We start from the raw sequence: 144,179 nt of genomic DNA, 5'->3' as shown, positions 1-144,179 counted from the left end.
AGAAGTTGTCCGTTATAAGCCTAGAGAGTCGGCATGGGGTGCTCCTTTTTCTTCAGTTCTTTCAGATTCTTCAGAGTTTGAAACTGAACCAAAAACATCTAATGTGTTTATGGGATCAGACACTAATCCGTCTCCAGTACAAGTTACTGTAGCGGTACCCAATGTCGTTCCTTTGTCAGCTCCGGAACGCTTTTTTGGCGATAATAATAAGTTTAGTGTGTTTATTAGTCAATGTCAATTGCATTTTGTTTGTAAACCCCATTTGTTTCCTACAGATACGACTAAGGTGGCTTTTGTGCTCTCTTATTTGGGACACACTGCAGCAAATTGGTCTATACCATATATTGACAGAGACGATCCTATTTTGCATAATTGGCCCCAGTTTAAAGGAACTATGACTAAATTATTTGCAAAACATACTTGCATTCAAGCTAGTGACAATGAGTTTCTTAATTTAAAACAAGGAAAACAAGATTTGTTAACTTATGTCACCATGTTCAATAGACTTTTGACAGAAACTCAGTGGCCTGAGGAAAAGCGCACATCTTTATTTTATAGAGGTCTGCGCGATGATTTAAAAGATGCCTTAGCGCACATCGTAGATCTTCCAGATGACTATTCAGAATTTGTGGATTTAGTTGTAAAACTAGATCATCGTTTGGGAGAAAGAAAAGGAGATAAAATGCGATTTGAGACTAGATTTTCAGAATTAAAACATGACAAAAAGGAATCTGATAATCAGGTGGCAGAACCTGAACTTATGCAGATAGGAACCATCAAAGGACCTTTGTCAGTTGAAGAAAGATAGAAGAAGAAAATTAAATCTATGTTTATACTGTGCTCGGTCAGGACATTTTGTAAAAGAGTGTCCTATAAAACCTAAGGTACCAAAGAAGGCGAATTCCATCGTCATCAATTCCTTAGAGCAGGAAAACTAAAACTCGTCAAGAAGGGAGGTCTCTTGCGCGAGTAAAAATAAGTTACAGCCCTCCAAAATTTTAACAACACTGTTCCAAGAATAGATTTATTATTTTGTCCCAATTGCCCCTTCCTTTAGGATTTTGCTCCTGGAAAGCTGTGTTTACGAATTCGGCTTTTCAGACGCAAGTTCTTGGGGGTAGCTGAGACCAATCCTCTCATCTCTCAAGTTGAACGTCCTGAATCTCAGGTGAGTGAAGGTCTGACAGTAACCACATAAGTTTTTGAGGTTTTGGTTCTGTTTTAGGTTCATCATTGCCAGTTATTGCTACAATGTGCCTTGCTGAAATGAGACCTACTTTTTATATAGAGGACCTGTTGACCTACAGTCTAGAGGAGCTAAGGGGGTTCCGTGAGGAGAGAAGTTTAGCAGTGGGTAGGAAGGAGACTCAGCTATCCTTGCAGACATCCCTGAGGCTTTGGCAACAAGACAGATGGAGATTGTTGGAGTCCCACTACACCTACCAAGAGGGTAGTTGGTCTGAGTGTGGCTCTGGAGAATTTGACGAGGATGGAGAAAGTGTTATGGAATATCTCAGAGGTGGGGAGTCCCTTGCTGAGTTTAGTGCCTATGGTAGTGACCGATTCCCTGTATGGTCCCCAGAGGAGTTGGTGGACAGGTGGCAGGGTCCCATAGGTAGGGAGTCCCTTGCGGGGTCTAGTGCCCAGAGTAGTGCCCAATCCCCTTCATGGTCCCCATAGGAGTTGGGCAGACAGAAGGAGAGGGAGAACCAGCTGGAATTAGAGAGGCTCCAAATGGAGATTGCCCAGCTGGAGACACACCTACCGCAGATAGCAGTAAAGGAAAAATTAGCTCTGGAGGGTAGGTTATCCCCTGAGCGCAGTGTTAATTGTCTGGATTCACCAGTGAGGGTGGGGTCCAGTGGTGGCAGCAAAGTTAAGCTATGTAGTGATAACAGTGTTGTACACCCACCCAGAGATGTGGCACCTGACTCGAAGAAGGGGGTTGATCTACACCAGGGGATTCAAGGATATGAGGTAGCTCCATTGGTGTGCAGTGTCCTTGAGGTGGATTGGGGAACTAGCGCAGGGGCCTATAGTCCTAGTAAGGGGAAGGACACCCTACCGACTCTAGATGTGAGGTGCAGGGAGAGGGGTTCCCCCATGGTTGAAATCCTGGTGTATGAGTGTGAGAATCGCCCAGAAGAGTGTGGGTTGAGTGATAGAGACAGTCATGTAATGCCTCGCCCATTTCAGGAGAGTGGTGTAGGGTACGTATGTGAGGCACTGGATTGTGAGGGGAAGGTTAGCACCTGCGTGGAACTGTGTAATCCAATTGTGGGAGAGCATATTGTGAGTTCCTGTTTTCCAGAGCTAAACCAACACCTGTTAGAGCGCGGGTTCTCTGATCATAGGGAGCTTGCACAGGAGGCAGACCTCTGGGTGAGTACCAGATGCTCCGTAGAGGCTTTAGGGAATGACCCTAATAGGAGTATTTCAGAGGTCTTCCAACCCAGAGTGGTGGGAGAGGTCCGGAGTGATGTAGCTAGGTCCCCTTGTTGTGAGGAGGTTGTAGGGCCTCACATCCTGTCTTGTGGGAGCAGGAGTGAGACTGGGATAGGTCCCGAAGTGCCCCCACCTCAGTCTCCAGTACTGGATGGTTCCACGAGGGAACACCAGGTAGGGAATCTAGTCTGTCCGGATGGACCGTCAGTTGTGGGGAGTCTCCCCGTGTTAGGTGAGCTGGGAGTGCCTGTAGTCAGGCCTCCATCAGTTCTTGTGTCTGGCAGTGCCACTCCTAGGGGGACGGTGCAGAAGTCCAGCTTGAGGGGTGCGAGAGGAAAGAGCCCCCAGTGGGAGAACCAGTGGGTCAAGGGCCAGTCAGGAGGGCTGAGCCCCAGAGGAGTGACCATGGTGACACCACTTCTGTCCTGGGAGATCTTCGTGCCCTGTCAGGTGGACAGGGACCAGGAGATCTGCGCCAGGCAGACTGTCACGCAACACAGGAGTCCTGTGTTACCCTCGGAGAGGGTGGTTGTACTCCCCAGGAAGTCCTGGTTCACCGGGCAATTACTCAACCGCTGGGGATGGTCCCTGGGTTGGGAGGCCAGGTACAGGCGATTCCTGACCTGGAGGGAAGGATATCGATGGGTGGTGTCCTGCCCGTGGGGTTGATGTTGTGTGCACCCCTTGAAGTCCTGGTTGGCCAGGCAGTTGTTACGCCGCAGGGGTTGGTCCCTGGGTTGGCAAGTCAGGTCCAGGTGTTGTCCGACCTAGAGGGAGGTATTATATGAATACAATGGTTCTGTCGGGAAAGTTTCAATTGCTTTAGGGTGTTCACAGTATAAATACATTACATGTAACACATATCCATAAGTAAATAAAATAAAACACACCCAAGCGAAATTTTCAATCGGTATTATTTTTTAGAAAAAAGGAAATTACGAATAAGCAAGGCTACAGTTATACAATTGAAAGATTTGTGAAGGAGTGACATGTAGTGGTAAATACAGACGAAAGAGAAATCACAAAAAGGTTATTTTGGGAGGATACAAATTTTGATTATGTCGTAGGACACAACGAGTGCAGCTGGGGGATCTACTTTCCACCCCTGCTCCGATCACCTGCGGGGTCCCACAGGGCTCTGCCTTGTCCCCCCTACTTTTCAACATCTACCTGCAGCCACTAATTGCTCTCCTGAACAGGATGGACTGCCTAGTGTACAACTATGCCGATGACACCCAGATAATCATCCGGCTGGATGATGGTCCAGGAGCATCCACTAGGTTACAGGACATATTGAAAACTACAGTTAATTGGATGTCCGAGAACTCCTTGAAAGTCAATCCGGATAAGACGGAAGTATTGCCCATTTCCATCTCGGGTAACCCTTGGAGTGAGAAATTTTGGCCTAGGGAGCTGGGCGCACCACCAAAACCGGCAGCTGCAGTCAAAAGCTTAGGCCTATATGTGGATAATAAATTATCCATGGAAAAACAAGTTGCCACTGTAGTAGGCACCAGTATAGGCCTCTTAAGACAACTAAGGAAGATCTCTGCCCTACTCTCATTCCCTACTTTGAGACACGTGGTCTCAGCCACAATTCTGGCTAGGCTGGACTACGGGAACTCCCTTTATTTAGGTTTGCCACAGCGGCTGCTGGACAAACTACAGGGAGTTATGAACGATGCAGCTAGGCTGATATTTAAAAAACCCAGGACTGCCCATGCCTCTCCCCTGATGCAGGAGCTGCACTGGCTGCCAACTCGTCAGAGAATTGTCTTCAAAGGACTGTGTATCGCTCACAAGGCTCAGTATGGCAAAGCACCAAAATACCTGAAATCCCGACTATCCCCCTACACACCGGGTAGGACTTTGCGTTCGTCGGACGCCACTCTTCTGTCTCAGTCCCGCTTTAAATTGACCACGGTGGGGGGCCGTGCTTTTTCCAACACACTCCCAGCTTTATGGAACAAATTGGATCCAGAGCTCAGGAAGGAAAGTAACTTACTTTCCTTCAGAAAAAAACTAAAAACGGTACTGTTCAAACAAGCATGGAGCAGATCTTAGGTGCACAGCTGGTTTCAAGTGAATGTAACATCTTTCACGTAAATCTGGTCAGACAGCGCTTAGAGACCCCTGTGGTTATAACGTGCCATATAAATTAAAATAAATAAATAAAATAAATAAATAAATGTCCATATGATTGTTCACATATGCTTCATCATCATGTATAGGTTTAATTTTTGAACTGAAGCATTGTGTAGACTCATAGTATGCGTCGACATTTCGACCCTATGTAAAGCGCAATATTTAATAAGCGTCACGGCGGGTCTTCTTCGGGACAGGGGGGTAGGTATGTAGCCGTGCGCAGAGGGTCAAGAATCACTGCGCGTGCGTTGGGTTTCTTAGTCCAGCAAAAAACTAGGTGATTTGGCCTCAAAAGGTCTGGGAATAATTTCCAAGGGTTAATCCTTAAGGGCCAGTCGGATGATTTACACGATGCGGTGAGAGACCCAGAGGGAGGGACAACTGTAAGCAGTGTCCCAACCATTTTTTTTTTCTAAGAGCACCACTCCAGGTGGGAGCGTGCAGTATGCTGGAAGGGGGTGCAGAGGGAGGGAGTCCTCGCCTCTGACCCCGGTGCCACCTGAGGGGTTTTCCAGGTTGGTAGATCGGTTGCAGGGTCAAGGATCTGATCTGGTGGAGGGGTATGTTATCCTCAAGGGGGGCCTGTGTGCTCCCCAGGAAGTCCTGGTGCACCAGGCAGACGGTTGCACAACTCTAGAGGACTGTGTTTTCCTTGGGGGGAATTGGTGTACTCCCCCAGAAGTCCTGGGTTGCCAGGCTCAGGCCCAGCCTAAGGGTACAGACCCTGGGCTGGAGGGCCAGGTTCAGGGTGTCCCCCCCCCCCCCCCCTGACCTGGAGGAAGGGGCCACTGCTAACAGTGCCCCTACCGGTTTGTGTTATGGGGGCACCTCTCCAGGTGGGAGGGTGCAGGGCCCCAGTAAGGGGGGCGGGGAGAGGCCAGCCTCACCCCTGACCTCCGCCCAGTCTAAGGGTACAGACCCTAGGCTGGGATGCCAGTTGCAGGATAGAACCCCTGAACTGGTGGGTGAATTGTGCAGGACACCTGCCACAGGTGCCCTGACAATTCTGCAACGGGGTACCGCTCCAGGTGGGAGGGTGCAGGGCCCCAGTAAGGGGGGCGGGGAGAGGGCAGCCTCACCCCTGACCTCCGCCCAGTCTAAGGGTACAGACCCTAGGCTGGGATGCCAGTTGCAGGATAGAACCCCTGAACTGGTGGGTGAATTGTGCAGGACACCTGCCACAGGTGCCCTGACAATTCTGCAACGGGGTACCGCTCCAGGTGGGAGGGTATCGAGCCCCAAGGAGGAGGACCGGGTGTGGGAAAGCCCACCCGAGTCTCTCGCCCAGCCACTGGGTACAGGCCCAGGGCTGGTGGGTCAGTGTCAGGGTGTCTTGCCTGACCTGGTGAGAGGGAGAGTGGATAAAAGGTGCCAGGCACCTGGGGTTACTGCCCCCCACTCTCTGATGCCGCAGATGTTTGAGAACTTTGAGAGGCGTTAGGCCTGGGTCTCATCACTGACTACTGTCAGTGGCCACTGTGGCTGGTTGTCTGACTGTTGGGACACACCTGTGAGCCAGTTAAGGTTAGGTGCTGCACAGGTGGTGCCCACAGGTGAGGAGGAGGACCGGGTGTGGGAAAGCCCACCCCAGTATCCGGTCCAGCCGCTGGATACAGGCCCAGGGCTGGCGGGTCAGTCAGTCAATTACTTTTATTCGATCAGTGAAAGATCATAAAAAGAGACAAAACAAACATAAAATCACAATACATAAAATACAGGGCAAAAATACATCAATTACAAATCTGGTTATGGAAAACATGATCATAATTTAAAAATGTGAAGAGAACATATTTCATAGGTTCAATTCTAAGTTAAAAAGAATAAATAAGTGTAAAGATAAAATTTCCATCTAAAAGACTAACAGGGATGGAATACTCCATAACTACGGGCCACCGTCCGTCACAACCACATCAATTATGTTAAAAGTAGGCCGCTCTCTGGCACGCTTCTTACTGATGCGAACAGCTGCGACTAAAAAGTTTGCTACATAAAAAGCAATAGTAATGTTAGGCAGGAGTTGCAAGAACAGAAGCGCTGGCCGAACCTGAACATAGCCAGCCCCTTTAAGTAGAGGTAACAAGTATTTTGTCCTAATCTGTGCAAAATGCTCACAAAACATAATAAAGTGTAGTGTGTCTTGGCAAGAAAAATTATCACAATCACATGGGGTAGCATTATCAGGGGTAGCCCATGTGGGATAAAAACCTATCACAAAATGTATCAAATTTAAACGGAATTTGATCAGGAGAGACCTGTGCAGTGGGCTGGTTACAAATGCCAGGTAGGGTTCAAGACCAGGAACGGTGATTAACCCATAGTTCCTTCTCACTACCGGCTTGTTTAATTCAATGTCCTCCCTCTCGGCCATTAATCGTGTCAATAGTGCGGTCTTAATCCCCATGATGTCCTTCTTATTGATACGGTCAGGGGAATTAAATAACTCTGGTCGACCCACTGTAATCAACATCTTTTTAACATATACTAGCCATGGAATTGTGTGGGCTCTATCCAGGGCGAGGCAATCCTTGAGTATTAGATGGGTTAAAAGAATGTCTTGGTTAAGCCAGGTTTTTAACCAACATATAACAGGTGCCACTTTGATTAAGTCGACAACAAACCCCAAACCCAATTCTGAATGTGTTGTAAAAGTGGGTGTGGACTGGGGAACAGACAGCAAGGATCTTAAAAACTTGTTTTCCACCCTCTGAATGGTGTCATTATTAGAATAGCCCCATATGGCAGAGCCATAGGTGGCTATTGCCAAGGATTTAGCTTTATAAACTTTCAAAATGGCCTCCAGGGGGCGAGTACCCAACCGTTTGGCAAAGCCAAGTATAGCTGCGGCAGATCTTGCCATTGAATTGCCTTTTAGTTTATGTTGAGGGCCCCACGTGCCTTTCTCGTCGAAAATGACCCCTAAGTAGGTAAAAATTGGAACCCTTTTGACCTCATGGCCTAAACAAAAAAAGGATTTAGATTTCTTTTTCCTACTGGCCTGGCCAGTGATCATGACCTGTGATTTTTGGGTATTAATTTTCAGGTCTAATGATGTCATAAAGTCACCGAAAGAGGCCAATAGTCTGTCAAGAGCCACCCCTGAACGCGCCAAAAGCACGGCGTCATCCGCGTATAGGAGAACTGGGATCTTGGTGTCTCCTACACGAGGTACATCCACCACTGCGTTGGCCAGGGCTGGGTCCAGGGCATTTATATAAAGTGTGAAAAGGAGAGGTGCCAATATGCACCCCTGCCTCACGCCCCTCTCTGACTTGAAGCAACTGGTGCACCTTCCCCCCTGGGTAACTCTCACCGAGGCTGATAAGCCACGATGGAGATCCGCCAAAAATCCAACCAGAGGGGGGATCAACCCCAATATCCAGGAGAATACTCCACAATTTAGACCTGTTAACCAGGTCAAAGGCTGAGGAGAGGTCCATGAAGGCCATGTACAGAGACCCCTCCTTTGCAATAGTGTATTTGCAAATAAGTAAGTGGAGATTTAAACATTGATCCTGCGTACTCCTGTTAGCCCTAAAACCATATTGGGCGTCAGATAATATGCTGCTACCCTCAAGCCAAGTGTTCAATCTACCCAGAATGACTCTGCCTAAGATTTTAACGGCAGAGTCAATTAGGGAAATAGGCCTATAACAGGCCGGGTCATCCCTCTGGCTTTTTTAAAAAATTGGAATGATTGTAGATTTCGCCCAAGACTCGGGGATATTCTTATGTCTCGCGGCATTGAAAACATTAGTTAGTATTTTGGCCCACAGTTTAGGAGCAGACCTATATAGGTCAGCAGGGACGCCGTCAGGGCCTGGCGCCTTACTCTTAGATGTCTCTAGAATGGCTTTTTCTACATCCTCCTCCTTGAAGGCCGAAACTGGACCAACCTGATTTAAGGGTGACAGCCCCTCTGAATTCCCAGGCGAGACAAAACTATAAATTTTTTCGAAGTGGGCTAACCACTGCTCGTCAGGAATACTACATCCCATGGCCTGATTCTCGCTACCGGAAAAAAAGGGGTGATTTATCAATCCCCAAAATTTGGAGCTATCCCGCAGGGTATCCGGTAACAGTAAGTTATTCCAGGCTTCCTCCTGGATCTCGTTTTTACGAGCTTTAATAGCCAATTTATACTGTTTCCTCAAAGAAATGATTAGAGGTCTGTTTCTCGGTTTACCCTTTATTGCCTTCAAAAGAGCAGAATGAGCCTTGGTACAATTGGTATTAAACCATTTTTTACCTGTAACACAGCCTGACTTGGGTTTAGTCAAGAGGGCCGCATTTATATGTAGGCAAATGATAGCAAAAGCCCCAACTATACTAGAGTTGGTGTTAGCGTGATCTAGGCATATACCCATCTCTGGTTCGACCTTAGACAGGACTTCTTGAAGGAAAGAAATCGGGGACACCTGAGCCCATTTTAACCTCCTGCCCTGGTCTTTTACTACCAGGGCTCTGGTTCCCAGATTACTAGAATCTTTAAAGACCAAGAACCCATCCGTGGCAACCTCGACTATCACCGGGTTGTGGTCACTAAATGCGGAGTCCTCCACCCTGTAATTTAAAATCAAGGGAAAAAACAAAGAAGAAACAAAGATGTAATCGATGACTGACCCTGAATCAGGGCCTTTAAAGGTACACGGTCTCTGCCCTTCCGTGCAGCAACCAGGTTCAGAGAGGTCTGAGGAAGCCAATAGGCTCTCCAAGGCCTCGCCTAGTTTGGTATGTTCAAAATGTGTGGATGATGCGTAGGAAGAACCCTCCTCATCATCCAAAGTACAACCTAGGCTGCAAGGCTGGACATTGAAATTGCCCATTAGAATGACCTCAAAACTATTATGTGACGCCCTGTATTTATCCAGAACCTCCCCCAGAGATTCTAGATGGTAATTTAAACTGACACTATCTTTAGAGTTATAAAAATTAATCAAAAGCAGAGAAGGTGAATTTGCCACCACTAGTTCTACAGCTAAGCAGTGTTGGGAGCCAGAATCTACCTGTTTAGCAGATCCTTTCAGGTTCAAAGAAACCAGCAAAGCAAGGCCCCCCTTAGCCCTCCCCGCCAAGCTAGGTGTGGCTGGGATATAAAAGTGAACATAACCGTCCAAAAAAAGGTTATTTGCTGTGTCCCAGGTTTCCTGCAATGCGATAATATCATGGGACACAACATAACCAACCCATAGCTCATCCTGGCTTTTGAGTCTAATGCCAGCAACATTCCAGCTTAGAATTTTGCAGGTATTTTTTTGGATTAAGTCATGCGACTCACTAACAACTACACCCTTTCCCTCAGATCTAGTTCGCGAGTTGTTAACAGAGGAAGACATGCTAGAAGAAGGCCCCTCCAAGCCTGGTCAGGCTGAGGCTTCCAGGTGATATATGTTATCAGTACGCTGAGTGGGCAATATTACAAAGTTTGGGTTGGTTCCACTTCTTTCCTGGGTTTGATCAAGGCTTCCAGGGGTGTTGGGATAAGGATTATAAAAATACCTTAAATCATGAACCCTTATTTCCGACCTATCCCAACTAGGTGGATGGTCACAAATAAAGCGCACCACTCGACTGTCCTTAAAGTTAATGATAATGCAATCCCCTTGGACATTTTTTGGTCTAAGACCCACCCAGCTGACTCTTCTGGCAAAGAGAATTTTCCCGTCCAAAAAGTTCGGGATGGGTCTCTTTTGATTGAGCCAGAAAATAACTTTATTTTTAAGTTGTTGATAGGATTCCTCTGTGTCAATTTTCAATTCCGGACAAAACAACAACGTAAGGAATAGATTCAGGTGGTAGGTGGATGCAAATATTAGAGGATTTAATTGTTCTGTCCCCAGGATCTGTGTTTAAACCTTTATGTGAGGTCCTACTAGCAGATTTAATTCCAGGTAAATCCCTTAAACCCACCTTGTCATAACTACCACCTTGAGTACTGGTGATGTCTACTGTCGAAGTTCTAGGAGGAACTACCCTAGAGTCAACTATAGGGGGTATGTCAGTGATGGGAGGAGAAAGTGGCGGAGCAGGAAGAGTAGGGTTCACCTTAATAGGATTAACGCTGTCCTTGGTGGCTAATTTAATGACATTTTTTAATGAGCAAAAATTATATAAATAGTTTGTTCAAGTCGATCTACTTTGTCAGAGACCACCTTTACCCTTTTCAGAAGTGGTAATAATAGGGAACGGACTACTTGTTCAATCTGGGGGATCAAATCACTATGTTGGGGCTGGTCCAAATGCCTATTGGAAGTCTCATCCAATGGGGAGTTATCGGCAAGCTGAACCACGCCAGGCTTCGATGGTGGGCAAATCGTAATGTTAGAATGCTTTGCCAGTCTCCCGCCCTGAGACAGCCCATCTCTCTTCCTTTTAAAGGCTGCACTATTAACACCCTTTTTATGGGCTCTTGTCTGTGGATGAATAGGGACAGGTTGAGAGTGAATCGAAGCACTAGTGACTACAGAGGGAACCTCTCTCGGGGCATCATTTGTGTCATTTCGGTCGGCTGATGTAATGGTGCTATCCACTGTATCCCGCTGCTGCACAACATCTTCCACACCCTGCAATACTGAGTCCTTAGGGGATTTTGCTAAGGCAAGTATTCCTAATGACGAGCGTCTAGCTTGAGTTAGCTCGGCGGATAACCGGCGCTCAGTAATTGCTAGTTCTTGTTCTAAAACCGAAACTGCTCTCGTAATAAAATGATCCAAAGTGCCAGACACAGACCCACCTCCTCCCAAACGCTTCCCCTTGCCTGCCATCATACACTGTATACACCCCTATCAAAAGGTGCAGTCCCAGGACAATAATGGCGATGTAATGTAACGGTGATCCGAGTGTTGAGTCACAGTACTGCTTTTCACATAACCAACCAAAAGGATCAATAGCCTCAATAAACATATGCAGTACACTCTACTCGTGTCACCAGAGCCAAAACAATATGCAAATCTACCTTCCTGATGATGCACACGTAGAAGTATTAGAGGGGTGGCCCAGTCCAGTCAGGTTCAGGCAGTGACGGGCAAGGACGGGCCTGCCCTTGGCCCGGGCTTCGCCCGGGCGTGGCCCGCGCGCGTCCCGCGCTGCGGGTCTTCCTCCGCGGCTTTAACCCTCCCCGGCGCTGCCTGCTGACGTGATAGGCAGGCGCCCGGGAGAGGGAATGCTGGGGGCTGTAGTTCGTTGCTTCTTTCCGCCGTTCCCCTCACGGCACTGCTGCTACCCGGGCAAAAGTTCCGGCTTGAAGCGCCGTTCCCCTCACGGCTGGTGGAGTGATCGGCACCTTACGAAGTGCCTGGCGGGTCAGAGTCAGGGTGGCGTGCCTGACCTGACAGAAGGGAGAGTGGACAAAAGGTGCTGGGCACCTGGGGCTACTGCCCCCCACTCTCTGATGCCACAGAGGTTGGAAAGCCATGCGAGGTATAGGGTCTGGGTCTCATCGCCGACTACTGTCCGTGGAAACTATGGCTTGCTGTCTCTCTGTTGGGACACACCTGTGAGCAAGCTAGGGTTAGGTGCTGCACAGGTGGTGTCCGCAGGTGAGGGGAAGAGTTCCCCATTGGTTGTCTTAGTGGGCCCTGAGAGTGTGGACAGAGGGATCCACCAGGGTTCAGATTGGCGTAGAACTGGAATATGCCCCTGCAGTCGCTGGCCAGTTCCGTGTTCTATCACCCAAAGCAGGGAATCCCATTGGGGTGGCGATTGGTCTCCCCTGCGTTTTGGCTGGAAGAGGGTCGTGTTGGAAATGGCCCTTTTTGCAGGGTCATCCCTAAGCTTTTTGCCTTCTTCCTGGATTTTTCCTAACCTGTTTTTGTTGGCTTTAGGACTCTGGGCACTTTACCACTGCTGATCAGTGCTAAAGTGCATATGCTCTCCCTGTGTAAATATGATATGTGAACTGGTATATCCATGATTGGCTTATTTGGTTTACCTGTTAGTCCCTAGTAGCGTGGCCTGTGTGTGCCCAGGGCTGGTACACCAAATGCTGCTGGTGGGCCTGCAGCGCTGGTTTGCACCACCCACAGAAGCAGCTTGTAAAGTGTGTCTCAGACCTGGCACTGCAGTATCTGTGTGCAGTCTAGAACTGCACCCACTTCCCAGCCCCTGAACTTTCCCTTGGCAGCATGTAAGTCACCCCTATGGTAGGTTGCATTGTATGTGTAAGGCAGGACATGCCCTGATGTGTGTAGCATGTCCTGATAGTGAATTACACCCAATTTCGTTTTTCACTACTGTAGGACTAGCTGTTCTCCATAGGCCCGAATGGGCAGTTTGACTATTGCATTCTATAGTCCTAACTGACCCCAGGAACATGGTAGAAAAACTGATTTAGTATGCCTGAGCTCAGAATATTAAAATAAATCTTTTAGTCAAGTTTATTTTTATATTCTGTGTTTGAAAATACCACTTTTAGAAAGCAGGTATTTTCTTGCCTAAGCCTTCCAGTGTGCTCTGCTGTTATGTGTATTGGCTGTCTGGTTTTGTAGTGACAGGGCTGGGGAATTCCAGGAGACAGGGTGAGGTGTCCCAGTGGTGAATAGAGAGATCTGCATCTAGATAAGTGGGAGGAGTTGCACCTGGGACCTGAATATTGCTGTGCCTTCCCTCCATAATGCTGGCTCCACCCCCTGTGGTGCGTCTGATGTCTCTGCCCTGCACTCTGAAAGGAAGGATGCAGCCTGGTAAACAAAGTGCTCCAGGACTGGGCAGAACTGGTTCTAGCTGGGTTCAGTGACTTGTAGCTTCTGAGAACAAAGACATTTGGGGCATAAATATCTGTGCTGAAACCCCTACAATTTGTATTGCTCCTGGACAACAAGAAGAACCTCCGTCCGTGTAACTGAAGGAATCTGCAGGAGAGGACTGTCCTTGTGCTTGTGTGCTGTTTCTTGGACTGGCCTGCAGTGGTTACTGCTGGACTTGGAAGAAGAGGAAAAGGACTTTGAAGGAACTTTTTATTTTTGCTACAGCAATCACCCAAGGGCTAGAAGAGAGCTAGCCTCCTGCTGGAGTCTCAGGCACATCAGACTCCATCACCAGCCTCCTGTTTCCTCCCAGCGAGGATTTCTATCTGCAGGTGAGGCTCCTGTGAGTTCCAGGGCCTCTAGTTCTACTGTGGAGAAGAGAGTGTTGAAAATCGTCGCTAACGCCCGTTAGCGAACCGCCGCAGCTGAAGAGCGTATGGAAAATCATCGTGCTGCTGCCGCTGAGTGCTCGCTACCGGAGATCATCGCATCACCTGTTTGCGGGATGCCAAATGTTCGCTAACCCAAAGATTATCGCATTGCATTTTTGTGGGCCTCAAAGCGCTCGCTAACCAAAGATCATCGCATCGAGTTCATCGCTTCACGACATCACAGCGCGGACCCTATTTTTCTAGTATTGTGGATTTTTACTGTTATTGGTCTTGTGTTAAGTCTATATGTAAAGATACTTATTTTTATAACTACTTGAGTGGTGTCCCTTTGTAGTGTTCTTCATTGTGTTACTGTGTATGGTCATAAATGCTTCACACACTGCCTCTGAGATAAGCCTAGCTGCTCGTGCTACGTTACCACAGGGTTGAGCAGGGGTTATCAAAGGGTGCAGTCTGCTTACTCTGACTTAGGAAGAAGGGTCCCAACTTGGACAGTGGCCAGCCATTGCCAACTAGAGACCCCCATTTCTAACAGCGGGTCATAATGTTTCCAATCGCCACACGTGAGTATTTCCATTTTGAAAGCATTTAATTTGAGATGGCTCCAAATCATCCACTGATCCACGGCTCTGAGACAACTGAAAATTGGGGAGTTTCCAATGTCTTTGGGGAATTCCAGTTGAAGGAGTATTTGTGTGTCATCTGCTTAGTCATAGCATGTGAGGTGAAATTGATTGATCAGTACCGGTAATGACTTCATGTAGATGTTGAAAAGCATGGGCGAGATGATGGAGCCTTGAGGAACCCCTGCTTTTGTGGAGTATGATTTAGACGAGAAAGGTGGGGTATGGATGACATTAGTTCTGTTTCGAAGGTAGGTAGCGATCCAGTCTAGAGCAGTCCCCTCTATGCCGGCTTCATAGAGTCTTTGTTTCAGAGTTTCATGCTCAACCGTGTCAAAGGCAGCCGAGAGGTCCAAGAGGAGTAGCGCAGCAACCCCGTTGCGGTCTACTGTGTTCTTCAGGTCATGCCAGATGGCAAGGAGGGCAGATTCTGTGTCTCTTCCTGGAGGAACCTGTTTGAAGTCTTAAAGTATGTCATTCTCTTCAATGAATTGTGACTTCTGGGCGAACGCTGCTCTTTCTATCAGTTTGCCCAGGAAAAGTCCATTTGTAATGGGTCTTTAGTTGTCAGGGTTCAGCGGGTCCAAGTTTGTTTTCTTCAGTAAAGGGCGGATATGTGACTTTTTGAGTTCTTATGGAAATATTCCGGTAGTTAAAGAATCGTTGATGATTCTTCTTACTGGAGTGGCAGCAGAGGTTGTTAAAAGAATTGTCTTGAAAGTTTGTGGTGGATAGGGTTCAGAAGGGCTGCCGGCAGGCCTGCTTGCTTTGACCAGGTCCATAAATTCATTGTGTGAGATGTGTTGGAAGGAACGGAGAGGCTGGGTTAGAGTATTCTTGGATTGTTGTTTTGTCAAAGGGTTAGTGCTGGTGCTTCGTTGCTGTTTTAAGTAGGAGTCCAACGTGTCTGCTTTGTCAGTGTAATGATTTGCCAGATTGCCTGTGAAATCTTGAGTAACAGGATGAGTTCCTTATAGGCAATTTGGTTTATGAAATTCATTGATTATTTTATAGAATTCTTTATTTGCACATTTAGCATTTTGAATTCTGTCTGAATAGTTCCTTTTCCTAGCTTTTTTGATAGCTGACTTGTATAATCTGTTAATGTTTTGTAGGTGAAGTTTGTCTTGTTTGGCGTTTGTTTTGAGCCAGGTACGTTGCAGCTTTCTAATTTGTTGTTTTATGTCTTTTATTTCTATGTTTCTTCAAGGCGCTTTTTTTCTTTTGTTCTGTTGTGTGGTTTTGAGTGGTATCAGGATGTCAAGAGCTTCCTGTAGCCACCCATATAGTTTTTAACAGAATGTATTGTTTCCAGATTTGTACTGGATGTTAGTTGTGTTTCTAAGTGTTCCAAATTGACTTTGTTCCACGGTCGATAGGTGGATGGATGTAAGGTAGTTTTAGGTGAGTCACTTAGTGTTGTTTTATGTTTGAAAGCAAGCAAGTGGTGGTCTGCCCATGTGACTGGAGTTATAGTTTGAAAGGTAACTTGTTCAGTATTAGCAAAAATGACATCTATGATATGTCCAGCGATGTGTGTGGGTTTGTGGACAATCTGATGCAGGTTCAGTGCATAGCCGCGTTAGATGCTAGAAAGCCATCTTGCCACTTTTGCTGCTTTTGCACACGACACTGCAGTTACATGTTATTATTTGAAAACTGCTTGCTCGCCTTTTCTTCACATGAGAACTGTCTGTTGTTCACATCCCTAGCCGTGAGCTGCGACCTTGGTCTGAATACTGTGTAAAGAAACAGTCTGGGTCGCTAGACAATGCATGTTTTCGAGTTCAGGTTGATCGGCCCACTATTTAGCCATAACACGCACGCAGCTGCAAATACCTGAAAGTCGAGTGCTTTTAATATTGCAGGCTGCATGCATTACACACATTCTGAAGAAGAGCTTTCCCAGGAGCAAAGCCCACCTGATCCTGTGATGTGATCCAACTAAGCTGATCTTTACGGTATGGGGTTCCCCATTCAAGCCTAGAGACCTTTTATTAGTATAATAATACTAGCTTAGTAGTGAAGGGAAGGTGGTTGTATTCCACTGTCATTTATAATATGATTTCTCCCTTTATTTTCTATGGTATTGTAACAATGCTGATGGTTTTGATTTTAATCATTTGTCTGCTTATGTTAGCCAAAGTACTGCATCTTAGGACACGGGGTTTATAAAATAAACTCTTTAAACTTTACCGTGCCTCTGTTTACTCTTGTGAACTGATATGAGAATAATAATAACGGAACAGGTATTTCTGATTCCCACCATTCCTGAGAGTACTCTTAAGTCGCTTGTTCTGGGTTGTCTATACATTGGGACCTTCGTGATAATACGGATAACGAATGGGACACTGATGCTGGTCGGATAGGGGTTCTGGGTTCTGAGGTGAGTTTTTGGTACACCACAATTCACTGAGGTCCTGGTTTCCTGCGCATAGTTCTGTGCATGAGCAGAATCCCTGCAACATGGCGCACCTAACGTTTGGTCTATTGATTTGAAACGCCTTAGTAGTGCGTATATTAGTCCACGACTCCCTCACTCTTGTTTCCGGATAGCGGGAGTGACGGATTCAAAACCTACCTATTACTTTTTATTAGGTTCTTTCAAGCTTGATCATTAAAAAGGTTTCTGAGCCCTTGTGCTACTAATTAGACGCGCTGTAGATCGTTTGTGTGTCCTTATGGCGGTTGATATAGTTCCACATAGCCCTGCGCCTCGGCGCCGTCATTTGACGGCGTATGGGGTGCCAGACGATGGAAGGACACAGCCGGGCGTGGGACCTCAGTGGTTCACACCTCGTGTTCAAGTCCGCAGATGTCCAACACACATTCTTCATCGCAAAACATGCATCGAAGAACAGGTAAGATGCAGTCCATCCAGACTAGGTCTAAACGATAAGAACCATGAAGCACTCAGTTCTCGTAGGTGAGGCACGCCCAGATGATGTATCATGCGTTCACGGTATCTACACTCCAGAAGTGCTTTTGCCATCTCGTTGGTGATTGGGCCGTCCATTGCATAGCAGATAGATGACAATCAGGATTCTCTCTATTGACAGCAGGATCAGAGGTAGACCTTCAAAAATGCTTCCAAAGACGGAGTGTATAAAATTTGGGATAACTCCAAGGATTGTCTGAAAGGTACTAAGGAATCCTGACCCTATGGTCTTAAATAGGTGTACAATACCAGTCGTATCTGACATGTTAAAGATAAGACCCACCATTTCTGAGAAATGAATGGGACAGTTTGTACGTATAAGTGCCTGTATCTCAGTCGAGGTCCTTGCGATTTGAAGTTCAAAGGTTTCTTGAGCGGAGGATAAGGGTACTTGCTGCAAAAGCATGGCTTTCATTCTGCTCAAAGTGTCAAATTGTATAAAAGAAATGTTTAACGAGGGCCACAAAGGCGCCTCCCTGACTGTACTTGTTGGGGGAAACAATACTTACATACAGCAATAAACCCTGGCGTTCACTGTGACCAGATAGGCGATGCCCAGAAGCATGCCACAGCATCCTTGATCATTCAGCATCAAGTAACGCCCATTCGACAGTAACTCGAAAACTGGTGTGATCACGGCAGCTGGAGTTCCTTTCATGTGGCAAAACAGATTCACTATTGAACCATTACATGCTCGGTGCAAAACAATATCTTGGCACATGAGAGAACCGCTGAAACCGTTCTTGCAGTTTGTACAACTTAGAAACACTTCTCGATCCCCACTTCGGCATCGAAATCTATATGGTAAATCCCAGGATTTCTTAATGTATTCTTTACCCAATTTTTCATATCTGACTGCCAGCCTTTGCTCAAGGCAATAGTGAAACTGAAACGTTGTGACCGGGAGAGTGATATGTTAGTGATTTATACATTCTGTTGATGGTGATGGTTGATGGTGATTCTGCCACTGTGAATGGTAGCCTGTCCAGTTTTTCAATACGCAGCATTGTATATTTAGCTTCCCTTTGTGCCATTTCTATCTGTGGATCTGTTAGATTGTATTCGGAAAACAGAGACGTACTGTTTATAAAACGCCAAGACACAAAGCCTGCTCACAAAGATTGGAGCTTAATAATATAATAGAACGTAACTGAGATTGGCCGTGTTGTAATATGGCTAAATCCTGTTCCAGTAAGTCGATAGCAGAAGATACAATGTTGCCCAATTAATATATCGTGGAGGTCAAAGTTGTTAACCCATTGTCTACCACAGCTAAAGCTTTTTCTAAGTTTATACGGTCTATTTTCCGTATTCTCTCTGTGGCCTCTTGTTGGGAAATCTTCCAGACTTCATTATAGGCAGAATAAATGCCTGCACATGTGAAACATTTTTGATGTTGTTTTCTAGGTCCTAGTAAAAAGTCCCTAAGATCCATGTCATGTGAGAGTAAAGAAAAGTGTTGTTTCACTTCAGCAAGTGTTGAGGTTTCTAGCCAATCGAGGCACAACTTTCCAACCTTATAGGATGTCACTACCCCTGGATGTTCTCTCTGTACATAACGTGGGTCTGGCCTATGGATACTGAGTCCCTCGGTGATGTTCAGGAATCGCTTATGACAGTTATTCATGTCTAAGGGCCAAACCAACCACTCTTTCCAATTTGGGTTTTCTCTATTGTACTTTAGTATGTCATCTACTGTTGCCCCTTCTTTTGTAGTTGAATTTTGCCACCCCTGTGATGGTGTTGGAAACCTAGGAGTGTTCAGGTCCTTGTTCTTGGCTAGTCCAAGACAGGATTTCTGTTACACAGTATCATTTAAAAAGATCATTTGCTGTGGAATGAGGCATGCTCTAAATAGTGCCTCTGTACTCTGGACTTGCCAGTCTCTTGAACCCCAGACTGATTTTAAGTCAATTTCGTCTTTCCATAGGTCGAAACCCTGTTCAGACAATTGGGCCGAAAAGGAAGCAGAGTAAATCTGTTTTTGTGTTTGTCAACATAATTTTCAGTGCTGATGTTTGTGCAACCTTATGTTAATATGAGGCTGGATCTGTGGTGTTAAACCCTGGAAAGTATGAAAATGTCTGTGCAAACGTTTCTGAACTCATTTTGGTGGTGTTGGTCAATGTTCCCACTGATGGTACTCAAAAACATTCCTAGCTGAAATGGATTTGTGCAGGAAATGATGACCATAATATTGGTATCAGTACAATGTGTCATAATCTGAAGAACCCTCTAACATTACATTATTAGAAAATGCAGCAGTTTTCTCTAAATCAGACAACATGTTATTAACTGTTTCAGTGTCCCAATCATCAGAAAATGTACTTGAGGTAATGAAATCACTTAACGAAATTTTTAATATATGGTTACTTTATAAAAGCTCGGTCGGACCGAATATGTTAAAATTAACCTTGTCCCATACTTTACCATCCGGTATAGGAACTGCTGTAATGTTCACTGATGACAAGTCTCTTTGCTCACGATGTGATGATGAATGTGGCTTCAGTAGTCTGTTGACATTTTGGGCTCTGGAACTTCATTAAAGATAGCATCCATTAATAAGCATACTAAAAGTTAGCGCCAAGCCAGAAAAGAAAAAACAATGTCCCAGAAATTACCCAGAGTTCAATGCAAGGTGATACCAGGTATGTCTTTTTTAGAAAGTGAAGAAAGTTCTTTATTTGTTGCTTCAATGGTGTTTTGGCTAGCGTTGTTTCCGGCTCGCTTGGATGCAGAGAAAACGTACCAAAGTTCATGAAATAGCCAGAAGCAGTTTGATCAGTTGTAGGAATTGCATTGAGACTAGTTGAAATCTTATTTTGCTCTTGACGAGGCATGTTGATGTAGACTTCTGTATTAGGTCTAATTGCAACTAGTGAATTATTCTGATGTTCATTTTGAATCTGAATGCCTGGTTCAAGTGGAACAAGTTCCATAGCATTGTTAGAATTAACACACTGGGGGTATTATTTAAAAATGTCAGGTTATTTACGAGCGCTCTCTTTTAAACGTTCTTGTAATAATCCAAATATATCTGAAACGGTGCCACAGAAGAGGGAGAAACAACCCCTAAACCCTCTAGTAGTGGGCCGTGGCCCACTGTATGAACAGAAAGCAAGACTGTGCACACGTTAAATTTTCAGTGTATGAGGCATATTAGCATTTGTATCCAAACATAACCATACAACAAAACAGTTGGGTAATGAGGGACCACAGGAAGACCAGGTAAATTCAGTTTTCCGTTTTTATGATGAGTTTCAGAATATTCCAGCCAGCCAACACGTGTTTCGTCATGGGGCACACACACCCCCGACTTCTTCAGGGCTGGTAAAAAAACATATGTGGAGTACGTATCACAGAAAAGTACCCATCTGTTATATCTCATAACAATACAGTTTTCAAATCCAAACTGAAAAAGTGGGAAGGAACGCCAATCAAAGTGCACATAAGTCCAAAAAAGGGGTACTCAGGAGTGTAGGGTAAGTTAACCCATGAATAAGTAGAAGTGCAATTATGAAATGATTTTGAAGAATCTTGACAAAAACAGAGAGAAAAAGCATTCGTCATCAAGCATGCGTGAAGTTTCAATACTGTCCCCTTCAAAGCAAGTGCAACGTGAATATATATACCATATATATTATACAAACAATCACGTGAAAAACTTGTGTGTTGGGGCACCATAGTTTTAATTGCCTAAACGGAGATGACGAGGTAAGTGGGTTAAGAGCTGCTGTAAGCCCCACGGAAAAAGAAAGAGTAAAACGTGCGAGCGGTTTAACGAAAACCCCTACCTTCTCTTAGTATGGCGAATATATCGGACCTATAAACAAATAGGATAACCAACAGACCATCATTGGTTCCGTCATAGTCCCTACTTGTCGGAATTATCACCAGGTTTAAGGTAAGCCTGGAGTTTGAGTATATACTCTGTTGCATGTATTTATACTCTTATGGCATAGGACACTTAATTTTCAATGTTGTCGGTTATTATACAGTCAGAAACGCAATTTGATGGTCTGTTGGTTATCCTATTTGTTTATAGGTCCGATATATTCGCCATACTAAGAGAAGGTAGGGGTTTTCGTTAAACCGCTCGCACGTTTTACTCTTTCTTTTTCCGTGGGGCTTACAGCAGCTCTTAACCCACTTACCTCGTCATCTCCGTTTAGGCAATTAAAACTATGGTGCCCCAACACACAAGTTTTTCACGTGATTGTTTGTATAATATATATGGTATATATATTCACGTTGCACTTGCTTTGAAGGGGACAGTATTGAAACTTCACGCATGCTTGATGACGAATGCTTTTTCTCTTTTTTTCTCTGTTTTTGTCAAGATTCTTCAAAATCATTTCATAATTGCACTTCTACTTAATCATGGGTTAACTTACCCTACACTCCTGAGTACCCCTTTTTTTTGGACTTATGTGCACTTTGATTGGCGTTCCTTCCCACTTTTTCAGTTTGGATTTGAAAACTGTATTGTTATGAGATATAACAGATGGGTACTTTTCTGTGATACGTACTCCACATATGTTTTTTTACCAGCCCTGAAGAAGTCGGGGGTGTGTGAGGCCCATGACGAAACACGTGTTGGCTGGCTGGAATATTCTGAAACTCATCATAAAAACGGAAAACTGAATTTACCTGGTCTTCCTGTGGTCCCTCATTACCCAACTGTTTTGTTGTATGGTTATGTTTGGATACAAATGCTAATATGCCTCATACACTGAAAATTTAACGTGTGCACAGTCTTGCTTTCTTTCCATAGCATTGTTGCTTAGTCCTTCATTTCATACAGGAGGCTCTTCAAACGTGATGAGTCTTTCTGTTTGAACTTCTTGGATTGTAGCAAGAGGAGGGCGTCTGTTACTTTGGAGACCACAAGGCCTACTGCTTATTATTGGCCACACAGAGTGGTTTGATTAAGTCGATTGAGACAAATCTTTTCTCTTTTATCCCTGCAAGAAGGGGCAAAAGTACAATTCGTGTTCCTTGTATTGCAAGGACTGGTACAGGTGTTCTGTATGAAGGTTCAAATTCCTTTTTGTCCACAATTTTCTCTCTTACCAGATCCCCCAACTTTTGGGATCCAGACAGGTCTTGCCGTGTCTGCCTTGACTTCCCCAGAGGTGGTCTGTTTTAGTCGGACATTGCTTTGTTTTGTCCTGGATTCATTTAGATCCTGTAAAACATCATGGATATCAAATGGTTTTTCATCCGCCACTGCCCCTTCACAATCAAGATCAGGTACCAATATTCATGTCCCAAAGAGGACTTCATATGGAGTGACACCCCCTAAAGAGTTTCTTGGCTTGTTGTTTAATGCCCGCTGTACCCCATAAATGTGTTTGACCCAACTACCGCCCTTGCCTAATACCCTAGCTGTTAAAGATTGCTTTAAGTCCTGTTTTTTCCTCTTCACAACCAAATTTCCCTTGGGATGGTACAGAGAGGAGTACCGCAATGCTACGCCCATTCCTTGCATGGCCTCTTTGTAAGCCCAATAGCTAAACGCAGGCCTGCGGTCAGAATGTAACATGCTAACTGCGTATGTGCCGATAAAGACTCGCAAATCTTTGATAAATGTTCGAGCGTCAGCAGAGAGCTGAGGCCATACCCGTAGGAATTTCGAGCAGGAATCCACTGCAACCACAATATATTTGTAAGCCCCGTCCATTTGTAAGGGGCCGCAGTGGTCCAAGAACACACATGCCAGAGGTTTGTCTGATTTTAAAAACAGCTACTGTGCGGGTTTTGCTACCATGGAGCCTTTCATCTGCTGGCAGATGTCGCAATTCAAGACATAGTCTTTAGTTTGCTTAGTTAACCCTGGCCACCAATAGCGCTGTTTCAGTAAAGAAATAGTCTCTAACGCCTGTGTGTGCAGAGCCCAAACCCTTGTGTGCTGCTAGTACTAAACCTTGCCTATGATCCATATTTGGTATTACCCTATCCCCCACTCCAGGAATCTGAGCATATGGAATGTTTTGTGCATCTAACTTGTAGGAGTATTTGAATGGAAACTTTTTAGGTACGGCTGTGCTGCCTTTGCATGAAGCGATGACAACTACCATAATATCACCTTCTATTCTCGTTTTTGAACAAGTGAGTGCAGCTACAGAAGCCGTGCGAGAAGCTCCCTTTGAGGCTTCATCAGCCAATGAATTCCTTTCAACGTGAACGCCATCACGTTGATGACTTGGTGTATGGATCACATGAGTCCTTGGTAGCTCGTTTTTCAACTCTACTACCTGTTTCCATAGCATTTTATGCTTAATTGTGCCACCTTTCGCATCTTTAAACCCGTTTTGCTCCAAATGATGTAAGTACTCATTGTACGGCTGTACACAGTAAAAGGGATCACACACAATTAGTGTGGGGAATTAGTGATCCATATTTACAAGTGCCAGTATCAGCGCTTTTAACTCTGCCGTGCAGTCTTCTAGAGATTGCGTTCTCCAGTATTGGGGTGTCTTTCATAGATTCACATGCTTGAATATTCCCCGTCGTCGAAGTGGGAGTCCCACGGTATATAAAAAGCAATAAGTCTCATGTGTATATATATATATACATACATAACTATATAAGAATAAAATACATATATAAATAAACATTATATATAGTTTGAAATAACATATCAAGTCAAAAGTACCATAGGATAACATTGACACATAGGAAAGCATTGAAAAAAGGAATCACTTTACTGACATATCCATGTCGTTTTTATAGTCCAAACTGCAGCCAATCAGGCGCAAGCACCCTCTAGAACCTTCTCCTCAGAGGCTCAGGCCCTCAGATTTTCTACCGCACGTCGTGTGAAGGGAGTCTCCCTGAGCTCTGCTCAGTTTATTTCTCTGGTTTGAATTTTTTTTCATCACCTTATCATCATGTCTTCAAGTAAGAAGTCTCTTTTTCGTCCCTGTGCTTCTTGTTGGGAGTTAAGACTTTTCTGAGGACCCTCATGAAAAATGTATTTACTGCCTTTACCCCGACCATAAGGTGGCCAACTGTAAAATCTGTAGAACTTTCTCACAGAAGACTTTAAAGGACAGGGAGGGTCGCCTCCTGTTGTGGCTCCAAAAATTGAAGGATACAGATAATCCTCTTTCTGAGGTGGAAAGTGTGGCTTCTGCTCTCTGCTCGCACCGGAGTCTCCTCCAAGCGTAGTAGTGTTCAGGACTTGCCTTCTCACTTTCTGAAAAAGAGAAAGCTTCAACTTTTGGGAGTTTCTAAAGTACAAGTACCTTCTGCTACTACGCCAACGCCCCCGAGATCTCACTCTCAGGCGTCTGTGACTCCTTCAGCGCATGTTTCTGTTAAAAAATGTGCCAAACCGTCGACGGGCCTGTCGACGGTCCCTCCGTCGACGAAATCTGCTACTTCTTCAATCTCGTCGACGACGGTGACGACGGTTTCAAGCAGATTTCCTATGTCGTTGACGACGGCTTCGTCGACGTACTCTCCGTCGACGGTGGTATGTGTGTCATTGAAAGCCGTCTCGTCTACGATTCCTATATCCTCCTCATCGACGACGAAGAAGATTGTTGTCCCGTCGACGTCCAAATCTTCCTCGACGATGATGATGAAGAAAAGGAAGTCGTCGTCGTCAACGATTAAATCTTCGTCGGCGGTGGCCTCGTCGACGGCGGCTTCGTCGGCGGCGGCCTCGTCGGCGGCGGCCTCGTCGGCGGCGGCTTCGTCGACGGTGGCTTCGTCGACGGTGGCTTCGTCGACGGTGGCTTCGTTGGCGGTGGCTTCGTCGACGGGGTTGTCAACTTTTGCCTCACTGCTTCTGGTGCCAATGTCTACACCAACATCTGCTCCCGTTGGCGAATCCTTGTTACAGCGTTGTCATGCTGTTTTGGACTCCATTCCGATGCCACCGGCCACTCAGACATCACATCAGTTATTTCCCTCTGGTGACGAGGATTACTCTGCTTCTGATGAGGACATTCAATCCACATTCCGAGCTGCTCGCAGTCCATCTGAACTCTTCATCAAATGTCAGGATTTCGAAGATGACGATTCGCACGATCATTACTATCAAGGAGAGGAACAGGACGATTCGCACCATCATTACTATCAAGGAGAGGAACAGGATCCTCCTGCGCAGGTTCCTATGGCGCAACTTCCTTTGTCGCTCATCTCCAACCTCCAATTTATGCTGGAGGATTATAATCATCGTTTTCCACCTTCATCTCTTAGTTCTCCACGTGACGCACCATCAAGCTTTCCGACTCCTCCTCCAGTGCCGGCGGAGCCAACACCATCCGCCCCTTCACTAGTGCCCCCTACAGAGGGTGACGGTGACGTTCTTCAGGATACGGAGGACGGAGAGCTCCAGGGCGATGACGACGATACCATGGCCGACTGGGATGATTCTCAAATAAATTCGCCTTCGTCGCCTCCAAGGTCGCCAGTGAACTCTCCACCTGTTGACATTACAGGTTTCCATCAGCTGATGGAAAGAGCGGTGCAGCGGTTTCATCTCCCCATAGTCGCGAGAGAGGAGGATTGCTTTCTGTACGACTTCAAATCGCAACCACAGAAACAGGTTCGGGCTGTGCCCATCATTGACTTTATTTGGAATGAAGGGATTAAGCTAATGAGAACACCTAACTCAATCCCTGCGGTTTTTCCGCGGTTAGAGAAAAAGTACAAGGCCCCGGACTCTTCTCCTGCTTGCTTGGTGTCCCAGCCTAAGCCGGACTCAGTCATCACCATGGCGGCACAACGTCGCTCGAAGAACCCCTCGTCTCCACTTTTCTCTCCACCTGACCGTGACGGCCGACGCCTAGACGCCATCGGGAAGAAGTTCTCTACCATGGCTTCCACAACAGTAAGGGCGTCGAATTCTTTGGCCATCTTGGGCCGTTACGATCACCAAATGTGGTTGGACATGGAGGCTTTCGTTAAACTCATTCCGGAGCCCTCTATAGCGGACGCCCTGAAAATCTTGCAAGAAGGTGAAAGAGCTTCTTCAGAAATTATTGATTGCTCTGTAGACATTGTGAGAAGTTGGCCTGATGTATGATGTCACTAGTTCTAGTGTACACCTTATATCAGTCCAAACAACCCTTATGGTGATTGGTTGTAAAGTCAACCTTATAGACCAGCTATCCTAGTGGTAGCATGGACAAGAGCAGTCTTAGGCTAAACTCTGAATGGCATGTGAAGCCAGCTGTGATATCATATATTCAAACTCAGAAGCCTGCTCACCTGCTGGTGGTCCCGTTCGCTGGTCTGCTCTGCCGGCCAGCGCTGCTGTTGCCGCTGCAAGGGTTCCCTCGGCCACATCTCTCCCCCGCCGCCATAGTAATCTGAGGACGAGAGAGAGGGGGAGACTACAATACCCAGACTTCCTAGCGGACCCTCACGCCCTGACGCCACCTACGCGCCCGGAGGCGCTCAAAAGACCGAGGCTCCCTCTGGGGAGCGGGAAATTCAAACTCAGAAGCCTGCTCACCTGCTGGTGGTCCCGTTCGCTGGTCTGCTCTGCCGGCCAGCGCTGCTGTTGCCGCTGCAAGGGTTCCCTCGGCCACATCTCTCCCCCGCCGCCGCCGCCATAGTAATCTGAGGACGAGAGAGAGGGGGAGACTACAATACCCAGACTTCCTAGCGGACCCTCACGCCCTGACGCCACCTACGCGCCCGGAGGCGCTCAAAAGACCGAGGCTCCTTCCGCGTCGCGGGACGCGCGCGGGCGGCGCCGGGCTAAGCCCGTGCAAAGGGCGGGCCGTCTGTGGCCGTCCGGGGCAGGAGGAGGCAGGGCTGGGCCATATCTCCTTCATTTGCGTACTGTAAGTAGCCCGACCATGTGAAGTTGTGTGTTGCTGGGACCGAGTATACCAACTTTTGTGACAGTGATAACGAACAGTTTACAAATTCTTGTGTGAGCTCCAGGAACTGTTATTCACACTCATATACTGTTGTCCAGCTGAAAGTTTTCGGGACTGAGTAATTTGAAGTGTATAGTGCCTTGGTCTGAGGATGGGGAAACGGGCTTGCACTGTGAGACAACACGATCCTACCCCCTCAACGAGCATGTCCAAACCCACATCCATAGATAGAATGTTGGAGAAAGCCTTAGGTGTAGTGGCCACTGAAATAGAACGCACTGAACGGCGTCTCTCTATTACTCCAAATTTAGAGCAGACTACTCAAGTTTCTGATTCTTTAATCACCACACGATCACTAGAAACAGAGCCCCCCCAAAGAACATTCCCTAATTGAGGTGATCCAAACCTTAGATTGTCCAAGAGAGGAGGCTCCTCGCTGCTTTGGTCGTAAATGTAAAGAAAAAACCAAACACATTACGAAACCATCCATAAAAAAAAGCAAGGGACAGGCCGTGTCCTTGGAGAAGGGGAATCAAGATAGGCCTACTGAGGCTGATATTGCAACTGCAAATGTTCAACCTGAGTGGGTCACTGCACTGATGACGAATTTGCAACTGCAGATAAGACTCATCATTAAAGAAGAACTAACCCCTGTACTAGCAAGGTTGGATAGCCTGTTATCAATGTGGAATGCACGGGCACAAAATCAAGAAACGTCAATCAATATAAATAATGAAAGGAGTATGGCGAATGTCCCGGCCCCAACGAGCAATAAGCAACCTGGGTCGACCTTAGCAACTAAGGCCCCCTCCAATATGACCCCACAGGGAATAACTGTTGATGACAGGGTGGGTTCTGTCCTTAATGCGGGTTGTAGTCTGGCCCCAACCAACTTGGCGTCCCAGGTTCGACCGCAAACGCCATTAGAGGTCACACGTGGTCGGGGGCCGGTCGAAACTCTTCCAAATCAAGATTACAACGATTTTGTTCCAAACATTCAAACACAGGGTCCCCCAACTATCAATCTACCACCCGAGTCTGCACCTTATGTTTTGATCCTAGCAGGAACCCCTGCTCTAAGGGAGGGTACACTCGAATCTCATGAGGAGCTAAAATATAAAACCATCCATTGGCTTGCTAATCACAGTAACTTTAGCTATGAGTATACCCATGAGATCTTGACCACAAGAAGGGTAGGATGGATTGGTAAACACCAAAAGGACATTCAAGGAGACTGTGTAATAATTAATTTTAGGAATTCATGTATCATTGAGCACATTCTAGCGACAGAGCACAGAAAAAACAGGGGGTCCATTATCCTACTTCCTCTGGGATATTTCTACCCCCCGATAAGGCCTCTCTACCAAAAACATCTATTCCAGTTAAAAAGGAGAGCTCCTTTTACAAAGATGGATCCTCCCAAACCGGCTCAATTGTTTTATAATTATCCAATTTTTAACATCCCCACCAGTAATAGGTATAGTTCACTTGAAGGCGTGGATTGACATGGGGACCCAGACACTATCACCAATGTGGGAACAGATACGACAACACCCGATTTTGAGCTCCAGGATAGGATAATAGGGATGATTTCTAAGACTAGGGAAGAACAAGTTAAAGTGAGTCAGAGCGGCTCCAGTAACTTAAGTTTTTCTTCTCTGTGTTGTGATCTTTCTGAACCCATAGATCACCCGAGTCACCTTGTTTGTAATCCTATTGCCAGTGTAGAACCATTAAATGTTCCCCCATATAAAATAGCTATGTTACCGTATAAGAACTCTTTTATAGCCGAAATTACTAGGGTTTTATCTTGGAACATAGCGGGATTGACCAGTAAACTTGATGATCCTGAGTGGGGTACGTTCATCGATGGGTTTGACATCTGCATGTTCCAAGAAACCTGGGTAAGAAAAGATGTTCTTAAACTAGGATATGCCAGTTTTAACATCCTGGCATCTTCGAGGGGAAAAGGAAGACCCTCTGAGGGTCTTATTATTTGGGTATGTTCCCATCTGGGGTGCTCTGCAACCGTAATAGACACAGGCTCCAATGATATTCTATGTGTCAGGTTACAGTTTCCGGCTAGGCCCCCCGCTGTTTTAATAAATGTATATTCACGCCCGTCTCCAAAAGGTATTGAATCCAATACTTTGGAGGAATTAACCACCTTCCTTGGTACAATTGATACTATCCAGTTAATCATATTAGGTGGGGATTTTAATTGCCAATTTGAACCGCTGGAAGGCTTGCCACTGGATGGTTTGTATGATGAGGACCAGTTTTTAAAAATCCCAGAGTCAGGGTGCCTCAAAGTTAAAATTTGGTCCCCTTTGGCGATCCAGATGAGTTGTCTCACTATGAGGCATATTCTTCGTGCCTGTAATGGGAGAGCAACATCTGTGACATCGAATAGCCATACATTCTATAGTAAGAACAAGGGGTCTATACTAGATTATATTTTAATTAATTCACATTTTTGGGACATGATGCTGGATTTTAAGATAATTCCCCGCACTGACAGCGATCATTCCGCCCTTGTGGTGGAACTTAAAGCGCTGAACACAGGGAGTTTGCTGGATATGGGTAACCCCCTTGACCCTAGGCTTGTGGTCTCCCACTGTAGAAAGAGAGTGAAATGGTCTAATTTTATCCAATCAGAAACAAAAATGGCCACTTTATACGATGCCTTGCTCCCAGTTTTTATAGATGCGTCCAACCTGTAGAACTTGACTAAAGAGAGTTTAGACCTTCAGCAGGCCCAATTAAATTTTGATAAACTAGGTAAAATTACCTATGATTTCTTTTTCCCAACAAAAAAACTGAAAAAAGATAAGCAGCCTATCCATCCTTGGTATAATAGCTCCTGCCGTAAGGCAAAAAAGGTATTGGTATCAGCTATTAAAAATAAAGATCGTTCTTCAATAAGGATGGCTAGAGCACGCTATAAAATAGTTATAAATAAAACAAAACAAAGCTGGGAAGTAGAAAACTGGGCTACTATAAAAATCGCTTTGGGTGATAGAGACATGAGGACCTTCTGGGGAATAGCCAATTCAGGCACAACTACCTTACGCAGTGCGGTCGAACCAAATTTAGATGAACAGACCTGGCGGACCCACTTCGAAACCTTGTATGCCAAGGAACCTGAAGTTGTCCACGCTCATGGCTGTGATCCACCAACCTCTGGCCCAGTGATTAACGAAGATTTAAATCCTTTATTTGAAGATGATCTGATATTGACCATCTCTATAAAGGAAATAAATACCGCATTAGCTAGTATAGCTCCGGGTAAAGCCCCAGGGTTGGACAAGATACCCGGTGATCTAATTAAAAGCGAATCTGATATTTGGGCGCCTTATCTTTGGATGCTTATTAATTCAATTATGCAAGGCATGAAGATTTCTAAAAGCTGGTTAGGTGCGGAAATAATTCCGATTTTTAAAAAGGGTTCCCCACTTCTCCCCACCAATTAAAGACCCATAAGTTTAATAGACATCTCCCAAAAATTTTTTGCGAGAGTTCTCCTCCTCAGACTACAGTCCTGGATGGAGGAGAGGGACATCTTGTCTATCCTCCAGGCCGGGTTCAGAGAAAAATTATCAACTCTGGACCAAGTCTTAAGACTGCAATTATTATACTGGAAAACTGTGTGCCTGCAGGGGGGTAGTCTTTTTTTAATATTTGTTGATCTAAGATCAGCATTTGACCTGGTCCCAAGGGAGAAATTATGGTCTGTTTTAGGTAGGATGGGGGTTCCTGTTTATTTAAAAGATCTTTTTAAACGGTTGCATGAATGTAATTACGCCCAAATTAGGTATGGGAAGGATGGAAATCTCACTGCTCCTATTCCAATCAATCGTGGAGTTAGACAGGGTTGTGTTCTTGCACCAACCCTGTTTAGCCTCTACATTAATGGCCTAATTGATACCCTGTCAGCAGCAAAAGACCTAGATGCCCCCAAGCTAGCCACTCGCAGAATTTCGGCCATGATGTTTGCCGACGACACCCTTTTGGTTGCCAAATCATCCATGGGGATACAAAAGGTTTTGGATAAATTTGAGGAGTTCTGTAGGGATCGTGGTTTAGAAATAAACCTTCAAAAAACCAAATTCATGGCATTTAATTGCCCAAAAAGTACACGTCCCAATCCATGCCTAAATGGTAAACCCCTTGAAAGGGTGTCATCTTTTGTGTATCTGGGACTTACAATAACCGAGTCTATGGACTGGGGGGCACACATTACAAAATCTACGTTAAGATTAGCACAAACTTCAGGAGGGATCATGATGGTTTTTAATAAGTCCAGCAAAAGAAATGTTAGTCCAGCTGTGGAAATTTATAGGGCTCAGGCAAGGGGTGGAGCATTGTATGGTGCAGAGTTATGGGGCCACCTAAACACGCCAAAATTATTGCAGGTGGAGAACCAATATTTAAGACAACTATTTAAACTGCCCCGTAGCACCCCTCTGGTCCCGCTTCGCCTGGACACAGGCATAACGCCAATAGATGAAGTAGCGGGACTTAAACCCATTATGTATTGGCGACGCCTGTGGACAACCCCTGAGCTTATATCATACAGGGAGGAGCTCTCTGAGGTACTAAGGTCATGTGGTTCTTTGAAAATTCCATGGTTTGACCATATAAGACTTCTCCTAACTAGCCTGGGCCTTGGAGATTGTTGGCTTCATCCCGAGTCTGCTTGTTTGTTAATATCAAAGGGTCAAATGAAGGCTTGTTACAATGATTATAAACTAGCACAACTCAATAATTCCTCTGGGACAGGGAAATGTACTAGTGCCTTCTTAGAAATCAAAGCCTTTCCACGCTTTGAACCGGCAATTGATCTCATTACTCCACCTGCAGCCAGGAAGCTCTTTTTACAATTTAGATACGGGGTACTCCCACTACGTTGTTTTACATCTAAATGGAGTAAACAAACAATGTGCGATCACCCTGAGGAAACAGAGCTCCATGTTTTTTTCTGTTGCTCTGGGCACCAGAAGGCAAGGAGTCGCTGGTTGGCCCAGATCTGCAGGAATCTTGGCACCAGGTCTTGTTTTGAAGCATTTAGGATACTGAAATCTGATACAAGTATCCCAATAGTTTATTCGGTGGCCGATTTTCTATTTTCGGTATGGAGCACTAAAAGGGCCCATTTGAGAACCCAGAATGTAAATTGATTGCGTTAGCATATGCTGTATTTTTATCTCTTACCTATCTATTCATGCATTCGTTTTAATTATAGGAATCTCTCTTCCTATTTTTATTGGAAAATTGTTTTTAGTTTAATTTATATACTTATTTCTCCATGAACTCTCTAACTAAAACCATGATATCTCTGTCCAAATTTTATGACGCAATGTTTCGATGATTTTCTAAATCTGAAATTGTATGCATAACTGTATTTTTATTTATTTACATGTACTTTTTAGGACATTTTGTCCGAAATAAAGTTTTCTGACTTGAATACCAAATGAAAGGACACCACAACAGATATATATCAAAATAAAGTGTATTTATTCTAGACAAACCCTCAGCACTCTTTATGAGATTAGAGGTAAGTACAACACAGTCTTATTTATGCATACAGTAAGTCACACAGGTAAGTAATACAGTTAGGCCCTAGGGGCCACGCAAACCATATACTAAGTAAGTGGTATAAGGACCACTGTCACGGAAATAGGATAGGCCTAGGCCTAGGGAATCGCTGGGGCTACACTGCACTAGCAACAGTTAGGAAGTGGGAGGCCCACGGGATTCAGGTGCAGAGTGGAAACACTCACGTGTAATGCGTAAAAGTCGATAGAAATAGTAGTTGTTAGCAATTAACAGTTTAAGGACACTTCTGAAGCAGCTAGAGAGTCGAGACTCGGAAACTAGACCCTAGGATAGTCACTACCCTTGTGAGCACCGAAGTACCCAAGTTACCTAGCCCACGGACTGCGGGTGCATAGGTGTGAACTTGCGTCGGGTTTCGTCGTGGACTTCTATGGATGCCTGAAGGAAAGTTGCTGACAGGCAGTCAGTGAAGAGTGTCCGGTGCACCTAAAGTACATAGTATCAATTTAGAGAGAGAACAGCAGGGCTGTGGGTCTGATTAGCAGGCCCACAGCCACATCTAAGTCGAAAACCAGTAAAGCAAAAGGAAAAAGTGGGGGTGAACATAGAAAGCAGACCCTACTCTCCTACACAACCCCCCGCCCCAAACTTAGGGACATTAAACTAACCTTGACCAGTTGAGTCTTCATGTTCTAAGTGGAAATATCTGGAGAGTCCATCTGCATTGGCATGGTCAGTCCCAGGTCTATGTTCCACTGTGAAGTCCATCCCCTGTAGGGAAATGGACCACCTAAGAAGTTTGGGATTTTCACCCTTCATCTGATTTAGCCACAAGAGGGGCTTATGGTCTGTCTGAATCTTGAAGTGAGTGCCAAACAAGTATGGCCTCAGCTTCTTCAGGGCCCAAACCACAGCAAAGGCCTCCCTCTCAATAGCTGACCAACGTTTCTCTCTAGAGGTCAACCTTCTACTTATAAAAGCAATGGGCTGGTCTTGACCATCTACATTCAGTTGTGAAAGAACAGCTCCCACACCTAACTCAGAAGCATCTGTCTGGACAATGAACTCTTTGGAGTAGTCTGGAGTTTTCAGAATAGGTGAACTGCACATGGCCTGCTTCAGGTCATCAAATGCCTTTTGACAGCTTACTGTCCACTGAACTTTCTTTGGCATTTTCTTGGAGGTCAAGTCATTAAGTGGTGTCACAATGGACCCATAGTTCTTAACAAACTTTCTGTAGTACCCAGTCAGGCCCAAGAAAGCTCTGACCTGAGTCTGGGTAGTTGGAGGAGTCCAGTCCTTTATGGTCTGGATCTTGCTCTCCAGTGGTTGAACCTGACCCCCACCAACTAGGTGGCCCAGGTATACAACCTTACTCTGCCCTATCTGGCACTTAGTGGCCTTGATAGTGAGGCCTGCCTTTTGCAGGGCCTCTAAAACATTCCTCAGGTGGACCAGGTGATCCTCCCAGGTGGAGCTAAAGACAGCAATATCATCAAGATAAGCTGCACAATAATCATCCAACCCAGTAAGGACTTGATTCACCAACCTTTGGAAAGTGGCAGGTGCATTCTTCAAACCAAAGGGCATTACCACAAATTGATAATGTCCTCCTGGGGTCGAGAAAGCAGTTTTGGCCTTTGCATTCTCAGCTAGTCTGATTTGCCAGTAGCCTGCTGTCAGGTCAAATGTGCTCAAAAACTTAGCAGCTGCCAGTCTGTCAATGAGCTCATCTGCCCTAGGTATTGGGTGGGTATCTGTCCTAGTGACAGCATTGAGACCTCTGTAATCCACGCAAAACCTCATCTCTCTCTTACCATCTTGGGCGTGAGGTTTTGGCACAAGAACTACAGGACTAGCCCAAGGGCTCTCTGAAGGTTCAATGACTCCCAGCTCCAACATCTTTTGTACCTCAACTTTTATGCAGTCCCTGACATGGTCAGGTTGCCTGTAGATTTTACTCTTCACAGGCAGACTGTCACCAGTGTCCACCTCATGGGTGCACCAGTTTGTCTGACTTGGGGTCAGAGAGAACATATGTCTGTAGGATTGCAGAACCTGTCTGCAGTCCTGTTGCTGATGGACAGTGAGGCTGTCAGAAAAGACCACACCATCAACTGAGCCATCAACAGGTCTGGGAGAGGGTCACTCTCTTCCTCCTGCCCCTCATCTGTAGCCATGAGTAAGCCCATGTCTGCCCTGTCAACATATGCCTTCAATCTGTTGACATGAAGCACCCTGTGGGGGCTTCTGGGAGTCCCAAGGTCCTCCAAGTAGGTGACTTCTCCCTTTTTCTCAACAATAGTGTGGGGTCCAGACCATTTGTCTTGGAGTGCTGCTGGGGCCACTGGCTCCAACACCCACACTTTCTGCCCTGGCTGGTAAACAGTCAGCACAGCCTTTTGGTCATGCCAAGCTTTTTGGAGTTCTTGGCTTGCCTCAAGGTTTTTAGAAGCCTTCTTCATATACTCTGCCATCCTGGAGCGGAGAACAAGTACATAATCCACTATATCAAGTTTGGGTTGTCTGAGAGGTCTCTCCCATCCTTCCCTTACTAAACATAGGGGTCCTCTTACAGGATGCCCAAACAAAAGCTCAAAAGGGCTGTAGCCAACCCCCTTTTGTGGGACCTCTCTGTAAGCAAACAGAAGGCAGGGTAAAAGGATGTCCCATCTTCGCCTAAGCTTGTCTGGTAATCCTTTTATCATTCCCTTTAGGGTCTTGTTGAATCTCTCAACAAGCCCATTGCACTGTGGGTGATAGGGTGTGGTGAACTTGTAGTTCACACCAACTCCTTCCACATTGCAGTCAAGTATCCTGACATGAAGTTGGCACCTCTGTCAGAAATGACCTCCTTTGGAAAGCCCACTCTGGAGAATACTCCAAGCAGGGCCCTTGCCACAACAGGAGCTGTTGTGGTCCTCAGGGGAATAGCTTCTGGATACCTGGTGGCATGGTCCACTATCACCAGTATAAATCTGTGCCCAGATGCTGTTTGTGGGTCCATTGGTCCTACAATATCTATGCCCACTCTTTCAAAGGGAACCCCCACCACAGGTAGTGGTATGAGGGGGCCTTTGTGGTGCCACCTGATTTGCCACTGGCTTGGCAGGTGACACAGGAGCGACAAAACTCCTTAGTATCTTCTGACATATGGGGCCAGTGAAAGTGAGGGACAAGCCTGTCCCAAGTCTTGTTCTGGCCTAAATGTCCTGCAAGGGGAATATCATGGGCCAAGGTAAGAAGGAAGCCTCTGAACTTCAGTGGTATGACCAACCTCCTGGATGCACCAGGCTTGGGGTCTCTAGCCTCTGAGTACAGTAGCCCTTCATCCTAATACACTCTATGGGTACCTTGAGCATTCCCTGCAGCCTCAGCAGCAGCCAGCTGTCTGAGGGGTTCAAGAGAGGGGCAGTCTAATTGAGCCTGCCTCAGATCTGCCCTTGAAGGTCCCCCTGTCCCAAGAAACTCAACCTGATCAGGTTCAAGTTCTTCTAGGACAGTTCCTTCAGGGCTCTCAGAATCATCCTCCTGGGAGGGCTGATCCACCACCTGAGGCAGGGGGGAAGGCACAGCCTTAACCCTACTGCTCTTTCTCTTGGGTTGTGACTGGTCCATAGTTTCAGGATCCAGCACTTGTTCAGTGGTGCACTTTTTGGCCTGTGACCTGGTCACAGCAAGGACATGTGCATCTATCCCCAGCATTTCTGCATGGGTCCTATACTCCACTTCAAACCAAACTGAAGTTTCAAGATCATTGCCCAGTAAACACTCTACAGGAAGGTCTGAACTAACAACAACTTTCTTGAGGCCAGTTACCCCTCCCCAGGAGAAGTTAACAATAGCCACACTATGGGAGGTAGTGGCATTGCTAGCGTTGGTCACTAGGTAATTCTCACCTAGTATGATCTGTCCAGGGTCCACAAAGGCAGGTGTCACCATTGTGACACTAGCCCCAGTGTCCCTGTAGGCCTGAGCCATTCTTTGGTTGATAAAAGGAGTCTGTCTGTACTTGCCCAGGTTACTGGGGCCTACAGTAGAGGACAAAGCTAAGTCCCCATCACAGATCAGAACTGCCTGAGTAGGTATTCTGACTAGGCCAGAATCCTCCTCAGTTCCCAGGGTTAACCCTACTACACCCTTTTGCTGGGAACCACCACTTACAGCTGGACTAGGGGGTACAGTTGCCTTAGGGGCAATGGTGGCTGGGGGCTTATCCTTTTTGGTGCACTCACTAAACCAATGTGAGTTGGACTTACAATAGTTGCACCATGGTTTCTTTTGGCCATCTTTCTTTTTATCCTTTTTGGGACCACCCTCCCCCTGAGCCTTTTGGGGGCCTGGTGAAGACTTCTGGTCTTTTTGTTTCTGATCATTACCCTTCTGGTCTGCCTTTTTCTGATCACCGCCCTGGTTCTGGTTTTTCTGCTTAACTCTAGTCCTGACCCATCTATCTGCCTTCTTTCCCAATTCTTGGGGAGAAGTCAGATCAGAATCAATCAGGTGTTGATGCAGTAGCTGGTTTTGACAGTTGTTAAGGATTTGTTCTCTCATGATCAAATTATGCAATCCTGTATAGTCCTTAACCTTACTTCCCACTAGCCAGCCTTCCAGAGCCTTAGTGGCACAATCTACAAAGTCAGTCCAGTCCTGAGTCTGTGTCTTCTGGGTATCCCTGAACAACAACCTGTATTGTTCAGTGGTTAGGCCAAACCCCTCAATCAGAGCACTCTTCAGGACAGTGTAATTGTCTGCATCCTCATCACTAACTGTGAGGAGCTTGTCTCTACCTTTCTCAGAGAAGGAGAGCCACAAGATAGCTGCCCACTGACTTTGGGGTACCTGCTGTACTTTGCAAGCTCTCTCCAAAGCAGTTATCCATTTGTGGATGTCATCCCCACACTTGTAGGGAGGGACAATCTTGCTCAGGTTTCTATTATCATAGTGCCTGTCTCTATCCTTAGGGATATTGCTGCCACCAGTGGGTTCTGACCCACTTAACTTTTGCTCTCTAGCCAGAGCAAGCTTCTCCTTGGCAAGGGCAAGTTCTTCCCTCTGAATCCTCAGATTAGCTTCCCTTATTCTGGCTTCATGCTCCTTTCTCTCAGGGGAAGTCATTCCCCTGTGAGAGGAAGCATTAGAGATGCTAGAGACATGGGAGTGGATGGATTCCCTTGAAGGGGATCTGTCCCTCCTGCTTCTCTGTGTAAGCCCACTTGGGGGTCTGTATGGGGGGACCCCATGCAAACTCCCATGTAAGCTTAGGTTAGCCTGGCTAAGTCTTCCTACTTGGCCCTGGCTGTCTACCTCTTCATCTGAAGTCCCATCTGACTCATCTGTGGTGGGTAGACCCTCCTTTGTACCTAGGGTACTGGCCTGTGAGGCTCTAAGAGCATCATACTCCTCTAGGAGTTGTACTAGCTGAAGGAGGGTAGGGTTTGCACCCTGTTGTAACTTTCTGGAGGTACACAATTGTCTCATCTCCTGAAAAGTTAGGGTATCATATCTAGAGGGGGTCTTCTTCAGACCTGCCCCTCCTGAGAGAGCATCTACTTGATCTCCTCCCAGAGACATGATCTAGTGAGGGTGTGGTGTGTGCACCTACCTACACTAGTTGTTTCTACTGTGGAGAAAGGATTACAGTGCTGAGGGCAAAGCACATTATAACTGCACCCTTGCAGCCTACAAGCATGTGATAGTGGCAGCCAAGAGTGCTTACTTCTCAGCCAAAATCAGGGATGCCGGCAACTCGGCCAAGGAGCTGTTCAGGACTATAACAGTTCTGGCTAAACCACCGCAGGACAACAACTATCGACCGGACCAAGAAATGTGCCAAAAGTTGGCAGTATATTTCCAAGAGAAGGTCCAGGTCATCTACAATGAGTTTAGTAGCATGTGTCTCAGCCTAGAGGGGGGAGAGGTAGGGCCGGAACCGGGCCCCAGGAACAACATGGGACTGAGTGAGTTTGCCTCAATTATGGTGGAGGAAACTCAGAGGCTGATTATTTCAACAAACTCAGGATCAGCTTTAGATCCTTGTCCTCCATCAGTTTTTCACTTGGCCGCAGAGGTGATAGCGGAGGAGCTGTCCCAGGTAATTAACTTAGCAATGCAATCTGGGCGCTATCCGTCTTGCTGGAAGAGGGCAATAATCAAACCTTTATTAAAAAAAGCTACATTAGACCCTCTCGTCTTAAAAAACTATCGTCCAATTGCTGCCCTGCCCATGGGGGCTAAGATTCTGGAGAAAGAACTAAATTGCGCCCTTACGGCACATCTGGCGGCCCACGATCTGCTTGACTCTTCTCAGCACGGTTTTCGTGCACAGCACTCTACAGAGTCAGCATTGTTGATCGCAGCAGAAAATGTACGGGCTATAGTAGACGGGGGAGGTCGGGCAGTACTGGTGATGTTAGACCTCTCGGCTGCCTTCGACACCGTTAATCATAAGGTGTTGCTTCGAAGGCTTCAGGAGTTTGGGGTACAGGGAAGGGCATTGGCCCTACTAGCTTCTTTTTTGGAGGTCAGAGACCATAGCCTGTTATGGGACGGTCTACAGTCGGACCCTTTCCACCTACCATGTGGAGTGCCACAAGGCTCTTGTTTATCCCCCACGCTGTTTAACATTTACGTAGCCCCTTTAGCCAAGCTCATTAGGGCTCAGGGCTTTACTGTAATCTCCTACGCTGATGACTCCCAGCTTATAGTTTCGGCTGGTGAAGAAGCGAATGACACGGCTAGGAAGTTTCATAGCTGTATGTCAGAAATCATGAGATGGATGCGAGAAAACTTCCTTAAGATTAATACAGAGAAAACGGAGATAATAGAATTTGGCCCGGGAAGTCCTGTATGGAATAGCTCCTGGTGGCCGGCTGAGGCGGGTGAATGTCCCTGTCCCGTGCTCAAGGTCAGAAATTTGGGAGTGGTCTTTGACAACCAACTTAATTTCTCTGCGCATGTCAGCAATCTTGCCTCTTCCTGCTTTTACTTAATCAGGATATTGCGGAAGATTTTCCCTTTTATCAACCCTGATCTTCGCAGGAATGTGGTGGTAGCTTTAGTGCTGTCTAAAATGGACTATTGTAACGCAGTACTGCTAGGATTGAACAAGACCTTGCTGAAGAGACTGCAGGTTCTGCAGAATGCGGCAGCTAGACTCTTGTTGGATGTACCTAGGGACCAGTCTGTCGTTGAGGGAATGAAAGCATTGCACTGGCTCCCAGTTCAGCAGCGAATAGAGTTCAAGGCGCTATGCCTAGTCCATAAGGCTGTGTATGGGGGGGGAGCTAAGGAAGTCCAGAAGCTCTTCAGCCCCTACCTCCCGGGTCGGACACTCAGGTCATCTACTCAAAGCCTGCTGAAACTGAATCGTGTCAAAAAAGCCAGATGGGGTGGTAGAGCTTTTTCGTTTCATGCGGCCAGCCGGTGGAATGAGCTCCCGGGCTTTGTTAAACTTACCGAAAGTCACCAAGTTTTTAGAAAATTGATAAAAACACGGCTTTTTGATGTGACCCGGTGTTAGATGGAGTGGTTTCTCTCTATGGACTAGTGCCAAGACGCCTCTGCATTTGTTCGCGCTCTATAAGTGATGATCCTATCCTATCCTATCCGGTAGTTGTAGTCAGGGTGTGTTACTCCCTTCAACCTACAACCACTAAGTCCAGTAGGACTTAAGTATTATAATCTATGTTATATGTACCTAGACAATATCTGTGTGATCTTTCAATTTAGTATCTCAAGATTACAATGGTATTACAACAGCAAGCTCAGATCCCAACCGCTGCTCACCAATGTGAGAAGTTGGCCTGATGTATGATGTCACTAGTTCTAGTGTACACCTGATATCAGTCCAAATACCCTTATGGTGATTGGTTGTAAAGTCAACCTTATAGACCAGCTATCCTAGTGGTAGCATGGACAAGAGCAGTCTTAGGCTAAACTCTGAATGGCATGTGAAGCCAGCTGTGATACCATATATAATCCCTTGAATACCAAATGAAAGGACACCACAACAGATATATATATAAAATAAAGTGTATTTATTCTAGTCAAACCCTCAGCACTCTTTATGAGTCTTATTTATGCATACATTATGCATACATTAAGTCACACAGGTAAGTAATACAGTTAGGCCCTAGGGGCCACGCAAACCATATACTAAGTAAGTGGTATAAGGACCACTGTCACGGAAATAGGATAGGCCTAGGCCTAGGGAATCGCTGGGGCTACACTGCACTAGCAACAGTTAGGAAGTGGGAGGCCCACGGGATTCAGGTGCAGAGTGGAAACACTCACGCGTAATGCGTAAAAGTCGATAGAAATAGTAGTTGTTAGCAATTAACAGTTTAAGGACACTTCTGAAGCAGCTAGAGAGTCGAGACTCGGAAACTAGACCCTAGGATAGTCACTACCCTTGTGAGCACCGAAGTACCCAAGTTACCTAGCCCACGGACTGCGGGTGCACTTTCGTCGGGTTTCGTCGTGGACTTCTATGGATGCCTGAAGGAAAGTTGCTGACAGGCAGTCAGTGAAGAGTGTCCGGTGGATCCTAAGGCTGGGATCAAGAAGAGAGGAGACCTGCAAGCAGAAGGGACAGAGTCAAGGTCACTAGCCAGTGACCACGTGGAACCAGGAACGAACCAGGCGATGTCGTGGAGATTGCAGGTGAAGGTGAAGCTTGTCGCTGCAGCCATGGGGACCAGGAAACGTCGAGGACGACCAGGACCAGGAGGCGAGCTGTCCCACGAAGGCTCTTGCTGTCGGCGGCGTCGAAGTTGAACTAGGACTCACCAAGCCTTGGCAAGCGAAACCCACGAAGAACGGAGGACTTGCTTCTGGTGCAGACCAGGAAGGTCTGGGGTGCTTCTCTTTTACAAGGAAGCGGGAGCCAGTCTGGAGGAGCCAAACCAGCAGTGAAGATTTCTGGATGCGTCGTCACAAAGGCCACTAGCCAACGGGCAAGCAACCGGACAGGCGTGGCAAGCAGGAAAATGCAGAAGGGCCCCACGCAGGACTCGTGGAGTGTGGGGGGCTGATCTTCGGTGCAGATGGTGCTTGGGGTTGGGGCTTCTCAATCCCCGGTGCACAACTTCGAGGGTACCTCAGAAGCTGCGCTGGAAGATACTCGCCACTTTTCCCAGGTAGCCGGTCCCACGTCTCTCGTCGCCTCCACGGATCTCAGCTCGGCTGTGGATGTGGATCAGGGTCGGAGAGGTCTGGAAGTCAAGGCTCTGGTCGGGCTCTGCAGTCGGTCCCTCGTAGAACTTCAACAAAGCAAATGGTAGTCTCTTGATGGTGCCTGTTTGCACAGGGTAGCCACTCCTTGGCCACAAGGGAGATTCTTCAGTCTTCTTCTTTCGTCGAATGTCGAAGGTCCAGAGTTTCTGTTCAAGTTGCAGGTTCAGGATAATCTAATCTCCTGGGGCCCAGCTACCACTCTTATCCAAATCTGGGGGGCTGGGTTACCTGCTAGGTCACGCCTTATGGGTGGGACCTGGGAGGGGGGTGGTTACACCCCCTTCCCTTTGTCCAGTTTCGCGCCAGGACTGGGGCTGGAGAGCCCCAGCACCGGTTTGAACTGGACTATGCACAGGACACCTTGTGTGCCCCAGGCATGTCTCATTCTTTTCATCCCTCCCTGCCCCAATACACTAAGGCCTATCTGGGGTGGTGCTCGCACATCCCAAGGCAGGAAACCTATTGTCCAAGCCTCCCTTGCCGGGATCACTCCCAGCAGCAGGGGGTCAGACTCGTGTCTGTGGCAGCAGCATCCATTTTGTGATGCTGGGGCTCTGGTTAACTTTAACCGGGTAAGTAGGTTACAACATGCCTTCTCCCTCTAGAAGGGAGGGATAATATCCTCATCCCCAGAAATGGGATGGGGGTATTATTCCAAAGTGTTAGACACCTTACACGACATGTTTTGATAAAGCCAAACCATAGTTACCATAACCGTTTAAGATTATAAGGCACTTTAAGAGTATATGGTAGGCTATATCATAGAACAGCTATAAGGACATGGTTCCGAAAGCTGCAGACAGGCTCAGCTCATGCTAGAGCACCATCTCACATGTTACCAAGCACTCTGCCTCCAGGATTGTTAAGGCCTGCCATAGGAGTGGCTGATAGGTACACATGTGTAAGCTAGGTATAGGAATACTACACCTAAGAAAGGGGTGATTACACGACCTTGCCCCAGCTGAGTGATCAGCCAGTTGTGTCATAATGGAAGGCCAGGCCAGGGGTTGCATAATACATGCTGCAGCCCCTCGTAGGCCTAGGTCACACCTATGCCCTGGGTACCTAAGGTACACTGTACAGGGGCCAATAAGGTGATCCTATCCAAATGGGTTATGCACCTAAAGTACATAGTATCAATTTAGAGAGAGAACAGCAGGGCTGTGGGTCTGATTAGCAGGCCCACAGCCACATCTAAGTCGAAAACCAGTAAAGCAAAAGCAAAAAGTGGGGGTGAACATAGAAAGCAGACCCTACTCTCCTACACACATCGCCTCCACTGGTTTTCGACAGCTGGCTGGAGCAGCTGTTTTAAGGAGGCAAGGCTGGCTTTGTTCCACTTCTTTTCGTCAAGAGGTCCAGGCTAAGATCCTCGATATGCCCTTTGATGGGGAATCCTTGTTTGGACAACATGTGGATGACGCCCTCCAAACAATCAAGAAGGACACGGAGACGGCTCGTTCCCTCGGCACGCTCCAGTTTAGAAAGCAGCCTTTTCGGGGTGCTCACGGATGGAGCACCACCTCTTCCTTTCGTGGCAATTCCACCCAGTACCGCTCCTACAACCAAGGACACCAACGTTTTTCATCCCAAACTCAACAGTCTTACAGACAACAGACTGGTAAATCCTACAGAGGCAAGTCCAACTATAGGGGGAACTCCTCCAAAAAACAATGACTGTCCAGTCCCCCCCCCTCATCCCCAGTTGGAGGACGGATCTCCCAATTCTTTTCAAATTGGTCATTGATCACCTCGGACCGTTGGGTATTGGACATTGTTTCAAAGGGCCATGCCCTAGAATTTGTCAAATTCCCTCGAAACACCCCTCCATCCGGACCTCCTCCCGCTCATCTCAAGGAGCTCTTCCAGCAGATCAACACTATACTCAAGAAAGGGGCCATCGAAGTGGTTCCGAAATCACAGAAAGGGCTAGGCTGCTATTCCCGTTTTTTCCTCATATTAAAGAAATCTGGGGAGTGGCGCCCCATCCTCGACCTGAGGTCCCTCAACAAGTTTCTGAAAGACCAATCATTCCGCATGCTCACACTGAAGGACATTCTTCAGTTCCTCTCTCAAGACGACTTCATGACAACAATCGATCTTCAGGACGCTTATTTCCACGTGCCAATCTTACCACGCCACAGGAAATACCTACGCTTTCGTGTAGGCCACAGGGATTTTCAATTCAAGGTTCTGCCCTTCGGGCTTCGCTCAGCTATTTGGACGATTGTCTCATCAAGTCTCAGTCCTCCCACCAAGCATCCCTCGTTACTCAGTATTGTCGGACTCTGTTCCAATCTCTGGGCCTGTCGGTCAACATACAGAAGTCTCAGCTCACGCCAGCTCTGTGCAGAACGTTCCTCTGCGCTACCATCAATACTTCCATGGCCATGGCTTTCGCCTCCGCAGATCGGCAAACACGGATCCTGCAGCTCGCAGCTTCCATCAGATCAAAGCGGTCCCGTTCAGTCCGCATATTGAAGTCCTTTCTGGGGATGGCGTCCTCCTGCATTTCTTTGATCCCACATTGCAGACTGAAGAGTCGTCCCATTCAAGAGGAACTAGACAAGCAATGGCGTCAGGTCTCCGGTTCTTTAAGCGACCAGATCGACGTAACCGCTCGCATGGCTCAAGCTCTGCACTGGTGGACTCGTCCTCGCAACATTGCAGCTGAAACTTCTTTTCTAGCGACAGCTCCCTGGAAGGCTGGGGCGGACACCTTTAAGATCTGTCCATCAAGGGCAAAGGGACACTGTCTCAACGTTCCTGGCACATAGACAGACTGGAACTGATGGCAATTTTCCTTGCGCTCAAATCATTCCGGCTCCAGCTTCAAGGGGAGTCAGTCCTCATTCAGACGGACAACACCACCAGCATGCACTACCTGAACAAACAGGGTGGGACAAGATCTCCGCTGCTTTCCCAGCTGGCTCAGAAGATCTGGGATTGGGCCATACTTCATCGGCTTACGCTCCTTGCAGTCCACCTGCCCGGCATTTCCAACATTCTCGCAGATGCACTCAGTCGGTCAACGTCATCGACCCACGAGTGGGAATTGCACCAGCCGATTCTAGACTTTGTCTTCAGCCTTTGGGGTCGCCCGAGCCTCGATCTCTTTGCAACTCCACAGAACAGCAAATGCCAGTCCTACGCAAGCTGGCTTCCCCACACATGCCCCGGAGGAGAGGTGAACTTGCCAGAAGGGCCAAGTCCAACACAGACCAACGTTTCTCTCTAGGGGTCAGCCTTCTACTAATAAAAGCAATGGGCTGGTCTTGACCAGCTATATTCAGTTGTGAAAGAACAGCTCCCACACCCAACTCAGAAGCATCTGTTTGGACAATGAATTCTTTGGAGTAATCTGGACTTTTCAGAATAGGTGCAGTGCACATGGCCTGCTTCAGGTCATCAAATGCCTTCTGACAGCTTACTGTCCATTTCTTTGGCATTTTCTTGGAGGTCAAGTCATTAAGTGGTGTCACAATGGACCCATAGTTCTTAACAAACTTTCTGTAGTACCCAGTCAGGCCCAAGAAAGCTGACCTGAGTCTGGGTAGTTGGAGCAGTCCAGTCCTTTATGGTCTGGATCTTGCTCTCCAGTGGTTGAACCTGACCCCCACCTACTAGGTGGCCCAGGTACACAACCTTGCTCTGCCCTATCTGGCACTTAGTGGCCTTGATAGTAAATGTAAATGTATGGTTTTTTATATAGCGCCGATCACCACTACGGGTATCTCAGCGCTGTATTCATACCGCTGAAGGAACCCATGTGAGGTGTCCACTCCTGGGCACCCCCATGGTGAAGGCCAGGCATCCCAGCGCTGTTGGGGCCGTTGTGGAGATTAAGCAAGCTATTGCCCAGAGTTGCAGCGTGGGACCCATGATTAGAATAGGCACTGAGGCGAGAATATCCGGTCCGCGGAATTTATAGCCCGAGACCCTGCCGCGACGGAATTTATAGTCCCGGACCAGTGCTCTGCATCGAGGTCTGCCGCGCTAACCATTGAGCCACACTTCTCCACTAGTGAGGCCTACCTTTTGCAGGGCCTCTAAAACATTCCTCAGGTGGACCAGGTGATCCTCCCAGGTGGAGCTAAAGACAGCAATGTCATCAAGATAAGCTGCACAGTAGTCATCCAGGCCTGTAAGGACTTGATTCACCAACCTTTGGAAAGTGGCAGGTGCATTCTTCAAGCCAAAGGGCATTACCACAAATTGATAATGTCCTCCTGGGGTTGAGAAAGCAGTTTTGGCCTTTGTACCTCAATCTTTATGCAGTCCCTGACATGGTCAGGTTGCCTGTAGATTTTACTCTTCACAGGCAGACTGTCACCAGTGTCCACCTCATGGGTGCACCAGTTTGTCTGACTTGGGGTCCGAGAGAACATATGTCTGTAGGTCTGCAGAACTTGTCTGCAGTCCTGTTGCTGATGGCTAGTGAGGCTGTCAGAAAAGACTACACCATCAACTGAACCATCATCAGGGTTCTGAGTCAGCAGGTCTGGGAGAGGATCACTCTCTTCCTCCTGCCCCTCATCTGTAGCCATGAGTAAGCCCATGTCTGCCCTGTCAACATATGCCTTTTACCTGTTGACATGAAGCTCCCTGTGGGGGCTTCTGGGAGTCCCAAGGTCCACCAAGTAGGTGTCTTCTCCCTTTTGTTCAACAATAGTGTGGGGTCCAGACCATTTGTCCTGGAGTGCTGCTGGGGCCACTGGCTCCAACACCCACACTTTCTTTTTTTTTTTAAATTTTATTTTGAAAACTTTAGAGCAGAACATACAGCTGTGATCAAAAGGAATAACACTGAGCCACTCAGCGAACATCATTAGACACATTAGGCGTGGTGAAGGAATACTTAGTACAATGCAAGCATCATTAGCGAGAGCATCAGCATGGAATCAATGCAAACCAACATCCCTGTTCCCTACCGCCGACAACGATGCCCGGCGTTCACACCCCCGGGAGGGTTCCCCGAAACAGCACACCTCATACCAGAGTCACATCGCGTCAGCCAGTTGTACGACTTACAACCAAAGCGCTCACCGTGCTCTCGCCACACGCCAGCAGCCCCAGGCAGCTATTCATGCCAGTCTCCTCGGTCGCCAGCCCAGCACTACTCAGCTGTCAGCACGTCGCCCGTGGCGGCCCCCTCAGCCAGCAAATAACAACGCAGCGGAGCCCAAATGTCTGCGGGCTTAGACGTCGGGGGCATAAGCTCAGAGTAAGTACATATCTGTTCTTGACAGTATACAAGATCTCGCACCCAGTCCTTGAATTTCGGAGCCCTGCCTCTGCCCCAGCGACACGCCACCCCGTCTCTTAGCAAGCAGAAAGGCAAGCGCTATGAGTTTGCGGTGCGTTGCCTGTATAGGCTCTACATAGCCCAGCAGGGCAAGGAGAGGGGAGGGCACCAAAACTGTGGAGATCATCTTCGAGAGCGCATCGAACACCTGACACCAATAGTGGTGCACCGCTGCACACGACCATGCCAGGTGAAGAAAGTCCGCACCGGGAGCTCGGCAGCGCTCGCATCGATCGTCATCGCGGAGCTTATAGCTATGAAGCCTGGCCGGGGTATAGTAAAGCCTGTGGATGTATTTGTAATGGATAATTCTAAGGCGGCTACTGGAGGAAACGCGATTCGTCTGCATTAAGCAGAATTGCCACTGCTTATCCGTCAGCGGGGCCGGTAGTTCCCTGTCCCATTTCTCCCTGGCCGCCAACTGCGGCGCCGGCGCCGACGAGTGCACCGATCGGTATATTTTGGAAACGAGCTTGGCAGGAGTGTCATCATTCAATATGCGCTGCAGTGGAACCATATGCGGGGGTTCCTGCGGAATGTCGGGCGTGAGTGCCCTCACCCCCTGCCGGAGGCGGAGGTATAGGAAAACATCTAGGGGAGTAGGCTGCATGCCACCATACAAGTGTTCCATAGAACGGAACGCGCCATTGTGGTACAAATCCCCCCATGTCCCCACATGTATAGCATGAAGTAATTTCCGAAAGCCTGCCTCCTGCAACAGGGGCATATTCGGGTGGTAAGCGAGGGGCAACAGCGGCGCGTACATCAGGTCCAGCCCGAGAATGGTAGCCAACTGGTGCCATGCAGTCACTGCGCTAATCAGCGTTGTGGGCGTCTTGTCTCTCCCCTGCACCGGCATGTACAATGCGCCCTCTATAGGAATGGGGTGCGCTAGCCAGTGTTCAGCCGCCACTTGCGGCATATATCTAGGCTGCCGTGTCCAAAAGTAGGCATAGTGCGCCTGGGCCGCTAGGTAATAGAGCTCGAAGTTGGGAATGCCAAACCCGCCTTGGTCGTAGGACTTAATAAGTATCTCCCACCTGAGCCGGGGCGTCTTACCTCCCCACACCAATCTGGTGAGCTCCGAGCGGAGCTGGCGAAAGAAGAAGGCACCGGGGGAAAAGGGAATATTCAAAAAGAGGTACAACAGTTGCGGCAATATTACCATTTTAATCAATGATGACCTGCCAGCCATGGAGAGGGGCAGCGCGATCCAGTGAGTGACATAATCCGTAATGCGAGACATCGCAGTACCATAATTAGCCCGCAGAAGCTCGTCCCTGCTCTTTTCTATGCGGATGCCCAGGTACTTGAAATCCCCCTCACTCCAGGCAAGGGGGAAGTCCAGCCCGAATCGCGCAGTAGAGGCAGTCAGGGGGAACAGGCAAGACTTGCTCCAGTTGATCTGGATACCAGAAAGCATGCCAAATCGAACAAATTCTCGAAGGATCGGGTTTAGGTTCTCCTTGGGGTCGCGGACGTAAAGGGTGATATCATCAGCGTACATGGATATCAATATTTGCCGCTGGAAGCAACGCAACGCCTTGTCACGATGGTGTTGCCGCAACTTGGCCGCCAATGGCTCCATGGCCAAGGCAAATAGCAGGGGCGAGAGGGGGCATCCCTGCCTGGTGCCTCTAGTAATAGGGAACACAGAGGAGAGCTGACCATTTACCAGCATCCTAGCCGTAGGATCAATGTATAACAACTTGATCCACGAAATGAATATGCTGGGGAATCCCATTCGCCCCAACACTTGGAACAGATAGTCCCATTCAAGGGAATCAAATGCCTTCGTGGCATCAAGGAACACGGCGGCCATGGGCAGGTCCTCATGCACAGAATTAAGGACCGAGAAGAAAGTGCGGAGATTGTGGGATGTAGCCCTACCTGGCACAAACCCGGACTGATCGGGCAGTATCAGGTTAGGGAGGAGGAGGTTGATGCGGGTGGCTATGATCTTAGCTAGGATTTTCACGTGGCAGTTTAGCAGGGAGAGGGGCCGGTAGGAGTCACAATCACTCGCCTCCTTCCCAGGCTTAAGCGAAGTGATGAGGGCCATGCGCATAGAAGGGGGGAGGTGGCCCACCTCCAGGGCGTCCTCATACACCTCTCTCAAGACCGGTGCCATAAAATCGATGTAGGTTTTGTAGAATTCAATTGGTATCCCATCTAGTCCGGCGGCCTTGCCTGACTTCATGTGCATGATGGCCTCCCTCACCTCATCTAGTTCAAAAGGAGAACTCAGGAACTCTCTTTGTGCATCACTGAGCCAACCCAGGGAGACATCTGCGAGGTAGTCGTGCAATCGTATCTCCTCTGTCCTAGTCGACGCGTACAGCACACGATAATGTGCCACAAAGGTGTTGAGGATGTGCGCAGTATCCCTATACAGCGTGCCGTCCGCCCCCACAATCTCCATGATAGTATTAGAAGGACGCACTAGTCTCATGGTCGCCGCCAGGGCTTTCCCCGGCCTCTCACCCTCACCATAACTCCGGGCCACCCAGTACCTGCCTCTAAATTTCGTTTCCCTTGCAGCTTCAGCAGTATACTCCGAGACCCTGTCCCGAATACTAGCAAGCGTGGCATCATCAGGATTTACAGCCAGCGACGCCTCTAGCGCCTGAAGATCTGCCTCCAAGGCACGCAGGCGCGTCATTATGCTCTTCAGAACTCCCGAGCCTTTGGCAATGCACAGGCCCCGCAAGGTCACCTTGAACGCATCCCAGATAGTTTCAACATTCCTCACGGAGTCTTTGTTGCGCCTAAAGAAGTCCAGACAGTCCTCCCAAAGCTCCTCCTGGAAAGGGGGATCGAGGAGCATCAGGGGTTGCAGACGCCAGGTCGCCAGAGGGGGGCCGAGGCCCGCAGCACGCAAGGTAACTCGCACTGGCGCGTGGTCCGAGAAGGTTCGCGGGAGGTGTCGCGCCGTAACCAGCGCCGCATGGAACAGCGGGGCCAGGAAGACATAGTCGAGCCGAGCCCAGGTGCGGGCCTGCGCTGTAAAATGAGTACCTTCACGGGCCTCAGCGTGGAGGTGTCTCCATGTGTCGATTAGTCTATGCTCTTCCACGATCGCAGACAGCGCCTCCCGGGACCTAGTATAATGATGCGGGGCCGGGTGGGATCTATCCATCGCCGGGCGGAGCGCGACATTAAAATCACCACCCCATATGAGGTGTTGCGTGCCCACACCCACTATATCTGCGCCCAAGTCCGCAAAGAAGGTAGGGTCGTCCACATTGGGACCGTAGCAGCATGCAAGTGTAACCACCCTGTGTCCCAGTCTGCCCCACATCAAGCTATAGCGGCCCTGGGCATCACCTTTAGTACCCGCTAGAACAAAGGGGGTTCCCTTTTTGACCAATATTGCAACCCCACGTGAGTATGAAGAGTAGGAAGAAAAGGCAGTGTACTTCGCCCATCTACCAGCAAAGGTAGGAGTAGACTGCGCCCGGAAGTGGGTTTCTTGAAGAAGCGCGATGTGGATTGCATGACGATCTAAATAAGACAGGATGTGCCTACGTTTTCTAGGGTCACCCAGGCCTCTGACGTTCCAGGTGATGATGTTTAGGTCAGCGTCCCCCATAAGCGGGTCAGAACAAGAAAATAGTAGCAGGTCTCGGCATAGGGCTCTTGGCCACACATCTCCAAACAAGCACGCACGCCATCCACTCTAATCACCACACGCAGAGGCCCCGTCTCTCCACAGCCCCCACCAGCTGTAAGGCCATAACCGTATACACCGTCATCAATTGTGTAACCTCCACACCACGCAAGGGGGCCATGTCCCGCCCACACAGCAATAACCCCGGGCACCGTCGTGGACAGTATCATCCCAACCACAGCTGCTCTCAACAATGTATCAACCATACGAAACATTCCCGAACTCCCATCCATCCCTGACAACAATATCAACTGGCAGCCTATGCAAAGCGCCCTTGCGAATCGAGCAGAAGGAGTGTGACAGCCCATCTCAAAAGGCCCGGAACCAGGACCGCCTTCCACCATCCAGGAACCCACCCTGCCGTGCAGCCTCCCCAGACCGGTGTGCAGAACTGCAAACCCAGGGAGAGGAGCCCACCCTCCGTCCCTATCCCATAGTTTCCACCCAATTGAGATCAGTACGCCACCACATCCCGCGCCATGCGCCCCGCTGCCCCGACCAACAGAGTAGGTAACAAGAACTCGAGGCAATTCGTCCAGCCCAGGGGCCGCACTGTGATCCCCCGCAGGAGGGGCAGCAAAACACAATAAGGCAGAAGAGTCAATCAGAGTTCCCAGGGAGCACTTCGCACCCCACAGGAGCACCAACCCATCCGCCCCCAGGAGGTGAAAGGAGGAAACCTGCAAGGCCTCAAAATCCACCCACCCACCCACAGAAGCAGCCCCAACTCGCCAGAAAAGACTACCCACCCCCCACCCATCAGTGCAATCAAACAACTCAACAGGAGCAACCAAGACAGTTTAGTCAATGGGGTACACCCTACGGGGGTCATCCAGGGGGCACACATATCCACCCTCTGCAGCCCGCTCCCCATCCGAGACACAGGAAGAGGGGGAAAGGGTGGTGCCTGGAATACATTACCGACCATCGGCCAGCACACGACCAGAACAGTCTCGATCAGTCATGAACACTGCCCAACAGGAGGGACGCCTGCGACGAGCCACCAGGAAAAAGCAGAGGGGCTGTCTACTAGGCCAGGTTCCTGACCTCAATGGCAAGCAAGTCAGTAGTCAATGTTCATTCCCTCGATCAGCATCTTCCTCTTCAAGTCGTGCGTCTCGCACTTTCCGCAAAGATTTCAAGAAGTCTTCCACTTGCTGTGGGTTCAAGAAGAAATGTTGCTTCGCTTGATGAGCTTTTTCTTGACTTCAACGAATTTGCGCCGCTGTTCTTGAACCACAGGCGTAAAGTCTGGATATATAGTAAAGCTGACACCATCACAAGATAAATTTTGGTTCAAGCGTGCGGCCCGCAACACAGCGTCTCGATCCCGGTAGTTTAGGAGCCGCGCGATGATGGGCCTAGGCGGAGCGCCAGGACGGGGCCGCGGCCCGAGGGAGCGGTGGGCCCTCTCCACGATGAATTGTTTAGAGAGGGTCTCCGCGCCAACAGCGGCCAGTAGAATACTTTCCACGTATTCCTCAATGCGCCCTGTATTGGTGGACTCCGGCACACCTACCACGCGTATATTATTACGTCGGCTGCGGGCCTCCAACTCCTCGTTCTTAGCAGCAATGACCCTCAGTACATTGTCCATTTTTGTAAGCTGCGTAGAATGGGCTGCAGTGGTATCATCATTATCCGATATTCGGCGCTCTACCTCAGTGATACGTTCCTCGTGGGCATCTATTTTCTGGGCGAACGCATCCACGCGCGAGGAAAGGCGGTCCACCTTGTCCACAACAGTGGCAAAGCCCTGCCTCATCTCCCGCATCATCTGTTGGAGATCCGGCGTCGGAGAGGCCCCGTCCCCGTCGGCCATCGGAGGGCCCTGCCCACCTCCAGCATCCGGCGCACTCCGCAGCCCCGCTTTAACAGCCGGGGCCGCAAAGGACAGTTTAGGTGTCTTATGGTCGTGCTTGCCCATCGTGGGCCCGGCGAAGGGGGACGTCGTCCACCCCCAGAGATCGGAGGTCACACACGCCACCGGTAGGGCAGAGCCCGAGGATCCAAGGAGCTGCCCAGCCCCCTCCGGCGGTCGCGCCGTCGATGGCCCAGCCCGTCTCTGCGAGAAGAATGTAGGCAGGAAGCTCGGCATCAGTCCTCGCCGCCACTAGGATCCCTCCAGCCAGCCCCTCACGCCGAAAGAGCGCCACGCAAACAGTGGAAGGTCCACGAGCCGACAAAACTACCCACCGGGCCACAGTGGGGGAGGGGGGGCAGGATCCAGCCGGCAGGGGTCCGCAGGATTGGTCAGGCCGCGCTCAATGCGGACGCCGCATGTGTCAAAGCAAGGTCCATGCAGTCGGACCGCGACTCCGGTCGCCAGCGCCACAAGGGCACCCAAGCACCAAGCAATCACGGGGCCGTGCCACCAACACCAGACCCCCACGAGAAACGGAGGCAAACACAGCAGGAGGGCCGCTCCACCGCCGGGGCCCCAGAGCGTCGAATTCAGGAGATCCAGAGCGGGACATCAGGCATCAGGAAGCAGCCTCGGGAGCCGCACAGAGGGGGGGGGGGCCTCCATCAGCACCCCCGTCAGCACAGGGCACTCCAGAGGCAAGAGGGGGTTGCGGCTTCCCACAACGCCAGTATCCCCAAGGGACCACACCGACCCCTAATCTCCGTCCGCTCCGGCAGGTCAGGCGTCCCTGCTCCTCCGGCCGTTCAGTGGTGAGCGCCTGCGGGGGGAGGGAGGGGGGCGCGACCCAGGCCAACAAACAGTCCCGCGCCACTACAGTCCCCTCCGGCACCCGCCGCCAAGCTGACACTCCGATCCGAGCCCCCGGGGGGCTCCACCCCAACAGTCTGCTCCGCTGGGCCCACCTGCCTCGTGGAATGCACCGGAGTCGCGTAGCTGCAGAGTCCGGCCGATCCCTCCACCTCGCAGCAGCCAGGGGTACGGTCAAGACCGCGGCGCCCCTATCTCCGTCCCCAGAGGTCGGACAGCTCTCAGACTTGAAGCGGAGCCGCGTGGGAACACCAGCTACAACCCCATCTGGCCGTGGCACGGACGACGGTCAGGCAACCAGGATAATTTCAGGATCTTGCAACCAGGCTGCAGGAGCCTCACGCTAGTGCGGCCATACTGCTAGCGCGCCCTCTAGTGCCCCCTCAACACCCACACTTTCTGCCCTGGCTGGTACACAGTCAGCACAGCCTTTTGGTCATGCCAAGCTTTTTGGAGTTCTTGGCTTGCCTCAAGGTTGTTAGAAGCCTTCTTCATATACTCTGCCAAGTACATAGTCCACTATATCAAGCTTGGGTTGTCTGAGAGGTCTCTCCCATCCTTCCCTTACTAGACATAGGGGTCCCCTTACAGGATGCCCAAACAAAAGCTCAAAAGGGCTGTAGCCAACCCCCTTTTGTGGGACCTCTCTGTAAGCAAACAGAAGGCAGGGTAAAAGGATGTCCCATCTTCGCCTAAGCTTGTCTGGTAAACCTTTTATCATTCCCTTTAGGGTCTTGTTGAACCTTTCAACAAACCCATTGCATTGTGGGTGATAGGAGGTAGTGAATTTGTAGTTTACACCACACTCCTTCCACATTGCAGTCAAATATCCTGACATGAAGTTGGCACCTCTGTCAGAAATAACCTCCTTTGGAAAGCCCACTCTGGAGAACACTCCAAGTAGGGCTCTTGCCACAACAGGGGCTGTTGTGGTCCTCAGGGGTATACCTTCTGGGTACCTGGTGGCATGGTCCACTATCACCAGTATAAATCTGTGCCCAGATGCTGTCTGGGGGTCCATTGGTCCAACAATGTCTATCCCCACTCTCTCAAAGGGGACCCCCACCACAGGTAGTGGTATGAGGGGGGCCTTTGTGGTGCCACCTGATTTGCCACTGGCTTGGCAGGTGACACAGGAGCGACAAAACTCCTTGGCATCTTCTGACATGTGAGGGCAGTGAAAGTGAGGGACAAGTCTGTCCCAAGTCTTGTTCTGGCCTAAGTGTCCTGCAAGAGGAATATCATGGGCCAAGGTAAGAAGGAAGCCTCTGAAACTCAAGGGTATGACCAACCTCCTGGAAGCACCAGGCTTGGGGTCTCTAGCCTCTGAGTACAGCAGCCCTTCATCCCAATACACTCTATGGGTACCTTGAGCATTCCCTGCAGCCTCAGCAGCCGCCTGCTGTCTGAGGGGTTCAAGAGAAGGACAGTCTAATTGGGCCTGCCTCAGATCTGCCCTTGAAGGTCCCCCTGTCCCAAGAAACTCAACCTGATCAGGTTCCAGTTCTTCTAGGACAGTTCCTTCAGGGCTCTCAGACTCATACTCCTCTGAGGTCTGACTCTCCACTTGAGGCAAGATGGAAGGCACAGCCTTACCCCTACTGCTCTTTCTCTTGGGTTGTGTCTGGTCCATTGTCCCAGCATCCAGCACCTGTTCAGTGTTGCACTTTTTGGCCTGTGACCTGGTCACAGCAAGGACATGTGCATCTATTCCCAGCATTTCTGCATGGGCCCTATACTCCACTTCAGACCACAGTGAAGTTTCAAGGTAATTTCCCAACAAACACTCTACAGGAAGGTCTGAACTCACAACAACTTTCTTGAGGCCAGTTACCCCTCCCCAGGAGCAGTTAACAATTGCCACACTATGGGAGGTAGTGGCATTGCTAGCGTTGGTCACTAGGTAGTTCTCACCTATCATGATCTGTCCAGGGTCCACAAAGGCAGGTGTCACCATTGTGACACTAGCACCTGTGTCCCTGTAGGCCTGAGCCATTCTTTGGTTAATTAAAGGAGTCTGTCTGTACTTGCCCAGGTTACTGGGACCCACAGTAGAGGACAAAGCTATGTCCCCATCACAGATCAGAACAGCCTGAGTGGGTATTCTGACTAGGCCAGAATCCACTTCAGTTCCCAGGGTCAACCCTATTACACCCTTTTGCTGGGAACCACCACTTACAGCTGGACTAGGGGGTACAGTTGCCTTAGGGGCAATGGTGGCTGGGGGCTTATCCTTTTTGGTGCACTCACTAAACCAATGGGAATTGGACTTACAATAGTTACACCAGGGTTTCTTTTGGCCATCTTTCTTTTTATCCTTTTTGGGAACACCCTCCCCCTGAGCCTTTTGGGGGCCTGGTGAAGACTTCTGGTCTTTTGATTTCTGATCATTGCCCTTCTGGTCTGCCTTTTTCTGATCACCGCCCTGGTTCTGGTTTTTCTGCTTAACTCTAGTCCTGACCCATCTATCTGCCTTCTTTTCCAATTCTTGGGGAGAAGTCAGATCAGAGTCAATCAGGTGTTGATGCAGTAGCTGGTTTTGACAGTTATTAAGGATTTGTTCTCTCATGATCAAATTATACAATCCTGTATAGTCCTTAACCTTACTTCCCAATAGCCAGCCTTCCAGAGCCTTAGTGGCACAATCTACAAAGTCAGTCCAGTCCTGAGTCTGTGTCTTCTGGTTATCTCTGAACAACAACCGGTATTGTTCAGTGGTTAGGCCAAACCCATCAATTAGAGCACTCTTCAGGACAGTGTAATTGTCAGCATCCTCATCACTAACTGTGAGGAGCTTGTGTCTACCTTTCTCAGAGAAGGAGAGCCACAAGATAGCTGCCCACTGACTTTGGGGTACCTGCTGTTCTTTGCAAGCCCTCTCCAAAGCAGTTATCCATTTATGGATGTCATCCCCACACTTGTAGGGAGTGACAATCTTGCTCAGGTTCTTATTTTGAAAGGTCCTGTCTCTATCTCTAGGGATAGTGCTGCCACCAATGGGTGCTAACCCACTTAACTTTTGCTCTCTGGCCAGAGCAAGTCTCTCTTTGGCTAGGGCAAGTTCTTCCCTTTCAATCCTCAGATTGACTTCCCTCATTCTGGCCTGATGCTCTTTTCTCTATGGAGAAGTCATTCCCCTATGAGAAGAGGCATGGGAGCCATTAGAGACATGGGAGTGGACAGATTCCCTGGAAGGGGATCTTCCTCTCCTATCTCTCTGGTTAAGTCCACTTGGGGGTCTGAATGGGGGGATCCCATTCCGACTCCCATGTAGGCTTAGGTTAGCCTGGCTAAGTCTCCCAACTTGGATCTGGCTGTCTACCTCATCTTTTGAAGTCTCTTCTGACTCATCTGTAGAGGGTAGACCCTCATTGGTACCTAGGGTACCATCCTGGGAGGCTCTCTGAGTATCATACTTTTCTAAGATCTCCACTAGTTGGATGAGGGTAGGGGTTGAACCCTGTTTTAACTTTCCTGGAGGTACACAATTGTCTCATCTCCTGAAAAGTTAGGGTATCATATCTAGAGGGTATCTTTTTAGGATTTACCCCTCCCGAAAGAGAGTCCTCTTGATCTGCTCTCAGAGACATGATCTAGTGAGGGTGTGGTGTGTGCACCTACCTACACTAGTTGTACCTACTAAAACCTATCTAGTAGTTGTAGTCCGGGTGTGCTAGGCCCTTCAACCTACAACAACTAAGTTCAGTAGAACTTAAGTATTTATAATCTATGTTATATGTACCTAGACAATATCTGTGTGATCTTTCAATTTAGTATCTCAAGATTACAATGGTATTACAACAGCAAGCTCAGATCCCAACCGCTGCTCACCAATGTGAGAAGTTGGCCTGATGTATGATGTCACTAGTTCTAGTGTACACCTTATATCAGTCCAAACAACCCTTATGGTGATTGGTTGTAAAGTCAACCTTATAGACCAGCTATCCTAGTGGTAGCATGGACAAGAGCAGTCTTAGGCTAAACTCTGAATGGCATGTGAAGCCAGCTGTGATACCATATGCAATCCCTTGAATATCAAATGAAAGGACACCACAACAGATATATAAAAATAGTATGTATTTATTCTAGTCAAGATACCCTCAGCACTCTTTATGAGTTTCGAGGTAAGTACAACACAGTCTTATCTAAACATACATAAGTTACACAGGTAAGTAATACAGTTAGGCCCTAGGGGCCACGGAAACCATATACTAAGTAAGTGGTATAAGGACCACTGTCACGAACACAGGTTAGGCCTAGGCCTAGGGAATCGCTGGGGCTACACTACCCTACCAATAGTTAGTAAGTGGGAGGCCCACGGGATTCAGGTGCAGAGTGGAAACACTCACACGTAATGCGTAATAGTTGATAGAAATAGTACAGTTTAGAAATAAAGAGTTTTAGGACACTTCTGAAGTAGCTAGGAGTTAGAGACTTGGAAACTAGACACTAGGATAGTCAATACCCTTGTGAGCACCGGAGTACTCAAGTTACCTAGCCCACGGGCTGCGGGTGCATAGGTGTGAACTTGTGTCGGGTTTCGTCGTTGACTCCTATGGATGCCTGAAGAAAAGATGCTGACAGGCAGTCAGTGAAGAGTGTCCGGTGGATCCCAAGACTGGAATCAGGAAGAGAGGATACCTGCAAGCAGAAGGGATAAAGTCTGAGTCACTAGCCAGTGACCACGTGGAACCAGGAAGGAACCAGGCGATGTTGTGAAGATTGCAGTGAAGAGGTGAAGCTTGTCGCTGCAGCCATAGGAACCAGGAGGTGTCGAGGATGACCAGAACCTGGAGGCGAGCTGTCCCACGAGGGCTCTTGCTGTCGGCGGTGTCGATGTCGAGTTGGGACCCAACAAGCCTTGGCAAGCGCAACCCACGCAGGATGAAGGATTTGCTTCAGTTGCAGACCAGGAAGGTCTGGGGTGCTTCTCTTTCACAGAGAAGCAGGAGCCAGTCTGGAGGGGCCAAACCAGCAGTGTAAAGTCAAAGGTTCGTCGTCACAGAGGTCACTAGCCAACGGGCAAGCAACCGGACAGACGCGGCAAGCAGGAAAATGCAGAAGGGCCCCACGCAGAACTCGTGGAGTGTGGAGGGCTGATCTTCGGTGCAGATGGTGCTTGGGGTTGGGGCTTCTCAATCCCCAGTGCACAACTTCGAGGATGCCTCAGAAGCTGCGCTGGAAGAAAGTAGCCAATTTTCCCAGGTAGCCGGTCCCACGTCTCTCGTCGCCTCCACGGATCTCCGCTTTGCTGTGGATGTGGATCAGGGTCGGAGAAGTCTGGAAGTCACGGCGCTGGTCAGGCTCTGCAGTCGGTTCCTCGTAGAACTTCAGGCAAAGCAAACAGCAGGTCGCTTGATGGTGCCTGTTTGCACAGGGTGGCCACTCCTTGGCCACAAGGGAGAGTCTTCAGTCTTCTTCCGTTGTCGAATGTCGAAGGTCCAGAGTTTCTGTTCAAGTTTCAGTAGTCAGGAAAATCCAAAGTCCTAGGGACTCAGCTCCCACTCTTATACTCATCTGGGGGGCTGGGTTACCTGCTAGGTCACGCCTTATGGGTGGGACCTGGGAGGGGGGTGGTTACACCCCCTTCCCTTTGTCCAGTTTCGCGCCAGGACTGGGGCTGGAGTGCCCCAGCACCGGTTTGAACTGGACTATGCATGGGACACCCTGCCTCAATACACTAAGGCCTGTCTGGGGTGGTGCTAGCACCTCCCAAGGCAGGAAACCTATTGTCCAAGCCTCCCTTGCCGGGATCACTTCCAGCAGCAGGAGGTCAGACTTGTCGCGGCAGCAGCATCCATTTTGTGATGCTGGGGCTCTGGTTAACTTTAACCGGGTAAGTAGGTACTCAACATGCCTTCTCCCTCTAGAAGGGAGGAATGCTATCCTCACTGCCAGAAATGGAGTGGGGGTAGTATTCCAAAGTGTTAGACACCTTACACAACATGTTTTGATAAAGCCAAACCATAGTTACCATAACCGCGAGGATTATAAGGCACTTTAAGAGTATATGGTAGGCGATATCATAGAACAGCTATAAGGACATGGTTCCGAAAGCTGCAGACAGGCTCAGCTCATGCTAGAGCACCATCTTACATGTTACCAAGCACTCTGCCTTCAGGATTGTTAATGCCTGCCATAGGAGTGGCTGATAGGTACACATGTGTCTATATATAAGGTAGGTATAGGGATACTATACCTAAGCAAGGGGTGATTACACAACCTTGCCCCAGCTGAGTGATCAGCCAGTTGTCATAATGGAAGGCCAGCCAGGGGTGGCATAATACATGCTGCAGCCCCTGGTAGGCCTAGGGTACACCCCTGCCCTGGGTACCTAAGGTACACTGTACAGGGCCCTAAAGGGTGATCCTTACCAATTGGGTTATGCACCTAAAGTACATGGTATTAATTTAGAGAGAGAACAGCTGGGCTGTGGGTCTGATTAGCAGGCCCACAGCCACATCTAAGTCGAAAACCAGTAAAGCAAAAGCAAAAAGTGGGGGTGAACATAGAAAGCAGACCCTACTCTCCTACAGAGGTGGGCTATTTTTGATTTTTTAAAGTTACATTTGTAGCCCTCAGTGGCAAATCCCATAAAAATGGTTGTTCGACCTGGCATAATTTGCGTGTGTCTCCCTTCCATTTTTTGCTGTTGTGTTTGTTGGTTATAGATGCTTTGGGCACTCCATGAATTGGCTGATTTGATTTACTGATCAGACCCTAGTACAGTGCACTGAGGGTGCCAAGGTCATGGAAATCAAATGTTGCTGGTGGGCTTGCAGCACTGGTTGTGCCATCCACCAGAGTAGCATGTAAAGTGTGTCTAAGGCCTGCCATTGCAGAGTCTGTGTGCAGTCTGGTACTGCCATGTTGACTGGCAAGTGCACCCACTTGCCAGCCTCTAAACCTTCCCTTTTCTTCATATCCGACACCTCTATGGTAGGCCCAAGGGCAGGGTGCATTGTAAGTATAAGGTAGGACATGCCCTGGTGTGTGTGTCATGTCCTGATAGTGAATTACAGCCATTTTTGTTTTTCACTATTGCAAGGCTACCTGTTCCCCGTAGGCCAGACTAGGCCAGAATGGCCAGTTTGATTTTTACATCCTATAATCCTAACTGACCCAGGGAACATGGCAGAAATTCGAGTTTAGTATGCCTGAACTCAGAATGATAAAATACATATTTTAGTGAAGTTGGTTTTAACATTCTGTGTTTTAAAATACCTAGCTTCTGCTAAGTTGTGTATTCCTTGTCTGGAGTTTGAGTAACCGGGGCTAGGGGATTCCAGGAGACAGGGTGAATCAGCACAGGGTTGAATATAGAGATCTACATGGAGAGTGAGGGGAGGAGTTTCACCTTTGTCTGAATAGGGATGTGCCTTCCCTCCACAATGCTGGCTCCACCTCCAGTGGTGCGTCTGATGGCCCTGGCCTACACTGTCAAAGGAAAGGAGGAGTCATGTAAACAAAGTGCTCCAGGACTGACCAGAACTGGTTTGGACTAGGCAAAGGCCTCTCTGCCTTCAGAGAACAAAGAGAATATGAGTATAAAAAGGGGGATCCAGACCCCAGAACTTTAGATCACTTTTGGGAAACAAGAAGAACTTTTGCTGAGGAGAAGAACCAGAGAAACTGAGGAGGAGACTATCCCTAAGCTGAGTGCTGTTTGGGGGATTGGCCTGCAGTGGTTGCCTGACTGCCAAAGAAAGGAGAAAGGAACTTTGTGCTACTTTCATCAACTTGTAAAGGATCTCCAAGGGCTTGAAGATGGAGCTTGCCTCCTGCTGAAGTCTCAGGGACGACAGACTTCACCAACCAGCTCCCCTGCATTCCCTTGCTGGGAATTTGAAGTGCCTGCTGTTGTGCTGGACCTTCTGGGAGACTGCATGTCGCAGGGAGCTGGAAGCGCGACTCACAGAGGAGAAGCGTGTCGCCGCCACAGCCGCTGTTGTCGCATCACTGAAAAAGAGTGTCGCTGCTGCCGCTGTTGCCTCACAAATGCCGAAGCACCTCGCTCCGCCAGAGAAGATTGTCACCATCGCAGCAGACACCGTCGCATCACCAGAGAATGATGTACCGCCTCAGCAGCTGTCGTCACATCACTGAAGAAGGGTGTCGCCACTGCCGCTGTCGCACCACCGAAGCGCCCTGCATCATCGGAAAAGAGTGTTGCAGGGCCTGTCGCGGCTCAAGAAGATTCGCAGAGTCGCTGCACGGCCATCAGGCGTGCACGCATCGCCTCGTAGTTGTTGCATCAAGGAGAAGACGCCATTTTTGATGCATTGCACCAGATCTTCACCGCATCACGGCGCTGCTTGTCGCATTGCCACGGAAGCGCAGTAAGAAAACGATGCGCCACCTCCCACGCTGAGAAGAACCGTCTCATCACCGTCCCCTGCGAAGCAGTAGGGAACCGAAGCATCGCATACTTGCGTGTGAGGAACCAACGCATCACCCTCCCTGAACACTATTTCTACCATTTTTAAAGTACAGTATTGTGGATTTTTGTTGTTTGTGTTCTTGTTTTAAGTCTATATAAAAAAACTTATATTTGATATACCACTTGTGTGGTGTCCATCTGTAGTGTTGTCACTGGATTACTGTATGTGTTCACAAATGCTTTACAAACTGCCTTTGAGATAAGCTTGCCTGCTCATGCCAAGCTACCAAGGGGGTAAGCAGGGGTTATTGTAGGAGTGTATCCTCTTACCCTGACTAGACGCAAGGGTCCCTATTTGGTCAAAGGTACCTACCTCTGCCAACTAGAGACCCCCAAATCTAACACTGGTGGTCAGCAGTGAGGATTCTGGACTTGCATTTGTGACTCATGTACAGTGATTGGTGAACACTACTAGTGAGTGCAGACCAAAACGCAACCACATACTTTGGTAGATTGTTTGTTTTCTGGCATTTTCTATATTTTTTTTTTAACTACTTTATTTAGTGTTTTAAGGCAGGTAAAATGACATGCGACCAAGCCCGTTGACGCCCCCGCGTCACCCAACAGGCCCCACAGCTGAAGAAATGCGAGTTGTCCCTTGCATAAGTAATCGGAAGTGGCTACCCATGTCCATACAACCAAGGGAAAAAGTCCAGCGTGAGGCCCATGCAGTATAACTGACGTGAAACGGGCAACATCAACGTCGGCCCCTTAACAAAACCCACCCGTTACACCCTCCTACCCTCCCTCCCTAGCCCAACTCCCCCAACCTCCCCCCTCCCTCCCTTTACCAGTGTACTGCCACCTCTGGTGGGTATGAAGATAGAGTGTCTCCTAGGCGGTGTTCGTTGAGCATGAGATGTCGGTGAGGCTTAGTAAACGGAGATATTTGGGGCAATTGACTTCATGAAATTCAGTCGCCAACAGGGCCAAGAATGGGCGCCAGACAGTACCGAAGGAGTCCGAAGAGTGGGTCAAGCTGGCGTGCATGCGTTCCATCCCAATAATGTACCACAGTTTGTGTAGCCATCCAGTGTGTGTCGGGCGAGTGTGCGTACCCCATAGCGATAAGATATGCTGTACTGCAACGCCCAAAGCTAGCCCCATTTGTTTCCCCCCGATGGACTTCAACGGGAAAGTGAGTGCATTAGGTAACCCTAGCAAAGTATAGACAGGAAAACGAGGTATGGTCGTGTCGAAATAGGTGTCTATATCATCAAGGACTGATGTCCAATAACCAACCACTTCCCTTCAGTCCCAAAGGAGATGTGTCAATGTGCTCTCCTCATCGCAGCCCCTCCAACAGGGGGGGCTGCGAATCAGGTTAATTTTATGGAGGCGAGCCGGGGTCAGGTGCCAGTAAAGGGCAACCTTAACCGCTGCTTCTTTGCTAGCTGTGTTCCTGGCAGTGTGGTGCGCTCTATGATCGATCTGATGCCACTCCTTTAGTGAAAGGCTCCTCCCCAACTCTGCCTCCCACCGCTTGCCCAGCCGAACGCTCCGCAGCGGCTGGCGGACGCAGCATGAGGTATAATTCAGAGATCAAGTGTCGGTCAGAGTGCTTCGACAAAAGCCATTTTTCGTAAGCCGTTAGGTGCCTACTCACAAGCGGGCGCGTATTAGGATGAAGTAACCAATGGCGAAGTTGGAAGTATTGGAACTTTTTGGGACGCTGGATGCCGTGCAAGTTGGTCAATTCCGCATACGGGAGAAACCCGTCTACATCGAAGAGGTGGCCTGCAGACTTACAGGTCGAAGCTCGCCATTCTGGAAACCCCCTCTTGTCAACTCCCGGAGGGAAGGCCGGATTGTCGAATAGGGGCGTCAGCGGTGAGGGGAAAGATGTAAGTTGCCGCTGTGTCGCCACTGCATCCCATGTCCGCACCACCGAGCGCGTGATAGGAGATGTATTAAGATACCTCGGTCTATCTACCGCATGCAGGAACGGTATCTTCCACAATGAGAGACCTGCCATCGCCCTGTCCTGAAATAACCACCTCTTCTCTGACTCAGGTCTACTCCATTCTACAAGATAGCGGAGCTGCGCCGTCCTGTAATAAGTCACTAGATGGGGAATCCCCAACCCTCCCTCGTTCGGGGAACGGTAGGCAATATCTTTACATACCCTCGGGCGCCTCCCCGCCCAGAGGAAACTGAGCAGCTCTCGTTGCAAAGAGTGGATGTGACTCATGGGGGGTTCTGCCGGGATCGTCTGGAATATGTACAGTATTTTAGGCAAGATGGACATTTTGACTGCAGCCACGCGGCCAAGTAGTGAAAGGGGATAAGACCGCCATTTGCGAAGAGCACCAGTGACTTGAGAGTGGAGGACTGAATAATTATGGGCAATTGTTTGGGCTGTGGACGAAGTCAGAGTAATCCCTAGGTAGGGGATTTCCGGCTGAGGGCGCAAGCCCCCAAATCCCATGACAGCAGTGTCAGTAGTAAGCACATTGAGTCCCAGCGGCAGCAGCATTGACTTCCCCACATTAACTTTAAAACCTGAGACTTTTCCAAATTCCGCCAGCTCCTGTAAAAATGCTGGGACAGAGCGTCGGGAAGTATCGAGGGTCGCCAAGATGTCATCCGCGTACAGATTAACCGTGTGGCATTCCCCCCAAAGGGAATTCCAGAGATGTTAGGATTATCTTGCATCCGTTGCGCTAGAGGCTCAATATATAGCGCGAAGAGCAGGGGCGAAAGAGGGCACCCCTGCCGCGTGCCCCGCCGGATGTCAAACGGCCGGGAGCTGACCCCATTGACCCTGATTGTCGCTGTGGGTTGATCGTAACAGCTCGCGACCCAAGCCCTAAATTGAGTCCCCAATCCAAAGCGAGCCATAGTCTTATCCAAAAAACCCCAGTCCACCCTGTCGAACGCTTTCTCAGCGTCAACTGAAAGCAAGACAGCGTCCAGATCCATAAAGTGGGCGCATTTTCTATTTTTGACAAGAACTGCCAAGTTTAGCCACCATGAGTAAAGCAGCATCCATCCCATCTGTTGAGTGGGATTTTGAGGCGGACAAGCTAGAAAGCTACAATGTAAGGCAGCTAAAGCACTTCTACAGAAGATTTAAAGTTGCTATGACTGGTCTCTCCAAGAAGGATGAGTTCCAAAAGGTGCTGAGGGCCTGGGTGGAAGCAAGGAATACCCCAGAGAATGAGAAAAGGGGTTAAAGATGCAGAGGACCTTCTGGTAAGGCCATTGGGTCCAGGAGGACGGAAGGCACCTTCTCCATCAGGTAGCAGTGTTTCTGGCAAGCGCCTGTCCCCAGAAGAGCTGGAGGACAGACAAAAGAATAGGATGCACAAAATGGAGCTGACCAAGCTCAAGATGGGTGGCCCTAGAAGAAAAGAGGATGCAAATGGAGCATGAGAGAAGTTTGAGTGAGTTTGAGATAAAGGCTAGGAGCTTAGAGATTTCTCCCTCTGGTGGCAGCACACCGTCCATGCCTGTGGAAGCTAGGGTGTATATTTCTAAGGATGTGGTTAAGGAATTTTATAAGAATGATGACATTGGGCAGTGGTTCAAGGCCTATGAAATAGCCATGTCCTCCCACCGAGTCCCTTAGAAGGATTGGGGAGCGGGGTTGTGGGGGCAGTTACTTAGTGAGGGGCGGGACACACTATTAGACTTGCCCTCTGAAGTCCATAATTCTTATAGCCACATGAAAGAAGCATTAATATCCAGATATGGATTGACCCCTGACCTGTATAGGCAGAGATTTAGAAATTACAAAAAGTTGGAATCAAGTACCTGGGTAAAGTATGTAACTTTCTTTTGCAGAGCATTGGATGTTTGGGTGAAGGGTAGCAAAGTGAATGATTTTGAGGCGCTCTTTGATTTAATTGCATGGGAGCACTTGTCAAGTAATTGTTTTCCAGAGCTACGCCAGCACCTGATTGATAGCAGGCTTACTAACCCTAGGAAGCTTGCTGAGGAGGCGGACCGCTGGGTGAGCACCCGGGTCCACAAGGGTCACGTGGCAGACTCCGCCAAGAGTGGGCAGGGTCCCCAGCAGAAGTGTGGGGGGTACAAGGGTAGACAGAGGGAGTTTCAGAGAGGGCCCCAAAGGTTCCCAGCCTCTCCCTGAGAAGAAGTCTGGGGCCCCAACAGGTAGACCTGTTCCTAGGGGACCCCTGAGGTGCCTTAAGTGTGATGAAGTGGGCCACAAGTCTATTGATCCCCAGTGCCCACAGTATGGAAAAACAGCACCCACTGGTGCACCACCCCAGCAGATGGCGAGTGTAGTCCTGGGAGAAGAGATGGGTTCCCAAGGTGGGAGGGGTCCTACAGAGATGTTGGGTCTGCCTGAGTGTGTGTGTGTGACCACATGGTCCATGGCAGCCAGTAAGGGTGCTCAAGAGGACCTGGAGCCTAAGACGGAGGCTCAGGTGCCTGCCTTAAAGAGAAGGGGCAGGGGGCACAGGAAACTGGCCCCTGAAGTTCCCACGGTCCAGGAGGAGGCAGACCTTGAGGGGGATGCCCTGGAGCCTACAGGGGAACCGGTAGCTGAATTGGGAGACCTGCCTGAGCTGACCCATTGGCAGCAGGAAGGAGGACCCTCCAGGGAAGAGTTCTGAGAGGAGCAGAAGAAGTGCCCTTCTCTTGTGGGTTTGCGCCGCTGCAGCAGGCTGCAAACCAGGCAGCAGGTAATCAGTCTGGATCACATTGGATCTACTGGGAGAATGGTCTCCTGTATAGTGAGCCTAAGGTTGCTGAGCCTGGGTCAGCCCATGTGCTGGTGGTACCCCAGCGCTTCAGAGCCTTTCTACTTGGGCTGGTTCATGATGTGCCTTTAGCAGGACATTTGGGGCAGGACAAGACCTTTGAGAGGCTTGTCACCCACTTTTATTGGCCCCAAATGCCCAAGAGTTCAGACACTCATTGCAGCACCTGTCAGACTTGCCAGGCAAGTGAAAAGAGTGAGAGAAAGCAAAAGGCTCCTCTCCAGCCATTCCCTGTGGTCAGCAACCCCTTTGAACGGGTGGGTGTTGACATTGTGGGGCCACTGGACCCCAAGAATGCCATGGGCAACAGGATCATCCTGGTCTTGGTGGACCATGCCACCCGGTAACACGGAAGCCATACCTCTCAGGACAGTAATGCCCCCGTGGTGGGACGGGGACTGATGGGAATTTCCTCCCGTGTGGGGTTCCCTAGAGAGGTAGTGTCTGACTGAGGTACGAACTTCATTTCCAAGTATATGAACTCCCTGTGGCAGGAGTGTGGGGTAACTTATAAGTTCAACACTCCTTGCCACCCCCAAGGAAATGGGTTGGCTGAGAGATACAACCGGACCCTAAAAGGCATGATTATGGGTCTTGAGGAACCTATGAGGCGTAAGTGGGACGTCCTCTTACCATGCCTGCTCATTGCATACCGTGAGGTGCCACAGAAATCTCCAGAGTTCAGCCCCTTTGAGCTTCCCTATGGTCACCCAGTGAGAGGACCTCTGAGTCTGGTCAAGGAATGCTGGGAGCAATCTCCCAGAAAACCTCCCCAGGATGTATATAGCTACATGCTGACCTTCAGTAACCAGACTAGGCGTTTCAGGCAACTCGATGAGGCGAATCTGGAAGCCATCCAGGAGGAGATGAAGCGGTGGTACGACCAGAATGCCACTCTGGTTGAGCTTTAGCCAGGTCAGAAAGTATGGGTCATGGCCCCAGTGGAGCCCTGCGCGCTCCGGGATACGTGGACCGGACCATTTGAGGTGGTGGAGCGCAAAAGTCCTGTTACCTACTTGGTGGACTTGCGGTCTCCCAGGAACCCCGCATCCTGCATGTCAACCGCCTGAAGCCCCACTTGGAGAGGTCCGAAGTGGGCGTGCTCTTAGCGTCAGATGCTGGAATGGAGGAGGAGACTGAGCCTCTTCCTGACCTCCTGTCGGCGACAGAGCGAGATGGGTCAGTGGATGGTGTGAACCTCTCTTCCACCCTGACCCCTGCGCAACAGAATGACTGTCGCCAGTTGCTGGGATAGTTTCTGATCTGTTCTCCCTGGTTCCCAGTGTCATTGATTGGTGCGTCCATGATGTGGACACTGGAGATAGTCCGCCTGTGAAGCACAAAACTTACAGGGTGACTGACAGGGTGAGAGCTTGCATCAAGGAGGAGGTCTCCAAGATGCTTGTGGTAGGGGTGATTGAGTCCTCTAACAGTCCTTGGGCCAGCCCAGTGGTCTTGGTCCCAAAGGCTGTCGCACCGGGTTCCACGCCAGAACTCCGGTTCTGTGTGGACTAACGGCGGCTCAATTCAGTCACGAGGTCTGACGCACACCCTATCCTCAGAGCTGATGAGCTCATCGATCGGTTAGGGGCTTCCCGGTACCTCAGCACGTTTGATCTTACATCTGGGTACTGGCAGATCACCTTGACTGATGGGGCAAGAGAGTTGTCCGCTTACTCCACACCAGATGGGCACTACCAGTTCCGGGTTATGCCCTTTGGGATTAAAAATGCCCCTGCCACCTTTCAGAGGTGTTGGTTGGACTGGAAGAGTTCAACACCGCCTACCTGGATGACATTGCAGTGTTCAGCACCGGTTGGGAAGAACGTCTGCGCCATCTCTGGGAAGTGTTGATGGCGCTGCGGAGGGCAGGCATAACAATCAAGGCAAGTAAGTGCCCAATCGGGCAGGGTTCCGTGGTGCACTTGGGACCCCAGGTTGGGAGCGGCCAGGTGGCACCCCTGCAGCCTAAGATTGAGACCATCCTGGCTTGGGAGCCCCCCAAGACCCAGACAGAGGTGAGAGCCTTTTTAGGACTCACTGGGTATTACAGGAGGTTTGTCAAGGGGTATGGCAGCATTGTTGCTCCTGACTTGACTGACTTGACTTGACTTGACAGACTGACTTCCAGGAAGCAGCCCAAAAGAGTGATTTGGACTGACACCTGTCAGAAAGCTTTTGAGGCCCTGAAAACTACCATGTGCACAGCGCCCATGCTCCTGGCATCCAACTTCTCCAAAGAGTTTATCGTTCAGATAGACGCTTCAGAGCATGGTGTGGGGGCTGTTTTGTCACAGATAAATGAGGGCCTAGAGCAACCTGCAGCCTTCATCAGTAGGAGGTTACTTCCACGGGAACTGAGGTGGGGTGCGATTGAGCGCGAGGCATTTGCTGTGGCCTGGGTGCTGAAGAAGCTGAAGAACTTGTTTGGGACTCACTTCCCGGTTCAGACGGACCACAGGCCCCTCAGATAGTTGATGCAGATGAGGGGTGAGAATCCAAAGTTGTTGAGGTGGTCCATTTCCCTACAGGGGATGGATTTCACGGTGGAACACCGCCCTGGTACAGAGCACACCAACTCTGATGGTATGTCCAGATTTCTCCACCTGGGTCTCACTTCCATTTATTGCCATTGCCTTGTGTTTTTGCTGGTTATAGATGTTTTGGGCACTGTGCCACTGCTATCCAGTGCCACAGTGCAGGTGCTCCCTATGGTAAAATTGATGTATGGATTATGGCTGATTTGGTTTACTGATCAGACCCTAGTACAGTGCACTGAGGGTGCCAAGGGCATGTAAATCAAATGCTGCTGGTGGGCTTGCAGCACTGGTTGTGCCACCCGCCAGAGCAGCTTGTAAAGTGTGTCTAAAGCCTGCATTTGCAGAACCTGTGTGCATTCTGGTGCTGCCATGTTGACTGGCAAGTGCACCCACTTGCCAGCCACTAAACCTTCCCTTTTCTTCATATCAGACACCCCTATGGTAGGCCCAAGGGCAGGGTGCATTATAAGTATACGGTAGGACATGCCCTGGTGTGTGTGGCATGTCCTGATAGTGAGTTGCACCTGGGTCTGAATAGGGCTGTGCCTTCCCTCCACAATGCTGGGTCCACCTCCTGTGGTGCGTATGATGTCCCTGGCCTACACTGTCAAAGGAAAGAAGAAGTCATGTAAACAAAGTGCTCCAGGACTGACCAGAACTGGTCTGGACTAGGCAAAGGCCTCTCTGCCTTCAGAGAACAAAGAGAATATGAGTATAAAAAGGGGTCCCAGACCTCAGAACTTTCGATCACTTTTGGGAAACCTCTGCTGAGGAAAGGTACCAGAGAAACTGAAGAGGAGACTATCCCTAAGCTGAGTGCTGTTTTTGTGGGATTGTCCTGCAGTGGTTGCCTGACTGCCAAAGAAAGGAGAAAGGAACTTTGTGCTACTTTCTTCAACTTGTAAAGGATCTCCAAGGGCTTGAAGATAGAGCGTGCCTCCTGCTGAAGTCTCAGGGACAACAGACTTCACCAGTCAGCTCCCCTGCATTCCCTGGCTGGAAATTTGAAGTGCCTGCTGTTGTGCTGGGCTTTCTGGTAGACTGCTTGTCGCAGGGAGCTGGAAGCGGGACTCACGGAGGAGAAGAGTGTTGCTGCCGCAGCCGCTGTCGTCGCATCACTGAAGAAGGGTGTCGCTGCTGCTGCTGTCGCATGGCATCGCTAAAGCGCCCCATCATCAGAGAAGAGTGTTGCCGTAGCAACAGACGCCATCGCATCACCGAAGAAGAGTGTAACAGTGCCTGTCGCGGCTGAAGAAGATTCGCAGAGTCGCCGCACGGCCGTTGGGCGTGCACGCATCGCCTCGTAGTTGTTGCATCAAGGAGAAGACGCGATTTTTGTTGCATTGCACCGGATCTTCATGCATCACGGCGCTGCTGGTAGCATCGCCAGGGAAGCGCAGTAACAAATCGATGCATCACCTCCCCACGCCGAGAAGAACCGAAGCATCACATTCCCTGCAACACTTTCGTTGTATAGTGTTACGCATCCAAAGGTACATTGAGCAATAAGTGTTACATTTACCCTCTAAAGAGAGCTAAGCTATTTCTACCATTTTTGTCATTTGTGGTCTTGTGTTAAGTCTATATAAAAATACTTATTTTTGATATACAGCCTGTGTGGTGTCCGTCTGTAGTGTTGTCACTGGATTACTGCATGTGTTCACAAATGCATTACATACTGCCCCTGAGATAAGCCTGCCTGCTCGTGCCAAGGGAGTGAGCAGGGGTATTTTAGGAGTGTACCCCCTTACCCTGACTAGACACAAGGGTCCCTATTTGGTCAAAGGTACCTCTGTCAACTAGAGACCCCCAAATCTAACAATGGTGCTTACCCTGGTCAAGTGCCTCTCTAAGTCGTCGTCTGTTAGATAAATATCATCCACGTAGGACAACGCTTCTTCATCAAATTTTTGAAGTAAGTCTGTTACCCTTGCTGGAAATACCCCGGGGCTGTTCTTATACCCTTGGGGGAGTCCACAAAATTGTCGCTGGGACTCTAACGCTGAGAATCCGGTCAGATACCTGCTTTCAGGTGCTATATTTTGGCAAAAAAATCCATTTGAGATATCAAGTGTTGTTTTGTATTTTTTCCGCACAATGTTATTCATTAATGAGGCACTATGTGCATTTTGGACATCAAATGTCTTTGTGCATGAGTTTAAATGTCTGTAATCTAAAACTAGACAATATGTATTGTCGGATTTAGAGACGGGAAACAAAGGATTGTTCATTGGAGAGGTACATTTTTAAATGACCCCTTGGTATTCAAGTTGATCTAAGATCTCCCTGACCTGTTTTTTAGCTTCTTGCTTTATTGGGTAGTGCCTCGGAACATTACGTGAAACTTTACCGGGATCACGTGGTAGGTTGAGTCCTCATCCCACTCAGCCTGATTTTTGTACAGTGCTGGAGCTTGGGCTACTGTCCACTCCCGTGCATGTGTATGTTTAAGGTAAACAGGTAAATGGTTGGAAAATGCAGGAAAAATTATACTTTCTCCCCTGGGGCACTCCATTACAAATGTTTGCAGCCAATCTTGTTGGCTGACAGGATGTCATAACCAGATGATAAGTTCTTCCAAAAGAGACCTTTTACTTTCCTGGGCTTGTCCCCCTAAATCCGGAGTGTTATTTCATGTAACTTATGTGGGACGCTCACCCTTTTATCTGGTGTTTCCACCGTGATGTAATCATTCAAGTCCACTGTCACCAGAAATTCCTTCAGGTTCAGGCGAGGTATTGTTACTGCTGCCGCACTGTCTGCATCGTCAGAGCCCATTCCCCATTCAGAAGTTGTGTCCTCAGAATTCTGGGCATGTCTGATTTTCAGACCAGCAACTTTCTTTTTCTTAAATTGAGGTTCTGATTTTGGCTTATCTTCTTTTTTGGAAGTAAAGCCTTAAGCACGCTGCTTATCTCTGGACTGTGTGCGTTCTTCTCTGTGTTCTGACCGTCCTTCTCTCTTTGAGTTTTTCATTGAGTCCTGAAAGGAACGAGAGGAACGTGTATCTGTATCCTGATACCTGTCAGGTTTCCTAATATTATCCCTATTCCTAAGGTTGTACCTCTTTTCAGATGGCCCCTGTGGAGGAGACCAACCTCGGGACTGAGATCTGTTATCTTGAAACTGTTGTTCTTTTTTATTATGCCACTTCTTTTTAGAATACGTTGGTGTCTGCTTAGAAGTGTCCTTTTCGGGACTGCCCATTAGTTGAGGTTTTAAAGCTTTTCCCCCCAAACTATCCCTGCCTAATTCTGCATATGCAGTTTCAATTATTTTGGTTGATCTAAAGGATCGAACTCCCGTAGGCGTTGGCGGATTGCCACTGATGCTGCTTCCCCTTTGATGATAGCTAGTATTATAGCTGATACCTGGTCGTAGTTATATAATAACTTCATCCATAAGTTTAGGGCAGGCTCTGCTCCGTCCTCATTTTGTATTTGTCTTAATACATCTGGTATCACTGCCAATGAAGCAATACCATGAATTCTGGTATATATGGCAGCAAAGACTGTACCCCAAGAGGTTCAGTCCTCTAACTGTGGTGTAATCCCCATGGGCAAGCAGATTGTTAACATTCTGTGTTTTTCAAATGGTGTTGTATTTGGAAATACTGTTTCTAACTGGGTTATTTTCTGAGCTACCCAGAAAGGAATTTGATCACGTTTTGTGGGCAATTTACCCATCACCGCATGTAAGGTTTGTGGAGTAATTTTAGTAGCTGTGCTCTGTGTAAGAGCTGCAGTAGGTGTAATTACTGTTGGTTGGAATGCAAGTGTCCTCATGACAAATTGTGTCATGTTTCTGTAAAGTTTTATCAACTCTTTGTGTTGAACGAGCAATTCATTATTTGGCATTGTGTCAATGTCAGGATGTGGTGCATAGGTCGCTAATATCGGCCATGTTGCTCCTGGTCTTCCTAAAGGACCGAGTCTTGCTCTTCTTCTTGTGTGGGGTAGGGCGCCATTAAACCAGAAAATATTATCCTGGTAGGTAAGCGGAATTTCAATCTCCTCAAACGGAGTGTAGACCGCTGGGACTTCTTCATGTGTACAATAATGAAAAGTTTTTGTTATAGCATTTGCTGCTGGGAATGTAACCCATGAATAGAACATCTCTGTTTGGAAATCTTTGTGTGCCTCTATCACGAATATTACTGTACCTCCTCTGGCTAGTAACCCATATTTGACGAGTTTAAGTGTGAGTGTGTGTCTTATACCAGCTGCAAAATGTATTGCATTGGCATCTTTCTGCTCTGACTGATGTACTTGTGTCAGTGGGTCTAATTCTCCGTTTTCGGTAGTCATTGTGTTAAGAACACAGAATAACTGTCCAAGGAAATTAAAATTAGGTGTTTTGCACAATTTTGAGAAAAATGTCCTTCAAGCATGATTAACCAATAGCCAATAAATAGGATATATCGCCTACTCAGCTGTGGTGGTGTTTTTGTGCACACCCACTCCAGACGTCTCTGTTTTTTGTGAGTAGGGGTCTCTGAGAATAAGCATGACTGAACTACTCAGATTCTACTGCTAAATAAGTACCAAACCAGCGTTGGTGGTGCCATGTAGTGTAGTTCCTATAGTACCCCTGCAGGACCTGCGCTTTTGGATAACCTACACTGTGGGCCTGGTGGAAGAGTGATTCTGAGCACCCCCACCGTGTATGTTAGCCTGTTTGCATAAGCTAGCTCGCAGTGCCACTAGAATCTCCTTGTTATCAAAGAGATTAATTTTTGGTAACCTCAGAACACAACAATCCTGATTCCTCAGACTCGTAGAAACAATGTACTACTTTTCGCCCAGTCACTCGTGCTTGCTCATTTGGTCTCAGATAGTTACACAGAAGAAACAGTTGAGCGTGTTTACAATAAGAATTTATTGCACAGTTGTTCTTCTAATGTAAAATATATGTGCTGTGACAACTGTTAAACAGTAGCAGAGATATATGATCCGCAGTACAGTGAATAAAAAGTAATAGTACAGTTCTAACATTTTGCAATAGCCATGAACATATACATGAATATAAAATGCATTTATAAAATAAAGTGCATACTCCTACGATGCCTGTCTAGATGTACCTAAGTGTACCAAGCATGTGAGTAGGTGTGAAAGAGCCAAGAATCCCACTAGGATTTAGTCAAACCCCATTACCTGAATAATGAGAGAGTGGGACCTCACCCTGGTCTCGAGTTGGACATCCCGCAAGGGATGGTTAGACCACTGTCAGCTGGAGCGACTGCATGCAGGAGCCTCAGCGTCTCTGGTCAGTGTGTCGGCCTGGAAGTCTTGGTTCTCTCTAACTACTGATATTAAAAGGTGCTGTATTTATACAGAAAAGTATAGTGTCCTTTTGTCCCTTGTGTCTTGTGTTAGCCATTGTTGGGTACGAAGATGACGTACGGGATGAACCGTTTACATAGATGTTTATGCAGGTGGATTCTAGCCCCTGCCTGGTTTCCTAGAACTCTTATGAATATTTAATCATACTGGATGAGCACATCGAAGATGGTATAGGAGGCCATTGTTCGAGAAAAACCCTCCTTCTGTACCCAAACCACAGTCTAGATAAGGTTCAGCCCTCAGCGTCCGTTATTGTGGAGAATAGGGAACTAATGTAGGTGAAAGATTATGCCTATACTAGGGCATCTCAAACCATGCCCATATTAGGGCATCTATATGAAACATAACAATAGGTTCCTGGGGGTAAGTGGAGCTTAAAGCCGTGGTTCGTGTAGGAGGGTCCTTCGTCGTGGAGGGCTTTGTAGGCGTGGGTCAGGAGCTTGAATTGTTAATGTTAATGTTACTGTGATTTATAAAGCGCACGTATACCCCGAGGTGTCTTGGCGCTGAATTGACATCTTTTCAGGATGTTTTTGGCGCTGAATTGACATCTTTTCAGGATTGGGAGCCATTGAAAGTTTTTCAGGTGCTGGGTGTTGTGGGTCCTCTCTGGCAGGTTGAGGCTCAGTCTGGCTGCAGCCTTCTGGATCGTCTGGAGGCTTCTCATGAGTGCGGTGGGGATACCTGCATATAGTGTGTTGCCTTAGAACAGCCGGCTGGTGATGAGGGCCTGCATCACAGATTTCCTGGTGCTAGTGGGGAGCCACTTCAAAACTTTCTGGAGCATGTGGAAGCAGGCTGAGGAGACAGCGTGGACCTGACATTTCATAGAGAGTTCACTGTCCAGGATGAAGCCAAGGTTGCGGGTGTGGTATTTTGGAATGTGTGGGTCCGAGTTCTGATTGCCACCAGGAGTCGTTTCAGAGGGAGGTGTGTCTGCCGAAGATCAGTACTTCAGGTTTGTCCATGTTGAGCTGCAGGCAGTTGTTCTTCCTCCAGGCTGAGACGTTCTTCATACAGTTATGGAACATTGTTTTTGTCATGGTGGGGTCTGCTGAGAGCGAGAGGATGAACTGAGTGTCTCTGCAAGTGGTGTCATGTAGCTGTTGAAGCGGGTTTGACTGAGGTATGAGTCTTAAATGACTCCACAGATGATGCGCTTGGGTTGAGAGGTGAAGGGAGGGAGACATATTCTCTGGGTGCACCCGTGAGAAAGGAAGCCATCCATTTGAGCACATTGTCTGTGATTCCGATTTGTCACAGCCGATCAATAAGTGTGTGGTGGGAGACAGTGTCAAAGGCTGCAGAGAGGTTGAGCAGGATCAGGAAGGCTGATTCTCCTCTGTCGATTAAGGTGTTGTCTGTTGAAGTGATTTGTGTTATCTTGCGGTTTGATTGGCTTTGAATCATGATTGGGAAGAGTGCAGCAGGTGTTCGTTGAGTTGAAGGTTGATGGCCTTCTCAAGGACTTTGGCGGGGAACGGGAGCAGCGAGATGGAACAGTAGTTCTGGAGCTCACTGGGTTCTGCAGAGGGTTTCTTCAGGAGGGGACTGACCTCTGCGTGTTTCCAGGTATCAGGAAAGGTGGTTGTGGTGTTGGAGGTGTTGGGGATGGTGTTGAACTGGTGGCTGATCTTGTCTCTTCTGGGGTTAAAAAGGTCGGTGGGGGCATGGGTTGGTGGGTGATCCCAAGTGGATGGAGTTTATTGGCGTATGTGTGTTTAGTGCACTAAGCTGTTCCCAGGTGGTGAGCGGGTGGTCGGCAGCAGTAGTCAATAGGATGTTGAAGAGGTCAGTGGGTTGGGGATTGAAGTTTCTCTAGACGGTTGCTATCTTGTGAAAGAGGTCGGCAAGGGAGTTGCAAAGTTCTTGTGAGGAGGGGATCAAGATTTGAGTGGCTGACGGGCAGGTGAACTCTCTGATGATGGTGTGGTGTTCCTTGGTTTGGTTGGTGCTGGTCTTGATCTGGTGGTTTAGGGCTTCCTTTTTCACAGGATTGAGCTGGCGATGGTAGTTGTTGAGGGTCGACTTGAAGGTAGCTCATTTCCTGCTGGTTCACCTTTTTCTTTCCAGTAGTTTGCATCTGCGTTTGGGGTGTACCAACTGGCTCATTTGGTGGCTCTTTGCTTTCCGGGCGGTTTGGTGGGAGCGACTTGGTTGGCAGTGCTGCTGATCCAGGCATTGAAGTTCTCTACTTCCTTCTTCAGGTCTGTGGTGGCGTTGGGCTGGGTACTGCTGAGGGTGTCAGTCCATTGGTGCTAAGTGACCTTGGTCCTGCTGTGGAAGGAGGTGCTGTGGTGGTTGGTGGTGGTGTGTAGAGGTACAGCGATGGTGAAGTGTACGATGGAGTGGTCCAACCAGGTAAATTCCATGGTGTGGTTATACCTGATTCTGTTACTGGACATGACGATGGGTTTCAGCGTGTGTCCTGCTTTGTGCTTGGGGTCTGTGTTGTCCAGTTGTTCCAGGAGGTCATTGGAGGTCATAGCCTCTAGGGCACGCCTCGGCCCGACTCATCCTCGACGTCCCCCGCCGCAGCCACATCACACTCCACCTGAGAGGCCTGCACTGGCTCCCCGTCAACAAAAGGATCACCTTCAAGCTCCTGATCCACGCACACAAAGCACATCCCCACCCGAAGCCTCCGCTCAGCCAACCTCGCCCTCGCCACAGTCCCCCGCATCCGAAAAACCACAGCTGGTGGCAGATCCTTCTCCTACCTCGCCGCCAAGACCTGGAACACTCTCCCCACCATCCTACGACAGACCCAGGACCTGCTGGCCTTCAGAAGACTCCTCAAGACCTGGCTCTTCGACCAGTAGCACCCCCCCCCCCCCCCCAGCGCCTTGAGACCCTCGCGGGTATGTAGCGTGCTTTACAAATGCAGTAATTGATTGATTGATTGATTGATTGAGTTGGTGTCTGAGGGGTTGTCCAGGTGGAAGCTGAGGTCTTCCAGGAATACGAAGTGTTCGGTATCGATGGCAAGCAGGTTGATAAATTCAGCGATTATTATTATTAATATTGAAGCTTATAGAGCGCACGGCTATCTCCAACGGAAGTGTCCCGGCGCTAGCATCCTTCCTGAGGGGAGAAGAGACCAGAATAGACCATAGCCTCTAGGGCAGGCCGAAAAGCCATGTCTCTAATGCTCTCCTGAACATGGTTTCCGCATCGATTTTCCTCCGATGGTTATGCAAAGAATTCCATAAGGTAGCAGTTTTCACCGAGAAAGCACGGCCACCGATCCTTGCCTTCGCAAAACGAGGAATGACCGAAAGTTTCCGACTATTAGATCTGAGTGCCCGGGCTTGGCTATATTTCTGAAGTCTCCGCTTCAGATATTGAGGGCCGATCCCTCTAATTGCTCTATGTGCGAGGACCACAGCTTTAAACTCCACTCATCTCTTAACTGGGAGCCAATTTAGGCTATGCAGGTGGGGGGTAATATGATGTCGTAGTGGCACATTCCTGATCAACATGGCTGCCACGTTTTGTATAAGCTGTAGTCTCTTCATCAATTACTCCGGAAGACCAAGGTAAAGGCTTTTGGCATAGTCAAGTTGTGAAGTGACTAATGCATGCACTATTGACTTCCTGCAATCCATAGGCAGGAAGTGGAGAAATCTGCGCAAAGCCTTCAGTTTCCAGATGCACCGAGAAGAGACATGAGCAATTTTTTTTCCTTGCCAGTAAGTTGGGAGTCAAACTTGAAACCCAAATTCCTGGCAGAGGGAACTGGTAGCGGAGGCGGATTTAACTCAGTTGACCACCACAACGAAGAGCAGGGTGGAGTAGGTTGATTAAAAAATAAGACCTCCGTCTTATCAGTGTTTAATTTTAGGCAGCTGTCCATCATCCATGATGAGATGTTTAAAAGACACTGTCTAAAATTGGCGAAAGGTGTCTCGTTGTGTTCTCTAAAAGAGAACACCAATTGTGTATCATCTGCATACGAGACAACTTTCACCCCACATTGCTCAACAATTGCCGCGAGGGGGGTCAGGTAAACATTAAAAAGTGTGGGGCTCAAAGCAGAGCCCTGAGGAGCACCACATAACATGGGGCAAGAACTGGAAACATGGGGGTGAAGAATCACTTGTTGAGAATGACCCTCAAGAAATTAACAAAACCATGCCAAGACAGTTCTTGTTACTCCTAAATAGTGGAGTCTATGCAAGAGGATCCTGTAGGAAACTGTGTCAAAGGCTGCGGACAAATCCAACAAAATCAGCATTGCACAGCTTCCCTGGCCTAAGATTCCACAGATCAATTCGGCCACTCCGAGTAAGGCTGTCTCCGTACTGTAACCTGACCTAAATCCAGACTGAGAATCATGAAGATGGTTATTTGATTCTAGGAAGTCTGAGAGTTGTCTCTGGACTTCTTTTTCCAGAATTTTGGCCGGGGCTGGGAGAAGAGAACATTTTCTCCCATTAGGGACATTTTTTAGCTCTGCTGGGTCAGCATCCTCTTTCTTGAGGATAGGCTGGACATAAGCTTTTTTCCAGCTAGTTGGATAGACCCCAGTCTCAAGTGAGGAGTTCCAGATAGGATTCAATATATCATTAAGCCAAGGGGCTAATAGCTTAAAAAATCTGGGCTGGCAGGGGTGCAGAGGGGAATCTGATTTGATTTTATTTAGTTCCCCCAGTGACACCTCCATCTCAAATGGCCGGAAAGCCGACCATGTATCTAATGGGGAATCAGTTGCCATATCGGATAATCCCGATAATGGAAAAGAGAATAAATAGTTAAAATTTTATTCTTGAAGAAAGTGGCTAGTTCTTCACAGAGAGCCAGAGATGGGGAGATAGTGCTCTTCAGGGCTTGTGGTTTCATAAAGCCTTGGACTATCTTAAAGACTTCTTTTGCGGAGTTGTCTGAGGCCTTAATCTGCTTTGCAACGTAATCCCTGATGAGTTTACGCTCCAGACTATGAAATTTCCTCTGTGCTGCCGTATATTCTCATTTAGCTGAAGTTTCATAATTTTTTCGCCAGACAAGCTCCAGCCTCTTGCATAGGCTTTTCTCCGTACAAAGCTACATGGTGAACCAGGGAGCCAAAGGTTTATTCCTGGCCAATTGGCACGATGCAATGAAATGGCATTGCTGAGGCCGTTTCGTGGTCTTGGCGGTCCGTAGGCGTGGGTACTTTTGATGGAGGTTTTGTTATCAGTGCAGAGTTGGAAGTTCATGTGTTCCATGATCTGCGTGGTCTCGTCATCGGTGGTGGTGCAGATGATCGATTTTTTTTGTATACGATGGCAGTGCCGCCTCTGTGTCTTTTGGCTTGGTCACATTGTTTCATCCTTTAGCCGATGGGTGCTGTAGCGGCATTGTCTGGGCCAGATGCAGGGGTGGGCCAGGTCTCTGTGATGAAGGTCACATCGGGGGCGAGGGTGGAGATGGTGTTCAAGGCTTTGGTGGTGTGCTTACAGAGCGACCTGGAGTTGATCAGGACACAGTTGAGTTGTTCAGGGAGGGGGTCGTCCAGCTGACGGGGATTTTTCTTAAGTTGGATTTAATGTGACAGGCACCCAAGTAGCTACCTTAGAGGTTGCTCAACTGGTTGCCCCAGCCTTTCCTGTGCCCTGGTTGACAGACTGCACTTGCTGCTACCAAAACAGGAATATGACCCGCTGCCAGGAACTGTGAACTATCTCAGAAGGCAGAAACAAAAGGCTGCCTAGGTGAGAGGTTAGGATGGCTGACAGGATGGCTAGTGAAGTGGCGCATCAAAGCGGTGAGTTTCAAATCCTTCACCACCTCTGATATGCAACCAGGCTTCCTCTCAGAGGAGGAAAATGCCAACCCCCTGCCCCAGGCACATTTACAACCCGGGCATGCTGAAACATTAGTTAGTTGGTAGGCAGACACCCCAGAAGGCTAGACACACCCCTAAGTTGGGCTACCTGATCTGTACATTTTTAAAAATGGCAGGATGGGGTAGAAAAGGTGCCACACTACACATGAAGCGGTCAATTTAGGGGCAGATTAGCTGCTGGGGCTAGTAGCCCATTGGCATTAGCTCCCAGACCCCTAACACCTCTCCTAGCACCAGAATCTCAGATCTGCTTGAATTGCACCCAAGTACAAAGAAGAGACTCATGACTGTGACTTCAGGACCTGCACATAGGAAAGGCGCGACTGTCTGCACCTGTGGCAACCTCCCTGCAGCTGCACGATCACGACTCGTCCCAGACCAGAGATTGGCTCCAAAGAAAAAAGAAACCTCTCTGCAAGCCAAAGGCAATTCCAAAACTCACCTGGACTAGAGGTTCTAGTCCCCTACAGCCCTCAAGCAAATTGCACTCCCGAACCAAATGATCACTGGCCATCTGGTCTGCCAGTGGATCGCCCAATGGTAAATGGTCTAGTGCATTGTGGGAAATGTATTCCTGACCTCCAGCAAGTTTCAGGCAGCTACAGTTTTTCCCCAGAAGCCAAGCGTCGAAGTAACCGAAAGCTGTGTTTTGTACTACCAAGGCTTGCTGGTGGCCAGTCAGGCTACCACCACCTTTGTTCGATGCCGTGCCTCAGGGATTCCCGCAGCATCTTCAACCCGCCATCTCAGTGGCCCCGTTGATGAGATCTTGCACCCCTTTCCTCGCCAGCACTGTCCAAGCAGCAAAACCAGCCCTACTCTCCACCCGAACCCCACGAGCCAGGTAAAATGCAGCTGACTGTCAGAGCCTGTTCTGGGACCCTCATCACTTTACCACCCCCAGTGGTCAGTTGTGTGTTCCTCTCCATTGACCACAACATTAGCGTTTTGCAAGAGTTAAATGTACTGACTTATTTTCCCTTTAAAAATTCTTAATTCTGGTTATACTCATCCAATTGTCTTCGTTTTGGTGTCTAAATATAAATAAACATCTGCTTTATGTTTATAAATTGGTGTTGGATTACTTTTGAGTAGTGTCAACTACTTATCGTTCATGTTGATAGTTGCACTACTGTTACCTGCACTGAAAAGCCTCTTCAAGTGATGATTCTGACAGTGGCCCACGTGGCCCTGTCACGTGTAAATAATCCCCTGTAAATATTGCCCAGTGCCAGTTGGCACAGTGTATATTGTGTGATTACCATCTAATGTGTTTTATGATAATACAAAGGCTAATTTTACATATAACCTTGTGTGGAGTTATTTTGTGGTGTGCCTAGTATGTTGTTGCTGTGTGTGTTGCGCAAATGCTTTACACATCGCCACCAGGATAAGCCTGACTGCTCGTGCCAAGCTACCAAGGGGGTGAGCAGGGGTTATCTTTGGCGTGTAACTCCCAAGCCCTGACTAGAGTGATGGTCTCTGCCTGGCTTTGGCGCAAGCCTTAGCCAACCAGAGATCCCATTTCTAACAAGCTTAGATATGCATAATCAGACATTGGTACTTGTCTATCCTGCCAGTGACAACTGATATCTCAGGCATTTCTTCTCACTGTAGGAGATGGTTATCACCTGCACTAGTTATAGCTAAGATGTGCATACTCAGACATTGGTACTTGGCTATCCTGCCAATGACAACTGATATCTCAGGCATTTCTTCTCAGTGTAGGAGATAGTTATCACCTGGGCTACTTAGATCTAAGATGTGCATGCTCAGACATTGGCACTTAGCTATCCTGCCAGCGACAACTGATATCTCAGGCATTTTTTCTCATTGCAGGAGATGGCTATCACCTGCACTGGTTATAGCTAAGATGTGCATACTCAGACATTGGTACTTGGCTAACCTGCCAACGAGTAAAGAATGGATGACTGAAATAAATAAAATAGACTCATATGAACAAACTATTTATAGGTTACAAAACAAAATGCCTGTGTTCCTTGACATTTAGTGTCCCTTCCTGCACAAAAACAACCCTGCATGTAACACAGGCAACCTTGCAGCATGGCACAAGGGTGCCTGCATTGGCGCTATGCAGCAGATTGTGGGCTAACACAGGAAGAGAACAGGAAAGGGCCATGCATTCATAGATCTGGTGCATTCCTGCCCTCTCCGTCACGCTGCGCAGCAGGTTGTCTCACTACGTTGCGTGGAAGTATGAAACATCTGGCCCTTGGTCTCCACTTATTGATACAGGGATGAGAGATTGACATGAATGAGGGAGAGTCATTCTAACTATTGCAAAGATTTCTGACAGCCATCTCGTTCATGTAACACCTCAGCTTTTCCTACACATACACATACAGCAGTGTGACCCGACAGAAACAACCACCCATTACCCAAAGGAAGTATGGGCAGACCACCAATACCAGAGTATAACATTTAGGATTCCAGCTGTTACTAAAGCATAACAGAAAAGCCGACAGGACATTGGGAAACTTGTAGCATTGATAATGGTGTCAGAGGTTAATAGTGCACGGGGTTCCATGTTATATAAACGGACACCTGCATAAACTACTCAGAAGGACTAAACGGTATCTCTAACCGATTACCTCTAAACAAATTTCGTATACCCTCCTTTTTGCAAATACCACAAATAATATGATTTCTTTTATTTTTCTTTATTGTCTACTATTGATGATATTGTATGCTACAAACATGTTATATAATAGGGTTGTAATACATTGTAAGAAATTGTTCTGACTCACCATATACAGTTCATTCTGGTCTCAAAATATCAATTCCAGTGAAGAAATATTACAGCAAAAACTAATTGGATCAATACAATGAATGAATTCATTAACACAGACTCTGCTCTTAAACACATGCAGTGGAAGTAAACTGTGATGTTTTACAACAATCAGCCACATGTAAACATATGACTGCATCCCAGGACACAGAACCATATTACAGGATGAATAACCCTTCCAAGATTGTCTTCCCTGCAGTTAACCACATACAGATTGCTGCTCTTTGCACATAAATCCTTGTGAAGTTACTTGAAGCAATACAAGGGTGAAGCTGCATTTACAAACTCAGGGGCATATCATCGACAACCGCCGATACTTATCGCTAAGCGCACTTAGCGCTAGGATAATTATCACCGACTATCACTTGTTTTTATCGCGGAGATACCGCGCTATCAGCGACGCTTATCTCCAGAGCAATAAAAATACCCGATTTAGCTGCCAAATGTGCAATTATCGCTGGGATTCCAGCGATAATCGCACAACGTTTTGCGCTACGTTGTTGATAGGGCAGGGCATACTTAACCATGATATCCACCTTCCATTGTATATCATGGCTAAGTCAAACTAAAAGCAAGCGTAAGGAAAGTAGCGATAACCGTGGTTAGCGCTACTTTTCTTATCGCTATGCTTGTTAGCGTGCCGATTGATAATTGGAGAAATGTCGGTTAGCGACATTTCTCTAGTCATTTTCGGAAGGAACATGCACTTTCCATCTCATTAGCGATGCAAAGATGGGCGTTGTTGTAACAGGTGCTAAGTCAGTAAAACACACAATAGCGTGTCTTTGCTGATAAGGCGATGACATTTTTGCTGCTTTTCGCCCGAAAAAGGATGCAAAAGTGGCATTAATTTCATAGCGCCGCCTTGATGATGTGCCCCTCATTGCCTCAAAAGCAACTCCTGGAAATACCCAGGACACCTCACACTGGCTACTCAAGAACAGAACAGCAAAACACACAAGATGATGGACGGAATGTTGCACAATGGCAAAACATTCACCCCCAGTCACAGATCTGAGTTTAATCCATCGTTATCTTGCTCACCACGCCACCCCAGTTCAGACATGGCCATATGCAAATCAGTCTTGACCCTGTGCCTCATGGGAACAGTCCAGCCTGAACTGCCAAGCCATGTCTTCCCTGGACCGGAATCAAGCATCCTAGGACCGGTTTCTGGCCATCAGCCATCATCAGCCAGGATAGCTTGACTCCACTGGCATAGTGAGCACGGGACCCACGTCTGGGCATACCCTGCCCACATAGGGTGAACAGCAAAACACACAAGATGATGGACGGAATGTTGCACAATAGCAAAGCATTCACCCCCAGTCACAGATCTGAATTTAATCCATCGTTATTTTGCTCACCACGCCACCCCAGTTCAGACATGGCCATATGCAAATCAGTCTTGACCCTGTGCCTCATGGGAACAGTCCAGCCCGAACTGCCAAGCCATGTCTTCCCTGGACCGGAATCAAGCATCCTAGGACCAGTTTCTGGCTATCAGCCGTCATCAGCCAGGATAGCTTGACTCCAGTGGCATAGTGAGCACGGGACCCACGTCTGGGCATACCCTTCCCACTTAGGGTGAACAACAAAACACACAAGATGATGGACGGAATGTTGCACAATGGCAAAACATTCACCCCCAGTCACAGATCTGAGTTTAATCCATCGTTATTTTGCTCACGTGCTCTCCATGCCACTGAAATCAAGCTATCCTGGCTGAAGAGGGGTGAAACCCCGAGACCGGTCCTAGGATGCTTGTTTCCAGTCCAGGGAGGACCTGGCCTGGCAGTTCGGGCTGGACTGTTCCCATTGGGCACAGGGTCAAGACTGATTTGCACATGGCCGGGTTCAAACTGGAATGGCATGGTGAGCAAAAAAACGATGGATTTAGGCCCAGATCTCTGTACTGGGGTGAATGTATGACATTGTTCTGCATTCTGTCCATCAATAGTTCTTTTTGCATTTGTCACCCCGAATGGGACGGGTATGCTCAGACGTGAGTCCCGTGCTCTCCATGCCACTGGAATCAAGCTATCCTGGCTGAAGAGGGGTGAAACCCTGAAACCTGTCCTAGGATGCTTGTTTCCAGTCCAGGGAGGACCTGGCCTGGCAGTTCGGGCTGGACTGTTCCCATTGGGCACAGGGTCAAGACTGATTTGCACATGGCTGGGTTCAAACTGGAATGGCATGGTGAGCAAAAAAACGATGGATTTAGGCCCAGATCTCTGTACTGGGGTGAATGTATGACATTGTTCTGCATTCTGTCCATCAATAGTTCTTTTTGCAAGAACAGAACAGGTACATTAATAGACTCTAGATGAGGCGCTGCAAGACTGGGCTTTCCAGAGTGAGAAACTACAACTAGACTCAAACAACAATTAAACAAACAAAATCACAGCTTGAGCTGCTCAGTTCTGATCCAGTCCTCAATTCTTATTCAACCAATCAAAAATTCCTACTCATTGAGCTGCATCAGCAGAGACTCAAAACCATCTCTATTAGCTGTCCTAAAAAAAAAAACTTTTACTATAAATATGTGTAATGCTTTCCTGCAGAGAGCCCAATGGCTGTACAAAAGGATGGTACAATTATTTGACTCAATGTTCAGTCCCCCCCCGAACCCCCTCCAAGAAAATGCAATATTTTAATATTTAAATATGAGTGAGTTTCAAATTTCTGGTGTGAAACTACAAATGGCCTCATAAAGTTAAACGTTCTTTGGTGTTAATATTTGGCCTAAACAGTATAATGTAACATTTGGGAATGAATATACATCCCAGCAGTCCAGCGCTAGAAGTCAAGATGGCGAAGACCTCCACGGCAACCATGTACCTGCCCTTCGTGCTGACATAAGCCGGGATGAAGGAGACCCAGACGCTGCAGAACACCAGCATGCTGAATGTGATTAACTTGGCTTCGTTGAATTTATCTGGGAGGTTCCTGGCTAGGAAAGCCACAGTGAAGCTGGCAAAGGCCAAGAGGGCCATGTAACCAATCACAGTGTAGAAGGCAGTGATAGAGCCCATGTCACACAGCAGGATCTTCTTCCCAGTCTCAGAGTGCATGTCAGTGCCAGGGTGAGGTGGAGAGGTGAGCAGCCAAGAGACACAGATTGCCACTTCTCCCATTGTGCACAAGAAGACAACAGAGCCAGACATCCGGGATCCCAGCCATCGACTCAATTTGCTGCCAGGCCTGGTGGCATTAAAGGCAATCACTACAGTGATGGTTTTTGATAAAACACAAGACACAGCCACAGTAAAAATAATCCCAAATGCAGCCTGTTGGACCAGACAGGTGAAGGTTGCAGGCTGCCCAATAAATAAGAGAGAGCAGAGAAAGGCCAAAATTAGCGAGACAAGGAGTGTGTAGCTGAGATCCCGGTTATTGGCCTTCACTATTGGGGTGTCCCGGTGTCTGATAAAGATTCCCAGTGATCCAGCAGTGGCCACGGAGAAGATAATGGCCACAGTGGCCAACGTCACACCTAGGCTATCGCTGTATGAGAGGAAGTCAATGACCTTCAGGAGGCATCCATCCTTCCTGTCATTCGGCCACTGGTCCTCGGGGCACTGCATGCAGCTCTCCATGTCTGCAAGAAAGTAAAAAGGATATCAGCCATTTCCACTCTTTAAACTGTTACAGATAGTCATTTGATAATGTAATAAAACATGTTCCCACATTATTTTGAGAATGTTTCATTAGGAAAGATAAAATGATTGTTTTTGACATCTTTAGATAGAAGGAGCAGTGGCTGATTTAGGCTTGTGCTGTTCAGATGCAACCATGATCACACCTCCCACCCTGCAAACCCAGACAGGAAACTGTCAGTAACACTGCACCTGGTAGAACTGATACCAGGGATTGGCTGAAGATTGTTGGAGAACTGCTAAAGGAGCAAAAAGACATTTATTTTAAATTTGCCTGGATCACCCGGTGAATTTGTGCATTTAATAGAAAAAAACCAACTTGACTCATTATATCCCATTCTGGGTAAACGCTTTCTCTCTTCAACCACCATAAAAATAGATAAGGTTTGAGGGAGCTTCGCTATCCACCATTTGAGACCCTCTCTCTTGTTATTTCAGGATCTTAATTCAAATGGTTCCAAGATTCCTTTCCAAACAGTAGAAGCCCAGAATCAGGGAGCTGGTTAATGTGGCACATTGGATTCTGGGTCATTTTATTAGGGACGGCAATCGGTGTCATTAGGGAGTGGAAATGAGAACCCTCAATTAAAGTTCCAGTTAATGAAGTATGCATCCCTCCAAGACCAACTTGGACCTGCCTCTTGCAGGAGGATAACATCCCTCCGCCTGAGATGACTGATTCACCCATTCATCACATGATGCTCTCTCTACAATCAGTCTCAGTGGTAAATCCGTTAACAAAACAGCAGGTTGTCTGAGGACACACAATAGACAATAGTACCTGTACTTTGAGATGGACAAATACGAATAAAGGGGAAAGAATCATAGTCTCCAATCGCTGGTAACCAGTCTGATCCATCACAGGCTCAGCTAATCTGGGTTAACTGGAGAAGACAAATAGGACAGAAAGTGAAGACTGACTTAAAAGTGCCTACAACATTCCCAGATGGCCGGTTACCGCTGCATCCCCTTGAGGTGACAGATCCTGCAGTATTCACTTCAAACATTATTGCTTCTGACATAGTTTGAAGCCCTAAGATTGTCTCATTTTATACCCAGCCCAGCAATAATATTGAAGGTTTAAGTGATATCATTAATCAGGTGGCTGATGATGGGTTTGTTATACTGCCTGAAATTTGTCTTCATGATCAGGCCCACTAGAGAACTGAGGTGCCCTCTAACCAGTGTCTCCAAGCAGCCTGTAGTTGGTCAAGCCCCAACAATGAGACTGGAGAACGAGAGCAATTGAAAAATTGTATTCAAGATGGCCTCCTTACGAGAGCTCCTCCACTGAGCTCTAGGGTTAGGGATCACCAAATCGGTGTATATACCTGTTCAACCCAGCCACCCATCGTCCGGCTGCCCCCGACATCATCTCACAGCATTGTGGACCCTCCGCCTCGACTTTCGTTCACGGACCCCTCTCACCTCACTTGGGGCCATTGGTCAGCTGTGCGGGTCGATGGACAACTACGCCAGATGCCTTAATCCTGTCTGAATCCAGGCGGATGCCTCTTTTACTTCGGCTGAGCGCTGCACCGCAATTACAGCGGACATCAGTGGGAGGCTTGGAGTTCATCTCCGTTGCAGGATCTGGATCGCGGCCCACGGGCGATCGCCTAGAAATTGGAAGTGGTGGTGAGTCCCCCTCCCCGTGCGGCAGTCCGCTCGCCATCCTGGGTTCCCGTGCCTACTGACTGTAATGATCTGGCATGTTGGTGTGGTGCCCATGCTAAGATTTTCGATAGCGGTTGCGGCACCCAGCGGGTGACGTATCCCGGTATAGCTGCTGCCGCTCCAGGCACACACTGGGGACGATCGATATCGCCTATCCCACCAGGGCCAATCGTGGAACTATAAGGTGGCAATCAGCAGGGTTGGTCAGGGAGTGCCTATGTGAGACCTTCCACACTGGGAGCGACCGTTCGAGTCCCCTGCCTATCTGCGGTGCCACCCTGGATGTCCAATGGAGGGTTACCGTGGCAACATGAGTGAGAGCATCATAATGTGGGTTTCAGCCCGGCTGAGGGAAGTCGGACCAGACGGGGCTTGTGGCAGAGCAGAAATGAAAAATGATGACTGTAAATTGAAGAGTCAATTTGTATAATTTTACAGTTGCGGTCTGTGTGCACAACGGTACAGCAATTTCATTGCTCGGCCATTTTGAACAACAGGGCTGTTCCTCTTTACAGCCTCGTTTCTACTCGCCACAAAAAGGGCATCAACGGGCAAGAGCAATTGAAAGAGGACTGCACTTTATAACTAACAAGGGACTACAGCTGCAGTCTGAGACTGGTTCAACGAGGTGGCAGCCATGTTGGAACGGCTTGGTTCATCTATAGTTTCTCTCAATGAAAGCCGGTTGGTTTTTGAAATTGGTTCAAGGATTTCCTATCTTCCTTTTTGCCTAACCATTTTATATCATCCAGTTTCATCCAAACTGCTCATGGTCATAAGGTAACAGAGGTTAGTAAAGGCTCCAGCACGGTCTACAGTAATACTCTTGCCTGCTGAAAACGGCTGGCATCGGCAACAAATGAATGGGAAACTCTCTTAACACCTTCCATGCCCTACGGATATCCTACCTTCCTGGTCAAGGAGCTCTCTCTCCTCCTAACTTGTCCTACGGAGAAGTTACTACCATCGGGCAATTTAAGTCCTGACCGTTCAGGAATTAACGCCTTCATCATCAACTATCCACCTAACCTTTCAAAAAAGGCCGCCAAAAATCACAAGCATCACTTACTAAGGTTTAGGCCTGAAACTTTAATCTTAGACATCTATTATTGTACAATCAAAGGTACTAGAGTTAAAGACCTTATTTTCTACACCAGAAAAAGAGCATGCTGGCGGAAAGTCCTTAACTCTATGCTCCGAAAATCATGTACCAGAAAAAAAACCTCATGGTATCAAACTGACTAATATGCCCTTGCCCACGCTCAACGCCAATGTCACCATCACCCTCTATAACAACGGGATCATCCTTATACAAGCTTCCAATGCCAATCTGATTAACATAACTACTATCTTCCTGTCACTCAAGATCGTGGTTTTAGCGAAGCCCAATGATACCCACCCTCATCCTTCCAGCAATCGGGTCAGCATCAGTCCTCCCCCCACATCTCAGCGCAGACCCTCGCTCCCCCTGAATCATTACTCGCTGCTAGATGATCACAGAGCGGCTCAGTCCCGGATGAAGGTGACTGAACCTTCTAGTCCCTCGACCCAGCAGGTGATAAATATCTTGGGTCATCTAGGTGCACAACCTGCTAGTCCGGTTATTTCTGTTCCTCGCATGGAGAGCCCACCCTGTTCCCTATCTTCATTGCCCCAGCAAGTGAGCCAGCTAGCCCAATTCTTTCTGCTCCGCGCGTGGAGAGGTCCCCATTTGACCTTGTATCTTTGCCCTCAACGATTGAACACTCTACCCTCATCCCTCTTCCTGCACCACATACCACACGGGGGAATGGACAAATGCCCTACTCCGATCATGATTTGTCATACCCACGGTCACCGGTCAGAATTGCTTCTGACCCTCAGAGATATGGTCATACCACCCTCGCTAATGCTACATCCTTGATACCCAAGGTTCATTGTTCCCCGCTTGTGCCACACGATCACCTCCCTCCCCAGGAACAACTATCCTCCACCTTAGCGCACACAGGTTTACACGGAGACCCCCCTCCTCCCCTTACTCTCTCAACACATCCTGTACCTCTGTCAGACTAAGGTGCGCACCTTGATGATATATATCTTCTGCAGCACATTTTCACTACTGAACTACATGACCGGAAAGACCTCTCAGAGGATTTGTTCCCCGTGATCAGTTCCATCCTCACCTCTGCAAATCTGCCTAGACCCTCCCCTAGTGATAGTGAACTCATGGGCCAGTTGTTAGCCCCGCGGTCTCTCAAACCATTCCCTTAGCTAACGCACCCTCCCGGCCCAGAAGATTTGAGACCTTGGCGCCCAATGATCTTAATGACTTACACAACTCTTACTCGACTAGGTCCAACTCCAACTTGACCCCGCCGAAGCAAATACAAACCACCCATCCTAACTTGCATAGAGAACCTCGGCATAATCTTAGTCATCAATAAAGACAACCTCACGAGAGTGAAGGCCACCCAGACTCTTCCCTCCACAAATCCACCTCGACTGAAATGTGTACTACTCAATTGCAGGTCAGCCAACAAACACTCCTCCGACATCTTTGGCCTAATTCAACACAATTAACTAAACATTATCATCCTTACTGAATCCTGGCTAAATCCAGCCTCCACTCCTGTTTTAGACCTCCTTGTTCCTCCTACTCATGACATAATTAGGCTAGACAGAGCCAGGAAGCTTGCAGGTGGCGTAGCCTGCATTCATAGGAACACACTCTTGATTTCCCACAAGGAGTCCTCTTCGCCATCGGCCTGTGAATATCTTTGTCTCATCATCTCAAGTAACCACCGGCCGGTCTGCAAACTTCACACTTTTCATCACCCTCTGAGGAACTTTGAATTTTACCCCATCCCGTGCAAACGACATTGTGACGCTGTTGCCCTCACTCAGGCACTTTAAACACTCATAGCGTTTCTTTCGTATTTTTCTGTGTTATGCATCTAACACGACCTCTCCGTTTCTCCCGAGCCAAGCCCATCCTGCACCTCGTGAACCTCGGCTCGCGGCAGCCAATTCCTTAGATAACCATCTATTGACCCTTGGTGACCGTTCTCCGGCCCCTACAGATGTTTTACGAATTATCATCCCCAGCACGCACACGCGCCCTGTCGTAAAGTAATTTAGCTAAGGAATGGCTAAGCCACCTGACCTGTCGGGTCGGATAGGGAACACGACCTTAGGGAAGGAACTTGTATTGCCCATTACTCAGTATCTTGTACAAAGAATGTGTTCTCGTGGATGATTTGTATTTTTATTACACATGAAGGGGGGTGTTGCTTTAGGGGATTCTGGCGCTACAAAAGATTGTGAGCCATAGATTGAAGTGGCAGTCTCCTAAGAACCTACTTACGATGTACTTCTGGGACCACTGTACCTATCTGCAGCTAAATAAACTGAAGTTCTCATGCTGACAGAGTGTTCCGTGTCGCTGTAATTTGGAAGGCGAACTCCGAATATTTCAGGCGTACCCTGCGCCGCTGGGCCTGACAAAGCCCGGTTCTTCAAATGGTGCCCTCTGTGAGGCGGCTTCAGAGGACGTGGGTCCAGCCCGAGTATCGTGAGGAGCCCCGCCAGGAAATTCCGGCGGACGCGCACCACGTGATCGACCCCTGCATGTCGTAAGTGGACCGAAGGTTTTTACAGCGTGGCTTCTCCCCTATAACGGCTGCGAAGACCTGCTGCCCTGACTGCCGCCACGCTTTGGCCCTCTTGGTTTGGTATGGCGAGACATTAGAACGGACCTCTGTTGGCGTGGGACTCATCTGGATAAGTTAAGTATAGTGGCCACTCCTTTGTCTTTGTTTTGTTTTGTTCGACTTTCGCAAAAGCCGAAACCGAGGGGTGCGTACAGTTTGTGTACCCTAAAGTGACTAATTAATCTCCCTTGAAGTTTGTAAGAAAACTAGTGAGCTAACGATGCCTGGTTTTAATAAGTTTGGTACTTGGTTTGGTTTTGGTTGTAATAAGGATTCCCGACTGGAGGACTCTTGTCCAATTCCTCCGGCCGGAACTCCTACGTATGAAGTATACTCTAAACATGGTATTGGCCCCATAGCGTTTAATGAGGCATGGGTTCGCTATACCAGGAAAGATGGTGTTTTACGGTGGCCGAAAAACGGCAGTTATGAGCTCGATATCTTAGATAATTTGGAGAACGCCCTGTTTAGACGAAAAGCCCGGCCGGCTATGTTTGACTCCTTTCGCTTATGGCGCAAGGAGGCTAAACAGAAAGAAATAAAACAAGCTAAAAAAGATAGGAGAAATATGACTATTGTGCAAGCTGCTCCGCAATTTACAAGCGACGAGACCGATCGTGCGATTGAGATTGTAGATAGGCAACATCGTATGGCGGTCGATAGATGTTATCCAGTGTTGCCGACTCCCCATGCAGAGAAAAATGCGGACCCTGAGAAGGACCCTTTAATGTCTCATCTGTTGAGACTACCCCCGCCCTACGCGCAGGGGACTGGTGTACCTCCCGCATTACTGCCTCCCCCGAGAGCGAATGCACCTTTAGCGTTGGTGCTTGCCCCACCTGTTGTTCCGCCCGTCGCTCCTCAATTGGTTCCCGCAATCCCCCTTTACAATCTATTGCAGCGTTACCGAGTTCCCCCCTCCCGTCGGCTCCCTTCGTGAATACTACTCCCTCTCCTGCTCCGCTTGACGCGAGTGCAACCGCCTCACCTGCTCCGCCTAATATTATGTCTCCTATCCTAATGACGAATTCTCCCTCCGCTCGGAAACGGATGATCGATACCGTTTCCGGCCTTTTGTCCCCCCTCTTTGGGGCCTTGCAAACTACTCCCGTTCTTCCTCGCAGGCAAACTCGTAGCCAAATCCCCGGTCCAGACGAACGGGAAGTGCTAGACCGCCTTGCCCAATGGTGGGTCATGAACGGCTCGCAGTATACCTTGCAGGACATTATGCTTACCTTTCACCAGTGGGAAGCGCCCACGCAAAGATAAGATTTTGATGTTATGTGCAAATGTTTAGGTCAAGAATGGGAAGACATGGGATTGGGACCAGTTCCCCAGGTCCTGCTAGATGTGCAGGCCGAGTTTGACAAAAGATTGATTGTGGGCGCTGAGGTCGAGGATGCAGTGGGAACGCTCATCACGTTCAGAATGATGTTTGCTTGCCGGTCTTTGCCAAAACGCGATTCTTCTGTTAGGCGAAAGCTGAAACACTACCCTATGAGGGAGGTTCCCCCAGTGTGGAGAGAGGAGGTCCCAGCTCAAGGTGCCAATCCTCTTATACCTGCCCATTTTCAGCGTGTGTGGGTGCACGTTCCTTGGAAGCGTTCCGAGGTATTGGCCCTTAAGCAGTCGTTACCGGACCCCCGTAAAAATCCTGCTGGGTATTATAAAGAGTTGTCCCAAACTGTCGACGCATGTGTTATGAATCTGGCCGACATAGACATGCTCATGGGTAATGTAGTGCCACAACCATTATGGGCCAGAATCCGGAAGGAAGACCACCCTGCGGAATTAGGAGGTAATTGGGCTGCCATACTTGCCGCAGACAGACTCCAAGTGGGTGGTGCTAAACCGGAGCCGTTAGTTACAGAACTCCCAGCTAGAATTATTCCCTTACTGAAAACTATGATGCCCCCTCTACGAGTTAATTGGGATAAATTAGCAGCTTGTAAGCAGAAAGCGGACGAAAATGTCTCTGATTTCTTCACACGGTTTGAGGAGACGTTTATTGATCATAGTGGTCAGGATATGAGCATGGAAGGTGGCCAACGACTGTTTGTAGATAAATTTGTGTCTAATTTGGTTCCGGAAATATCAAATAAATTAAAGAATTCTGAAAGTGCGTGGGCCGTGTCGTCTTCTGCCCAGATACTGGCCACTGCTCAGTATTATGAAAATAGGGATAAAGAGGAGAGAGAGAAACTAGATGAAAAGACGAAAGAGCTGAAAACGAAAGTTCTTACAACAGGCTTATCCTCCTCGCCCTGCCCAATACGAATATCAGCCGCCTCCACAATTTCAAAGACCGTCGCAAACGTCTGGCCCTTCTTTTATTCCCCGACCCGCGCTGGGCCAGAATCAATGCGCCTATTGCAAAGAAGAAGGCCATTTAAAGTATCATTGCCCAGTTTTGTTACAGCGTACGAACGCCACCCCTGGGCCACGAGGCCGGGATGGTTATCAATCCGCACTCAGGGGTAGAGGACGAGGCACACCGCCTATTAACCAACGTTCCATCCCTCCTGAAAACTCCACGAACTATTTTGATCAGCGCAATGTTCAGTCTACCAACTATTACAATGATGAATATTATACCGAAGGTGAGAGCCAGAATTGCCAATCTAGTTAGGACAGCCTTGGACAAAGTAAGGGAGTAGTTTCAATTCCAGTGGGCCTTATGTCAATGTGGTAGCACTAGGTATTACAGAGCCATTCTTATTAGACACCGGTGTGACAAAGAGCTCTATAATTCATTCTAAACTCCCTGGGGCACCTTTGTCTGGCTGTACAAATGTTTCTGTGGGTTTTTCTGGCGCCCCGGTCCAAAATCCAGTATCACGCCCTTTGCCCATCTCAATAGGTCCTTACCAATTGGAGGCTCCGCTCCTTTTAACAACTGGGTGTGGGGAAAATTTGTTGGGTTTGGATTTATTAAAGAGATTGTATGCGACATTGTACTATTCTCCTTCTGGTGTGTGTCTTACCCTAGGTAAGGGATCGACGTCTTCGATGTATTTGTCCACAGGCCAGTTCCCTCCTGAACTACAGTCTCTTCCTGCCACCCTCTGGGCCACTGGCCCCAATGATGTGGGCCTCTTACAAATTCCACCCTACACTGTAACGATTAAGCCAAATGTCAAATTCCCTCGTATTCCACAGTATAAAATTTCCAGTGACAGCGAAAAGGCTCTTTTGACTATAGTTCATGATTTGGTACAAAATGGTGTGGTTGAAGAGACGAGGGGAGATGTATGCAATAGCCCTGTTCTGCCGGTATTTAAACGGACCGACCCCTCCCAGCCACCTGTTTATCGTTTTGTGATTGATCTCAGAGAAGTTAATAAGATTGTAGTACCTCAATTCCCTGTTGTTCCAGACATTAATGCCATATTGACAATGATACCTGCCTCAGCTTCTTGGTTTTCTGTCATTGACCTCAAAAATGCGTTCTTCAGCATACCTATTGCTGAGGAAAGTAGGGATATTTTTGGCTTCTCCTTAGCAGGCCGAAGCTTCCGTTTCAAGAGAGCTCCTCAAGGGTATTGCGAGAGCCCCTCTATTTACAGTCAAGCATTAAAATCACAGCTCGACTCTATGCCTTTACCGCCAGGTGCCACCCTCATTCAATATGTGGATGACCTGTTAGTGGCAGCTGATTCAGAGGACACTTGTTAAAAGGCTACTGTTTCACTGCTACGCCACTTGTCTGACCACCATCACAAGGTTTCACCATCTAAATTACAATATTGTTGCCAAGAGGTTACCTACCTAGGTCATCTCTTGTCAAAGGAGGGACGGCGATTGACCCCAGAACGTATCCAAGCTATTGCGCGAATGCCTATTCCTTGTACGCAAAAAGAGGTGCGTGCCTTTTTTTAGGTATTACCTCTTATTGTAGACAATGGATCCCCAATTTCTCCCTTCTGGAAAAACCCTTGTTGGCACTGACTCTTAAAGACACACCACACCCTCTTCCATGGTCTGAGGAATGTCAGAAAAGCTTCACTGATTTACGTACTGCCTTGTGCTCTGCTCCTGTGTTAGGTACTCCTGATTACAATAAACCTTTCACACTCTATGTTCACGAGAAAGAAGGTTGCGGATTATCAGTTTTAACGCAACGATTCGGGGACAGGCAGCGTCCCTGTGCCTATTTCTCTGCCACATTAGATCCAGTGGCCAAGGCCTTACCTAGCTGTCTGAGAGCCGCAGCAGCAGCAGCAGTTTCCATACGCCAGTCTGCCGGATTGGTATTAGACAATACCCTCATTGTCATGGTGCCGCATGCAGTAGACACCCTCCTAAACAGAACAAAGACGCAACACCTTACGAGTGCCCGCCTTTCAGGGTACGAACTGACACTCCTGGATAGCCACATACACATTAAACGATGTAATGTCCTGAACCCGGCAACATTGCTGCCAATTCCAGTAGAAAATAGTACACCGGAGCAACATGATTGTTCCCTCCGTACGGAGGAACAGACAAGAGGCAGAGTTGATTTGAAGGATACTCCACTCCTGGACCCAGATGGGAACCTGTGGGTGGACGGTTCCTGCTTTAAGCTTCCCAATGGCGATACAACTGCAGCCTATGCAGTTACTACCTTGTACACGGTTTTAGAAACAGCACGGATTATGCATAATTCAGCCCAGGCAGCTGAATTGATAGCACTGACTAGAGCATGTGGCTGAAGGAAAAAGGGTGAATGTGTTCACTGACAGTCAGTATGCGTTTGGAGTAGCCCATAGTTTTGGCCGCCTGTGGAAGGAAAGAGGGTTTCTCACATCCCATGGCACTAGGATACAGCATGGCCAATTAGTAAATGACCTTCTTGAATCACTTACCTTGCCCACTCAGATAGCAATTGTGAAGTGTAGCGCACATAGGAAGATCACTGATGATGTAGGTCAAGGAAATGCTTTTGCAGACCAGATAGCGAAAGAGACAGCTAAGGACACCACTAGCCGCATGTATGTTGTGGACTCCGCTAGATGGGTTGCACAAGGTGGGATGTGTGAGAATACTGTGGACAGTGTGAAAATGATCCAGGCGGAAGCCACAGAGAAGGAATTAAGTACGTGGAGAGAAAGTATGGGAAAGTTGGATGTGACAGGGTGCTGGACAGATTTGTCAGAGCATCAACGATGGTTGTTACCAGATGCTTATGTGCTACCAATAGTGACCATGGCACATGGTCCAGCCCACATCAGCGCAAAAGGAATATGCAAACTACTGGCCCCAGTATGGCAGAATGTGGGGATACCTAAATGCGCAGACAATCTGGTTAAACACTGTATTGTATGTTTGATGCATAATCCAGGAAAGGGAACAGCAACACCAACAGGCCATTTTGCTCCCCCAACGTACCCTTTTGAGGTGTTGCAAATAGATTACATTCACATGGAATGATGTAACAATCTGAAGTACGTTCTTGTTGTAGTATGTGCCTTCTCCCGATGGGTAGAGGCCTACCCCCTGAAAGATAATACTGCTCTATCAACGGTGAAGGTCCTTTTAAAGGAGTTTCTGCCGAGATTTGGGTTACCTAGAATTATTTGGAGTGACAATGGGAGTGAATTTATGGGTCAGATCATGCAGAAAGTATGTGCTGGCCTTGGCATTAAGCAAAAGTTCCACGCAGCAAACCATCCTCAGTCAGCGGGTTTGGTGGAGTGCTATAATGGCACTCTCAAGCTTAAATTGGCAAAAATTCAAGCAAGTACGGGTCTAGCTTGGCCTGATGCCTTGCCCTTGGCTCTCTTATCTACCAGAACAACCACCCATTCCCGTATGGGGCTTAGTCCCTATGAGGTTGTGTTCGGACGCCCGGCAAATGTCTGGGGAGTCCCAAGGCCCAAGAAATATTCTGAGATAGAGCATCGATTGTTAATTGATTATTTGTATGAACTCACCACTAAGCTACGTGTCCTTCACCAACATGTACAAGATACTTTGCCTCAGGCTTCAACGGATCCTGGCCATACCATACGGCCAGGGGACTGGGTTTGTATTAAAAACTTCCAGCGGTCAAAGAACTTGGAGCCTCGCTGGAGAGAACCCCGCCAAGTACTCCTCGCAAGGCGTACTGCAGTAAAGTTCGTCGGCAAAAAGAACTGGGTTCATGGGGTACATTGCAAGAAAGTGCCGCTACCTTTGCCTTATGATCAGTGGGTTCGTAACCCAATTGGTGATTCTGTAACCAAAAGGATACCAAGGTTTGAACTGTTTAGCGATGCACACCTAGACTCTGCCAAACCACAGAAAAACGACGGCGAGGTCTTCCAAACAACTGTACCATCATCACCGAAATTGGACACTACTGAACCACATCTCCTTTTTCAAGAACAAACTGTACCTGATTCCCAGAGATACAATTTGAGGCCCAGACTGAATAGAAATACCTCAATAGTACCTCATTGACTTTGTTTGTTTTTATTACGATTTCCACATGTTGCAGGGCCGTGACTGAAGTCTCAGACTTGTGAACCAAGCTGTGGCACTAGGCCTGTGGGACTTGTAGGAAAGTAAAGGGAACTACAGACAATCACAGCTGAGTGAAGCAACCTCCCGTCACGGGCAACCTTTAGAGATGGAAATGACTGTTAAAGAAGGAATGAACAAAACACGAACAATGAACACGAAGCGTTGTAAATTATTGCATAATCGTTTTGTAGTAGTCTTGATAGTATTGATTGTAATATGTATTATATTGTCTTGCGTAGGATGGGGACTTCATGCACTTTTTACGCAGCCTGTTGCCAACGTCACCGTTGAGATGCATACATTTGTCACTCTACCACCTCATGTTGAGTCAAGAAGGGGTGAATTCTGTAACAACACATTTATTTCTATGCTACACCAACATCAATTGGCGACTAATGCAACTAACTGTTGGGTTTGTGGCCTCCTGCCAAGTTCAGTGCACTTTGGAATGCCATATATTACCCTTCCTTTTTCATTTAATGGTTCTTGTAGTGCATGGTGGGAACTGAGTGCCAGTTGGGTATTTTCTGGAGATGGTGACACCCGAGACGTTAGGAGTTTGGGAGTGGGACAGAAAAAGGATATATGGGACGAGTAGTGAGAAATCAGAATATGCTGATCGTCAAACCAGATCTACAGACTTGTACTTTCTGCCCTCCAATAAAACCTCTCGGAAAGGTCAGACTTTTCTAGTGGTACCCGGACAAGCGCCATTCTGTATTAGGAAAGGGGGGTCAGAGTATAAGGGTACAAGCAACTGCCAACATATTGTGACATTGAATGGGACAGACTGGCCTCGCATGGTTCCCTCGCGTAATACATACTTTGTATGTGGGAATGAGGCTTCTACTTCTCTACCTGGTAGCTGGAGAGGCACTTGTTATATCGCTTGGTTGTTGCCCCCTACATACATAGCTGATGCCAAACATCATTTACAGAAAAGAGGGGTGACATCTGTCCAGGATACGTCAGGACAGGAAGCCGGGGACGTCTTGAAAGGACTCCTCCCGTTCTGGGGCCCAATAGCCAACAGTAGGGACATACGGCAACTAATTCGAGTTGTAGAAGCCACTATCAATGAAACAGCTGGAGCTTTAGAGTAATCTCACTGCAGAACTCGTTGCTGACCGCCTCGTCACGCTTCAGAACAGAATGGTACTAGATATTATTCTTGCTGATCGTGGGGGCGTATGCAAATTGATCGGATCAAGTTGCTGCATTTATATCCCAGACCACGCCCCTACAGTATACCAAGCCATCTCTAAGCTGCATAAGATCGCCGAGTCCGTCCATCAGGATGAAGGAAACTGGTCTTTGATAGGGTGGTTTGGGGACATACTGTCTATATGGGGATGGAAGGTGCTTACCTTTGTCGGAGCGATTTTGGCTATTCTCTTCTCATGTTGCCTTTGCCTACAATGTGGTCCCGCTATATGCGGGCTCTGCACTACCCTGTGTCTTCCACATCCTGTGTCCCAGAAAGCAGAAAACGCAAAAATAATGTTGCAACAACAGCTTATAGATTTCATGGCCATTGAAGTCGATTCCGATTAACAACAGCCTATGTTTCCCTTGCCTGAGTAATGGCAAAAGGAGGGTCTGAGGAACTTTGAATTTTACCCCATCCTGTGCAAACGTCATTATGACGCTGTTGCCCTCACTCAGGCACTTTAAACACTCATAGCGTTTCTTTCGTATTTTTCTGTGCTATGCATCTAACACGACCTCTCCGTTTCTCCCGAGCCAAGCTCATCCTGCACCTCGTGAACCTCGGCTCGCGGCAGCCAATTCCTTAGATAACCATCTATTGACCCTTGGTGACCGTTCTCCGGCCCCTACAGATGTTTTACGAATTATCATCCCCAGCACGCACACGCGCCCTGTCGTAAAGTAATTTAGCTAAGGAATGGCTAAGCCACCTGACCTGTCGGGTAGGATAGGGAACACGACCTTAGGGAAGGAATTTGTATTGCCCATTACTCAGTATCTTGTACAAAGAATGTGTTCTCGTGGATGATTTGTATTTTTATTACACATGAAGGGGGGTGTTGCTTTAGGGGATTCTGGCGCTACAAAAGATTGTGAGCCACAGATTGAAGTGGCAGTCTCCTAAGAACCTACTTACGAAGTACTTCTGGGACCACTGTACCTAGCTGCAGCTAAATAAACTGAAGTTCCCATGCTGACAGAGTGTTCCGTGTCTCTGTAATTTGGAAGGCGAACTCCGAAGATTTCAGGCGTACCCTGCGCCGCTGGGCCTGACAAAGCCCGGTTCTTCACCTCCGGTAGACAACCTACCCTTCATTGAACAACTAATGGAGATCATCTTGAGTAATGTCGATTTCAATCTCCACTGGTCTAACCCTAATGACCAAGTGGTAACTTGCCTGAAAGACTTTTTGAATGATCATGAACTGACACAGTACTGTGACCAACCTACACACAACAAAGGTAAAACTTTAGACCTCATTATCTCAAAAGGGCAGTTCATCTCACTGGAATCCATTACCCCTTGTGATTGGTCAGACCACCACTGCATGCTCTTCTATATTAACATGAAGGTATCGATGAGGAAGGTTCATCCAATGAAAGCCAAGATCTGGAAAAGGGATTTCAGATCAATAAACCCAGGTGAATTATCTGCCCATTGTAAAACTGCCCTCTCCTCCCAAGCTGAATAGATTGAGGTTCAGCTACTCACCGACGCCTACAACTCGGCCATCTCTAACATCTTGGACGACATCGCACCACTCCAACTAGAAAATACCTCAACAAAAAAATCCAAACCATGGTATAATGACAATTTAAACACGGAACGATGCAACCTTAGGGCAGCTGAATGAGCCTGGAGGTCAAATCCCTCCCTGGAACAACTAAAATTCCTTAGAGAGGCCAGGAGTTTTAACTACAAGCAAATCAAGAGCGCTAAGGCTGATTACTTCGGACAACAACTTGATCAAGCCGCAAACCCACCCAAGAAACTCTTCGAATTGGTCAAACAACAATCAATTGTTGGTTCAAATCACTCTGTCTCCGATGTCAGCCCACCGTCTGGTGATGAATTTACTGCTTTCTTCATTGAGAAATCAAGACTCCTCTCCAGTGAACTTGCCTCCATCATTAAGAACAATGTCTCATGGAACACCTTCACCCCTTTCAGTGAAAAAGGCATCCACAGGATTCTTCAGAACATCAATCCTTCCAACCACTTCAGTGACCCACTGCCCCCGACCATCTTCAAAGAGATCAAGAACGTTCTCATCCCCACCTGGACAAGGATTGTAAACGCGTCTCTATCACAAGGCACGATCCCTGACTGTCTAAAAGCAGCGCAGGTATTACCCATACTAAAAAAAACAACGACAGATAAATCTGACCTCAATAATTTCCACCCCATATCTAACATCCCCCACTCTAGCCAAACTACTAGAAAAATGCGTACAATCCCAACTTGATGATCACATGGAGAATTTCCAACTCCTTAACCAGCATCAATCAGGCTTTCGGAAGGGGCACAGCACAGAATTGGCACTCACACACGTTTTGGACGATATCCTAAAAATGCTTGACCAAAATGACTCCTGCCTCCTGATCCCCCTTGATCTTTCCTCCATATTCAACACGGTTAACCACGACAACCTCCTTTCCACTTAGGATGGGATTCTCTGGACTGGTGTTACAATGGTTCGCATCCTTCCTCCACCACAGAACACAAAGAGTTAATGCAAACCACTCCCTCTCCCAGCCCTCTCCAGTACACATGGGTGTCCCCCAAGGGTCTGCCCTCTCTCCTATCCTTTTCAACCTTTTTTTGGAACCTCTTGCTAATTCTCTAAATGACATGAACATTCCCTTCCATATGTACACAGACGACACACAACTTTACCTGAAAATCTCATCCCTGGATAACATCATCTCACTCAAATCTACCCTAACGTCTACTCAAAATTGGTTAACAGAGAACCACCTCCTGCTCAATACCTCCAAAACCGAATTCCTCTTCATCTCCCCTCTGAACCACCCCCTCAAGATTGACCTTTGGTTGACTCACCTCACTGCTTTCAGTTGCACCCCTCTCATCATTGATTCGGCGAAGTACCTCGGAATCACCTTGAACAAGCACCTGAATATGGAAAATCATATCAGCAACGTATGTAAGGGAGCTAATCACTTGCTGAGGAAATATCAAGCCCTTCCTTCCTCAAAATGACTTCAAACAGGCGTTCCAAGCACTGATCCTGCCAAGGCTAGATTATGGCAGTACTACGCTCCGTGGCCTTCCCAAATACACCCTGTCTCCACTAAGTTCAGCACTGAACGTTGCGGCCAGACTAGTTACTGGTACCAAATGTAATAAGCACATTTCCCCAGTCTTAAAATCTCTTAAATGGTTGCCCTACGAAGCTCAAATTCAGTTAAAGATTATCGTCCTAGTGCACAAAGCCCTGCATGCCAACAACCCCAGGTACCTAGAGCAGAATCTTGAATTATCATGTGGCGATCGAGCTTCAAGAAGCGCTAACAATTTCCGCCTGAAACCACGTATCATGAACAAAAAGAGAACTTGTCGTCAAGCCTTCGCAGGTGCTGCCCCAAAGATCTGGAACTCTCTTCCTCCTGAATTGCGCAGAATCTCATCAATAACTGCTTTCAAACTTGAAGCCAAAAGATTCCTAATGAACAAATTCTTACCTTAATTTGGGCTATGTGCATTTTCTCGTAACCACTGATCCTTCAAATAATGCACCAACATGATTTGCATTCACCCTACAATGTTTTTCTTTTTTTACCAACTTGTGCTTCTGCTCTCTGCTCCTTTCGGCTGTATGTTGTGCCCCCCGTAGCAGCGTGTTATTTACCTGTTAATTATATTACTTGCTGTGTACCATTTGTTTGTCAATATTTGGGACTGTTACTTGATATCGTTACTGGAGTCTTATTACCCCTTTCATCCCTCTGTTAAGCGCTCTGCTATCCCTCGGGCTCTTGTTCGTGCTATATAAAACTATAAAATAAAAATAAAATAAAAAATTGGTACTGGGGTCACCCTAAATTTAAGCAGGATGTACTATCGCATGAGTCCTGGTGAATGCCCTTGATGCCTATCTTTTACATAAGGGAGCTGAAACTCGTTGACTTGACATGAGGGTTTAATGATTTATTCTGGTATTTTTACCTTGTAGACCTAAATAATGTAGTATCTTCATCTTTCCAAACAAAATGTTATCCTGTTCTGGTGATGCTTATGTATTTAAGAAGATGTTTTCTGTCGAGAGAGCTTGTACCATTGAGATGTATGAATGTAAGGGTGGGGCTGTCCTACTAGTAAACTGATGAAGAGACAGGCGCACTGCGTAGTTGATGCCTTCCTTCAGGAATAGAGGCTTGCTTGCAAGCCACATTATGCATTTCTTAGCATATGAAAGAGAAACTAGAAGCCACATACTAGGCTGTTCTCACAACAGTAGGGTGTGGTCTGCTCTTTAGCTTTTGTACTGTCCTTTATCCATCTTTTATTTTTATCCTTGTATATATGAGTTGACTCTTATAGTGCCCTAAGGATAGGAGCAATCACTTCAACTGAACTACTGTCACATTACCAGTGGAGGAGCATACAGCATAGGATCTCGGACTCTATTACACTAGAGATGGTCAAACCAAGTAGGCAAATCATATTTTACTTGCAGCAAGTAAGAGGTAGGTTTACCGTCTAGCCACAAGTATGACTGACTTGCATAATGAAGTGGTGTTGCACCTTATGTGAAACTTGTGTTCTTGTGACCCGTATTAACTAAAAGAGCTAACCAGACTTCCATTACCAGGTGGTAACATCATATTAAGGGGTCAGCCAACAATTACTCTTATTCTGTGTGAATATGTTATAGAAAATGTAAAAATCTCCTTTTTAACAGGTTATTTCCTATTAAAAGACATTCAGGTAGAGATATATTTGACCATATGTCCTTAAAATCCATCATATTAATTATCCGGGTATGTATAACACTGTACGACACTGCAAAAAAGACAATTGAGTTCATACAAAAAGACAGACACATTTCAGGTGTTATTACTCACCCTTTTATAGTCCCGACAGGAGTGTGCATTGTGACAAGTCAGGTGATGACAGGCCAAATTATATCCTTTTCAGGATACATAGGCCCTCACCAACCTAGGTGACATGCTTCACCATTAGGTCGTGCCCCAGGTTTGATCTGATGTGCAATCCCCAATCACTTTTTGAAGATCTTTTTTTGGAGATCACAGGACACCAATTTGAGGTTCCTTTTTATGCTCTGGCTTGACATCACAGCTGTGAGAATCAACAGGAGAGGGGCTTTGGTTTCCCTCACATGTTGGGTAACAGGAGTACCTATTCTAATTGGGCAGACGTTGTGTGCTTCTTCAAAATAAGTGCTAGCCATCCATGCAATTGTGATAATTTCCTTTATTTAGACAGCTGCCTGAGCTTGAACTTTCAGGGGTACACACATGACAATGTAATACTGTTAAAGCATCTTAGATCACTGGATCATTTACAGTATTTTTCTTTGGAAGTGGCACAGATGGGAGTGGGGCAGTCGTTAACCTACATGGACTTTTAGGTCTGGCTTGATTGTGCAAATCAAAAAGTTCTCAGGAAAAAATAATTATCAGAGTCCTACTGAGAGAGGCTTAGAGCACAATTCACAAAGTTAAAGTTGAACCAAAGTTTAACTTAGAACAAGAGTTTAACTTTGCAAAGGTAAGCTACTACTAGTAATTTTAATACTAGTAATCCTACCAGTCCAAACTTTACTACTAGTATGTTTACTAATAGTAAATGTCCTGGTAGTAACTAACCTTTATGAATACTGAAAAGTAATAAAATTAGACTTTTGGTCTAACTTTTCGGTATTCACAAAGGTAAGCTACTACTAGTACCTTAACTACAAGTAATTTTACGAGTTGACTTTACTACTTGTTACTTTACTATTATGTTTACTAATACAAAAGGTGTTAGAAGTAACTAACCTTTATGAATACCGAAAAGTAGTAAAGTTAGACTTTTGCTCTAAATTAGACTTTTAGTCTAAATTTACCTCTGGACATTGGGCCCTCAGACTTTAGGTCTAAAGTTAGAGTCCAGGAGAGAAGTTAGACTTTAGGTCTAAACGTAGGGGCTTATTTATGAGCCCCTTCAGATACTTCTGCACCACTGTTGCATGACTTTTCGTGGCGGCATAAATATTGCGCCATGTTGCACCTTATTTACAAAGTGAGGCATCTAGGCAGATGTGTCACTTTATAAACCACTGCACTGCATTATATCTGCGTCAGGTATAATGTATACAGGGTGGGCGTTCCCCTGCATCGAAGCCTCGTAGAAGAGGGACAGTGAAATCTATCAGAATTCACTGCGCCACTTCTAGGACGCCACTGCATCAAAACCTTACGCTTGGCTCACAGCAGTTGTAAGGGTGACGAAGACCCTTTGAAAGGACACATTGCTGGAGTTGTGTCTGTTTGTGAACAAACCCCACTAGTGCGTCACTTTTGCACCTACAGATACATCAGGATTCCTGCTGTGTCTGTAAATCCTTGCGACATGAGCACCAGACAGTAAATACAGGGCATCAATGGTGTCGCAAGGAGGGCGCACTGAAAAGTGTTGCATCACTGGTTTATCCCATCGATGCAACACTTTTCATAAATGAGGGCCTACGACTGTTAATCTAAAGTTAGACTTCAGGTCTATATATACCTTTGCGAATTGGGCCCTGAAGCTTCACTCACATGTCGGGCCCCCTGAGTGCAGGATTCGATTGGGCTTAGTTTGTGCGCTTTCACTAAAAATAACTTCTATGACTGTATTCCAGATGGTTGCCTTGAAGGAAGCTCACACTCAATACAATGGGCTAAAGTTGGTTATGCCTCATTGTTTATTATTTAAAATTACGACAAAGGCAACAGGTCTGACATATTGATATTGAAAAGCATATTTTAAGGTCAATAGGCATTAAAGGATGGATTGATATTATTCTGAATTAAGGCAAGGGCTTTTGTGTTGGTTTCCCCCTCTGACAAGCCATGAGTACAGAAGATTTGCCCTTTGACATTTCTTGTTAAGCTCTTTTGGAACAGATACTGTTGTGCTTTGCCAACTGTAATTTTGTGTATGTTTGCAGCCAAAGTACCGACCGAAAAGACACCAACAATTTGTGTTCTAAAATATTCCACCCAAGCCAACAAAATTAGGAATATCATTAAGAAACAGTGGGCATTGATTCAACTGGAACCGGATTTGAAACCTTTGTTTGATGAAAAAAATCACATTTGCCTTTCAAAGATCGCAGAACATTAAAGAATATTTATGCAATAAAAAAAGAGAGAGAAACTCAAAGGCATGCGGAAATGTGAGAACTGTATCCACTGCAACAACGTAATGACAGGCAACGAGATTTGAGCATCCCACAAAAGGCACTAAGATTCCTTTATTACATTCGAGCACATGTGACACCAGGAATGTCGTATAAGCCATTAAATGCCCATGTGGTAAACGTAAGGTGAAAATCAGAATGACAGAACATAAAAGTAATATTAGAACGAGGAATGTAAAGTCAACAGTTGCCATGCACTGGCATGAAGCCACTATTCTGGAAGCCATTCAACTACGTTGCGATATGGATCCACATAAATAATTATTAAGAGCTGAATTTTTCTGGATTAAGAAGTTATATTCCATGCAACCGCATGGCATGAATGATCGTGTAGAGCTGTCATGTTTTCTATAATTGAAGACATTTTCTTCGCAATTTTTGTTTGCTTTGTTGAGAACTGCAGAACGTATGGATTTTGATGCACCATACTGTATAAATTTTATCGTGAATTATGTGATTGCTTAATAACATGAACAGTTGAAGCATTCCATTGTTTGGAGCTGCCCGATATAGTATAGAATACAACAATAGGTTTACATTGCTTATTTTGCCGCATATTACATTTTAGTGACATCATGAAATGAACGTGGGGGATACGTGAGATTTGTTTGCAAACATAACTATGTTGCTTACTTACTGTTTGTGACGGTTGCGCGTCACATGCAGAGGGAACCTACGCTTTTATCACAATGATTGGTTGAGTTGTTCACGTGAGATGGGTATACCGCTCCCTCATATCTCGTGTAGAGGGAACACAAGATGATAATGATTGGCTCACCAAGAGTTTTGAAATCAGGTTCACGGAAGTAAGATTTTATTCAACAGAACGCCAGACGTGTCCGGCTCTGAACCTTACGCCTTTTTGAAGTAAGTAATAAGGGTAGTTAGGGCAGAATGATTAACAACGCAGAAATTTATCGTTATGTTTAAAAGTTTGGTTCAGCGTAGGATGTAACTTACGAACATGTGTTTTTTGATGTCACGCAGTAAATAGGTTTGGCGCTTCAAGGCTGCGAATATATTTATTTAGAGTATCTGCTTTTCAGGAACATTTCTGTTTGCACGCATCTAAGACAGAGCTGCGAGTAGCACATTGCGGTTTTTGGGTATTTTTTAACAAATTTCTAAACAAATGCGGATGCATGATTCTGTTGATTGCGTCATAAGTAATGATTTATTTTACTTGTTTTTTTTGTATTTTTCTTGTAGACCCCTGAGGAAGGGTCTGTCTATGACCCGAAATGCATTGGGTATTACAAAAAGCAATTATTTTGATGTCAAAAAATGAATAACTCATGTACATAATGGACTTCTCTTGGAAAATAAATGAATACATTCATGGAGTGATCCAAATCCTATAAGTATTTAAACTGTTTGTTTGAGAAGAGTGAAACAAAGATAAAAAAAGTACTGTTTTTACGAAAGGTGCACACATTGTAAGGATTCAGTCTGCATCTCCTCCCTCTCTTTCCCCTCCCCGCCCTACTGCTGCTTCCGAGAGCAGCCACCCCTTGTGGCTCCACTCTGTTCTACCATTGGTCTGTCAGAGTATCATTACACTTTGCTTCAATCCATGAAAAATACCTGCGTTGGATAAGGGTTCAGTCTGCATCTGATCATTTTTTTAACAATTCTGATTGGGTCTTTTTCATTGAGAAATAACCACTTTGGACTTCCGCCGATCCAAGCATTGAGAACCATATTATTAATGGAATGAGGTGAGGTGGATGGAATTTATGTGAATCCTCTTTGAATGCCAGCATACCAAATGTTCTCTTCTGTGAGGGTGGTTTGAACAATGGCCAGGCGTCTACTGTGAGGAAGCTTCAGTGCCCTCTGTTCAGAGACCTAACATGATGCTCTCCCTAGATACATCTGGCCCCCTTGATTTATTTTTATTTATTTATTTTTCACATTTATAGAGCGCACTGTTACCCTGAGGTGTCCTGGCGCTGATTGCCAAAGTGTGAGGGCAGAAAGATTACTGTGTGAAGAGCCACGTCTTGAGTGCTCTCCTGAAAGACAGGAGGTCGGGGAGTTGTCTGATGTTGAGTGGCAGTGCGTTCCAAGCCTTTGCTGCGCCCAGAGAGAAACTCCTACCTCCCCACCGAGCCTTCCTAACTCTGGGGACAACTACCAGGCTCAGTTCAGCAGACCTCAGCAATCTAGTCGGTCTATGCCATTGGAAAAGTTGGGTCATGCAACGGGGCCCTAAGCCATGCATAGCTTTAAATGTTACACATAACGATTTAAAAGTAATTCTTTTGCGTACAGGTAGCCAGTGCAGCTTCGCCAAATCTCGCGATACCGAGGCAAATTTGGGTGTGCTTGTAATCAGACGAGCTGCTGCATTTTGCAGAATTTGGAGCCTGTTGAGGAGCCCCTTTTGGGCATTCATCAGAAGGCTGTTGCAATAGTCCAGACGGGGCATCACTAGTCCTGTCACCACTGTCTTCTTGTACTCGTTGGCTAGAAACGGCAGCACTTTCCGGATGGTTTTTAGGACGAAATGGGTAGCTGAGGTGATAGCATTGACATGAGGCCTAAAGGACAGTGAATCGTCCATTAGTACGCCCAGGTTTCTAACCTTCGGGACCGGAGTTGGGGGGGAGCCCATTTCCTCCGGCCACCAGCGTGGAGACCAGAAGTTGTCTCTGGATCCAAAGAGTAACACCTCTGTTTTCGCTGTATTTAATTTAAGACAGTTTTCCGCCATCCAGTTACTGACTTCCCGCATGCAGCCTCTGAACCTTTCTGCCGCGCTGTCTGTTTCCCCCGGCATCAGTGATACCACTATCTGAGTGTCATCCGCGTACGATGTTAAGTTGAAGCCGAAGGATCTAATAACAGGTGCTAAGGTAGAGACATATACGTTAAAAAGAGTAGGGCTCAGGGAAGACCCCTGAGGAACTCCACAGGGGAGCACGAATGGGTCTGATTCAAAATCGCCTAGTGCCACCTTCTGCGTCCTGCCGGAAAGGAAGGCGTGAAGGATTTTAAGCGCCTTTCCTTGAATCCCACAGGCCCTTAGCCGGTCCACAAGTATCTTATGATGGACCGTATCAAAGGCCGCAGACAAGTCCAGCAGGATCAAGGCGGCTCTGCCCCCTGTATCCATCACAGTTCTTAGATCTTCTGTTGATCTAATCAAAGCCGATTCCGTGCTGTGCCCTGCTCTGAATCCATGTTGAGATGTGTCCAGGCTATGGCCTGCGCCCAAGAAGACACTCAGCTGTGCGTTCAGGATGCCTTCGAAAACTTTTGCCGGCAGGGGTAGCCTGGCGATTGGCCGAAAATTGCACAGGTCCGTTACATCTAAATTAGGTTTCTTCAATAGTGGTAGAATGGAGGTCTGTTTCCAACGCAGAGGAAACTCTCCGCAGTCCAGCATGGCGTTGAACAGCGGGGTAAGTCCTGCTGCCAAGGCCGGTGCGGCTAGTTTGGCTACGCTAGCCGGACACGGGTCCTTAGGGGAGCCTGATTTTATCCGTCGTAATCTGATCTCGACCTCCTCCTCTCGAATGGGAGGGAAATTAAGTAGCTTCGCAGGATTCCTGTCTGCCTCCAGATTAGATTCAGAAGCGGCAGCCTTGACTTGGGGGTCAAGTGCAAGAAAGATGTTTTCTACCTTTTCCTGGAAGAATTTCGCCAGATCTTCGCATAGTTTGCGACTAGGTGGTATCTCTGCAGGTTTAGGGGCAGCCAGGGATGATACTGTGCGAAATAATTCCTTGGAGGAATTACTGGCATCCTTGATGCGTTGCGTATAATGCTCCTGTTTGGCCTCTTGAATCGCGAGTTTGTACCTTTTCAACTCTGCGTTGAGACGTTTCCTGTCCTCCTCGTTGTAGTTTTTTCGCCAGAGTCTTTCCAGCTTTTTGCAGAGCACTTTATGGTCCCGGATTTGTTCTGAGAACCAAGGAGCGGAGGGGCTAGAGCGTGTGGAATGATATGTTTTGGGGGGGGCTAGGTTGAGGCAAGCAGTTTCTAGCCAGTTCGTGTACAAAGTGGCTGCGTCTTCCACATTAACTGGGCAAGGCTCCATGGAGGATCTAAGCAGGTTCTCTAGAGCCTCTCTTTCGATATTTTTCCACTTCCTGATCGTTCTGGGAGGATTCTTGACCTTAATTGGTCTAGAAGGCGGATCCAGCCTAATATCAAATAAAACTGCCGCGTGGTCGGACCAGGAGACCGGCCGAACTGCGGTAACTTCTAAATTAGGGAGGCTGGAAAAAATCCCATCAAGTGTGTGTCCTGCTCTGTGGGTTGGGCCGTTGACCCTTTGGTTTAACTTGACCCCGTGCATCAACTCTTTGAGATCCCGAGTGTCTGGGTCAGAGTCGTTCTCTAGATGAAAGTTAAAATCACCCAGCAGTGTAAACGTCTTTGCGCAAAGCGCTTCCTCTAGTAAGCAGCTGAGTTCTGGGATAAAGGGTGCTTTGGTCCCAGGGGGCCTATAAATAAGGGCGCCCTTAAGGGTTTGATGATTAGATAGGGTGAAATTGTAGATGAGCGCTTCGAAAAGGTCGGTGGTCCCCGACTGAAAGGAGCCTCTAATCGAGTTGTGGTAGAAAATGGCCAGACCTCCTCCCCTCTTATTAGCTCTGTTCTGGACTGAACACTCGTACTCAGGAGGGGTGGCTTTGACGATATCAGGACCTGAGGCCGCATCTGTCCAGGATTCTGTTACGAACGTTATCAAGGCTTTGGTTTCTAAAATGAGGTCTGCTAACTCTGAACTATGTCTTACCAGAGATCTGGCATTGAGTAACAGGCATTTAGCTACTGTAGATTCCTTCCTCTCCTTAGACTTAAGTGGAGTTATAGGGAGATTGCTAGTTTTCCAGTATAGCTTGGGGGGGACCTGGTTGCAACTCGTACAGGGCAAGGAGGAGGGCAGCATATCCTCCTGCATATCCCAGATGATGCAGCCCGGGCTCTTGGATTTGTACCTGAGGGCCAGGAGTGTATCACGACTGTAAGGGAGATGAGTCCGGTTTCTCCCTAATCCCGGACCAGGGGTCTTGGCTCTAGGCGCGGATCTGGCGCGGACGGGCGCAGACGGGCTTGCCTTTGGCGCGCCTTCGGCGCGCCACCGGCGCGCCCGCTGCGCTCGTCCGCTGCGCTTCCTGGGAAAGGAGGGCATATTAAGCTGATCGGCTCGTGAGGGGCGGAGCACTGGTCTGTTCGCCCAGCTCGTCACTAAAGGGGCGGGACAACTGTCAGCTAATCGCGGGTTCAAACCCGGGGAATGTGCAAATCAGTGCAAGTATTAAAAGCGTTAAAATAACAGGTTGAGTAGATTTAGATCAACTGCGGTTTCGCTGGAGTAAATAAAACAGCATACCAAACAGTGGATGAAGCAGCATACACACAGTAGGTTCACGGAGCTTCACGTCCCGGCTTCCGCCTCAGGACCTCACACAGACACACACTCGCAATCAGTGGTGATGTGTTTGGGCGGGAAGTTTTAAGCTGATCGGCTCGTGAGGGGCGGAGCACTGGTCTGTTCGCCCAGCTCGTCACTAAAGGGGCGGGACAACTGTCAGCTAATCGCGGGTTCAAACCCGGGGAATGTGCAAATCAGTGCAAGTATTAAAAGCGTTAAAATAACAGGTTGAGTAGATTTAGATCAACTGCGGTTTCGCTGGAGTAAATAAAACCGCATACCAAACAGTGGATGAAGCAGCATACACACAGTAGGTTCACGGAGCTTCACGTCCCGGCTTCCGCCTCAGGACCTCACACAGACACACACTCGCAATCAGTGGTGATGTGTTTGGGCGGGAAGTTTTAAGCTGATCGGCTCGTGAGGGGCGGAGCACTGGTCTGTTCGCCCAGCTCGTCACTAAAGGGGCGGGACAACTGTCAGCTAATCGCGGGTTCAAACCCGGGGAATGTGCAAATCAGTGCAAGTATTAAAAGCGTTAAAATAACAGGTTGAGTAGATTTAGATCAACTGCGGTTTCGCTGGAGTAAATAAAACCGCATACCAAACAGTGGATGAAGCAGCATACACACAGTAGGTTCACGGAACTTCACGTCCCGGCTTCCGCCTCAGGACCTCACACAGACACACACTCGCAATCAGTATTGCTAGGATAGGATAATTTACATGAGTGTGGCAACAGTAAGTGCACAAGGTATTGTCCTATGACTGAGTTCAGATCAACAGATTTAGTGTTGTCTTCCAGGTTAGGAGGGATCTCATAATGAAGTGAAATACCTCTTCTCACACTAATTTAATTAAGATAATGTAGGCCATGTCACAAGAGAGTAGCACAAGCTTCTATCACACTTTCCATAAGACATTAAAGGTAGGTCCTTGAGTGCAGGATTATCCCTTCATCCTGTTAGTCCGGACATACCCTCAGGTCAAACACACCACATCAACAACCCTGATACATCACTCTCCCCTCATCAGAAGGGAGCAGAGAGATGAAGCATGTCACAGATTGTGGGTGAAAGGTCAATGTCCTTTGAACATCCTATTGCTGATGGTTTTATTAAATAATCATCATAAAACTGTGTATATTTGTAGTCTGTGTCTTGCATGGTGGTGAAGTTGTAATATTTCTAAGTGTGAATCTGTGGATTTGTAAAGATCTCTGATATCTTTATTCTGCTATTATGAAAGATGTAATTTGGTATTGTACATGTTGATGAAAGAATGGTGTTGGTGGGAGTATGTGATCACATACCACATAAACACACTTATTTTCTCTCCCAGCAAGTGTTATGTTGCAGGCACTACTCACCTTCTGATCCTTAAATATGAGTTCCGCCTAGTATTTGATATGCATTTAAGGCTTTGGAGTATGAATGTTTCACTCACCAGTCCTATTTGAAAACTCTCCTTCGGCACACAGTGCACAGAAATAGCAGCAAATGGGCTTTTCTTTTATTGGCACTTTGCGGTACCCAGGAAGGCAGGTATCACTGCACACAGAGCGGGGAGTCTGTGGGGATCAAGAGAACAAAGAAGAAGCATTACATATGCAATACTTAATTTGCGCAGTGGCTGCTGGAAGCCAGTCTGAAAGTTATCTTTCACCACTGGCCCTTATTTCAATTTGAGCTCATCTTTTCAGTCAAGAATGTATGGAGTACCATGGCCTACCATGTGGTGGTGCTATGCTAGTTGTCTGCCACCATATAGCCAGACTTCTCTTTTTCGGTGTTATAATATATATTAGTGTTTTGAGAAGACAATGGTTCTTATGTGGCCAAAATGGTCGTAGAAAAAGATGCAGGAATTTTGCGCCTAAAATGAAAACAGTCGATCTGATTTTTGGGATAGGCAATTAATGCTGGAGGGGGCAATTGCTGTGAACAAAAGCAACATTGGAATGTTGCTTTGCGGGCCCTTACCGGCCCGTACAAGCAAGGAGCTCTCCATTGTATTCAATGGAGTTCTCCACAGTCCAATTTTCTAATATATATTATGTATTATGGCAAACAAGGGTACCCCAATAATCAAACCTCGGGTGAATCAGTGTTTTGAGAAGACAATGGTTCTTATGATGCCAAAATGGTCCTAGAAATAGACTCAGGAATTTTGCGCCAAAAATGAGAAGAGTCAATCTGATTTTTGGGATAGGCAATTAATGCTGGAGGGAGCAATGAAGTGTATACGCAGGGACACGAATTCAATGTGATTTATTTTCCACAAAAATAGTTCAGGTACTCACATAAAAAAGTGACATCAAGCGTGACGTTATAAGTGAGGTTGACTTTAAAATATATACATCGCATTGACAACATACAGGGGAACTCCTCAGAAACAATTTATTTAAAATACATGGAGATCTTGTTGTAGGGGGTCGACTGTGTTTCGATCTCAGTGACTGGAGAAAAAAGGGGTAGCTGGTGCCCGCCACACTGTGCATGCATGGAAAGGGGGGACCCATGGGTACTCCCCTGTGTCTGATTCAGAGGGCCCTGGGGAAGGAGGGCCTGCTAAGGGCCTCCAAAGTCCAATTCCCACAGCTGAAAGTGTTTAATACTCTAAAAACAGTCAATTTGATTTTAAATACGAAAAGAAATAGCACTAGCCTATGTCCCTGCAACAGAGGTGACTAACCACTATAATTTACTTTTAGAAAAACCATTCTGTCAGTAAAAAGAAGACAAACTAAGCCCGTAATGGACTATTTCGAAGACACTTGGTTTGGAAAACCACATTGCCCTTTACACAAACGCCAACTAAAATTCTTAATACTATGGTAAAATGCCCGTAAAAGCACCCTGGCTCAGGAAACAAAAACAAAGAACTAAATCCAACTACAATCAACACTAGGCAGAACCTAACCTACAGGATATACATTTATAAAAGATTTATAAAAAAGAACATGTATATTAAACAATTTAAAAAATGTTAACTAAGTGTTGAAAATGTTAAAGTAAGTGTAAAATGTCCTCCATATAATAGTATATACATATCATTTAATTGCTTGATTTAATAATAAAAAAAATTAAAACCTAAAGAAAATTTATAAAATTAGCTACATGTTGGTATCCTATAAAAACGAATTTAAGGAATAATATTACTGCTTACAAACATATAACTAACACATGTTTCTAAACACTACAAATGAAATAACACATAATCAATCAATCAGTGATTTGTGAAGCACACTACTCACCCACGAGGGTCTCAAGGTGCAAACTATTTCTTCTACATAAAAATGCAATTACAATAAAAAGAAAATGATTTCAGATGAAAATTATGAAATTAAATAATCAAACTCCAAAAGACATTATTTTTAAGAAAGTGCTGGACACTAAAGGGGTGATAGTTACTATTCCCATTCTAACCTATATCAGTTTAGTAAAGTTGATGGACACTGAAAGAGTGCCATTTACTATTCCCACTCTAACTATACCAATTTGGGGAAGGTGTTGGACACCAAAAGGGTAACATTTACTATTCTCTCTTCAATCTAAACCACTTTGGAGAAGGTGCTGGACACTAAAAGTGTACCATTTACCACTCTAACATATACCAATTTTGGGAAGGTGTTAGACCCTAAGGGGTCAATTCCGATCTCGGAAGGAAAGCCTTCCGAGAGCCATCTGGAGCTGGAACCTCCGACTGACTCGTACTGAAAGCCCCGCCTTCCAAACGACGAAGTACGATGCTCAAAATCCCTTACTTACAGAACGACTCAGTCACTTCAAATCCATCTCCATTTTCCCAATGAGAAGCCTCCGTAAACATTGAATGGAGTCGCACAGTGGCATATTCCCTGCCCGATTCTGAACAGCCAAATTACGATGTGCACTTTCCATGCACCGAATCAGTCACCACTACCCAGAGGTCAGAGTATCCAGAAGACCACTATTTCAGCTCCGATTCATGCCACAACATGATCCCTGCGAACGAAACTGTGCAGCCATGTATCCTATTGCTCACGTCATACTCGTACTCAAATCCTAATATTCTCTACAGTTAATACCTTACTAAAGCTAAGCCACTGTCAAACCTGGATGATGGGTGGGACCTTCAAAATGTGTCCCAAACCATTCACTCAGATATACACCATGCATGGAGAATAGCATAACATAAATATCTATTTTATATATGCCCTACTACCCAATATGACAAGCAACTCTGACTACAACCACTTAAAACACATTAACTATAAAACAAATTACTACTACCCCTAAAATGTAATCATAAACTTAGAAAAATCCATGATTCAAACCATTTTAAAAACGTACTCCCACACAGCCATAAAAGGCTGTTATTATCATTTCAATCAAAGCATATAAAGACATCTCCAACAATCTGCACTAAGGGACTGCTTACGATGGCGTTAGGAAAGCTTTCCCGACAAGTCGGTTCCGTAAAGCTTTCCTTACGAATCACACTCCGGGAGTCCCACTGACAAAGTTGGGCAAAAACACTCCCAGCATTCTCTACCCTATAGGGGGGTGCATGGCTAACACAACCAGCAATATAATGCCCATAGGGGGGTGGATGGCTAACACTACAAGCAATCTAATGCCCATAGGGGGGTGGATGGCTAACACTCCCAGCAATATAATGCCTATAGGGGGGGTGGATGGCTAACACTCCCAGCATTGTCTACCCTATAGGGGGGGTAGATGGATAACACTCCCAGCAATCTAATGCCTTTAGGGGGTAGATGGCTAACACTCCCAGCATTCTCTATCCTATAGGGGTGGATGGCTAACACTCCCAGCAATCTAATGCCCGTAGAGGGTAGATGGCTAACACTCCCAGCAATCTAATGCCAGTAGAGGGTAGATGGCTAACACTCCCAGCATTGTCTACCCTACAGGGGGGGGGGGGGGGTAGATGGCTAACACTCCCAGCATTCTCTACCCTATAGGGGGTGGACGGCCAACACTACCAGCAATCTAATCCCTATATGGGGTGGATGGCTAACACTACCAGCATTGTCTACCCTATAGCGGGATGGATGGCTAACACTGCCAGCAATCTAATGCCATAGGGGGGGTGGATGGCTAACACTAACTGCAATATAATGCCCATGGGGGGGTGGATGGCTAACACTCCCAGCAATATAATGCCTATAGGGGGTGGATGGCTAACACTCAAAGCATTGTCTACTCTATAGGTGGGTGGATGGCTGGATCGACAGGCGACATCGCAGAGGCCACCAAGACAGTGAAGATCAGAGAATGTATGGCAAGAACTACATGAGTGCCTAGGCATCATTGTGATTCAAATCTGAACATGGGTCCATAGCATGTGCTGCACACAAGTGTCATTTAGAACATGTACACTGTCAACTTTGTTGCATGTCATTCACAGCAAGTCTGCACAAAACTACAAAAGCTGAAGTAAGTGCAGCTAATGACTAATGCATTTTCGATAATGCAGATGGTGTACTGCAGAAATCTTGGCTGCCAAATGAGTCGCCGGACAGAGGATACACTAACAGGCTTTGGAGGCTCCAATGCACAGCCAAATGTATAATAGAGTATGATAGCACTGGTGACTATGCTTGGGTGGGGTGAGAGATCTCGGTGTGTCACATACACAATCCACATAGCTATCCACAAGATAGCGTAAATTTGCTACATCTTGTGAGGATGGTGGACGTGTGCAGAATGAAATCTGTCTTGCCCACAATATGTACTTTATCACTGTATCAATATCCATTAATCCGTAAAGGATACCCACGACAAAGAAATATGTACCTCAATCTCCAGTGCAGGGAACAAAGTTCTGATTGTGAGCCCTCATGAACACCTACAAGTCCCACCCTTGCCATATCTGATGATAGGTATCAAGAAATGGACAATACCAACACCTATGAAAATGTATGAACTGTACCACTGTCACTTGTGAGTTTGCGCACAGTGCAGACTGTTGTCCTCAGCACAACTGTAGATATCATGAGTCCACTTCCCTGGTCACCAAACATCTTGGCTATTCAAAGTCAGAATGCCAGGAATATCCATGTGTGTGTAGTATAGTGGCAAGTGTAGGGATGCGTGTCTGGACTAGTCTGAACACCGGTGGCATAACTACACACATCCCTGCATATTCACTTGAGGTGACAATAACACCCAAAGCAATAGAATGATAGCCAATGTTCCTGCATCACGAATAAACATCAAAAGCAAGCACCACTTCCATCCCAGGGCATCACACAAGGGCATTGTTGACCAATCAGTGTCCACTACTGACTATACAGGGTAACTTGCCACTCATGCCCACACATGACTCACACAAGCCAAGGCTAGGTAGAGGCTACTACTCATGTGATGCCAATCTTTTTTACCACACACCAGTGTCCTCAAAGAGACCATCACAACAATCAACCATGTACATACATTGGCAAATAGCAAGCTTCAGCAAACACATAACACAACTACAGATTCAGTCTGGCTACTGTATCTGCACCCTCACATACACATAATCTACACATATGCACATGTCAACTGCAACACAAGTCCTGCAGCTACCCAAAATATGCAGGTATCACACCTCCAACATCCAGGTCACAGTACATGCTCAACTCTCATTACTACCAGACACACACGCACGTCACGAGTACCCACTGTTTAATCTAAATGTGAAAGCATGTCTGACACACAAGCTCCGGCCTACTACATAAACAATTACAATAGAAGTCATCCTCACTCACAGTTGCGCTCAGCTCATATCATTCACACATACACTGGCAGCACCACTCTCCATTAGCACGGGCACAACTCTCACATGCATGACATCCACACAATGTACAGTACACATCCCCTCATCAGCAGATGTCAAAAATAACATGCCAGATGGACAAATCCCATCAGCAGTAGCACACTCAGTGATGCCTTAGACTGCACTCATGCCACAACGGCCAGCATCACTGTACACCCTGACATGCATACTCAACACATCACCACATCTCACAACAAGACACACACATAACTCAGCGGATGTGTACTCAGTCAATTGCATATCACAACACACACACATCTATCTGTAGCCTCAGATAGACCCACAACCCTGCACACACCGTAGGACACATACTGGACCCAATTTTCACTTCCAGCAATGGTGTCAAATCCATGTCACAGTACTCACAACAGACCAATCCCTCCATCGTCCACTTCAGCATTTCCAGCTCGTGCACCAACGCCCTCAATATGACCTACACCCCCCACCGGAGGTAGAATAAAATCTCAGAGAGCAACAGGGTGAACACCCTCAACTCCTCCAACCCTGATAACGCCATCAACTGTGATCAGGGAGTGATAATTGTCAATGCCTGGACCACCAATTGTGCAGACAGCATTGTCTTTATCAAGAGCAACATCCAGACAAAATCCTCCAAAAAGGCCAGCTGGCACACCCAAGAACTCAGAACAGCAAAACGAGACAGCAAAACAGTTGGAGAGGAGATGGTGCACCAGCAAGGACACCTCTGACAGGGTGCCTTCAAGACCTCCCTCAACCTCTACCACTGGCTGCTGAGAGTAACAAAGAAGAGAGCCCTTGCAGCATGCATCAAAACCAGCGCCAACATCACCAAGGAACTTTTTAACATTGTTAAGGAATTCTTCAAACTGACAAGAGCAAACCATATATAGAAACTTTGATCCGAAATCCACACCTCTGGACTTCATCAACAGATTCGCCATCACCGGAGCTGAGGCAAAGCACACACTGACCATCTGAACAAAAACAAAAGAGGGACCCTGAGAACACATATTCTGGGGGGAAATCCAATCCAGGGAAGATACTGTAGGGAACATGGGAAAAATCCCCCACTCAAAATGTATATAAATAGGTAATATCTCCAAATATAAATATGTCACCCACAGAAGAACCCATTTTTCAATTATTTATTCATCACAATATGGAAATTAATTAATTTTTTTGTATATATATTTTAGTACATTGATATAAACAAACAATAAAATACAACAGACTCATTTATACATATAATAAATAGTCACAGAATAATATATACAATTGAACAGAAAAGCAAGAGAGCCCTGAGTAGAGTGAAACAGAAAAAGGACTATAAAACTGTACAAATGACCACCTCATCAACACATGAAAAAAGACAATATGAAAATCAACACACCCTAAGGAGAACAAAATACAAAAGACACAACTTCATTGAACAAAAAATACATCAAATGTACACCACATATAACAAACAAAAAGATGAAAGTGAAAGCGCTGACACGCGTTTCGGAAATGCCAATGTTTATGACTTCCTTCATCAGGGCACAGACTTCCTCAATCTAAGTGGTGGGCATACTTGGCCATCAAAATTCATAATTCATATTTCATAATGAAGAAACAGGGCTCTAAAAAAACATCTTTGGGGACAAACAAACAATGAATCAAAATGATAACTAAGATACGCTAAAATAGACAACAGGAGCAAAAATCTCAGATCCGATAGTGTTGTTAAAGAGAAACTCAAAAAAGACCACAACCACCAGATATGTGAAATACACCCGAAAACAGTGTGCAAAAATAGTCAAGTATGAAGATCTAACATAGCATAGTAGCAGAGCACCAATAGAACCAGAAAATATAAAAGCAAGAAATGGATGTAAGTATTTACATGATAATCAGACAGGTAGTGCATCAGGATAGACCTAGGCATAGGTGGTGAACAGGGAACGTAGAACGGGTATGGAGCATGAACTCAAGAAAGGTATAGGAGTTTCAGCGCAGGGCAAACAAAGTACCTAAAAGATATAAAAAACTGGGCATCTATCCTAGCAAAAACTAATATCCAAACGATATCTACATAAACTCCGTTAGGAAGATACATACGTCTGGACCAGGATGATCCAGGTGCCTGATATCAGGACCCCATTTGAAGCACGTTAGTAAGGCAGAAATGGGTCCAGTCAAACACGCGTGGCTATGAACGAAAAATAACAAGTGAATATATAGATACTATCCACAAAGTATATGAAAGAAAGTGAAGAACAGACAAGACTCACTGTCAATGAAATTAAGATAGTGATCTCAGTAAGATCCTGTCTTTGCTGGATTTAATGAATATAAAATGTCACCCACTTGAACATGGGGACAGGAGATCTAAAGGCAAAAAATGAAGAGAATGTGATATCAGTACAGAGTGGACAGTCTCAGGAGAAGGGAAACTATATGACCGACTTATTTAAATGTACCTACAACAGTGTTGACAATAAGGTCCTTCCCAAACACCCACTTCCGGGGTATGTCAGGTAAAGAAAAAAATAAGATCCCGTAGGCTGAAGGAAAAAGACAGGGCGGAGAGGGGTGTTGGAAAAAACCTGAAGTCTAGACGAATGTAAAACAGGGAACTTACATTCGGTGCCCTACGTATGGTCCGTATAACTGCTCCTACACGAATCCTCTCTGCTACAGAAAGTGACGGGACTGGTCTATATATATGGCAGTGCCCAGGTAGAGAACAAGGTAATAATCAACACATGGTAAAGCCGGGAAGAGCTGAAATGCTACCAATGTGTTTCAGCTGAGAAAAAGTGTTGGCCATGTTGGGTTTCATGCAGTTATATAAATTGCGGCTAAAAATGCTCAGACAGTTGGAACAAATCCAACGGTCAGGAAACCCGTCATGTGAGCTACTGAACATGAACGTCCCCTATCCATATTTAGATAAATATAAATAAGGATGTACACCCGGATGAAACAAAACAAACAAAGGATTTTTTTTTCCACATTCGACCTGGTGGTAACCATGACGGAACCGGAAAAGCTGGAATAGTATTCTAGCAGGAAGAGGTGTCGGCCATGATGGAATACTCGCAGAGTCGGGAAATACGTGTAAAAAAATGTTGGACGTGTAGAAATTATTCCCAAGTTCATGGGAACCATCATGCGGGCTATAGAACACAACCCGAATGGTGGTAAAAGGGAAATAGAATCCCCTACCCTTTTTCAAATGCTAGTTAGATCTAAACTCAACGCTTACCAGTAAACGATGTGCGCCCAGATTCAGAAACAGGGAATACGTAAATTGAGTGTATGTACAATGAACCTAGGGTACAATCAAAAATGGTAGATGAAAAGGAGGAAAGAGGGTATGGCGACATATTAGGTCTATATTACTACATGAAAAGATTTAAAGTGTGTAATGCAGCAAATGAAAAAAGGGGGGAGGTACAATGAGAGACCAATGATCACTCATCTGGGTCCCTCGTATAAGTTGAATGATAGCATTTTCCCAAGAGAGGGAGTCATTAAGTTCTGTAATTGCGGTCTGTAAAGTAAAAATCCAGAAACCTTCTCTCTTGAGTCTCTGGGCATCCATTTTGCCATCTTGAGGGTTGTGACCACGTTCCAAGATGAGCCATTTAAGTTCTTGGAAAGTGTGTAGTTTCTCCAGCCAGTGTGCAACCAGAGGGGCACCCTGACGTTTATTGCGAATAGAGGATTTATGTGCGCTGAACCTAACTCTAGATCTCTGCTTGTTTCGCAACAACATAGCCTTTATGGCAGGGGCATAGCATGAGATATATCACATTAGTAGTGCAACAATTCGTCATCTCCGTTATAAAAAAAAAATTCTTGCCCCATTCCAGTTCAGAGGTAACCAGGGCAGAGTCACATGTGTGACAATTGCCACATCTGTGAGTACCACAGATTGGATTAGACCCTACTATGGATTTTTGTACCAAGCTACTGCCTATAATTTTTGTTCCGTCGTAATGTGAAAAGTGTTTTTTGGAGGGCCTGAGTGGATTTATCTGAATTAAGGATATGCCATTGAGAATTGAGAATTTGGCGTCATTTGTCATTGCAGTTTGTGGTCACAACTACCAAATTGGTGTCATCCTTCTTCTTGTTAGATCCGAAAAGGGCCTCGGCCCTTTTATAGGATTCTTTTATCAATCTGTGCGGATATCCTCTGTTCAGAAACTTAGTTTTGAGTTGAAGGGCATGAGATTTAAAGTCATTGATATTGGGGCAATTTGAAATTAGTTTCCATATTGTGATGAATAAATAATTGAAAAATGAGTTCTTCTGTGGGTGACATATTCATATTTGGAGTTATAGCCTATTTATATCAGTTTTGAGTGGGGGAGTTTCCCACACTGACCATCTGAAACATACTCCCCACCCAGAACACTACCTCCACCATGAAATCCATCCACTGTGGAGGTCCCACATCTTCAAACTCAGAAATCAAAGGATCGGCCAGGAACTCACCACCCTACTCAACAACTCTATCATCAGCGCAAAATGTCCCAGTACTTGGAAACACACCAAAGTCAGACTAATACTCTAAAAGCCCTCAGCTGACCCCAACATACTCAAAAACTACCGGCCAATCTCCCTGCTCCCTTTCCCATTGAAGGTACTGGATAATATCAACAACAATCACCTTATGACACACCTGGAGCAGACCCAGCTACTTTAAGCCTCTCAAACCAGCTTCCACAGCAATTACAGCACCAAAACTACCCTTATTGCAACTACCAACAACATCCTCACCCATCCAGACTTAGGTGAAACAGCAGCCTTGATCGACCTCCGCCTCTCACAAGCCTTCAACACCATATCCCAAAACACACTGATCGAAAGACTCCACCACATCAGCATCCGAAGGGGACATCCTCAGATGGATCACCTCCTTCCTCACTGGGGGAACCCAGAGGATCCACCTCAAATCGTTCACCTCTGAACCAAAGGAGATCACCTGCGGTGTCCCCCAGGGCTCATCTACCAGCCCCACACTCTTCAACACATATATGACCCCGCTTATCAACATCATCAGAGTACCCGGTCTCACCTTAATTTCCTATGCAGATGACACCCAACTCATTCTCTCATTCACTGATGACCCCACCATCACTAAAATCAACTTGCACAGATGCATGACAAACATCACCAACTGCTGGCTGTCAGACCTAGCACCTGCAACCACTCCTTCCTACCACTCCAGAATCCTCAGAATATTTATTGACAACACGTTTACCATGAAATCCCAGATAAGCACCATCTCATCCGCGTGCTTCATAAATCTGCAAATTCTGCGTAAAGTCTTCATGTGGCTATCCCTACTCACACAGTCTGATACAAGTCCTCATCCCCTGCTGACTGGACTACAGCAATGCCATCTATGTAGGAATCACCGCACACCTCCCGCAGAGACTTCAAACCATACAGAACGCCGTAGCCAGACTCATTCTCGGCCTTCACTGATGAACCCACCTGACACCTCACCTCAGGAAACTCCAATGGCTCCCCATACAGAACAGATGATAATTCAAGCTGCTGACCCACTCACACAAGGCTCTATATGATCAAGAACCCGCCTACATTAACCATCACCTGAACAACTTCTAACTATCCAGAAGACTACGCTCTACCTCCCTTTCACTTGCGCAAACTCCCCGCATCTACTGAAGCAAAAATGGAGGATGCTCCTTCTCCCACATCAAAGTAAAGACCCGGGAACAGCCCATACTCCCTGCATCTACCGAAGCAGAAGTGGAGGATACTCCTTCTCCCACATCACAGCAAAGAAATGGAACAGCCCATACTCCCCGCATCTACCGAAGCAGAAGTGGAGGATGCTCCTTCTCCCACATCACAGAAAAGAAGTAGAACAGTCCATACTCCCCTCATCTACCGAAGCAGAAGTGGAGGAGGCTCCTTATCCCACATCACAGCACAGACCTGGAACTGCCCATACTCCCCGCATCTACTGAAGCAGAAGTGGAGGGTGCTCCTTCTCCCACATAACAACAAGGATGTGGAACAGCCCATACTCCCCTTACCTACTGAAGCAGAAGTGGAGGATGCTCCTTCTCCCACATCACAGTAAAGATGTGGAATAGACCATACTCCCGGCATCTACTGAAGCAGAAGTGGAGGATGCTCCTTCTCCCACATCAGAGCAAAGATGTGGAACAGCCCATACTCCCTGCATCTACTGAAGCAGAAGTGGAGGATGCTCCTTCTCCCACATCACAGCAAAGACCGGGTACTGCCCATACTCCCTGCATCTACTGAAGCAGAAGTGGAGGATTCTCCTTCTCCCACATCACAGCAAAGATCGGGAACTGCCCATACTCCCTGCATCTACTGAAGCAGAAGTGGAGGATGCTCCTTCTCCCACATCACAGCAAAGACCAGGAACTGCCCATACTCCCTGCATCTACCGAAGCAGAAGTGGAGGATGCTCCTTCTCCAACATCACAGCAAAGATGTGGAAGAGCCCATACTCCCTGCATCTACTGAAGCAGAAGTGGAGGATGCTCCTTCTCCCACATCACAGCAAAGACCGGGAACTACCCATACTCCCTGCATCTACTGAAGCAGAAGTGGAGGATGCGCCTTCTCCCACATCACTGCAAAGATGTTGAACAGCCCATACTCCCCTCATCTACTGAAGCAGAAGTAGAGGATGCTCCTTCTCCCACATCACAGCAAAGATGTGGAACAGCCTCCCACGCAGCTCTGGACCATCATCTAATTTCTGGAATTCAGAATGGCCCTCAAGATCTGGTTGTTTGAATAAACCTCCGGAGCCTGCAAGCACCTGTATACCCTTTCGGGTAATTAGCCATGATTAATAAATCCTGATTGATTGGCTCCAATGGCTACTTTGCTTTCTACATATCTGTGTCATAATGTTGTCATCTAGAAATGTATAGAAATACACTAGGGGTAGGCAGCAAACTCCACTCCACTGGCAGAGTGTATGGAATTTTGCTACTCCACGCACTGCTTGGAGCACAAAGTTTGGCAAAACTCCACACACTGTCAGTGGAGTAGAGTTTACCAGCACTCACACACTTTAACTTGCTCTGCTACCTGCCAGGTGATTCCCTCAGTCGCTTAATATGCTGAACTCATTTCCTTTTCACTGTCTATTTTGGGTAGGGTGAAGAAAAAGGGGTTTGGCTGACAGGAATACTGGATAACACTGCCCACACATCCTGGCAGCCACAAGAAGGCCTCCTTCGATTGTGAGCCTTGGTGAGGTACCTGGAGAGCTCAGAAGGGAATTTTCCTATCTAGCAAGCCTGCCTCCCTTCCCCTGCAGCCTGCATGGCTGTTGCTCAACTTTGAACGGAGCTGGAGGAGGGAGAACGAAGGGGATGACAGTAACCGGCTGCAGGGGCAAACCAGCATGGTGTGCACTGTGTAGCTGGACTAGGGGACCACCGCTTCCTTACCATGCTCCCTCTCTCCTGTCAGTGTCAGGTTGGGATTGTAGGGCAGGAAAGCATAGGCTGGTGAAGTTTAAGAGAAGGGGGTGTATGACATGTTTTAGGGGGGTAAAAATGGGAGTATCAGTGTTTCTTTGGACGATTTCATGAGTGATGTCATTTCAGATCCTATGAGTGATGTCATTTCAGATGTCATCAGTGATGCCGTCAGTGTTGTCACTGACCATGTCATGAGTGATGTAATCTGTGAAGTCATAAGCAGGGCATTGCTTGTGGCATGAGTTATAGTTAGCTCAGCTATAACCTCTGAATTTCTCTGGTTTTGTACGAGTGAAATGTCAGCCTAACTTTAACATCCCTGTATCATTTGTTTTTTTTCAGTAAATGTCTAAGTGTTTTTTAAATGCTAATTCCTAACTATAACGTGCCTGTATTATTTGTTTTTTTTTCCAGAGAATTTCTAATGTTTTTTTAAATTCTATCTCATAAGTATAACTTCCCTGTATGTTCTGTGGTGAGTATTCTGGGCATGTTAATAAATAAAATCATCTGATCAACTTTTAATTATAATCTGTGATGAAATCACCTGTCCCTGTTATTTTGCTAAGCGGCCATTCTTGTGCCTATACAGAGCTGCTGCACCTCAGCATGCACGCAGAGGATACCACACGCCAAACGCCTCGAACAGCTGAAGAGAGCCTGACGTGTTGGCTCCCTCACCTTCTGTCTGACATATATCAGCATCTCCGGCCATGCAAGTTGGCGGCCAGGACAGGAAGTTCCTGCAGTCATTGCTTTGGCTAAGGTAGGAGACAGACATAGCTTGTGGCTTGCACCTTTTGAGTGCTTTTCAGTAAATTTGCAGGACTTTGCAAGCCTTTCCTTTCCAGTCACTATAATACCACATTTTTTTAAATTGTAGATTTCAACCGATTGGTGGTTTCCTTAACCAGATATTGAATATCTTATTTAAAATACAAATTTGTCTCTTTACATCTTCTGAAAGGTAAGCTACATACCAGTATAGTGTGTATATTGTCCTTGACAAAAAGCGTTGATACAATTTTCCGAACAATGTTTCTGTTTTTTAGGTCTCGCCTTGCTATCGCGTAAGCGATTGCAAAGCGAGACTATTGTAAAAGGGCATTTCAAAGTGCTCCCAAAAAGCGGATTGCATTGCTAGCACGCGCACAATCACGCGCTTGGTGCCGCCATGCACTCCGCTTTTTGGGAGCACTTCAAAGGGTCCGCTCCCCCGCCTGGAATGTGCTCCCCCGCCCCCAAGTAGCGCGCTCGCCACGCTCCGCTGGGCTTGTCTTTTTTTTTTTTTAAACAAGCGCGAGTCGCGCGTGTGACCAATGCTAGTCTTTAAACATAGTGCGTGACTGTCGCTGCTTAGACTACCCGCGTTCCGTGATCTCCAGCAGGGAGGCATTCTTAAGTTTTCCTTCAACGTAATAGGACGGTCGTCGCTTCAGTGAAAGAGAACGGTCTCCGTTAGTCTTCGCTTTGTAGTGCTACGAATGGTATACGTTACTGCCTTGCGGGTCTGTAATGCATGATTCACACAGCACTCTGGAGGGAGCGGCCGCCGACCTCTGCACCATATGCAGCCACAAGCAGGACGGTGAGCACATGAGCAGCGTCGAGGAGGAGGTGAGGCTCCCTTTGGTACTGACCCTTAGGTTTGAGCGCTTTTGTGGCCGCCGCGGCGCAATTTTACTTAACTTGACAATCTCTTCCGTGTTTAGACCAGTGAGAGAAAGAGTTGCCACTCACTTCTACTGTGCCATTGTTTTACTGCCTGGATCTGGTTTGCTTCGTCTTCCCTCTCGGAACCCTTAGCTGCCCCCTTCGCCTCAGTTCTTTCGAACGTCCACCTTGTGGTACTTTGAAATTTGGGACCGCGTGGGAGGCAGGGCCCTACCCCTGTCTATTCCGGTATTAGCGAACCACGAATGGCCAATGCGGTATGTACAAGTGCTTTGCATAACATTTCATTGTTAAATGCACTATGTATACGATATTTTACATTGACTTTGTGGGTTCCCTCTTGGAGCGGTGGCCATCTTATGGTTGCCCTCACATAGGCTACACATTACGAACAAATATGGGCCTTTAGATCACATGTGCCTTCCGTTGACTTCTCTGTGACCTGTGCAGCTTGGCTCCGCTGCCCCAGGTCAGTCCGGACTCACGAGCTCCCCGTCCTACGGCCACCTGTGATTAGCATCAGGGTTTGACACACCATAAAGCCTTTTTTCATCCCACACGAGACTCCGGCTAATCTCTTTCACACCTGACTCTTCCTGCTTTATGGCTTGTTTTCCAAACAGGAGATGCCCGTGTTTATTGGGGCCTGTTGATATCTGATGTGGGATCTGAGCCTCGCTGGGTAAATAATTGTGGGCTGGCTTAACTGGAATGTGGGATGGTCATCATGACTCTGCCTTTTCGTTTGTAATGAATACATGTAGATGACCATATCGTAAAACAAGGAATGTGTGCCTGAAGCATGATATTTTGTATTTAAGGAGAAGCCAGTTTCTGTAACTTTAAGCAGTCTCCTGAGAACATACATTGTGTTGTACTTCTCAGATACCTGTAATTGGTCTGCAGCCAATAAATCGATCTTTGACTTCACCCAGAAGACTCTGTGTTTCTGTAGGTATGAAACAGGAAGAACCCGAAGTCTTAGGGTGTGTTCCCCTGCACCGCTGGGCTTTAAATTCCCAGTACTTCAGTTGGCGCCCAACGTGGGGCGATTTCAGCGGTACCGGTCCAAGCCAGAGGTTCGTGAGGAGCTTCGTGTGGAAATTCTGGAGGAAGGCCGCCACTTCATCGACCCCTGCATGTCGACGTGGTCCGAAAGTCTTTTCTGCGAGGTTCTCCGCGTCCCGACGGCTACGAAGGACTGCTGCCTTGATTAATCACCCTGTTTTGGACCCTTGACGATTTTGGTAGAGCGAAACAATCGAGAGAGTCTTCTGGTGACGCCATCGATCATCGATATTCAGTTAAGTATAAGTGGAGCGTCTCCCAGTTTGTTTGGTATCCTTCGGGATTTTTGGTATCCTTCGGGATCGCTTTGATTTGGAGCTTGCAAGTGCCAAAGCCAGAGGACTCGTGTATTCACGAGACTATCGTAATCGATAATCCTTTGAAGTTTGAAACTAGACTAGTGAGCGAAGATGCCTGGTTCTAGTGTATTTGGTAGATTGTTTTGTTTGGGTTGTGGAAGGGATTTCCAGTTAGAGGATTCATGTCCGGTTCCTCCAATTGGAACTCCAACCTATGAGCTTTATGTAAAACATGGCGTGGGCCCCATTGCATATAATGAAGTATGGATCCGATACACCAGAAAGGACAGTGTTTTAAAATGGCCCCAAAATGGTAGTTTCGATACAGATATCTTAGATAATTTGGAAGTGAAATTGTTTAAAAAGAAAGCCCGGCCGGCGATGTTTGATTCTTTCCGCCTATGGCGAAAGGAAGCCAAACAGAAGGAAATTAAGCTAGCAAAAAGGAATAAGAGAGAAAGAGGTATGTCAATGATGCAAGCAGCTGTGCAGTTTAAAGATAATGAGGAGGAACAAATGAATGAGCAATTACATAGACAGCGCAAACTAGGGATCGATAAATGTTACCCTGTTTTGTCACCCCTTGTGCAACATAAAGCAAAAGAGAATGAGAAAGATTCCCTAATGTCCCATTTGCTAAGTTCACCACCCCCGTATGCGCAAAATACCACAGCGCCTCCACAGCTCCTGAATGTGCAGCCTCCAGTAAATATGCCGCAAGCCTTCCCACAACCGCCAGCTCCTCCTCAGCTGGCTCCTATCCCTACAGTGCAGCCCTCTCAAGGACCGCTAGTTTTGTTACCTGTTGCCTCTGCGCTTCCAGCGACTTTGCCTAGCACATCAACTGCCTCCCCTGGCGCTATTTCTTACACTACCCAGGTACCTGTATCTGAATCCGCTTTTCTTCCCTCTGTCTATCCCCCCGTTTTCGCCTCAACTTCTCCTTCAGCACGACAACGACTAGCTAATGTAGTTACTAATTTAATGTCGCCTCTCTTTGGGTCATCTAGTGTGACTCCTGGTTTACAACGTAAGCAATTGCGCAGTCAGCTGCCTGGTCCTGACGAGAAAGAGGTGTTAGATAATCTGGCGCGTAGGTGGATTGGTTTCCCTTCACTCTATAATGTGGAATCAGTTGTTAACATTTTCGACCAATGGGATGCCCCAAAACAGAGATATGTCTTTGACAAAATGTGTGAATGCCTCTGTGAGGAATTGGAGGATCATGGTTCAAACACAATCCCGCAGGAATTGTGTCGCGTGCGATTTGATTTTGGAACAGGTATAATTGTGGGTCCCGATGTAGATAAAGCGGTTGCGACTTTACTGTCCTTTAGAAATGGCGATTGTCAACAATCATTGTTCAAACCAGAATTCCCTGGAGGGAAAAAGGGAAAAGTGCGACAATACCCTATGAGAGAAGTCCCTTCGGTATGGAAGGAAGCCGTTGCGGCTGATGCGGCTCGAGGTATTGCTGCTGCCCCAGCTCATTTTCAGCGTGTTTGGGTACATGTCCCATGGAAGCGTTCTGAGGTGTTAGCGCTTAAGCAGACATTGCCTGACCCCCGTAAAAACCCTGCAGAATCGTGTGTCATGAATCTGGCTGACATAGATATGTTGTTCGGGAATGTTGTTCCACAGCCTTTATGGGGATCCATCCGTAATACGGATCATGCTGCAGAACTAGGGGGCACATGGGCTAATATCATTGCTGCAGACGCTGGCCAAGTTGGTGGTGCGAAGCCTGACCCTTTAGTAGCAGACCTCCCTGGTAGAATTATTACATACATGAAAACTATAATGCCCGCGATGCGCGTGAATTGGGATAAACTATCCGCATGTAAGCAGAAGAAAGATGAGACAGTGTCCGATTTCTTTACGAGGTTTGAAGAAACGTTTATCGACCACAGTGGTCAAGACATGAGTACTGAAGGTGGCCAACGGTTATTTGTGGATAAATTTGTGCAGAATCTACTTCCCGAGTTGTGTAAGAAATTAAAAGACTCAGAAAGTTCTTGGGCCGTTTCCTCTTCGGCGCAAATACTGGCTACTGCACAGTATTATGAAAATAGAGATAAAGATGAGAAGGATAGAACAGATAAGAAAACGAAAGAACTGAAAACGAAGGTCCTTTTACAGCAGGCTTATCCGCCACGTGGAGGACAGAATAATTATAGGCAAAGCCAAGGTATCTATCAGCAACCCCAACAATTTCAGAATAATCAGCAAATGAATGGGTATTAGCAACCACGTATCCCTGTGGGTCCCAATCAATGTTCATATTGCAGAGAGGAAGGTCATTTCAAGTATAGTTGTCCTAAATTAATGCAGCGTACTAGTAATGCGTATGGCGCAAGAGGTAGGGGTGGTCAGCAAGCTCCTAGAGGTAGAGGGCGTGGAAATGCTCCCCAGAACGCGCGTCCTCTTCCGCCTCAAATTACGATAAATAGCTTTGATCAGCAAGCTAATGCAACTGGTAATACAGCTCAGTACTATAATAATGATTATTAGGCAGAAGACGACAATGTGGAAGGTAATGATTACTAGGACAGCCATAGACAGAGAGAGGGAGTTGTTTCAGTACCCGTGGATCAGAGTGGACCATATGGTAAAGTAACTACAGCGGGTGTAACGGAGCCCTTTCTGCTGGACACTGGTGCTGCAAAGAGTTCAATCATGCATTCAAAACTCCCTGGCGCGCCTTTGTCTGGCGAAATGAATGTTTCAGTAGGTTTTTCTGGCGCCCCTGTTAGGAACCCGATTTCTAGTCCTATGTCACTTTCTGTTGGACCTTGCGAGCTAAAAGCACCCCTCATCCTAACGACAGGATGTGGTGAAAATCTGCTAGGATTAGATTTGCTAAAAAGATTGCATGCAACGCTATATTGTTCTCCCTCAGGAGTACAACTTACATTAGGTAAGAAAGTGATTTCCCCAATGTATTTGTCTAAGAATGCAATGCCACCTGAATTGTCATCCCTTCCGGATGTCCTTTGGGCTACTGGTCCCAATGATGTGGGTCTCCTGGAAATACCGCCATACGTGGTAACTTTAAAAGCCAATATCAGATTGCCACGCATTCCCCAGTACAAGATCTCCAATGAAGGTCAGAAAGCGTTGTTAGCAATTGTCAGCGATTTGGTTAAAAAGGATGTAATTGAAGAAACAAGAAGCAACATTTGCAATAGTCCGGTTTTACCTGTCTTAAAACGAACGGACCCTTCACAGCCACCTGTTTACAGATTTGTGATTGATCTTAGAGAGGTTAATAAGATTGTTGTGCCACAGTTTCCAGTTGTCCCTGATATAACTGCCTTGTTAACTATGATTCCAGCTTCCGCTGCATGGTTCTCAGTGATCGATCTAAAGAATGCCTTCTTTAGCATCCCAATTGCAGAGGAGAGCAGAGACATTTTTGGCTTTAGTTTAGGAGGTCGAAGCTTCCGCTTTAAACGCGCTCCACAGGGCTACTGTGAAAGTCCATCAATATACAGTCAAGCTTTAAAAGCACAGCTTGATGCACTTGTTTTACCTAGTGGCGCTATCCTTATTCAGTATGTTGACGATTTACTAATCGCCGCGGATACTGAAAAGATTTGCAAAGAAGCTACATTGTCATTGTTGCGTCATTTGTCTGCCTTTCATCACAAAGTGTCTCTCTCAAAAATGCAATATTGTCGACAAGAAGTGACCTACTTAGGTCATCTCTTATCGAAGGAGGGAAGGAAACTGACCCCAGAGAGAATTCAAGCCATTGCACAATTAAGTGTGCCAAGAACACAGAGAGAAGTGCGTGCTTTCTTGGGCATTACTTCGTATTGTAGGCATTGGATACCGAATTTTTCTTTACTGGCAAAACCCTTGTTAGCATTAACATGTAAAGACACACCGAATCCTATTCCATGGTCTGAAGAGTGTCAGAAACGTTTTTTGGAATTGCGAAATGCATTATGTTCAGCTCCTGTGTTGGGTACCCCTGACTACAGCAAGCCTTTTACATTGTATGTTCACGAAAAGAACGGTTGCGCATTATCAGTGTTAACACAGCCTTTTGGCGACAGACCGCGTCCATGCGCATATTTTTCGTCAACCTTGGACCCGGTAGCGAGGGCATTGCCAAGTTGTCTGAGAGCTACAGCCGCGGCAGCTATGTCTATCCGACAGTCTGCTGGACTAGTGATGGATAATACATTGATTGTTATGGTTCCACATGCTGTGGACACATTGTTAAACAGAACCAAGACACAGCACTTGACTAGTGCGCGATTGTCAGGATATGAATTGACACTGTTGGCAATTCATATACACATAAAGAGATGCAACACGTTGAATCCAGCTACATTGTTGCCGATTCCAGCAGACACAGATGAGATTGAGCAACATGATTGTCTGTTCAGAACAGAAGAAGAGACAAAAGGAAGAATAGATCTTAAAGATACTCCCCTGACTGAGTGTGATGGTACCTTATGGGTGGATGGTTCGTGTTTCAAGCTTCCGAATGGTGATACGACTGCTGCATATGCTATCACGACTTTGCACACGATTGTTGAAACTGCACGTGTGCCACATAATTCGGCTCAAGCAGCAGAGTTGATTGCCCTTACAAGAGCATGCGTGTTGTCTGAAGTAATGAAAGTGAACATGTATACTGACAGCCAGTACGCCTTTGGCGTGACGCATAGTTTTGGGCGATTGTGGAAAGAACGTGGGTTCCTGACTTCGCATGGAGCTAAGATTCAGAATGGCAAGTTGGTGAATGATCTCCTTGAGTCGCTGACCCTACCGTTATAAGTTGCGATTATGAAATGCAGTGCGCACAAGAAAATCACTGATGATGTTGGTCGTGGTAATGCGTTTGCTGATGAAATCGCGAAAGAAACAGCAAAAGATGTGAAGACTCGAATGTATGTTGCAGGCCCTGCAAGATGGGCTAATGATGTTGGAATGTGTGAAAACACGATAGAGAGTGTGAAGTCCCTTCAAGCTGAAGTCACAGAGAAAGAGTTGAGCAAGTGGAGAGAAAGTACGGGTAAATTGGATGAGAATGGTTGTTGGTTTGATTTGTCAGAACATCGGCGATGGTTGTTACCTGATGCATATGTGCTTCCGGTGGTTACTATGGCACATGGAATGGCACATATCAGTATGAAAGGAATCTGTAAGTTGTTGGCTCCAGTATGGCAGAATGCTGGAATTCCCAAGTGTGCAGAGAATGTGGTCAAGAGTTGTATGGTATGTCTGAAGTACAACCCTGGTAGGGGAACCCCAACTCCAGCTGGTCATTTTGCGCCTCCATCATATCCATTTGAAGTTTTGCAGCTAGATTTTATCCACATGGAAAGGTGCAACAACTTGAAATATGTATTGGTTGTTGTTTGCGCTTTTTCAAAATGGATAGAAGCATATCCCCTAAAAGACAACACTGCTTTATCCACAGCCAAAGCCCTTGTGAAAGAATTTTTTCCTAGGTTTGGAATGCCAAGAATGGTGTGGAGTGATAATGGGAGTGAATTTGTGGGTCGAGTGATGAAGAATGTGTGTGAGGGGTTAGGGATAAAGCAGAAGTTTCACGCCGCAAATCACCCTCAATCAGCTGGATTAGTAGAGTGCTACAATGGCACTCTAAAACTCAAGCTGGCCAAGATCCAGGCGAGCTCCGGTCTTAAATGGCCTGACGCTCTGCCTCTAGCACTCCTATCCACCAGAATGACTGTGCACTCACGAGTGGGACTCAGTCCATACGAAGTGGTTTTTGGCCGTCCGGCCAATGTATGGGGTGTGCCAAGACCGACGAAATTCAGTGAAATCGAACATCCAGTACTGCTTGATTATTTGTATGAATTGACGGCTAAATTGCGTGTTTTACACCAACAGGTGCATGATACTCTCCCCAGGCCTCTGAAGCTCCAGGACACCCTATCGACCCTGGCACGTGGGTTCTCATAAAGAACTTCCAGCGAAAGAGCAACGATGAGCCCCATTGGATTGGCCCTCACCTCGTACTTCTGTCTACAAGATCAGCTGTTCGAGTAAAGGGGAAGAAGAATTGGATTCACGGCGCCCACATCAAGAGGATCCCTTTGCCTCTACCATATGACCAGTGGGTCCAGGAGGGTATCGCCGATTCTGAAACAGACACTGTACCTCGTTTTGTACCATTTAGTGATGCACGCGTAAGAGGCACAAGAAAGTGACGATATTTTGCAAGAAGCTGTGCCACCGTCAATTCGATTGGACACCACAGAGCCTGAACTCTTGTTTTAAGACCAGACAGTGGCTGGTAGAAACCGCTACAACCTGAGACCAAGGTCTATGGACAAATAAAGATTCCCTTCCCTTACTATTTTTTGATATTATAGCTCTCCCATCTGAAGGACTTTCTTGATTTTTGTTTTTCGAACCACCATCCGGGTTCAGCCGCAGGGTCGCGGTGCCAAGACTTTGGGGTACAGGCCAAAGACGTTAGGTCAACGGTTCTGGTTGGTCTAGGGCGTTCCCTGGACTGACGGGCGTACTCCTTAGCAGAAGATACTCACCCGCCGCGAGCGGCACGATTAGAGGATGGAGTTTTTCAAGATGGAGAGACTCGCTGAGGAAACAAACTTTAAAGCGAAAATATGTAAAATAATGAAGAGCAAACGTTTTGTATTTTTATGTTTGTTTATACTATGTAGTATGATAGTGTTTACTGTAGGATTTGTATTCTTCTCCTCTCAAGAGCCCTTTGCACCCACTGTACAGCCTATACCTCCTCCTACTGCCTCCTTGCACTCTTTTCACCCTCTGCCTGAACACGAACAAGCTAGACGATCAGAGTCTGTAAACAACTCGTTTATTCAGCTCCTGCACCAGCACCAACTAGTCATGAATACAACCAATTGCTGGGTGTGTGGGTTAATGACACATACCATTAACAAAGGTATTCCGTATCTAGTGCTGCCGTTTAGTTACAATGGATCGTCATGGGCATTCCAGACCATGTTTCTCTTTGCACTAGATGCCTACTCCCCGTGACAACCGCGTTCCATCCGACCTAGCACAAATAATAAAGCTTTGATGAAAGGAGTTGCCGATATGAGCAGAGATATCAACGCATACTCATCTATTCCCAAGGATGAATTGAAAGCTTATGTAGGGTGGAACGCGACGGGGTATAGCATTAGTCTGGGTGAAAGGCAGCGAAAAATCTCATCCCCAATCTGGGTCGTACCCCACATAGGTCGGTTCTGTTTACAAGGTAATGGTCAGAATCCAAGAGCTCAACTGGGGAGAAGTGACTGTACTGAAACGTACACTTTTCCATCGCAGTTTTCCCCTGCGTTTTTGGCTGCCAAGGGTACATATTTTGTCTGCAATGACCGAGCATATACATGGTTGCCCCCTGATTTCTCGGGCACATGTTATATTGCAAATCTGCTACCGCCGACATTTACTGCTGCCTCTGACTATCACAAGACCAGAGTTGTAAGAGGCGTGATTAGTAAGGAGGATACTGCAGGTCAGGAAGCGGGAGACTTCTTTTTGGGTTTCCTGCCGTTTTGGGGACCTATGATCAATAGTAGGAACCTGAGACAACTGACTCGTGTGGTTGAATCCACTGTTAATGTTACGGCTGGTGCCCTTGGTAATTTGACAGCTGAGCTCCAAGCGGATCACCTCATGACTTTGCAGAACCGTATGGTTCTAGACGTTATACCTGCAGACCGCGGTGGGGTATGTAAGGTTATCCAATCTAGCTGTTGCATTTTCATACCAGATAACGCTCCAACAGTTTATCAAGCCATCTCCAAACTGCATAAAATATCTGAATCCATACACGTGGATAAAGGAGATTAGTCACTGGTGGGGTGGTTCTGGGAACTGATATCTGCCTGGGGTTGGAAGATTCTGATGGTCATTGGAATGATCTTAGCCATCCTTTTCGTGTTCTGTCTGTGCATACAGTGTGCTCCTGCGATATGTGGCCTCTGTGCTACATTATGTGTAAGGAAACCTGTATCGAGGGACGAGCTAAGTTAAAGGATGATGCTACAGCAACATCTCCATGACTTCGTGAATATTGACCTAGACTCGGATTGATATGAGTATAGTTATTGCCTATGTAAGGGCAAAAGGAGGGTCTGTGGTACTTTGAAATTTGGGACCGCGTGGGAGGCAGGGCCCTACCCCTGTCTATTCCGGTATTAGCGAACCACGAATGGCCAATGCGGTATGTACAAGTGCTTTGCATGACATTTCATTGTTAAATGCACTATGTATACGATATTTTACATTGACTTCGTGGGTTCCATCTTGGAGCGGTGGGCATCTTATGGTTGCCCTCACATAGGCTACACATTACGAACAAATATGGGCCTTTAGATCACATGTGCCTTCCGTTGACTTCTCTGTGACCTGTGCAGCTTGGCTCCGCTGCCCCAGGTCAGTCCGGTCTCACGAGCTTCCCGTCCTACGGCCACCTGTGATTAGCATCAGGGTTTGACACACCATAAAGCCTTTTTTCATCCCACGCGAGCCTCCGGCTAATCTCTTTCACACCTGACTCTTCCTGCTTTATGGCTTGTTTTCCAAACAGGAGATGCTCGTGTTTATTGGGGCCTGTTGATATCTGATGTGGGATCTGAGCCTCGCTGGGTAAATAATTGTGGGCTGGCTTAACTGGAATGTGGGATGGTCATCATGACTCTGCCTTTTCGTTTGTAATGAATACATGTAGATGACCATATCGTAAAACAAGGAATGTGTGCCTGAAGCATGATATTTTGTATTTAAGGAGAAGCCCGTTTCTGTAACTTTAAGCAGTCTCCTGAGAACATACATTGTGTTGTACTTCTCGGATACCTGTAATTGGTCTGCAGCCAATAAATCGATCTTTGACTTCACCCAGAAGACTCTGTGTTTCTGTAGGTCTGAAACAGGAAGAACCCGAAGTCTTAGGGTGTGTTCCCCTGCACCGCTGGGCTTTAAATTCCCAGTACTTCAACCTGTGCACGGTTCAGGTCCAGGCGAGGGGCGCTCACTCACCTCCTACATCTGGTATGGGGGCAACTCAGCCACTTTCCCAGGTAGATCAGTTATATTGTATTTAGAAAAGAACTGACTATTGTGAACTCTCATTACACTTTCCTCACATTTATTGAAAACCCGTCTCTATAATAACTCGAATTACACCATAGTCACATGATGCACTAGCACCATCAGTGTTTTGGGCAGGGCTCAATCTTTTACAATTTAAACACTAATTGCGTCTTCGCATCGTTATGTCCCTCGCTGCATTGCAGGTATTAATTACAAATGATAGTTCATAAAAATTCCTACCCGCCATCTCCAGAAATGGCAATGGTGAGCTAGGAAGCGGGTCTGGTGGCTCAGGGCACTAACGTACTCCCTGTAGGGGCCTGTGTTGAATCTCATGCTCACGGGTTCAAATCCTGGCGTGTCCACTCAGCCTTTCATCCTTTTGAGGTCAACAAAATAAGTACCGTTGCGTTGGCTAACAATAAACAGCTGTTATTCAGCGCCAACGTGAAGGTGGGTGAACATGCGATTTACAAATACAAGTTATGTTAAGGGACGCGCTCTTTGAAGACCTTACCTGTGACCTGGCAAACTTGCTGCTGCTATCGCCGTGAGGGGAACGGCCCTGCTGCTGGGGAAATCCGTGCTTGTAACTTCCCGAGGCCACACCGTAACGGAAGAAAAACTACATTACCCAGGGGCCCTGCTGCTGGGCGCCCGGCTGTGAGGAGATCAGCCTGCGCCCAGCCTGTTTAAAACCCACACAGGCTCAACGCGGCGCGGGACGCGCTCTTTGAAGACCTTACCTGTGACCTGGCAAACTTGCTGCTGCTATCGCCGTGAGGGGAACGGCCCTGCTGCTGGGGAAATCCGTGCTTGTAACTTCCCGAGGCCACACCGTAACGGAAGAAAAACTACATTACCCAGGGGCCCTGCTGCTGGGCGCCCGGCTGTGAGGAGATCAGCCTGCGCCCAGCCTGTTTAAAACCCACACAGGCTCAACGCGGCGCGGGACGCGCTCTTTGAAGACCTTACCTGTGACCTGGCAAACTTGCTGCTGCTATCGCCGTGAGGGGAACGGCCCTGCTGCTGGGGAAATCCGTGCTTGTAACTTCCCGAGGCCACACCGTAACGGAAGAAAAACTACATTACCCAGGGGCCCTGCTGCTGGGCGCCCGGCTGTGAGGAGATCAGCCTGCGCCCAGCCTGTTTAAAACCCACACAGGCTCAACGCGGCGCGGGACGCGCTCTTTGAAGACCTTACCTGTGACCTGGCAAACTTGCTGCTGCTATCGCCGTGAGGGGAACGGCCCTGCTGCTGGGGAAATCCGTGCTTGTAACTTCCCGAGGCCACACCGTAACGGAAGAAAAACTACATTACCCAGGGGCCCTGCTGCTGGGCGCCCGGCTGTGAGGAGATCAGCCTGCGCCCAGCCTGTTTAAAAACCCACACAGGCTCAACGCGGCGCGGGACGCGCGCGGGCGACGCCCGGGCGAAGCCCGGGCCAAGGGCGGGCCCGTCCTTGCCCGTCACTGACCGGACCAGACCGGGCCGGGCCATCCCTCTAGCATCGGTCCAACGCACTCAAGGGACTCTGAGCAACTATAGAGGTTGAGCCAGGTTTCTGAAGGGAGTTTGTCCTATAAAAATCGCCTATAACACTTGATGTGAGAAAGCGCCCTGTGGACGTATCAACTATCAAGTACTTCCGTTCAGTGGACTTGCCCAAACCCGCCAGAAGCTCGGGTAAGACTGTTTTGCGGACACTCACTTCTGCTACTCCAATTTGTATCCTCTATCTTGGACGCTCTATTCCTCTAACTGTTGCTCCACTGATTTCCCCTTCATATTTGGTTTCTTGTTATCCCCACTTTGAGCCTGAGCTGTTTTAGCTTATTCTAGTAAAGCAGTATAATGATTACGAGGGGTAGCAAAAATGGTCCCACACATGTAACAGGCCCAATCGATCAATATATCACCAGAGCGAATGAGGCCATTAACCAAGGCATATCACTTCTTGAGCGTAGGGTGTCCCAAGACCTGGCTATGGCAAGACGCTCTTCCTTGGGGGCACTAGCTCTAGCCAAGTCTCCTGTAAATCAAAGGGAGTCTAGGCCCTCAATGTTAGTGCAGGCCGAGACACACGGAGTTCCTAATACTGTTGATCTCTCGGCATCATTAACATCTTTAGACTCACAATCTAGCACGACCCTTGCTAGGACGCCAGCCCTCCTGAGGAGCCCTGGTCAGGCGCCCCCGATTATTAATGTGTCAAGGAGCAATAGGGAAGGTGCCATCCCCAAATTTAAGAAAGCTGGGGAGGCAACCAAGCGCAAATGCAAATCTACCAAAATAGCCCCTACTTCTCACCAACACAGAACCAGTATCCTCAGTCAGGGAGGCCCGCTGGATGCTCCAGCCTCCCCTTTGAATTCAGTTATGCCTGGGGTTTCTACAAGATTGGGAGAGGGGTGCAGGATTTGTGAGGCCAATGATCATCTTTTGTCCAGAATGGATGATCTTATTAAATCTCTTTTACGACCTTTGGAACTGTCACTCCTGAACATTGAAAAATTGTTGACATCTGGGAATAAATCTCTCTCGACTATGCCTCCTAAGGCAGGGTTAGGCGGCGAGCTGACTGTTTCTAGGGAACCCTTCAACCCACCCACCGGGTTGGGCTCGTTATTACTATCATCTAGTGACTCGAATAAAGGATCTGAGCCCCTCATGGGTGATTGTAGGAAGGCTGCTGAACCAGCCAAACCCCAACCCCCAGTTGCTGTTTTGAATTCTGTTCCATCCAAATCCCCTGGGAGATCGAATAATAATTCTGACAACGACAGGGATTCGAATGGCCAGCACTTAAATTTACCACCTGAAGCTGACCCCTATGTCATCATAATGACAGGTGTCCCAGTCCTAAGGCCCAGTATGGAGGAACGCCTGGACTCCCTAAAAAACAAGGTCCAACATTGGCTCACCCAAAACAGACCGCTCCCACCTTCTTGCGCAAGTAAAATCCTAATGGTACGCAGGGTGTCCTGGGTAGGTGGTGGTAAAAAGCGGGTCCGCGGGGATTGTGTTGTCGTAAATTTTGACAATCCATACACAGCGGAATATATCTGCCGCCGTGCCAGAAGTGCTAAGCAGGATGAAATTGAGACACGAAGGCTTTCCTTCTTCTATCCTCCCCCTTATTGTTATCCTGATTCACTAAGGGATGGTCTTAAGGACTCCAAGTGGGCTGGCAGTAGGGCGTGGGATGGCTGGCAGGTCCAAAGGGGTAGGACGGTACCTTTCACCTCAGGTTGGAGTGACTTGCCATTGTCTAACAGATTTAGCTGCCTGGACTCGGTGGATTGACCATCAACATCTACAAGCCAGAGTATGGTGGCTTTGGACCACATCCCTACCAGTTTTTCATTATCCACTGATGATTACCCAAATATTCTTACAGACACTATTTCCACTCCCTCGATCCAGAAGCCGGCCATTTATGCTCCCTCGCAGGTTTTACACACAAGTCCATGCGCAACTTTAATAACGGCTGCCCCCACATCTTTCGTTGGTTGCCCTAGCTCACCCAAAATTTATTCATACCACTCATTGGACACGTTGAAGAGCCCGAGCCTCTCGTCTTCTCACGATGTGGCAATATGCGCTGGTGCGGTAACCAACACTACCAATCCAACCCCCAATAAAGGAGCGACAACTCCAAGCCAGGGAAAGGACCAAATTGTGCCTCTGAAGGTTGCCAGTTGGAATATTGCTGGTCTGGCGAGAAACTTAGCCATCCCTGAGTGGAACGCATTTATTGAAACCTGTGGAATTTGCCTGTTCCAAGAAACGTGGTGTCTAGAACCACAGCATAAACTGGGCTTTACTACCTATTTTGTCCCAGCTGTTCGATCCAAGGAGGGTAAGGGCCGCCCTTCTGGCGGGCTCTTAATTTGGATAAGCATTTCCCTGCGGTGTTCAGTTAAAAGCTTTGCCACTATCTCCCCAGATTTACAGAGACTAACACTTCGAGGCCCGAGCGGAGGGCCGGAACTCGAAATACTGAATATCTATGTTAGAGGCTCTAGGGGTGGAGGATCCACTCTCCCCCTAACTGGCATTGATGAGGAACTCAAAAATTGTGGTTCAAATTCCCTTGTCCTACTAGCGGGGGACTTTAATTGTACTTTCGAACCGCTCGCAGTTGAGGATGTGTTGGGTTGTAGAGATGACGATGCTAGAAGAGGCATTCCATCTTTGTCCATCGCTCCAATTAAAAGATGGTCTCAAAACGCCATAGACCTTAACGCGCTCTGTCTAGAATACGGTTTGAGAGCTACTAATGGCAGATCTAAATCTGATCAAAAGGGGGCACATACATTTAATAGAATAGGCCATTCGTCCAGGATCGACTATGCCATGTTGAACTTCTGCCTGTGACCCTTCCTGGAGGATATGGAGGTTCGTCCGTCTATAGAAAGTGACCACAACCCCCTGTTTTTATCCTTCTCTCATTTGTGGAAGAGCAGCTCCTCTATTTTATTTCCTCATGTGTGGAAATCCTCACACGAAGTATGCCCTACTAACTGTGGCAGGCGCCTGAAGTGGAAGACGTTTAGTGGTAACGAGACCAAGATGCGGGAGGCACAACTAGTAATGGCTAATATCTCATTGCGCCTAGATTCTCCCTCTATAAGTGCACTAGAGGTATCTGTAGCTTTTGCCCAAACCACAAAGGCTATAGGCGACCTATTTATAGTTAAGAATGCGGGTAAGGGGGCTAAGGGAGACTCAAGGAAGGGCCCATTCGGTTGGTTTACAGACTCTTGTCGATTAGCTAAAAGGGAACTATTAAAAGCTGTAAAAGCCAAGAACAGAAATTTAGTATGCATAGCCAGGGGCAACTATAAGAGAGCTCTAGCAAAAGCAAAGGCAGATTGGGAAGACCAGTTTTGGAGTGATCTCAAAGCCGCAAGCGCAAGAAAAGATGCAAAGGGCTTTTGGGACCTCTTGAGATCCAGGGAGAAACCGGTGGACTCAATGATTACTTGTAATGTCCCAGAGACTGCATGGGTTGATCACTTCACTAAACTTTACTCAACGCCTCAGGAAGTGGGGGCGACCCTGAGTCCCTGTCATCCTTACGACTTTGCCCAATTTAAGGAAGAGCTTCAGTT

General features: G+C 47.3%; 1 protein-coding gene across 1 annotated transcript; it reads right to left on the bottom strand.

Annotated features, from left to right (window-relative positions):
- Window positions 1-85,525: 85,525 nt before the first annotated feature.
- LOC146863642 (vomeronasal type-2 receptor 26-like) lies at window positions 85,526-122,072 on the bottom strand. Its single transcript, XM_085640660.1, has 3 exons — window positions 122,067-122,072; window positions 114,086-114,209; window positions 85,526-86,923 (listed from the first exon to the last, which is right to left on the bottom strand). Exon 3 carries the CDS (start codon window positions 86,919-86,921, stop codon window positions 86,031-86,033), a length of 891 nt encoding a protein of 296 aa, XP_085496786.1. The 5' UTR covers window positions 86,922-86,923; window positions 114,086-114,209; window positions 122,067-122,072; the 3' UTR covers window positions 85,526-86,030.
- Between the last annotated feature and the right edge of the window lie 22,107 nt (window positions 122,073-144,179).

Source organism: Triturus cristatus, chromosome 2_1 (assembly GCF_964204655.1).
Source record: "Triturus cristatus chromosome 2_1, aTriCri1.1, whole genome shotgun sequence".
In the NCBI taxonomy this organism is placed as follows: domain Eukaryota; kingdom Metazoa; phylum Chordata; class Amphibia; order Caudata; family Salamandridae; genus Triturus; species Triturus cristatus.
Note: the sequence above shows the minus strand (reverse complement) of the source record. Positions and strands in the feature narration are given on the sequence as shown.

Coding starts and splice junctions, on each gene's coding strand:
- LOC146863642 (XM_085640660.1), bottom strand. CDS start 86,921: ATGGAGAGCTGCATGCAGTGCCCCGAGGACCAGTGGCCGAATGACAGG.